Source organism: Leptopilina heterotoma, unplaced genomic scaffold (assembly GCF_015476425.1).
Source record: "Leptopilina heterotoma isolate Lh14 unplaced genomic scaffold, ASM1547642v1 Lhet_214, whole genome shotgun sequence".
NCBI lineage: Eukaryota > Metazoa > Arthropoda > Insecta > Hymenoptera > Figitidae > Leptopilina > Leptopilina heterotoma.
In genome coordinates, this window is record NW_025110932.1 from 807,623 (window position 1) to 929,518 (window position 121,896).

The 121,896-nt window shown below is 31.8% G+C and overlaps 8 protein-coding genes across 20 annotated transcripts; 4 read left to right on the forward strand and 4 right to left on the reverse strand.

Moving 5' to 3' along the window:
- Positions 1-1,598: 1,598 nt before the first annotated feature.
- LOC122501800 lies at positions 1,599-7,291 on the forward strand. Of its 2 annotated transcripts, none has more exons than XM_043611548.1 (5): positions 1,599-1,696; positions 3,085-3,457; positions 5,595-5,745; positions 5,946-6,162; positions 6,673-7,291. In XM_043611548.1, the coding sequence occupies exons 1-5, from the start codon at positions 1,614-1,616 to the stop codon at positions 6,797-6,799; spliced, it is 951 nt and encodes a 316-aa protein (XP_043467483.1). In that variant the 5' UTR covers positions 1,599-1,613; the 3' UTR covers positions 6,800-7,291. The 2 variants fall into 2 exon arrangements, with proteins under 2 accessions (XP_043467483.1, XP_043467485.1); XM_043611550.1 differs by lacking the exon at positions 1,599-1,696 and adding an exon at positions 5,182-5,305 and having other exon boundaries at positions 3,127-3,457.
- Positions 7,292-29,795: 22,504 nt separating this feature from the next.
- Positions 29,796-31,561, forward strand: LOC122501768. 3 transcript variants are annotated; one of them, XM_043611491.1, is made up of 5 exons: positions 29,796-29,925; positions 30,365-30,504; positions 30,846-30,864; positions 31,007-31,164; positions 31,262-31,561. In XM_043611491.1, exons 1-5 carry the CDS (start codon positions 29,871-29,873, stop codon positions 31,271-31,273), a joined length of 384 nt encoding a protein of 127 aa, XP_043467426.1. In that variant the 5' UTR covers positions 29,796-29,870; the 3' UTR covers positions 31,274-31,561. The 3 variants fall into 3 exon arrangements, with proteins under 3 accessions (XP_043467426.1, XP_043467425.1, XP_043467428.1); XM_043611490.1 differs by having other exon boundaries at positions 29,803-29,925; positions 30,362-30,504; XM_043611493.1 differs by having other exon boundaries at positions 29,803-29,925; positions 30,362-30,504; positions 31,010-31,164.
- A 20,091-nt stretch (positions 31,562-51,652) lies between these two features.
- On the forward strand, positions 51,653-53,055 carry LOC122501766 (translational activator of cytochrome c oxidase 1). Its single transcript, XM_043611489.1, has 4 exons — positions 51,653-51,921; positions 52,182-52,428; positions 52,520-52,679; positions 52,760-53,055. Exons 1-4 carry the CDS (start codon positions 51,744-51,746, stop codon positions 52,958-52,960), a joined length of 786 nt encoding a protein of 261 aa, XP_043467424.1. The 5' UTR covers positions 51,653-51,743; the 3' UTR covers positions 52,961-53,055.
- Positions 53,056-53,891: 836 nt separating this feature from the next.
- LOC122501770 (MATH and LRR domain-containing protein PFE0570w-like) lies at positions 53,892-57,064 on the reverse strand. Its single transcript, XM_043611495.1, has 4 exons — positions 56,785-57,064; positions 56,438-56,560; positions 55,983-56,169; positions 53,892-55,898 (listed from the first exon to the last, which is right to left on the reverse strand). Exons 1-4 carry the CDS (start codon positions 56,855-56,857, stop codon positions 54,098-54,100), a joined length of 2,184 nt encoding a protein of 727 aa, XP_043467430.1. The 5' UTR covers positions 56,858-57,064; the 3' UTR covers positions 53,892-54,097.
- A 287-nt stretch (positions 57,065-57,351) lies between these two features.
- LOC122501780 (spermidine synthase) lies at positions 57,352-59,888 on the forward strand. 4 transcript variants are annotated; one of them, XM_043611516.1, is made up of 7 exons: positions 57,608-57,690; positions 58,104-58,339; positions 58,521-58,683; positions 58,780-58,900; positions 59,046-59,292; positions 59,365-59,594; positions 59,671-59,888. In XM_043611516.1, the coding sequence occupies exons 3-7, from the start codon at positions 58,553-58,555 to the stop codon at positions 59,833-59,835; spliced, it is 894 nt and encodes a 297-aa protein (XP_043467451.1). In that variant the 5' UTR covers positions 57,608-57,690; positions 58,104-58,339; positions 58,521-58,552; the 3' UTR covers positions 59,836-59,888. The 4 variants fall into 4 exon arrangements, with proteins under 4 accessions (XP_043467447.1, XP_043467449.1, XP_043467450.1 ...); XM_043611512.1 differs by lacking the exons at positions 57,608-57,690; positions 58,104-58,339 and adding an exon at positions 57,352-57,487; XM_043611514.1 differs by lacking the exon at positions 58,104-58,339 and having other exon boundaries at positions 57,577-57,690.
- A 251-nt stretch (positions 59,889-60,139) lies between these two features.
- LOC122501774 (talin-1) lies at positions 60,140-100,270 on the reverse strand. 7 transcript variants are annotated; one of them, XM_043611500.1, is made up of 15 exons: positions 100,121-100,270; positions 91,205-91,305; positions 78,976-79,162; positions 78,488-78,889; positions 78,107-78,377; positions 77,516-78,019; positions 77,004-77,101; positions 74,796-74,884; positions 73,225-73,683; positions 73,121-73,156; positions 68,959-72,681; positions 67,153-67,899; positions 64,039-64,677; positions 63,108-63,757; positions 60,140-63,025 (listed from the first exon to the last, which is right to left on the reverse strand). In XM_043611500.1, exons 3-15 carry the CDS (start codon positions 79,112-79,114, stop codon positions 61,828-61,830), a joined length of 8,955 nt encoding a protein of 2,984 aa, XP_043467435.1. In that variant the 5' UTR covers positions 79,115-79,162; positions 91,205-91,305; positions 100,121-100,270; the 3' UTR covers positions 60,140-61,827. The 7 variants fall into 7 exon arrangements, with proteins under 7 accessions (XP_043467435.1, XP_043467436.1, XP_043467433.1 ...); XM_043611501.1 differs by lacking the exon at positions 100,121-100,270 and adding an exon at positions 99,541-99,984; XM_043611498.1 differs by lacking the exons at positions 91,205-91,305; positions 100,121-100,270 and adding an exon at positions 85,374-85,814.
- Positions 100,271-107,613: 7,343 nt separating this feature from the next.
- Positions 107,614-112,840, reverse strand: LOC122501779. The gene is made up of 3 exons (XM_043611511.1): positions 112,357-112,840; positions 112,185-112,253; positions 107,614-109,442 (listed from the first exon to the last, which is right to left on the reverse strand). The coding sequence occupies exon 3, from the start codon at positions 109,359-109,361 to the stop codon at positions 107,877-107,879; it is 1,485 nt and encodes a 494-aa protein (XP_043467446.1). The 5' UTR covers positions 109,362-109,442; positions 112,185-112,253; positions 112,357-112,840; the 3' UTR covers positions 107,614-107,876.
- Positions 112,841-113,204: 364 nt separating this feature from the next.
- LOC122501776 lies at positions 113,205-118,075 on the reverse strand. Its single transcript, XM_043611506.1, has 2 exons — positions 117,869-118,075; positions 113,205-117,762 (listed from the first exon to the last, which is right to left on the reverse strand). The coding sequence occupies exons 1-2, from the start codon at positions 117,947-117,949 to the stop codon at positions 113,248-113,250; spliced, it is 4,596 nt and encodes a 1,531-aa protein (XP_043467441.1). The 5' UTR covers positions 117,950-118,075; the 3' UTR covers positions 113,205-113,247.
- Between the last annotated feature and the right edge of the window lie 3,821 nt (positions 118,076-121,896).

Genomic DNA, 121,896 nt, shown 5'->3' on the forward strand with positions numbered 1-121,896 from the left:
AAACACATAGGTCTTCAATTAATAATATACTTATTTTACTTTCATCCAAATAAATGAGAGAATCAATGAGTTAAAAAAATATTAATTATAATTGAATGAAAACAATACTTTATGCAGAAACGATGCGTATATGACTTCCAGTCGAAAGGCGATAGGAGCGATATTAGCAATTACCTCGTTATGTAATTAGCCAGTTCAATAGTACGGCTTGATTCGAGCAATTCGATTTTAAACGTTGTTTGCCTTTAATCTGGATTTCTCAACAAATTCGATTTCCGTCTTTAAAAAAGAAAAGTACCTTATAATGAAACTATTTCCTGCAGTACACCTTTTGTATTTTTAACAATGTGACATTTTCCAAAAATCGCAGCTTTAAAAAGTGATACTTTCATTATTTAAACAAAAGTTTTACGTTACTTATATTTTTTAAAAGTTGAATGAAAAGTATTTATATTTTGTAATATACTAAAAAATTGATGAATTATTTAAAAAGTAGATAATTGAAAATGTGAGGGAAATTTTTTATAGGAGATGATGTCACTAGTTGAAAGCGTTGGATCGATGTCTGAATCACGTGTTCAACGTTAAACCGTGTCTCTGATTCGCGAACTCGCCTAGCAACAGTATAGGTATAGATAAAATTTTGAAAAAATTATGTAATTTACTGAAACTTTTATATCGTATTTTTCTCAATCGAAAATGTGTTTAAGAGTAATTTTCTATAATCATTCGTCGTACGAAAATGTACCTTTTATTGTCAATCTTTTTTTTTACTTCATTTCGATCGGAATGCATTTTATTTGCTTTATTTAATAACTTATCAATAAGCAGTGACAGAATAATTTATTTAAATCAAACATATTTTGCTTAAATCAAAATAAAAAATCTTTAAAAATATTTAAGGTGTATTGAAACATATGTTGGTTGATTTTAAATATATATATATATATATATATAATTAAATTTTAAAAGATGGAATCAAACTTATAAAATGACTTTTATTAAACAAAAATCATCTAAAAATACTTTCCTATTATTTCTTTTGTAGGTATTACATAACATAAAATATGTTTTCTCAGTGTGACAGAAAATAATTCCAAAATAATTGATTTTAGTCACAATTAAATTAATTACTTGAGATAAAATAAAATTATTATGGTGAAATGTAATTTTGTTTTCAACTCATTATTATTATATGATTTACTGAGTTAAAACACATTAATTAAGCTGAAGCTATAATGCGAAAAAATTGTTTTTCCTATTGTCTCACTTATTGAAAACAAATTATTAATAAAAATAAATTAACTGTAATTATCCGACATATTAAGATCATTTGTGTTTTTGCCTCAATGTCAAATTGCATTGGCCATGACACCAAAAGAGGAAACCTATTATCGAGCCCTCGTGTGTAATTTGTTATCTATTGAGTATCGTTTTTCATCCAATCCATCCAATTGAGAGCTTGTTAATTCTACAGCAAGTCGAAAAAAATGTCGAAAAAAATGTAGAAAAAAAAGGCGAAACTCATTGATAGGACGCCAACGCTTTCGATTTTCAAGTACAATACAATTGATTTTAGTAAGTTTCAAAATTCCATATAATATGAATTTCCAATGGAAGAAAGATGGTTGCTTATCGCATTACGCTTTAGTAAGCAATTTAGCAGGGTGAGGAGAAAGAAAGGTTGGCGAGGGAGGTAAAGTACAATTTAACTGTTACGTTTTACGCTTTATCGAGTTGAGCTTTTATTATCGAATGTTTATCGCTTACTGTAAATTTCTATGGGCATTTAATGAAAGACGATCTTTTGGATTAAAAGGGAATTGAATTTCATTGAAACACAAATGGTAAATAAAAGAACGAGTGCCACTTCTAGCTACTATTCGATATTTCGATTCGCTTAGTTGTTTAAATTAACATTTTTTTGAGCGACAGAAAGCAGCCATTGCGCATAAATATATTAAATATGTACGTTACGGCTATTATCAAAATTTCTAAACACATTATATTATTTTATTGCTTTTAAGGAATCAATAATGAGATAAATGAGGACTCGACAATTAAAAAAATTGAGATTAAATGCTTCAAAAATTAAGCTAATTACCGCCATTAGGTTAATTACAGTTTCCATTGTAGAATAAAAATAATAGAACTGAAGATTTACATATTTGAGATACCTTCAACAGTTACTCAAAGATTTATTCCCAAGAGCAAATTTCCTGAGGCGCAACAGTAATTTTGACTTTATAACTTTCTGGAATGTTTTCCCAGTTTCATAAAGTGATCATCTAATTATTAAAATAGTTTCTTACACTTTACTAATTTATCTACTTGAAAATTATGTTAATACTTTAATGTTATTGTTATACACCTCAACTTTTGCCTAAAAACATACAATCATTTCTTAATAGAAATAATGAACAATTCTTCATTATAAATAACGTTCAATTACATTTCACACAAGATTATAAACTTTTATTTTGGTAATTTTCTCGCGTTCTTAATGTTTTAATAAAAAAAACAATAGTTTTTAAAAGAAAATTATTGTAATGATAGAAAATTCTTATTATAATAAGAATTTAAATGTTATTGAATTTAAATATAAATTCTGAATTAAAAGTGTTATTCTAAATTTATATACAATTTCTATTTGAATTCCACTCAAAGATATTCAACATTGAAATTGTAAACGAGGTGCAAGCTAAATTCGCCGAAATGCATTTGTCACGCTCAAAGGCCCGCGTGTGGAGTTAAATCGCAGAAAGCAATCGTTTGTCAAAGGTATTTCCATTCCAAATTTAACGCGGTATCCACCAGTGAGCAACCATCAGTCAACAAAATTTTATTGTCCCTTATTTATCGAGATGAAATTTTTTCTTTCTAAATCAAAGACAAGAATGAAAATATTGATAGTCAAATTGTCTTTGGATGCGGTCAACGTCGATTAATGATATTGTTGATATATTCGCACTAAGTGGATATTAAAATAAAATAATACATTTTTTATTTTTAAGTAGAATGATGAATTTTTTATAAGATTTCAATGAGTGAAAAACTAACAAGTTTTTGATCGGCATGGGTCAGATGTTGGCTGGACGAGTGGTATAAAAGGATCGAAATGATCCATTACGCGATCAGTGTAGCAAGACGACAAATGCGCGCCACACGATCCGATAATCGTGCCATATTAACTCGGGCCCATCCCAAGAGTATAAAAGATGTCTCAATTGGAATCGAACCTCAGTGTTTCATACGAAAAGGACATGTCAACGTCGAAGAACAGTTCTCTGCTGCGTCTCAACCAAGAGAGCCGTGGGACCAACGATTGGCAGGACCACGACACAGACTCCGAAATCAGCGAAAACGAGTTCCTGACGAAAGGTGCTTTCCTGCTAACGCCCAGTCACGACCTCAGCATGGAGAAGGCGGCGACCATTTGCGAGAAAATGAACTTCCGGTGAGAGAATTTTTACGCGCTAAAGCGGATTGTGAACCCACCTCATCGCCAACTTGATCCATTTGTCAAGTCCTCAGTTACCAACTTACTGTCCTTTTTCCCCAAATATCTCTCTTTCTCTCTCTCTTGCACCCTTCACAATCCACAATTCCACCATTCACCGGAATTCTAAGAATCTTATATTCTTTTCCTCTGTCACGTTTAACCCTTTCTTTCTCTTTATTTCTGTCTTCTGCTCTGCCTTCGTGCATAAGTGCTTCTACTTTCTTGGGAGATCGTTTCCCGGGTTCACTACCTCTATACATCAGACATGAGGCTCAGGAATACAAGGGAAAATAAGAGAGTCGAGATTGCAGTTTCTTCGGTGAAATTCTTTCTTTTTATCGAAAAGGCAATTTTTCTCTTTTAAAATCAATGAGAGGTGAAAAATATTAACTAAAATTAATAGAGTTATATAATTTTAATAAATAATTTATATGCAAAATAAGAGAAAGAAACAGAGAGAAAGAGAGAAATTAATATATAACTTTTTTTTTTAATTTATAACTTTAATAATCTAGCAAAATAAATTATTTTTTGGCAATTCGAGTTCATAAAAGTGAATTAACTTCAACAACTTTATATTCTATTCTATAAGTACTATAATATCAATGTTACTAATTGTGACAATTAATTTATTATGGAATTGATAACATCAAAATTTATGATTCAAACAACTTGACAAAGGAAGTAAATAATTTTCATAATTTTATCGATGTCATTATGTATTTGAAAACTTGAGTAATTAAAATTAATACTTTATTGGTTATTATAATTGTTTGTTTTGTTATTAAAAGCAGAATCGCTAAATTCGATGGTAAATAAAATGGTAACAGCTTTCAGTGTCATGTTACTAGAAAAAACGGGTTGGAGTTAATTAAAAACCAAATTACTATTTTGAAAAAGATGATTTTATATGAAATTGCAGGAGAGATTTTCAACATTTCAATTAGTGTAGTTATTAAATTTCCATTGATTTATACATATAGATGCATATAAGTTTGGAAATGCTTCGAATTATTTCAAAATCTGTTCATACTGTCTGGAACAGTTACAATTAATTCCAAAGTTAGTGGTTAAGATTATACATTCAAACACTAAACAGTTCCGAGATGAAATTCATAATTACAAAGGCTCCCTAACGCCAAAGAAATAGAATGTTAATAATAGAGATTGTCTTCTTGACAAATAAAAATAAACAAAGAGTTTAATTCTCACATTTTTCTCAAGTAAAATAATTAATGTACGAAAATTTGAGTTTCTAATATCTCGTTTAAAAGTGCCATTAAGAGGTCAACGCATGAAAATTCCTTTAAGTATTCATTTTAAATTACTCAACGTTTTTAAGGGTGTCGTTAAAATTCTTGGGATATCTATTTCACTTTGGGGATTTTTCAAGGATTATTTCACTCCTAATAATGCAGACATTAAATGGCACCCTTACCTATATTCTATTCGACAAAAAATGTTTATTACTCGAACTTTATAATTGATTTAAAATCAAATTACAAAAAATTTTTAAACAAAAAATTTTACAAAGCTCATAAAAACTGAATCAAAGCGTTGAATTGAAATATATGTATATTTCTCCCAACACTGTGAGTTTGAACCAACAACATGTAAAAAGAAGAAAAAGAAAAGAATTTTACTAACACTTATTTAACGACAAATATTAACTTTTATAGTGGCGCTTTTTCCCTAACGAAAACGGCTACAGGAATTTTATTCAAGTTTAGTAGCATCGATGATTATCAAGCAGTTTACAAAAAAGGTTTTCACAAGGTCACCGGAGCTCGTTTTTACAAAAAAGTAAGTTTTCCACTAAAAAAAATAAATTCAAGAATAAAAGGATAAAAGGAATGGAATGGAAATTTTTAAAACTGAACAGGCATTGTATTTTTACTTGTTCTTTAGCATTCACAACAAATCACTTTTTATCGTTAATTTTTTCTCGTCGGAATAAAAAATAAAGAATAAGGAAAAAAAATTTTTTTGTTGAAAAATATTAATGCCTCTCTTTTCCTCAAATACCTGTCACTATACTTGAAGCGAATCATTTCCGAATGGCAATAAGCTGTAGGAAATAATTTGGTCCTAGGTTGCCATACCGTGCAGACCGGCGAAGACGTTTACGGTTTATGTGCTCGATGTTCCCGAAGAAGTACCGGAAGACGACATACGGCACGCCCTGTACAAGTATCGATCTATCGTCGAAGTAACAAGGCTGCCTCTGCACACCGGAACTGTGCGTGAGTAGACACTTTAAGTTAGATCGAGCACGAAGTAAAATGTGCATCTCCTGTCCATTACGATTATTATCATTTCAAGGAACTCTTCGCAAAATGCACTTGAAATTGTAGAAAACGTTAATTTCAAAACTAATGAAATAAACGTTTTCCACAGTTTTATCTTTAAAGCCACTAATGTAATTAATCGGAATCTATTGCAGTGAAGGCCATCAATGACAAATTGAGAGGCGATGCCCTAAATTTCAACGAGCCGGCCACTATTTATACAGGACCGCCGGTAATAAGAGTCACCCTTGCGAGTGTGGAGGAGACCTCGTTGTTACTGAGCCGGGGTTTGGACTTTTATGGGGCCACATATTTCCCGACCGAAACACCCCATCCTGCGGCTCACACTCTCGCCAAATACAAAAACAACAGGTAGGAAATGATGCATCTTATTAGCATTAGCATTTCATTATCCATTTTTCGGCAACATATCTGGCAACGTTGACGCGTAAATCAGGTCTTGTTCAGTGGAAAGTGCCATTTTGTGAAATATGCTATTTTATAAATCGTTTGGGGAAAGTTCGCTATTGGAAAAAGAATTCTAAAAGGGAATGTTGATAGGCCTTAGAACGCAGAGTAAGTAGAGGGAAGATATCGTCCCTGGCATCGAAACGAGCACCGTAAACTGATTTTACGAGCGTAACTAAACCGAGCATGCGAGTCGTTACCAGTGTAGGTACTTAAGAGAAGATAGCTGGCATAGTCAACTAGTAACTTAAATTGTACCGTAAAGTCTTTGATCGTGATATACTTCCAGCTGAATCCGCGCCAAACAAACAAAATCTGTCCATGATATATTCTTGTCGACCAATGAAATCGCTACTTCTGGCTACTTCCAAGTAGGCGAGAAAGTGTTGCTAACAATTGCAATATGCATTGCAGATGGACGGAACTTGCATCGCTTGGAGCCGGACAACGGGTCAGAGATCTACTTCCGGTTTTCGACAACGCGGGATTCAATAAACTAGGACCACCTGCGAGCCGAATCATAAAACCCCAAAGAAACTGACACTTCCCTTTCAAAGGACCGCAACACATTAACTTCAAAGGTTTTATATTCATTCCAAAAACCGTGTTATAAACTTTGTAACTGAATATGAAACAAGAATTTAATTTGAAAATTATTCAAAAAAAGTAAAGTTTGCCTTACTAATGCTAATTTTTAAAAACTAAAGGAAATTATGGTCTTACATTAATTAATAAATAATTTTCCAATCATCATATTTGATGAATTATATCAACAATTAAAATAATTGATATTTTAAGCATAACTTTAGGACAAATTTGTCAACTCTATAAGAAAACTAGTCAGAATGTAATGTCAGCAGTTACATATATAATTTATTACCAGTATTTTAATTGAATGATTAATAAAAGAGTCAATGTGCCAGGGGTAATCTACTAATGAATTGTGAAATTATATTCAACTACTTCATATCTGCATAATTTTAATTGTACGACTCTCGAAAGCCTGTATTTAATACATACAAAATTGACGCATTTTCGAGTTTAAATTTTATTAATTACCCATTATTTAGTTACTTAATTTACTATATTAATCTCCGTATTCCTTCATTCATTCTGTCCGCAGTTTAAAGTAAGTTTCTGTTCTTCTTTTCTTTAAAATATTGTTTGACAAATTGAAAATATGCAATTATTTTATCATGATTTATGATAAAATAATATTAGAATTTAGAAAATTTAAAAAAATTATGATTAACAAATAAAAAATATACCCATTTTGTTTATTATATGCTTTTTTCTATAACAAATTTTGTTTCACTTTAATTATGTAAAATTTTCTCCCTTTTATTTATAAAAAATAGAAAATTGTTAAAAAATTATGATTAAGAAATAGGAAATAGGAAAACCCATTTTATGCATAATTTTTATTTCTGAATATCAATATTGTTCACAAACTCATTCTTTTATTTTGATGGAAAAAAAACATTACATATTTTCTTAATAATTTTGTACCTAGAAAATTTTCAATTTTCATAAGGAAATAATTTACATAATTTATAATTATTTTAATAAAATTTAGTTTTCTAAAAATAAAAGAAAAAAAAGTTAATAAATTCTATTTGTCAATTACAAATTTTAATTGAAAATCAACTTGAAACTTGAATTAAGACATTCAAAAATTTCAAATTTAAACATTTTTGAAATTGATCTTCAAGTATTTTTGTTATAAAATATAAAGATATCGATTGCTCCGAGTTGAAGACTCGGAGTGATTGATTTCTTCATGTTTTATAATAATTTATAATTAAAAATTTATGAAAATAATAGAATTTTTGGGAAAAAATTTATAAAAAATTGTAAATAATTAAATTCTTGTGGAATTTTTATTATTTATGAAAATAATTAAATGTTTGTGTACAATTTTATTAAATTTTTTTTTAAATAATTGAATTCTTTTCGGATTTTATATTAAAACTAGCTGTCGTACCCGTCTTCGACGGGTTGTAGTTTCTGATAATGCACTTAACAGTGTATCTACCAACCTAGAAAACCGGAAAATAGCCGGGAATTTGATTTGACAGGAAAAAAATAATAATTAGTTACTATTGTCTATTTCATTAGGAAAATAATACCATTTGAAACAGTGACCGACTTTTTATTATCAAATTAGTTACTTTTAACTAATTCAAATGCAGAAAACAATATTTCTCAATTTGTAGTACTTCAATCAATATAATGTATTAAAATCAATCTAAAATTTCCTCCAATTTTTTTGAGTTATAGTACAATCTAATTCGAACTAATTGTATAGCAAGTAGATCCAGTTTTTCTCGGTTACATTAAATTCCCTGATATTTTACGTCTTTTCTGGTTGGTAGACACCCTGTTAAATGTATTATTAAAAAACACCCGTCGAATAAACCAGGAAAAATTTGGACAAAGCCGGAAAATGTTTTAAACCAAAATAAACACCGTGTTTAACTTTTGTCTTTACATTGATCAAGATATCTCTAAAAGTTAAATCAGAGAGCCCACAAATACTATTGAATTAAGCTTCATAGCAATTGGTATCAATTATAATTTTTTCAATTTTTTGATATTCAAAACATTTTTATACTTACATCTTCGTTATAAGAAAGTATTTTTGAAAAATTATGCTAAAATGTGACTAAATAATATGTAATATTCAATTATATAAAGTTTAAAAGCTATCCATTGAAAAATGTAAAATTTAGAAATTTTCGATTTTTTAAAAATATTTTTATATTTCCATTTTAGTTACAAAGTATTATTTTTTGCAAAATTATGCTAAAATGTTAATAAATAACATGTAATACTCAACTATAGAAAGTTTAGAAGCAATCCATAAAAAAATATAAAATTTAGAAATTATTTGTGTTAAATAAATTCATTTATTAGAGTCAAGTATTTATTTAATTAATCCAATTAAGATTTATTTGATTTAACTAAATAAAATTATTTAAACGAAATAAATTTTTATTAGATCGAAATAAAAACTTTTAAATAAGATATTATATTACTATTAGGTATTAACGTAACTTACAATCATAGCCTTATCCGATTAAAAAATATTAACTTAAACGAAAGTTATGACATTTTTCCAAAAAATTCGAAAAATCAAAAAAATGCAAATTTTTTATCTTTTGTAAAATAAATGCAAAACTATCATTAGCTAACTTTTTCAGATAAATAAAACCCATTTCTACAATAAAATTTTTAAAAAAGACGTATTTTGAAATTTTTTTTCGTTTTTTTAGATCAACTTTTTTCTAAGAAAATAGTGATTTTTAATCTTTAAGCAAGCTTTTCAGGAAAAGTTATTAAAGTTTTTTATTTAAAGATCTGTATGTAAAGTAAGAAATTTGCTACATTAAACCAAAATAATTAAGCTAAATGCCATAAAAAAGAAGAAAAAATGTTAAATTTTAAGAAATTCGGTTTTTTGAATTTTTGCTAATTTTCCATAATTTTAGATTTTTTACCGAAGGGTGGAGACTATTGAATAAGTAAAGTATTTTTTAAGAGCACAAAAATAATAAAGCTAAATGCCATAAAAAGAAGGAAAAATGTTGAATTTTAAGAAATTCATTTTTTTGCATTTTTGCTATTTTTCCATAATTTTAGATTTTTTACCAAAGGGTGGAGATAACAAATTAGGTTAAGTATTTTTGAAGAGCCCAAAAATAATGAAGCCAAAAGCCATAAAAGAGAAGAAAAAATGTTGAATTTTAAGAAATTCCGTTTTTTGAATTTTTGCTAATTTTCCATAATTTTAGATTTTTTACCAAAGGGTGGAGACTATTAAATATAAGTAAAGTATTTTTGAAGAGTACAAAAATAATGAAGTTTAATGATATAAAAGAGAAGAAAAAAATGTTAAATTTTAAGAAATTCGGTTTCTCGAATTTTTGATAATTTTTGATTTTTTGCTAAAGGGTGGAGACTATTCAAATAGTATAATTATACTACCGAAATAGCTAATGGTTACTAATTATTAATTTTCCGGTGAAATTAAATTCCCGGGTATTTTTGATTTTCCAGATTGGTAGAAACATTGTTAAATGTATTGGTAGAAACTAAAACCCGTCGAAGACGGGTACGACAGCTAGTGCTATATATTATCAAAATTTTTAAAATTCAAAATTAATCTTTTGAAATAATTATTGTCATCAATTTTACTTAAATTTGATACAGGGTTAATTTTAGTATTTTTTATTACAATTTAGTCATCAGAATGAAATTTGAGTTTTTCATTTTATGATCATTAATTAATATAATATAATAGCAATTTTGAATTCTGTGCAATATACTGACAAAAGTCTCATATTAATTATATGGATATTGTTAATATTCTGACCTAATAAAATTTTTTTAAGAAAGTAAACTTATGATTTCAACAACAAATTTTTATTGTTGACCTAAGAAATACAACCGTATAAAAATTAATTACAAAAAAATTTCAATTTTTAAACTTTTAATTTTTCAATATTTAAATCTAACACTTTTTATTTGTTATTCAAAATTTTATTATTCTGACGATTAAATCTTAATAAGAAACACTAAAATTAACCCTGTACCAAGTTTAAGTACAATTCACTAAAGTATATGAAAAAACTAAAAATTTCGAATTTTCGAATTTTTGAAAAAATGGCATAACTTTCGTTCATATTAATATTTTTTAATCTACTATCGCTAGGATTTTAAGTTAGGCTAATGCCTAAAAGACTGCCAAGTTTCACTTCAAACGATCGAACCGTTTTTCCGTGATACGCGGTCGAAAATTTGCGGACATACATACACACATACACACATACACACATACACACATATACACATACACACATAATTCTCTTAATAGTATTTTCGCATTCCTTAGAGTGTAAAAATAAGGAATATAATAGAAATTTTGAATTCTATGCAATGTACAGACAAAAGTCTGATTTTATTAATAAGGATAGTAGATATTTAAAATAATTGAATAATTAGGACAAGAATTTTATTGTTATTTTTGAAAATAATTCAACTTTGGGGAGAAATTATGTTATTGGGGATTTTGACAAGAATTTTTTTTTTAATTTTAAACATAATTGAATTTTATGAGAAGAATTTTATTACTTTTGAAAATAATTGAATTTCTGCAATTATTTGTAATTTCTCCAAAATTGAATTTTTTTAGTGTTTTCAACAAAAATTTGAGTTAAACATTTTTAAATTCTATTATCTTCAAAATTGCTAATTTTATTTAAAAAATGAAGTAAAAAGTTAGTTTTTATTAAGTTGAATTTTTTAAGGCACATCTAGAATTACTAAAAAATGAAAATGTTGATTATCTAATTTCTGTAATGAGATTATTTGTCTTTAACTATAGAAGCAAAACAAAATTTGCTAATCAAAATTTTTATTGTTTTTGAAAAAAGAAAACGTTTCTTTATAACAAGACTCAAGAGAGTCGTCGTTACAGAGTCGGAAAGAAAAATCCAAGTCTGGTTGGAAGGCTCTGTGAAATTTCATGACACAGTAACGATAAGTATAAGTATGCGAAAGCATCGTTAGTACTATTGCAGGGCCCGTGCAATAATCCACTAGGGGCTGCTAACTACTAATTGCTCCTGCATGATTACAACGAAATTCGAGACATGAATTTCCCACCAAACATTTCAGTTTCCATTTTTTATTATTATTTTAACGATTTCGAATAAAACTTTAAACAACATCCAACAGAATTTTCATTTTATTTCCTATTTCGCAATTCATTTATATACTTATAGACGGCAATTTCAGTGACTTTACCACCAAAATTTCATTATTATCAAATCACACAAATTGATCACTTGCATTGTATTACGCGATTTTATATCCAAATCGTTTGTACCGATTTATTGCTGCCGGTTAACAGTCGTCGTGATGGCTTTAAAATTTACGAACATAAATATTTTATCAAGTTGCCCATTCTTTCTATAGTGAGAAGATAAATATTTATATTTTTATTGCCAAAAGCAAAAATAAAGAATTTGCCAAACGTGGGAAATGAAATTTGACATGAGAAACTCTTTGTCACTTTTTTATTTGAAAACATTAACATAAAGATTTTCATTTTGTTGAGTAATAAACTCGGAATGAAAATGAGTAATTTTTTCCTAATGCTATTCGCGCCCTAAATCTGTAGAATTTATCACACTGCATGCGAAGGATCTTATTCGTCATGATAGCTTTGGCCGCAGGGGTGTATAAGCAATTCTGGAGAATGCGATTACCTTCCACAGTAACGCCAAGGGATGAAGGCCATAACTGGGGACGACGCAGAAGTAAATGCCTTTGCTGTAAGCAGCGAGGAGCAGAGAAAAGCCGAGATAAAAAGATGATTAATTTTTCACTTTTGTCTTTTTCTTTACTCTTTACACCACCCCTCACTCTGCCTCACTCTGCCTCACTCTGCCTCACTCATATTTATCTTTTGATTCAGCTCTTGAGTTGAAACTTACTCTTGTAGAAAATGTCTTTCAACTTGATTTAAGAATCTTTCTTCATATGTATGCAACATTAGGATTTTCAAAAATTTCAATTAGAAGCATTCAAATAGAAATTTTTTCCCAATAATATTGTGAAATTTATTCGAAAATATTGAGAAAAATAGTATAAATTACTTTCAATGAACATGTTCACACGAGCTGTACTGAAAGTTCGACACGCTGATTCACCAACTGCTTGAAATTCCTAAAGTTCTCCAATCTGTTTCAACGAACTTCTACTTGAAAACCTTCTTGAATTTTGATGCAGTTGATACTTATGGAAGTGCACTGTGATTTGTATAAAGTTAAAAAATCACTTCCGCCTCGAAAGAGAATATTGACTAGAAAGTGAAAAAGAAATTGTTCAAATCAAAGAGTACAACGAAATAGAAGTGATTCACTTATTTATCGAAAAATTTAAACTCTTAAAGTCAATTTTGATTTATTAAACTTTTTTCAAAACGAGAATTGACGTCAGAGAGAAGATAAGTTTGTTTGCAGAATTAAACAAGTTTCATAAATGTCCTATTAATGTTTGAATAAGTAGCTTGCAAGTTACACTTGTCAGTTGACATTAATATGATTGCATTAGGAAATTATTCCATTAAACATTACTTTGAAAAATTTCTATCCAATCGAGTTTAATTAAATCCGAGTTTGTGTCATGATTTTTCACCTTCAGCTGTTCAGAAAGCCTGGTACAAAGTTCCAGCTTGCAGTTTTCGAATTCTCGGACATTTCTCACGTTCTCGCGATCAGAATAAGAAACGGGAAGAACATTTCCCTTATCGGGAAAATGGAAAAAAGAAAGAAAGGAGCTTGTCGAAATATATCTGAGATCTCAATGGTTTAACGGACGAGAAGGGGCGGGAAGATAGTAGGAAGCGAGATGGTACCGATTAAAAATGTATATGGAGCGTGTGCTAAGCAGCAGGCACTTCTGAGTTCTTCAGGTCCGCATTCTGTATTGGTGAGAGAGGCAAGAGGGGGGGGGGAGGGGCAGAACTCAAAGCAAGAAGAGTAAAGCTCGATGTGCCGAGGGCTCTGGAATGGGAACTTGAAAAGCAGGCCTGAATATTCTGAGAATGCCTGGTAAGCTCTACTTCACCATCCCTTCGGAGCTTGCGTTCCTAATCGCACTAGTGTCATCTATATTATTAGGTAGCTTGTACACGAGTAAGCATAATGTATGTAAATTCCGTTTCCGCGCGTTACATTATTACTAACCTAGGAGGAACACAATGCATTCTATAAAAGCAAATAACAGTCGACGCATTTATTTCATTTCGACTATTCCGCTTTCTCTTGCTTTCAGATGCTTTCAGATGCTTTCAGAAAGCAATTGTTCATTTGCAGTTTATGCAGAAACTATTTTCAAAAATGAAATTCTCTTTTTCCCTAATCCTAACTGAATATTTATTTCGTAGAATTTCAATTATTGCTTTGCTTTAGCTTTAAATGATTTTTCATTTTACCAAATTGTCATTTTTCTGTAATTAGTTTAAGTTGAAAAGATATAGGTAATAAGAAAAGATTAGGTTTTAAGTTACAAAAATCATGCTCACTTACCTTAGAATTACAGCAGAATGATGACTTCCTTCATGAATGATGACTACACTTGAATGCCCAGGAAAAATGCTTTCCATGCTTAATTCTGTAACAATTCAACAATGAAAAAATTGATTTAAACAGTAAATTGAAATAAACTTTATTTTAAATTCAGGCTGTCCCGCTTTCCCTGACTTTTCCAGATTTTACAGGTTAAAAAACGAAATTTTTCCAGGTTTTTAAAATACATTTATATTTTATCAAATTAAATAATTATCCCTGATTTCCATACAAAACTTTCACTTTTTCCCTGACTCTAAAGAACATTATTTTTAAATAAATATTTAATCATTATTATTTTTTCATAGAAATTAAGATTTTTAAAAAGTTTAAATTCAGTTACATATAAGAATATTATAAAACATAAAGATATCGATCACTCCGCCTTCTTCATGTTTTATAATAATTAAATCTGCTACTTTCTTACCGTAACTTCTTCAGAAATTATTTTCATTATTTCGATTATTCCTTTCTAGTAAAATTACCTATATTTCAAGAATAAACACAATAACTTTAGAAAACAAGAATTTTCCAGGATTTCCATGAAAATTCCCTGACTTTTCTCCAGGTTTTTTCAAGGTTTATAAAATTCCCCAACATTTCCAAGTTTTCCAGGTTTCCAGGTTGCGTGGCAACCCTGTATAAATGCAAGTAAATATTTTCAACTTAACATTTATCACAATGCACTTCAGAAATACTTTAAAGTGAATCTAATTTGCTTCCAGTTACTAAGAAGAAGATGAATTATTCCAATTGAAAATTTGTTTTCCGCGCCTGTTTTTCAAGAACGAAGAAAACGAAAAAGGAAAAGAAAAAGAAAACGACTATACTGTAAAATTGAAGAATGAATATGGAGATTTCATAATGAATTAATAGGATTTAGTGTCCCTTTTAGTGAATGAGACACGGTTTTGTATATAATCGTATACAACTACATTAGATAAATGGATTATGTGAAGTAATCTCATTAGCACGACACGGAGGAAGAAGAAGAGAGAATGCAGGAAAGGTTCCAAACGCGACTTTGCAATTACCTCGATACCAGACTTAGAAATTTCCAGACAATACCTATGTTCTATGTCCCTTTGTTTACAAAATCTGATAAGCCTTGCCCGAAAATCCTGCAGCTTTCAAAGCAAACTCGCGAATCCTGCCTCTATATCTACTTCACTCCCATTATAGTTACATCCTAATTCACGAAAGTGGCTTTAAGTAATTTATTTGTCATATAATAGGTTTCGGGGTCAAAAACCGCTGGTGGAATTGAAAAATTCTTTAATCAACAAACAAAGTGGCGTAAAACTTGGTTTAATTCTTTCTCTTTTATTGCAATTGGAAATGATTCTGAAATTTAATTCGAAGAGAAAAGCGAGTGGCGTGCATTTTTATTCGGTGTAATATATCAGCTTTAGTAATACTTTGTAAAGTAGAATGTTTGCTTTTCAAGTGTCATTTAGTGTAGGTTTGGTAAACAGAGAAGAATAATGAAAACTCGGTCAGAAGTTGGGTCGCTGAGAGAAAAAGCGAGAGGGAGAGAGAGAGAGAGATGAACTCTCGGCTGTATATTTATTTAATTAGTCGAGTAGTGTTGGACACACCGAGTGGAAGGATATTACAGATAGATTGCTTTGTACCCCCCGCGGAGTCGCTAATTAAACTCTGTACGAACTCTAGGAAGTCGAGTAGATGACGTAATTGTCGTTGGACAAACTCTTCGTCATGACATTCATGCTCGAAAACTCTGCCACTCACCGTTTTTCTCTTTTCATCCTTTTCTTTAGCTCTCATTAAGTGCTTCAGAGAAAATGAGAAAATATTGATGAAAATTTTCCTTTTAACGCGTCAAGTTATTAAGTCCAAAGTTTAACAACAATTTTCACTCCTTTAATTCATTTCAAAAAAGCGTCATTTTTTTCAATTTTCAATTTCAGTCTAAGGAAAAAAAGTTCCATGTTCAGCTTCAGTTTCTTTCAGTCGTTTTAGATCTTGAACAAATTGAATTCAAAGATAGAAACAAATTTCTCAACTCTGGAGGACAAAGTTGTTTTCGCCGCTGGTAAAAGGCCATCAACAAGACAAGTTCTCTCTCTCTCTCTCGCTTAAATCTTATACGCTTTCTCGCATTTTTCGTAACAAGAGTTTCTAACAATGAATGAAAAAGTAATTTATGGTTATCACGCGAAAAACGAGACACATCGTGATCGGTTTTCAATGGAATTTTTATCATATAGAAAAAGAATTACAGTTCAAAGGAATCACGTATTTTTAAACGAATTCAATTGCTTTTCATTTAGACGAAATATTTCCCATTTGTATAAAAATTTCAATAAACATTAGTTTACATTTATATTCAGTTACTTTTGTATACGAGTTTTTTTTAAAAATAAATTGTCTGTTGTAAAAATAGAAGTACATATAAAAATTCAAACACCTAAAATAGTATAAAACAAATTTTGACTATATGGAATTTCAAAGAGTTAATTTAAACGATAAAGCGTCAGTGACAAATCAGCTTTTCTCTTTATAGTGCTTGGAAATCCCTCATAAAAGGAATTCGCAACAATCGCGACACTGCAACAAGTTCTAAATCCTTGAAAATCCGTCCATTTCGCGAGTCGTATTTGACTATATAAGCTGAAGCAGACTTGAAAAGTTCTGGATTCTTTTGTAAAGACTAAGATTTGACTCAATATACATTTTTCATCTAATTCTTACATCACATCAAAGAAAGTTTATTTAAATTTACCTATTTTTCATATGTGACGCTTCACGGTGAAAGGGATCCAGAGCAAAAAAATTGTATAGGTTATGTTATGACCTCTTGAATACAGAAAGATGATCATACAAACCACTCATTATAGGTTAAAAGTATTGAGAAGAAAGTCAAAAATCTACATTTAATCCAACTAAAACGTTCTAGACAATTTTTAGTGATCTTGAAAATTTTTCAGTAACCTCCGGTAAGATTTATGTAAACTTTTCTAGATTCCCAACTAGTTTGAAATTCGATTGTTAATTTGAACTGATAGTAATCCTTGATTTTGTCGCTCTTTTTTTCATAGAAAAATAATTTAATCACGACTTTGACACTGAAGCATCGAGTTAGACGAAAGAGAACCGCACAAGAGGTGGCGCCGGAGGTTCACGTCGACGGATGAATATTAAAGTTTGAGATGTCCGGTAAATTAATTGCGTTACCGTCAGGATATTTTCTCGTTGAGGTTGTCTTTTGCGCCTCTACTCCACTGAATATTCATCAATCTCGCTTTACCACCTCAACCGAAAGCATTCATTTCGTTAGGGGTCTTGTGAGCAACTGAAAAACTGACGTATGTAGGTCGAGAAATTTTCAATAAATTTCTACTTATTATTCATTACACAAAGTAATCTGATAGAATAGACAATTATTATTAATAGTTTTATAATAATGATAAATTCATGACGATAATTCTTTTTCGAAAATGAATCAAACAGAAAACTTGGGTGAATGGAAGTTAGTCACTTTATTATTTCCCTTTGGCACCGAGTATGTAAATATATATCGAATAATATCCGAAGAGCGAGAGTAGATCGCGAAATGCATTTCCTAGGAAACTCGCAACAGGCTGAATTAAAGGGCATGGCGTCGCGTCGAGTCGAGTCGAGTCGCGTCGGTTGCGAAGGCAATGAAAAAGGGGAAGCGGATACTTTGGCAGAAGTTTCGTGAAAAATGTGAGAAATTCTTTCGTTCTACGACCCGCAAACATTTCGCTTCCGGTTTTTGAATTTCCGCTTTCTCTCTACCGCATCTTCCCTGTTTCCCCAAAAATGAGCCACTTACTTTAATAATTATTTTTCTGATATCCAAGCTCCTGTTGAAACTTAACTGTTGATTGACATTATTAGGGTCAACTTATTAGACAATGAAACCATCATGTATTTGATCTGCACGCAGACATAACCTAATGATCGAACAAAACAGGTGTGCTACTCCAAGACGACTACCGGATAATTAATTGTCCACGAACACATAAACCTCAATTTACCAGCATCTGCGTCCATAATGTGCAGCTTCCAACTGACATTGATGCATTTACGTAATGCTCGTGACGGTCACAAAATTTCAAAATAATAGCAAACCAATGTCCTTGTTGTTTGAAACTTGAGTTTTACACTTAAATTATAAAATTGGGATAAACTGCTTAATATCTACACTCAATCAACTGTTTTCCAAAAATGCTCTCTCTTGTACTCATGATGATGCTTGAAAATGTTTATAAATCGAAGCAATTTACCGCAGACGTAATAGCAGGTATAATTTGCAGCGGGTAAAAATTGAGTCAGTTTTTCGACTCGTCTTTAAGCTCGTATTACAAATTTAAGATAATATCAGTTTTCCTCTCAGATTTAAACTATTTTTCTCATTATACTGTTGAGATACGTTTAGCGCGCAAATTAATTAAAATCTCGAAACTTCTTAATTCTTATCCATCCCACGAAACTGAAGAATCTACGGGATCAATAAGATGTAAATATTCTCAAAGACCACTGCAACGAAACCTTCACGGGGACTGTTGCGGGAAGAGAAGTTGGACAATAAATGAAACTGATGATGAAATGTCATTTTATTTTACAATAAACACGCAACACAGTGTGAACACTGTGGCTTCATCAAAGAGTTATTGTCGGGGTAAATCATTATTTCATGACCTCTTTTTTGCTTCTCTTTCAACGAGAAACAAGATAGGAGTCGGTAGGTTTTGCCAAGGCAACTCGATACTCACGCCGTCCACCATATTTTTTTAGCCACTGAAACGAAACACTTAAAACACGGTGGAAGTGCGCGTTATTACATCTAAGCGATAGATCACGTTAATTGCCGGGTTCCGCAAGAAGCACGTTGCTCGTAACTTACGGTAGCAGCTTACCGACGTTGCGTTGCTGCCCGCGCTTATTTTTCAACAAAGGTACTTATCTGTACACATTATATGCTTTCAGTTTCCGTCCTTTTTTTATACATTCCATATTTCCAGACCTTTTCATTTATCTCGGTATATTCCACAAACATTTCAGTCTGGTTACGTGTTGCGCTTTGTTAAAAATATCAGGCATTGCAAATTTACTCAATTCTAAATAAAATACATATTTTTTGAAAAATGAGGGAAATTGTTGTGTTTAGAACTGCGACATTGTGAAGGAAAAAAAATTCTACTTAAGTATTTAAGTTTCGAGATTAATTTAACAACTTAATTTTAATTGATCAATTTTTTTGTAAAATTAATAGAACAAGATAATTATAAGAAGAAGGAAATCTGTAACTTTAGTGCGAACATAGTCTGCAAAATTTATTATTCCAAAAGTTGAAACAAAAGTGCAGAAGAATTATAAAGCAGAAAGAAAAAAATTCGATATATATATATTTTATTCGCAAGCGTGCGAACAGAGAAGTAATTTTGTGGTGTTCGCTTCATTAAAAAGCAGTTTCTTGCTTGACCGCGTAACTCACATAATTATCGTGGAAACGATATATCACACGGTATTAGCGCCAAAGTTTGAAGGGGTTATCCCGCATATTAATAAATTGTCTGCGCGCCGTGATGGTGTGCGAGAGTTGCACACTGGGAAATTGAATGGAGGTGGGTTGCTTGCGGCTGAATTAAGCGGAATTCAACCCCTTTACAAACGTTTCGTAAAACAAGATCCCGAAGGGGAAAACCGAAAGTTACCTTCACGCGGTCCAACCGCTCTACAGACTAATGGAAACAGAATGCGCGCCAATTAACATAATTATTGTTAGAACAAACCCAAGGTGCGCCGCGCTTGTATCTATATTATACCAAACACGATTCTTGGTTTAACCCAACCATATATTTTGTTACAATTAACAGTGTTAAACTTACACTCCAAAATTTTCTCCCGCGAATTACGAGATTCCCTTTAGTTTTTTCACATCTACAAATTAAAAACTTTATTTGAGTTAAGAAGCAATTTTTTGTAATTTGAAATGTGAAACTCAGTCGAGGATTATGACGCGCTTCTGGAAAGGTTTTGGGAGGAGAGAGTGGAGTAAACAAGCGAAACAGCTATCACGACTGTTGTCGGCGAGCGATTTCGCCGAGGACGGCTATAGGTAGTCATTCCACTCCGCTTGGCACTCGAGGATCGTAAAATAGGATGAGGTGATCTGCGTATGGAGGTTGACTGTGCCCACTTTGCATTAAAGCGCTTTGTGGTTAATGGGCAACTCCTTGTTAACAAAGTCTCGGGCAAGGAAAATGAAAAATACAAAACAAGTACAACACAATTCAAACTGATTATAAGAAATACCTACTCTTCTATTTTTATGCCCACTTTGTGCCAATTGTGACAATGAACTGAAATAAGTTACGAAATGGAATTATCTGTTGTCTTTTAGTCTTCAATTTCTATACGATTAATCGGAATGATGATAGTGAACAGTGCGCACTTTTAATAATTCAGAATTACGTAATTATTGGGCATTTACATAAGCTGCACCAGTGGCGTTACGAAACGATTTCAATCAATTACACCCTACCGTTAAGTATACGAAGATAATGCTTTCTCGCATTTAAATTGACCAGAAAATAAATACCTATTTATTAACCAAGTTCAATATATTAAATAACTTTAAAAATATTTTTCAAAAAAAAGTTACTCTTCAACTTCTTAATTGCTACTAGGTAGATTCAATTTTATCATTTTTTGCCAAAAATCCATAATATTTTTATATATTAGTTCAAGAAAATAAAATATTAACATTTCACCCTTCATAACAAATTTTATAAATTTAAAATTTTGTAAAAACAATAAAGCAGCAAAACTTTAATATACACTGTTAAAAATTTTTGTTACAAATTTAATACAAAAATGTTTGAAGCAATTATCATATACAATTTTGGAAAACTACAACACACATTTTTAAATTTAATACAAATTTTCTTATTAAATTTTAAAACACATTTCTTTAAAATTTTCAAACTTTTCTTTGTAAAATTAATACAAAGTGTTTGAATGAAATTTCAAATAGTTTTGTTTGAAATTTAAAACAAAACTGTTTGAAATTTCAAACAAATCTGTTTGAAATACCAAAACGATTTAAATATTTAAATAAAAAATCTAAACTGTTTATATTGTGTTTTGATATGTTACAATAAATGTAAATTAATTTAAAAAAAAGTTTCATTAGCATTTTTACGGAAATGCGACACTACGATTTGAACCCTTAGTCGTATATAATGTTGTCTGTGTATAGTGTGTCTTGTATGGAGCCATCAACCTTGGGAGCTGCGCCTAGACGCGCTCGACCAAGGGAGGCTATGAAAATCTCTTGCAAAGTATCAGTAGTGAGAAACATGTGGACCATTCCCTTTTTTTTACTTCTTCTAAATTTCTAAAGATTCAATATCTTTAAAATTCTTCACCAACCGATTCATAGTATTCTTTACTTTTTTCTCTTCACGTTTCTGTTAAATTTATGATATGTATTAAGATGTTTAAGAAATATTTAAACAATACATTATACACAGAAGATTTTTTATGGAAAAATATTTTTCTATTTAATTCAGCAGTTTTTAAATTTTAATCTGTACAAAATAACTAACTATATTAATTATATTATATCATCCAAAATGTTTTTTTCTCTTAACAAGTTTTGTCAAATTTAACTAATTAAACTGATTAAAAAAAATTTTAGTTATTTCAACATTTGAAAATGTATTTACTTATAAATAATGTTTTAAACTAATTTACAGAATTATTAAACACATGTTTGAAGCAATTTTGTATAAAAACTCAAAAAAATTTAAATTAAGTACTTTTCAATGAAAAAGTTGTAAATTTACCTACAATGTTTTAAAACATATGTGCATTGAATTATTTTACACATAAATTTTTTAAACACTTTTTTATCAAAAGGTAGTAAATTTACATATTTTTCAAACTTATGTATTTGAAGTTAATCCATACAAAAATTTTTGAAAATTTCAAACACTTTTGTTTGAAAATATTGTAAATTTACAAATCTTTCAAACATATGTATTTGAAGTTGATCCATACAAAAATTTTTGAAAATTTCAAACACTTTTGTTTGAAAATATTGTAAATTTACAAATCTTTCAAACACGCGTTTTTGAAATTATTTCATATACAATATTTGTAAATTTTCAATCACTTTTTGTATGAAAGTATTGTAAATTTACAATCTTTTTTAACAGTGTATCATAAGAACATTGAGAAAAATTGAAGTAAAATTTCTCCTAGCTCTAAGAGTTATTTTCAAAATATTTGAAACACTTTCTCCAATTGAATTTCATAAATGAATAAAAGAATTAATTGTAATACATCAAAGTAAAAGTAAGAAAAGTGAAATTTTCTTTTTGATATGTATGAGTAATCGAGTTTTAATGACAAAGACAATTAAGCTCCACTCCGTGAAAAACATATTTCAAAATAATATTTTTGCTGAATACAACTTGCGAATATTAGAGGTAATAAACCGTTATGAGCACGTAAAAAATGAAAGAGTTTTGCGTAAAAAAGCTTCTTCTGCTTCTTTTGAAAGTGCTGAAACTGAAACACTAAAGTCGAAGTATTATTGAAACTGTTTACAGTGCCGTTTACAAACATTAGGAATTTAAATTTTATCCAATATTCGCATTTCTAAAACAAAAACAGAAAACTGTAATAGGATAATATTTGTTTAAGATTTTATTTGCTTTTAATAATAGTAAAAAAGTATCTATCAAATTTCTTTAATCGGCACAAAAAATTGTGAGTTATTAAAATAAGATGAAACACTCTTTTATTAACTTTCTTTCTTAATAATATGAAGAGGAAATTTTAATAGTTGTTAAAAGAGAGCAAGGTTACTACCAATATCTCCAATGATTATAGTAAAATATACTTTCTATTTTAAAATTAAAAAATATAATTTTGTAAAAATTTGAAAAAATACATTTTTGATGTGTAAGTGTATTTCAATGATTTTTATAAGAGGGAAATATATAATTGTTTATCAAGGAATTGAGTGGAGAAAAGTTGATAGAAAGATAAAAAGTTGCTTTGTAATGCAAAGATGAATTCAGCACGAGTTGTCTTAGTAAAAAGTAGCGTGAAAGAATATCGTTCTTCTTTGTTTTCTGACCAACATTGATTTTTTCTACTCGACTGTCTGACCGAATGCTGTGCTCACAGTTGAATGCACAAATACGAGTTTTACTAGGATCTGACTACTATCGAGATGATTGATAGAAAATTAAAATGAAAATGAAGAAAAATTTTAAAGGCTACAAAAAATAAATGAAAAAAGGCTTTTCTTAAAAATAAAATGAAAAATCTTTCATATTTGAAAATATGTTGAAAATATTGTTCGAATGTAATATTTTGCAACAGTTTCATCAAGTTTTATTAACTAATTTTTTTGCTTTCTACGAAAGACTGTAGAAATGAACGTTCAAGCTTAAACGGGTTGCTCCTCTTTAATTTGAGACATTGCATACTTGTCTTTTGAAGTAGTCTTGTCTGTGGTGGTGTAAGTAATCCAACGAACCCTCTCGTCCGACCATAGCTCGAGCTGTACTACTTACACTGTAGCACTTGTGAGGACAGGTTTCGCTTTAAAAGTTACTTCCCTCTCTCTCTCTCTCTCTCTTGGCAGAATCACTAGGAGAGAATACTATCTTCTAGGTTAGAAACTGACATCAATTTTGCTAATGAGAAACCGACACCTCTCCCCACTTGATAGACGCGCAGTTCAATTAAAATTGAAATAAACTGCAACTTCTTACTGTCAAGACTGGTTCGATATTTTTGAACTTAAAACATTGATTTCTCAGTAAATTTCTAATTCAACTCAACTGACCTCGAAATATATTTGCGGATTTGCAATTTGAGCGTATACCGTTTGGGTTTCTGGAAACATACGAACGAATGCGCCGACACATGGATCGGACGCGAACACTAACATAGGAACGCAGACGCATTCCAATGCGGAGGCTCGTAAAGGAATGAAGTTCATCCTCCTCGTACGAAGCCAGAAAGCAGCGAGGTGGTTTCGAAGGGGTGGCGCGCTACCAGCTTTCGCTCGGCTATAATTTGAATTCCGAATGAATTGAGTTCCAGTCTTGTTCAAAAGTCGTTCGAATCTGTCGGAATAATGTCTCCCTACAACGGGACGTTACCGCATTTAATGTGAATCGTCTTTTTCCGGCGTTCTAGAAGTTTATGCCCCTTTCTTCAACTACTTAAAGTACGTGAAAGCCAGATCATCTTCAAGCTTGGATTCTCTTACGTAAAATGCTCTGGTTAACGTCGAGCCGAGACGTTAAGATAAGACGAAATTATGACCGTGGAAAATACGACCCTACTTCCAAAATCATGGCTAAGCTTTATATATTTCCCTTATATTTAAAAGACTTCGATCTCGTTACGTACATTTCTAAAACTACACAGTTGTTGTTTGTGAGTGACGTTTTTCATTCCAAACGGACAATTATCATTAACAGGGCTCGAACCAGACAAACCGTATTTCAAAATACCGACTTTAGGATCAAAAATTAAAAATTACTGACCATTTAGGGACAAAAATATAACCAGTCCGAGTCGAGTAAGAGAACATTTTACTTAAAACTATAAATTAAAATTTTCATAATTCTATAAAACATGAAGATATCGATAACTCCGAGTCCTCGACTATCGATTTCTTCATGTTTTACAATAATTAAAGATGACCAAGTGATAAAATTATTATCAATTCAATATTATTATTTTCAAGAATTTTTAACATAAAATTCTTCTTTAAATCGATTTTTGAAAATAATTGGATTTCTGAAATCATTTGTAATTTCTTTAAAATTATTTCTCTAAAACCTAGTTCGGGCCCTGCATTAGTCAATGAAAAGGTCTTTGCTGGCGGGCAGCCACTTGTCTGACACAACCTAGTCTTCTCCACTGTCGAGCACAAGAAATGCACGAGGACTGGGAGAACAGGAAAAATTGAGTCACTTGGAACGTATGTTTCCAAAAGTCGAGGAAAGATGAAATAATTGAGAGAAAAATTTGAAAAATAAAACTTCATGATCCACCTGGACTCCTGAAATTGTTAAAAGCTGGAGTAAAAAATGTTTGAAACAAGGACATTTTAGTTGAGTTAAAATATTGACTTTTTTCAAAACTATCGAGGTTGTGAGAGACTCATATTTTTTTATCTACACGTTCATTCGTGTTTCCCCTTTTTACTTTCCGTTTCCATTCGAGATGTGCAAAAACAGAGGAAAAAGGGTGAATGTAAATGCGCAAACAATTGAAAATAACGTTACTAAATCTTTGGGCGAAAAAATTATTAGCGACACAGAAAGAAAGGCGAATCACTTCAGCCAGAATAAATTCACATATAAATGCGCATGTATACAAGACTGATTTTACTGAGCAGTTAAACGATTTTCATTTTCTTCTTTTTATTGGACCATTAAAAGTTATGTCTGTCACATTTATGTCTGATTAAAATTTAACTCTCTCAAATGGCGCCCATTTTCTGTTACATATACACACGGATCGCTTGAAAATACTTATAGATATTGTTATGACTTTTCCTTTTCTAATGACGAAAATTCTTGATAACATTTATTTATTATATTTTGCAAAAATACTTATATAGCTATATCGAAATTGTGAATTTCCACCCTTAATTAAAAGCGAGTAATTTCACTCAAGTAAAAAAAATGTTTAAAATTATTTTTTTCCGATAATAATACCCTAGTATTTAGTGGTGCTAAAAAATGAAACGCGAATAAATATTCGCCAGCAGGTATTTTATTGACTCCTGTCAAATTAAGAAACTATATTCAGGGGCGTCAGCTATTGATCGATGACGCTTGGTAACGTAAAATGTCACAGAGTGACGATCATTTGGAAAGCCTATCCTAACCTAACCACACCTGTGAAATATTGGCGCCGTTGATTTTCAGAAAATAGAGGGCTGAACGAAACCCGCATGAATTTAATCGGTTTATCGATACATTCATCCGCATTTCCCCCATTTTGTTCGCAAGTGATAACAGTTTGGCTGAAGTAAAGGGGGATGGGTAAAAAAAGCGGAAAGGTAGTGCGAAATGTAAGTTGTATTTCAAAATAAACTTTTAGTTAACTCTTGTAAATTTATTAATATTTGCAAAATTCAATGTAATTATAGTAGAATATTTCTGATAATTCCTTAGATAAATCAATGATTGTTTAGAAATAGTTCTCGAAAGTAAAAAAATTATAATTCATTCGAATTTTTTAATCATCAACTAAATTCAGTAAATTCACATCAAATTAACAGAAGTGAAACAACAGTTGAGAAATTTTCATTTTTTTTTTCTCTTTATTCGACAATTAAAAGTTATGATCGTCACATTTACGTCTGATTAAAATTTAACTCTCGCTAACTGCACCTCTTTCAAATGAACGCGGTATTATTTAATCATCAAGGAAATTATCCTTAGTGATTAAATAATATCTTGCTTGCTTCACAAAACATATTACACATTAAATTCTTTCACCTTCTTTTATTTTTAATCATCTCTGATGTTATTTAATTTACGGTTATGAGCATTAAACAGTTGCTTATTTACATTTTAATATAACGCAACATTTTCACACACCTAAATCAATAACTGACAATTTTGTCCTTAAAATGTGTTTCATTTAATATAGATATTAATTACTATTGTCAATGGTGAAAATGTGAAATAAAATGTTGTAAACAATATGTTTGAATCAACCACAATAGATTTGATTTAGCACATATAATAGTAAGTCTAATTCAACATAAATTATGTTTAATTGAAACAAATTTTTTTGATTGGCATTTATTAGAGTTGTGCAAAAAGCTCGATCGAGTATTTCAAGCTTTTCGTTTTTCTAGCAGAGCTGAGCAGAATCAATCCGAACTTGAACCAAATTCCATCCGACACGTGCAGTATTAAACCTAAAATAATTTTGAGCACTTGAATTTTTCGAGCACTCAAATATTTTTGAGTAACTAAAACTCGAGCCTGGCTCGAGCTCGACCATGCTATTCGAGCTTTTTGCACACCTCTAGCATTTATGTTTGGATTAAATACTGTTTTCCTAATGTAAACTACAAAGGTAGATGGACATAATTTCGATATAATAAATTAATTGCAGAGTTGGCACAGGTCAGGGAAAGTAGAACTCTACACGAACATTTGATTATTCTTATTTTCCAACAAAAAAAATATGAAATTATGTCTGATTAAATCTTGTTTTTTCTACTTATTTTGGAAAATTACAAAAAATAGGAAATGAAATCTGACTAAAATTTATTTTTACTATTTAATTTAGAAAAATATTAATAATAGGACATAACGTCTGACCAAACATGTCTTTACCACTTATTTTGGAAAAATACGGAAAATAGGAAATAAAGTCTGACTGAAATTTATTTTTACTACTTAATTTAGAAAAATACGAAAAATAGGTAAGAATTATAAAAATTAATTGATTTAAAGAAGAATGTTAGGTAAAAATTCTATAGAAAATAATAATTGAAAGGATGAAAATAGTTTTGAAGGACTTGCAGTAATAATATTCTTATAATTTAAAGAATGATTTTATCACTCAGTCGCATCTTTAATTATTATAAAACATGAAGAAATCGATTACTGATCCATTTCTTCATGTTTTACAATAATATTTTTATCAGTTATTGATAATGGAAAAATAATATTGATTAAATATTTCTTTAAAAATGAAGTTATTGGTGATTTTGAATAATTTTAAAATTAAGGAAATCGTAAATAAATGTAATAGACATTTTTTTGAGTATCTAATAATTTTTAGAGTGAATCAGAATATTCTTTTGGGTCAAGGAAAAAATCAAAATTTTGTTTGGAAATCAGGGAAAAGTCAGAGAAAAACAAACTTAAATTTTTGTGGCAACCCTGAATGGTCTAAAACATTTCCCAATCTAAAGAGCAGAGCAGAGCATAGTTATAAATAAATTGAATACAAGACAAAATCCATGAAATAATTCAAGTCAAGTAAATCATGATTGCGAAATTGTGAAACAAGAATGTCAGCAGCAGGACGCGACGAAACCAAGTCTTCGATGACATTTGGCGTTGAATTTCGCGTAACTCGATGCATCTCGGTGACGTGTGGAATTTGCGGAAAGCTTCATGCTTTTAAACCCAAAAGGGGTTTTCCTAGCATGACTTTTTGTTTTACTTTCTTTCTTTTTTCTATCAAACCCCCGCCATCAGAAAACACGTCTACGACCCAGATACAAATTCACGAGCATAAAAGTTTTTGCGGTCGTTCCCTTTGTCTCTGTGCTGCTGTCTTCTCCGTGACTTTCAACAACATAATGACAGAAACTCGATTTACAAGATACAAAGTAAAACACGCGAAAGGAAAAGAAAAAAAATGAAGAAATCCTCACCAAAGCCAAAGTTACAGTTTCAAGTGTAAATCAATGCCAGGACCTCTTTCGAGTCCAGTTTATTTTTAAAACTGAAGTACCTAGATAAATTTCAGAATTTGTTTACTTTGAAAATTTCGCTTTACTACGACAGAGAAAAATATCAAATTCAATTTCACTTCTAGACAACATGGTAAACGTAATAATTCACTCTTATTACTTTCAAACTCCTTATCTTTAGCTATTAACAAGAAAAATTACAAAATCAACAACAATTATGTAATAACAATAGTTATTAAATAATTCATAAAACTAAATTATTTTTACTTTTTAGTGATTTTTGATCATGTCATAATTTCATCAATTTTGCCTATAAGCTGAAAAGATACGAAAAATGGAAATTATCTACATACATATGTTTAATTTAAATATGTCTGTTCAAATGGAATATTAATAATTCCATTTAGATTGACATAACTTTGTTTTTGTTAGTGCTTAATTAAATATTTTCTTTTTCTTTTAATAATCTCTCTTAAATCTTTTCTTAATTCAAGAAATAATATTACGTTAATATTAAGGTAATGTTACATGTGATATCATCATGCAACGGATAGTTTCATATCCCAGTACGAATATCCAATATAATATTCTAATCATCAAGATAATATTCCGTATACTACTTGGGTTATATAATTAGACAGTAATCTTTAATTTTTGTTTTCAATAGTTATATTTAAATTTATGTCACACTTAATTACAATTCTTTGACCCCCTTCTTACAGCTGCGTGACTAAAAATCTGTTACATAATCTACTGATTATATTAGAGATGAATAATTATTTATCAAATATAATATTTTTATCATTTATTACACTTTCATGAGACACATTTTTCTATTCATAGGATAATTTTCTATTAATTATTCTAATAAAATTTTAAATTTTAAATTAAAATAATTAGTTATCCATCGATAATATTCCATTAAGTTTTCTATATAAGCTGCAAGTAATATTAATTTTCAATTACTTCTAGAAAATACTTCCTCTTGTTCAACAATGTTGTCATCAGTAATCTGCGTCTTTTTGTGTATTGTTTCCAGCGTGGTAATGGGTAAATGTTCATTGTTCAATTTCTTATTATATTTATTACTGTATACGATCTATTTTTTATTTTTCTTATTGTGCGCCGAAAAAAAGTTGTCAATTTTAGAGGATTCCTCTTCTTTTGCAGCATTTTTTCCTCTTTCATATGGACACTAAAGTATTCCTATGTAGTTTCTTCTTTCATATATTTACTTTTAATTGTCACTTTTTGAGTAGTTTGAAAGTGCAGAAGACAATTTAAAAAATCTTTTTTCTATTATATTATTTTTTAACTTTTTATAAAAATATTTTCAAATAAAGAAAATAAAACTCTTTTTTGCACTACAGAAACGAGTGTCTTAAAAGTGGGACAAAAGTATCTTAAAAATGCCTTAATTTAAGACACATAATACTAACTTTTTTCTTACAGTAAAATTGTAATTTTATAAACATTTTTGTTGAAGCAGAAAACTGTAATTATCGACAAGCGAATGGAATAACATTACCAGGAACATGCATAAAATCGAGTGACTGCAAAACCTTTTCTGAATCAGCAGTACTATTTCCTTGTAATGATCACAACAAAGAATTATTTTGCTGCCCGAAGGTATTAAATTTGTTCCTATTATTTGTGTTTTATATGAGCATTAAAACTTTAACTTGCCAGTAAAAACTAAATACTTGAATCAATTATTCTTTTATTCAGCCAAAATGAATTTTATTAAATTTTCGACGTTTAGAAAATTTCAACGATTTTCATAAAATATTCATCTTTTAAGAAAAATAAGATTGTTTCAATTGCCTTAAATTTTTCATTTATGTGATCAACTTTAATTATCTTTATTTACTGAAATAATAAAAAGATTAGACTGCTAATTTAAAATAATTATTTTGTGTTCTCGGTATTCGTTGGTTAAATATCCACTTTACATGAATGTGTTTATAAAGACTATTGAAGAAGCTGAAGGTAAATATTAAAACAAAAATTTGTACTTATACCCATGTAGCAATTAATATTACAGTAACATTACCGTATTAATACGTGCTACTTGGGTATAATTTTATAGTAATTACCCGCTTCAGTTATATTTAATTATTTTGTTAAAAAGAAGCAGAAATCAGTTGCCGATATCCATGGAACAGATCTACAATCGATGGAGTTTGTGTGAAACCTGCTTTATGTAATAATTCCTTGCTCAACAATGGTTTTGTATATAGATGTCATGATCGTCAATCAGAGAGTCAAGGATTAATTTGCTGTCCAAAGGTTTAAATTTTTTATATATATTATTTATGAATTTGCTTATAAATTTCATTATTATGAATTGCTTGCAAATTTCTGATAAAATTATTGCAATTTTTAGCGACATTCTTGAGAAGAAAAATAATGTGTTGAATATTATTTCACCACTTCACACCAGCTGAAAGTCATCAAATTTACATACATCACAGCAACTTACTTTAAATTACCATTTTAATTTAAAGCTACATGGAGAGAATAATAATGAATAATATATATTAGTTATTAATTTTATTAATAGAAGTGAATAAAAGATCAAGATCTTTATATAAAATTACTATTTGCTTTAAAATAATAATAACCATATCCAATGGGTTATTACTGAAATATTTTACTTGAATAAAAAAGGTTCTTAATTAACTAATTATTGTTATTATTATTGCGTTGTTCCTTCTCTAAAATTCCACAAATTATAAAAGTGCCTCATTATACATTTCATCGACATTGGCAAAACGCTTAAGCACAATCAGTTTTTATTTTCTTTTATTATTATTTGCTTATTTTTGCTTATTTTTGCTAACGTCGATTAATGCACACACGAACGGAAAACAAATGCCAAGTCCGACAAATCAGCCGGATATGCCGATTAGCCACGTTTCGAATGTTTCGATTGATTTGCATGGTGCGGTTTTGCGAAACCACGCTAACTCTTGTGAATAAATGAAAACCGACGTGATCGTGCTTTTCCGTACAGCTAGGAATACGAATTCGTTGCCAGGCGATTTCGCATGAAAAATAAAAACCTAACTTCGTTAGATTTACAGAATAAATCTACATGAATCTGGGGAATTGAAAAATAAAAGTCCATCGATCTGACACTAGTGCACGTTTTATAGACAAAAGACCAAAATACATTTTAACTTCATTCACAACAAACTTGCTAAAAAAAGCATCGAGAAAAAAGCAGATATCTTGTATTCAATGTTGTTTTCCACCCAATAAAAGGGGACCCACCCTTACTTGTATTCTTTTAGTTTCATTTCAATTTTAAGGAATGTACAAAACATCAAATTATCATCTTTTTGCTTTTTCAAATATTTACCAGACTTCCATACCTTTCTAAGAGCTTTCAGTGTTTCAACTAAAAAACGAAAAAAGAAATTAATACTTTTAACAACGTCGCTTTATGTGAAAGAAGAAGAAGAAGAAGAAGAAGAAGAGAATGAAAAAAGTAGAAGAAATCTTCAGGCTTACAGCCACACAAAACCTGTAGTTTCGACGCGGTCATCCTCTTTTTTCCCGGACTTTTATTTATCCCTGAGAAGAGAAAAGTTTCCTTCACGACAACCTCTTGACACGAGAAGTTAATTTCAAACGAGATCCGATGACTGCCTACTACAAAGAAAAAGAGGACGGACCAACCCCTAATCTAACCTCTGTTTTTTAACGAAAAAGGGCGTGAAACGCAACTCATCTCTTATTTCCTTTCACCATTTTTTGTTTCCTATTATTTTATTCCGTTCTATGCAGTTTGCAGATTGCAGGACTTTCTCTTCACAATAAATTTGGAAATTACTTTTATGAAACTAAAACTATGATGTACCTTTTTCGATAACATTTGAACAATTTTGTGAAATTGAATGCGTGTTGGGTGAACTCGAAGGGTTAGTAATTCAAAGAAAAGTAAAGTTTTCGTTCTATTGAAGGCACAGCTTGGCTTCTCGTAATGCGATGGTGAATGCCGCGCAAGGCTTTAATTCAGTAATTTGGTGTGGCTTTAGTACCTAGACTCTATGGCAGCATAAAGTAGACTTTATAGCCGCAAGACGCCAGAATCGAATAGCTCTTCGTCGATTAACTTAATTAAACAATCATCTAATGAATTTCTTTGCGAGAGTCCATTAAGACCCACCAATCTGTGTAGCAAACGAATGCGCATCATTCCACAGCCAATGATCGCTCTCAGCCTCTCACAAAACATTTCTCCAACATCCAACTTTGATGCTTTCTTGAATCCTAGTCGAAAATAACAGAAAACTGTTGTTGATAAATTTCAAGAAATACCACAAGTATATTTAATACCTTTCACTTTCTAAATATCCTTCTTTTATTCAAATTCTTACGCCTAACTTGGTTAACTTCCTTATCAGGATAACAGGATGGTCACGCTTTTGCTCTTTTCAAATTCCCTGACATTTACAGGTTTTCCAGGTTTCCAGGTTGCGTGGCAACACTGGGTTAAGAAAAATCGGTTATTTTTTATTGGTTTGGTTCCCCTCATAGAGAATTTTCGGAAGATGTCAATTTTTAATTATTATCGGCAGTTAATACACTATTTTCGTTTCATATAAATAATTAATTTTTTTAGAATATTGATTTATGTTTAAAAACATTCACAAATAATGTCATGCTTTAGGGGAAGAATGTACCAAACATGATACAATGTATTTTTATCGTGAAATTTTTAATACTTTTTAACTCAAGTCTTCTTACTGGGCACGCCATAAAGTTCTACAGGCAGATTTCTGGTAGTAACGGTTCAGGTTTATGAGGAAGCTATTGAGAAACTGTAAAGCAATGTTTATCACAACATTTACACTTGAATTGAAGTTCGTTGCCAGATACAGATATAGAATAGTATAGTTAAAAGTTTCGCTCCCGTCCTTAAAAATTAGAATTAAAATGAATATATAGTTATAGTTGTTTTAAATTAATTATTTTATATTATTGAAAACATATTTTAACCTACTGCCGAGCGTAATTTGATTTTTGCTAATTTTATGAAATTTTCATTTTTTAGGGTGCCCTAAATCCGAAAAACATTGTTTGGAAAAAGTGTCTGTCTGCAGACACAATAGCTTTTGAAAAACTTATTGTATCAACTTGTTTTGGTGTTTGAAGAAATTTTGACTCATTTTTCTATGAAAAAAACCTTTAATACAGAGATTTAACGAGTTTCTCTTTCCTGAAGAATATGTCCCAGACATAAGTACACTTTATTCAGAAATACAATTTCTAAGTACCCAGCTGTCCACTGTTAGGCCGGGCTTAACTTGTGCGACTCTAATTTATGTTACTGTAACTGTCTAAAATTTAGTGCATTCTAGTTGGAATCGTACACATTGCTAAAATTAAAATTATTCACCACAACTGAAAGTAATTGTTTTTTTAAATACTCAGTTGAGATAAAGTTCTTTGCTATACTTGTTACAAAAATAATTATTTAATGTCAAGATTTGTTTTAAATAGTTGCCATTTTTTGATTATATTGAAATATATATATATTATTTTTTCTTCTTAAAGTACTGCTTTAGAAGAAAAGAAAAAGTAATGAAAATTCAGTGAGAAGAAAAAGTCTTGTCGATAAAAATACGTGAAGGGGACAAAAGGTCGTTTGTCGGAAAGCAATTACGACAATTCTCTACTGTGGGCACCTGAATTGGAAAGCAAATTAAGGGCAATTCGGGGGTAATTGTCGAATGTTTAGTCAGCGACTGTCTTAGGAAGTGTAAACGAATGCTGGTCGTGCGAGATGAAACTGGAATTCGCCGCGACTCGCTCTATACGCGAATAAGACGCAACACCATCGGAGCATCTGTTGCTTTCGTGTGCTGATACCAACAAGTGGGTATCTACCGAAATTTAAGGGATGGCGGAACAAATGGGTAAAAGAGATTGGTACTTTGGTTTGAGACAGTTAAAGGGGTGATGGTGACTCTAGAGAAAACTCCAAGCCGAAGATAGAACGGTCACGCCTCTGCACTTTGATTACATTCCGGAAAAGGGAAGGTCGATTTTGTCATATAGTGCTTGCTGTGGACGATATATGGTCACGATAGAATAATCGTTTATCGGGATTCAAGGGCACAAAAAAGTTGGGTAAGATCTAGTGGCAAACGTTTCGTGGAACGGATATCAATCGGTGCAGACATAGTCACTGTTGACAAACTCTTATTTGCAGTTGCAATTTATTAAATCTTAACAAATCAAGTCGAATTGCATTCCCTGTAGGTTACATTTACTAATTAGAAAAAGACTGTTGAAGTAAATGTCTGACGTAAGTCGCCTAAGTTGCGTTATCTTTTATTGATTAATTGGAGAAGGGTAGCAGTTATTTACACGCAGAATAAGGAATGTTGAACCTGAAAGAATTCGCTTGAATAATTCAAAAACCCATTTAAAAGTTTTTTTTGATTCAAACTTAAAAGTTGATTATATCCAATTTATAATTTAATATGTATAATTGTTTTTAAAGATTTTCATTATATTCTTTTGTAATGAAAACCTGGTAGCATTCACAAATATAAAAAATTTCAACTGCATCCTGGTTGAAGTTTCATTTTAGATTGTGGCGGTTGTTAGGATGTATGCATGTGCACGAGGATGGAGAATAACTCCGCAACAGATCTGGGTTGGCTGTGGGATCATAGAAAAAGGAATAGGGTCACTGCAAAGAGGGTGACGGAGGAAGCGCAGGCGCCATTTCACAACTTGCGTCGGCCATCTTGTGGAGTTTACCGCTGTGCTTCGACGTCAAGATGTGAGGAGAATATAACCCTTCCTGTTATCGAACATTGCAAACTCAAGTCGGGACGGCTCTCGTCATTAGGATTCCAAATTTCTGAATCGCTCAACCTTAGTCTAAACAGAAATCTTTTCCTTCAAGTATGAATAATCTGTCAATCATTGATAAACATTACGACATCTTTGACATTGATGATAATTGTTGTTTCTTGCTTTAAAAGACTCTAAAAATCTATTAACTTTTGATGTAGGTTTCATATATTTAGGAAGCGACGATTAACAACGTTTGAAGACAGCAAAATCGAAAGTAATAATAACGCCAAAAGGCGAGATGCGAATAAAGATAAATCAGAACCAAGTAAAAAAGAATAAATATAATGATGACGATGATGATGATGATGATGTACCAAAAAAAGAAAGCAAAGCAAAGAAGGGAACATTTAATCAAGAAAATAAGCCAGACGATAAAGGAAAAGAAAATTATTATTCAAGTATCTTTTATCTGATAGAACTTGTTCCCCTCTAATGTTGTGGATAACTAATAAGAAATCAAATAATGATGTTGATGCTAAGAGGAAGAATATCAATGGTAATCTTGAATTGCGAAATGAGAAATGTGAAAAACTTGGTAAAGAAAAACAAATTGAAGCAACTGTGAAAAGTAATAATCCACAACTGGAAAAAAAGGTTTACAAAGAAAAAACTTGATAAGAAAGCATTAGAAAAAGCAAAACTATAAACGAATAAGAACTAATAACATTCTTTTAAGAAAAGGGCTTATTTTCAAGCATAAATCGGTAAAAATTGTGGATCATCAAAAAATCCATTTCGTTCATGATTCTAGTGCAACAACATCCATAATTTAACTACTGAACTTTAATTTTTATATTGACTTTTTCTCAATCCCGTTTCTAGTTATGGTCCTAAACAGCAAAACAGTGGCTATCAATTAATAGAAATGATGGTACTTTAAATTAACTCCTTGCTTCAAGCGTCTTGACGTAAAAGATGTATGACATTTGGCTTCTGCGTGAGTAGAGCACAACATTATTTTAGAATCTAAATAAACGATTCAATCGAATTATGAAAGAAGGAGTAAAGTAGAAGAAGCTTCAAGAGCTGCTGAATCAGACAGAATGGGGTGCTTCTCGTGAAGTGGGTCAGTAACACTCGCTCTAGGTTGTCCTATCACACGTTTCGCTCTCCCTATCGCTCTTTTTTATCACGTACGTGTTTTAATGTCGAAATAGAACTCGAATTTTGTACTTGACAATATCTGAAAGTGCAACAGTCCAGAAGAAACAGGACAACTGTAACTGTATTATTATTATTATTATCTGAACAAATTTTTAAAACACACAACTTGAGTACCTAAAATATTTCAAACAAAGTATTGAAATATTATTTAAAAGTTGAGAAGGAACGAGGAAAAAAGGTGTACAAAAGAATGAAAATGACTTGTGCGGACACAACTTGTGATAAGTGAGAAAAACGTCACTACTACTCTGCAGCTAATAAACTCTAATTTACATCTGCGGCGTATTTGTGCGAATTCCCTCCAAGTGCATGGATGTTTGCTAGTCTGTGTTTCCAAGTATCACAAGTGGGAACATTACACCCAATCATTAAGAGCGCACATGTATCGCATTCCCTTGCTATATGCATGATAGCACAATGTGCATCACCAAGTGCTAGGAGTAAACTGTACGGTTTTCCCCTGATATGTATGTGTCAGAATGAGTTGCGTACATGAGCAAAGCACTCTTCCACGCAGCTTGCACCACACAATGTTCTAGTTACGTGAACCTGTATATTACAACTTGAACAATCTGTGTACAACTTGGAGAGTGTAAAGGGCTTTCCCGCGTGAGCACTCAAGGGACACTGGCAAAGAATCCACAAACGTTATAGTTCCGGATATTGCAGAACTAACAAGAAACAAAAAATAGAAGGGACATTTTTCACGTATGGGACTTTAAACTTTGTTTTTATGACGAGCCACAAGTAGACAACATTATTTTTATATGCGTGCTAGAGCTGTACGGTCATGCGTGTGGACGGACACCAGAGAGTGAGACTCTGCAATCAATACCACAACCTGTTCCTCCTTTACTGAGGTCTCTCTTGGTATTTTCCGCCTGTGCACGTATCAATAGGAGAAATTCCTTTTTAGGTTTCAATTCACTACAATTCAAATTTGGGGCCCATTTATTAATCTCGTATCATTGACGATTTTTCCTCATTTTCACCTTCCAATTGTTGTTCAATGTCATTAGAAAATTTTAAATACACCAAACACGTTATTATTATTGACAGAATTAAAAATTTTTATTTTTTAAGAGATAATGATTTACTATTAATATGTGGAATAGTTTGTGAAACCTATAAACAACAGTATTTGAGCTTGCACAGTTTTTCTAAGGATATCAAATTGTAACTATACACTATAAATTTTCTAAAATGATGAAACAGCTAATATGTTATTAAATATTTGTTTAATTTATTTGTTCCCCTTTGCTTATATTGAATGTCGTTATGTCATTTTGAACAACAAAAGTGGACATAATTTTGGAAAATCACGAGACTTAATTTCAGTGTTACACCTCGCGTCCGCTGGCTTTTCGAGGGCCATGCAGTGTCGAGAGAATGGACTGGCTCGGATCTTGATATATGTCGCCATGGGGAAACATGATGTGTTGTACGGTAGACGTAAAGGGAATCCACGTTCAACATATCCTGAATACATCGCACTGTCGATAACGATAAGCACAGATTGCGTCGAATGTGAACCGATTCAACTGTGTTTCCCTTAACGGAAATTCCCCCTAATATTGCTAACTTTTCAACAGCTTGTAAATATAAATTCACCTCGGCCAATTTGTCCAATCATAAATGATTGAGATATTTTTAAAAGTTCAATTTCACATTTATATAAAGATTTATCAAATGTTAACGGCAATTCATTTTATAAATATGTGTACTGAAAAATGAGAAGAATCAAGGAATTTTCTAAATTGGTATTTTCCTCTAATCAGATTAAAAAAAATAATTCTATATCAAAAAAGCAGATTCTCATCTATAATCTATATAATGCACGAAAGTTTGTCATTTTCCTTTACGTTGTTAACAACGGTGAAAATTAATTAACTAGAAAGAAGGGAGATTAAATTTAATTCCTTTTGACAGCTTTTTCCTATCGCTAATATACCCCTCTTTCCCAAAGAAGAGTAGAATCGAAATGTCTTTGCCGTTGAAGGAAATAAGGGAAAATTCCAAGCAGATTTGTGAAAAGACACCCTTTGTGAAAGACACGACTCAAATGGAAAGCACATTCCCAAGGGATGATTTTGCTGTCTATCACTCAGAAAATAGGAGTCATTATAGTATATAAAATAGTTGAACCTCTTAATTTAAATCAGTGGCAAATGATTACAATAATCAGTAGGAACAAAAAATATTTTAATCTTCAATACTTTGTCAAATGTCTCGTAATATTCTTTAATAAAAATTTAAGGTGTCAAAGTAAGAATAATGAAGAAAATTATTTAAAATTTTCTTCCTTTTCTCTTTGCTTTTTAAAAGCAACGTAGAGTAGAAATATTTCCGAGATGAAAAAAGACGAAAATGAAGAGACTATCAATTTCTCTCTGAACGATAATTTAAATGAATGATTATACCTGATAAAGGATCTAAAATGATTTGCCGTTCCTTCAGCGGACGTGACAACCTATCGGTAACCGATGCAGACTCTGGATTTTCTCGGATAATTTACCGACACACCCTGAAGAGTCTCTCTCTCCTTTTCCACCCTCATCTGGGTCCCGAATGAATTAACCTTATTTTTCAATTTATATCCCATCCCACCGTGGACCGTGGTTGGTCCGCGATCGGCCTTAACAAGAAATCAATAAATTCGCATTGTTATAGTTGATATTATTTCTATTTATGGAGCCGACAATGTTGTATGTCCTAACGTCCTAACGTCAACGAACGATGTAGCACTATGCACCCCGCGGTTTTTCACCACTTTCGAAATGGTAGCCCGCCGTGAGCTGAGTGCCCCTAAATGCAATCTATTTACTCGACAATGCCTACAGGGTTTCTCAAAGGAACCACGCGGAAAGTCGGAGCTTTCAGCGGGGAGCATTATCGTTCGCCGAGAGGAACGTGTAACGCCACGTGATAAATTTCCTCTTCGCGTCGCTTCAACCCCTGTGACTCAACAATTTCCCCTCACAACTTTTTCACAAATAAAATCATATCACCCCTCCCTCTCCAACCACGAAAAGCAAGTAAAATTCTTTCAAAAGTCATCAGCGGAATAAAACTCTACTTTTCCTCCATTACTTCATCAGAAAAACAATTCATTTTCATCTTGATTTTGACTTTCACGAGGTAGTCCAAAAAACGAAAACATTAGCAACATTCATATTTCAATAATTTAAATCTGTTACCTAATAAGGCACAGCATACTAATAAACATGTTATTCAGGGTTGCCACGCAACCTGGAAACAAACCTGGAAAACCTGGAAATGTCAGGGAATTTTATAAACCTTGAAAAAACCTGGAAAAGTCGGTCAATTTTGATCGAAATCCTGGAAAATTCTAGTTTTCTAAAGTTATTGTACTTATTCTTGAAATCTAATTTTACTTACATATTTCAAAATTAATTCAATTTTAAAAAGTTGCGTTTATAATTTTTCTTTCGCAATAATTCAATTTTCCAAAAAAATTCCATTATTAAAAAAAATTTGAATAAAATTTTACGTAAACATTCATTCTTAGAAATTCAATTATGTTCAAAAATTTACAAAAATTCTTGTCATAATTTCAATTATTTGTATAAATAATAAAATTTTTTCCAAAATTCAATTATTTTGAAAAATTTTAATAAAATTCTTAGCAGAATTTTAATTATTTTTAATATAATTTTCATTAAATTTCTCAAAAAATGAAATTATTCTTAAAAATTTTATTAAAAGTCAAGAGAATTCAATTATTTAAAACTTTGTTGATTAAATTTTTGTATTTTAAATAATTGAATTCTCGTAGATTTTTCTAATAAATATGGATTTAAAAATGAATTTTACTTAAAATTTTAGATTATAATTGAATATTGAAAGATTTTTAGAAATAATTGAATTTTCAAAAGGTTTGAAATTAAGAATTCTGTAGAATTAATTGTTTTCAAAAAGTTTAATGGAATTTTTTTAATTATTCAAAGTTTTTAATTTCTAATATATTTAATTGAAGAATGTCAGAATATTCGAAATTTCATAAAATTAAATTGTAAACAAAAGAATTTAAAAATTCGCAAAGAAGTTTTTGAAAAATTATTTTAAAAAATTGACCTAAAGACGAATTTTAGTTGAAAATTCTAGAAATGAAGAATAATCGAAATAATGATTAAAATAATATTATAATAATTAAAGATGACCGAGTGATAAAATCATTGTTTTAAATTATAAGAATATTGTTACTGATATTCCTTCAAAATTATTTCCATCATTTCAATTCAATTATTATTTTCTAGAATTTTTAACTAACATTCTTCTTTAAATCAATTACGTTTTAGAAATTTTTAAAAAGTCATATCCTATTTTTCGTATTTTTCCAAATTAAGAAGTATAAAAACAAGATTTAGTCAGACGTGCCATATCCTATTTTCTGTATTTTTCCAAAATAAGTAGTAAAGACATGTTTTGGTCAGACGTTATATAATATTTTTTGTATTTTTCTAAATTAAGTAGTAGAAATAAGTTTTAGTAGGAAATAAATTGTTAGTCATGCAAAAGCGCGACAACCCTGTTATTATTACCTATTTTTTTGATGAATCATTATAATTTAATGCAATATGTAACTTGATTTAAGTTGTTCGTACATTTTGAATTTTTGTAAATTTTTAAAAATATTAGGTTAATTAATGTTACTTGCTTTTCCTTATAAAGTTTCAAAATGAATTAATGTACTTAGTTAAATATTTGATTTCAATTAATAATGAAATTATACTGTATTCAGAATTAACAATGGCACCAAGTGAATTATAAGCTAAGTAATAATTTCGTGGCATGAATTCAAATCGAGTTGTACGCTGTATCGAGTATAGCAGAGAGGCAGATCATAAATTTACACTATCGGAAATATCGAATGCAATCTTCCTAATACAGATTTCAAATAAACTTTAAATTTTGCAGAATTTTTAAAAAAATAAATAAAAAGGATAGAAAAGTTTGTTTTTCAATCCACAGTGAAAGAAAGTTTCTTTATTCTAACTGCCATAATTCTGGCTATGCAACTACCACATTGTATTGCTTGGTATGTAACTGACATTCTGTTGGATTGTTAGCAGATGTTAATGTAGTCATGCGCATGGCAGATTCAACTAAACATTAGGCCAGCATAACCTATATTTCAGCAACACTGGAAACAGAATTATTAGCCACAAGTTCATAGCTGTTATTTGGAAAGCATTTCAGCATTTCAGCATTTCATTCACTCTAAATCTGAATCAGTGTCATTCGAAATAATTTAATAATTGGAATCGGATTCTTTGTAAGAGTTCTGTTTTCAAGAGCACTTTCTAAAAATTGGTACGATCTGTGAAATATGAATGTTTTCAGTTTGGTTTTTGAAAATGGAAGTACTCCTGACCTGTACGCTGCAACCTCTGCAACCTCTGCAACAGAGGGTGAAGGTGAACCCGCCCGATAAATTTTGCCTAGCGACGTCTACCGAGTGGATCGCCTTCTCCGTAATCCACCTTTAAGTCAATTAACTTCTCTTCGCTTCCAACCAAGCGAGGGATGATTAAGGCGACGTGTAACTTCGCTCTATAAATTCTTGCAATGTATTTGCTCGCTCGTGTTTGCGGTGCTTCAAAGAGAGGGGCGAAAGAAGGGGCGGCTCGTCCGAAGTATATGGCTTAATCAAGATGCTATCGTCGTCACTTTCAATGGTATATCGCAGTCTCAAACTTTAACGCATTGCACGCGACAAGCTTCGCATTATCTCAGGGGAGTGCAATTTTTTACAGTCACATTTATCAAACTTTAGCAAGTGCGAAGAGTTGCGATCAGCAAGGAGGGAAAAAACGCTGTGCAACTTGAATGGGATAAAGATGCTTTGTAAAGTTAGAAAATATCTTTAAACCTAGAGTATATCCGCAAGTACTTGAATAAATCAAGAGAGAAAAATGTATACATAATTTTAAAAATTTTACCAATGAAATAGTAAACAAAATATAAATGATGTATCCTATGCGTCTCAGATTCCTCAAGATATTTCATTTTTAAGAAATAAAATAAAGTATAAAATAACAAGGTACATACAACTGAGTAGAATGTAGCGTAATTTGCAATCAAAGCAAATAACAAGTTTCGCGATGTCGAAATGAAAAAGTTGTTCGGATTTTCAGTCTTCATAAAACGAGAGACGCCGCGCAGTGCCGCGCCAGCAGGAAAAAAAGAAACACACTCTCTGTATAAAGAAAGAAGAAAACATGAGGTTGAGTGAGAAATAGTGTAAAAGACGAGGTGGGTTGAGAGGAGAAAGAGGAGAAAGAGGAGTGTAAAGGGAGCAAATGGAGGAAGGGTGAACTCAGAAAATTACAGATGAGAGTGCATACTATCGCTCGAGCAAATTCAGGACTCCCCTGTATAATCCGCAAATTACTAACCTAACCTCGAGCGACTTAAAGACCAACCCCTTGTTTGAGCGGATTCAAAGAAGAAGGTAATACCGTCCAGGCTTTTGGCGAGAATCCGGGGGTGCGATGGAGGTTAGGACTGAAGCAGTCAAATAAGAGGAAAAGCAGGAAATTTCAAAAAGCCAACAGTTTAAATAATTCCGTCCCCACTACTCACTCTTTTATGCAACAACGAAACATTTTTACACTGTAAAAAATTTAGGGAGTTAACGGACTCGGGAGTTGGGAGTTAAATTTTTCGAGTTAAAAATCAACTCCAAAAGAGAGTTAATTTCTAACTCCCTTCATTCAACACCCGCGCGAGTTATTTCTTCCATGGGGAGTTAGCATTTGGGTGTGAAGTTTTAACTCTCTTTTTTTAACTCCCCTGGCATTAACTCTCCAATGGGTGCGACTTTTATAGAATCCCCTGGGGAGTTAAAATTTAACTTTAGAATAAACAATAAAAGCATTAATTAAAGTCTTATCCTTTAACAAAACTTTATTTTTTTTATATAAAAATTTCCTAATGCTTATTAGAAGTAAACGGTTTCCCTTTATGTGGAAAATCTAGATGCAAGCCTGCACGTGCAAAGCACATCGAAGGAGGTTTCCATCTAGAAATAATATCTCCCTCATTTTCCATATACTATATATGTATATATATATATATATACGAAAAGAGCTTCACAGAGGTTCCGAAAGTGGGTCGACTACTATATATGTGAGAGCGTAACCATACCAGCTTATGCAATGAGTTTCATGTATTTCAACTTTTTCAACCCTCCAATTTTAATAATTTTAACTTGAAATTTTTCGGTGAACATTATAAGGTTCCGAACAAATAACATATACTCTCCATGTAACTTCTATAAAAAGAAGAAACTATACAGTAATAATTAAAATATTTAAAAATTAAAATTCATTCTTGATTCATGTAAATGTTAAGTGCGTTATATTTAATAAATTTCCAGTTTGTACGGCAGTTGACTCATTTTTTCATAGTATGAAATCGCATCTATGAACGCAACCAAGCGCATCCAATAAAGGTAAAGTTAACGACAGATCGTTAACATAATAAACGATGAGAACACACCGTTAAAAGGGGGCGTACACACGTGCCACGCGATAAAACGTCTACAAAGAAGTCGTTTCGTTTTTCTCTTCAATAAATAAAAAGCCGTTGCAACGAAAGACTTTTTTTAAAAAAGTTACTCTCTTAATTCGAATCAGTAAAAAGTGTAAACCACTGATTCCAATTAGTATATAAATTTTACCATACTCTAATTGAAATCAGTTGTGTATGCTTGTAGCTGAGAATCAAGACGAGATAAATAGTTGAAGATAAGGAAAAATTTCTCATTAAAATAAAGAAAAGGAAAAAATAAAGCCTCTTTCTGGGATTTACTTTATTCTTCACAGTTTTATGTCTTTTAACTTTGGAGAAATAATGATGAGAAAAATGTTTCCGACAAATCGATCGATAAAGCGATATGCTGTCAAAGCTTTGGCAGGTTTGCTTCAACAATGCGATATGGCGTGATAATGATTTCGTGTTAGCCACGACCTAAGGACGACCTCGTTAGACATCGATCTATTGTTAGTATACGGGATGGTTGACTTGGTAATATCAGAGTATTTCTAATAATCTTTCTTGTGCGATGATGCTTTTCGAAAATGTATTTGTTTACTCGATTTCAATTAAATTTTTATTTTTTTTATACAATAATCATCTACATCTTTATTTGTTTAGGGTGTTTTAAAACGTGAGGATAAACAGTTTAAAAAGATGAAATATTAAACAGAGAAATGAGATTAATTGTCCTAATGAATAAGGAATATTGGCGATAATTTTGTAAGCGTCAGAACATTTAAAATCGCAAACAATTTTTTAAAAATTAGTTTTAAGAGGAAAATGTTAATTTTTATCATTTTTATATAAAATTGGAAAAATTAATGGGAAAATTTTTTTTGGTAAAAACAAATGTTTCATAGAAAAATTGGAATTCCTAAAAGAGACGTTAAGCTACCCTTTTATTTTACCCGTTAAGTTAGTTTGGTTTAGTGCAAAGTTATGCGCCCGTCAAGCTTTCATCGAATTAACTTCGCTTCTCCTTCAAGTATGCCAATGCGAGGAAGCACCGACTTTTCTTGGCTCTTGTATAAAAGCAGAAGAGGAAGAATCGCTCGGAAATAACATCGGACTACTTGATAAAAGACATTTAATGAACTCTCTACTTTGATTTATTTTTCAACTATTTGTATATCATTGTTATCAAGTACATATTTCAATAAAGGAAATTCTATTTTTGCTCTTAATTCGCCTCGTACGAGACTTTTTCTCAAGCAGGTCAACGCGGTCCACTTACTTTTCAAGTTATAGATCTTAAATCAGTCTACCAAAAAAGTATTGACAATTGAAAACTAATAAAAGACATCTCATCCTGACATGATTACAGCGATAAAATTAAAACTCACAATTAATATTTGAGTTTTTATTAGTGATAACATAAAGTCAAGACCGGAAGTGCAAGGAGTCGTAAATCCTTGGAGAAGGTATAAAGAAGGTTGAATTCCTCTGTAACCAATGGGACTCTTTATGGTCAGACGAGCACAGCCCTATTAATTAAATTTTTACTACTTACTAAATATCGTGACAACAAAAAGCAACTCTCACTCCATAAGTTCAAATATATTAATTTTATCTCCCATAAAATGAGTGCAAACAAATGACTTTTCAACGATATGAAGAAAACTTAATTAAAAATCAACATCTTCAATAAACCGCTCTAAGTCAATAAAAGGATATTTTTTTTCCTTTTGTAATTAAAGCAATAAAGCAATGCTTATATAATATAATATTTAATAAGAAATGTAATTTTTTTGTCGAAAGTAAAAAGCTAAAAAGGAATCTCCCTCTCAGGTGGAATTCTTATCAACTAGATTCTTCCAATAACCCGAGACGCCAATGTTGTCAGAGTAATCACCAATAATTAATTTCTGAGTTGGAGTCAATTTTCCGACCCTAAGAGAAGAAGGCGAATTAAGTAGGAGTAAATAAGACTTGGAAGGTTAATTGAAACGGAATACAGTAGAAATTGATTTGCTATGGACTAGGGGAATATAAGAGCTAGCCTATATACCCAATGGGAAATGCCAGTGTAGTGCCGATGTTCACCACTGGCTTAGTACTCAGACGATTGTTCGGCGTAGTCTAGTCGAGCCTCGACAATTAGTGCTGGCGCAGTACAGAATTTTTGTTTCGCCAAAGCTTGGACAAGCCACGGCGGCAAGTGCTGGCTGAGTATAGAAAAATTGTTCACAACGCTCTTTGCCAACATTGCTTTTTTGACATAAACTTGAAAAAAATTATAAAAACAGTTTATGAATGTTTATAAATATAAATTTATTGAAAAAATTAATATTTTACTTTTCAGTATTTAATTTTTAAATGTTATAAACAATTTTTTTCTACTTCATTTACTATATCCATATTGTTAGTCTCCATCTTTAATACAATTTCTTCAAGAAGAGAAATATTTTATGAATAATAACTATTTATTAATATTATTTACCATTTTGTTGTTAAATTATTTATAATTATGAATTTACGACTAATTAATAACAATACGGCATTTATTGCGGCAATATTCTCAGCCAGCACTGGTCCAGTGCCATGCCAGTGCTGGCGCAGTACTACGCCAGTTGTAACTTTCCCATTGGGTACATTCGTGTCTTAAAAAATTGAAGAAACTTTTATGTACCTTTGGAGAATTTCTTTTCAAGAATCGTATCTCTTGGACGCAAGTTATTTTGATTTGGCGTGTTTAGACAGAGACGCAAAGTATACGACGCTGTTCAATGATAGGCGTCCAGACGGCGTCGTCGTCGGCGCCGGACATGCACCCCTAGCACACAACCCCCGTCTATTTCCAGCGCACGTTTACCATCGTAAAATTGAGCACCAATACAATACAATCCGTCTTTTATATAATTATAATCATTCTCATAACAAAAGTTGGTTAAAAAGTACCTTTGGTGCCCAGATGACCAGCAAATTTTTTAAATAATTAAACTACCAACTGACACCACAAACTTGATAGGAATCTACACTTCATTTCTTCGAACTTGGAATTTTTGAGCTATCGAATCAATTATTAGAATTGAAAAAAAATTGTTCATATATCACAAAATAAATAGCTTCTACATATAAACTTTAATTTTTATACATTAAATAAATTTTATTAATTTTTCTAAAATGATTTTTTATAAATTATGTAATAAGTATATAACAATTCAAAAAACAGATAATTGAATTATAGAGAAAAATAAAATTTCTTTAAAATAAAGAATGAAGAAGGAATTTTTTTAGAGAGGTCGATAACTGCACTTTGGAGTTGCGAAATGAAATAGGGAAGTGCAAAGAGAAAAGAAAGTCTTATCAAATAAAACTGAGAACCCTTCTCTTTTCAGAACGAATTGTGCTTATTCAACTGAAACAAAAAGGAGTAACCGATAACACCCCACTTTCAACTATATGCTGGTTCGGTAAAGTCGATTCTGAACACTTAAAGCGGTTAGTTCTCCCGCTCTCTTCTACTTCTAGGACCTTTTGAAAGAAAAGCTTTTCTTTTAACGCTAATATTCTTTTATTTCGTTCCTTCATTTAAGAGATGCTACTCAGTTTCCTTCTAATATTGAAATTTAAACTTACTAGAAGCAAAAAACACCATTTGTGTTAATTAGAGAAATGAATAACATCATTCAATTTCAATTTAGTTTCAGCGTTGCCACGCGCTTTTGCTCTTTTCAAATTCCCTGACTTTTCCAGATTTTCAAAAAATTTAAATGCAATAACATATTATTTTGAGAATATTATTATTAAGCGATCACTCGCTTTCTTCATGTTTTAAAATAATTAAATCTTGCTACTTTTTTACTGTAAGATCTTCAAAAATTATTTTCATTATTTCGATTATTTATTTCTCAAATTTTCAACTAAAATTCTTCTTCAAGTCAATTTTTCTTAATAATTTTTGAAAAAGTTCTTTGAGAATTTTCAAATCATTTTCTTTACAATTTAATTTTACGAAATTTTGATTATTCTGACATTCTTCAATTAAATTTATTAGAAATTACAAATTTCAAACAATTAAAAAAAATTCCAGCAAAATTCTTAATTAAAAGTATGAAAAGTTCAAATTCTCAAAGATTTTGGAAATTCAATTATTTCTAAAAATCTACGCTATATAATGCTTTCAATATTCAATTATAATTTAAAATGTTAACTGAAATTCATTTTAAAATAAATATTTATTAGAAAATTATACGAGAATTTAATTATTTAAATACAAAAATAAAAATTTACAAATTTACAAATTTTTAATTAATTCAAATCCCCTGACAGATTTTAATAAAATTTTTAAGAATAATTTCATTTTTCGAGAAATTTAAAGAAAATTGCATTAAAAATAATTGAAATTCTGCCAAAGATTATATTAAAAGTTTTGGAAATAATTGAATTGGAGAAAAATTTTATTATTTATAAAGATATTTGAAATTTTGACAAGAATTTTTGCAAATTTTTTAACATAATTGAATTTCTGCGAAGAATTATATTACTTTTGAAAATAATTTAATTCCTGGGAAGAATTTTACTTTTTTTGAAAATAATTAATTTTCTGCAATAATTTGTAACAAACTCCTCTAAAATTCAATTTCTTTTATTGTTTTTAATTAAAATTCTTCCATAAATACATTATTTTTATTAGTTAATTAAATATATATTAAAAAAATTAACTAATTTCAGAAGAATTTTAGTTATTAAAGTTTTTTAAAAATCTAGGTTTTTTAAAATTTCTTATTAAATTCATTTAAAATTGAAATTTTACAAAATTTCAAATCAAAATCTTTTAAAGTTTATCTACTTATGAAAATTGTAAACGCAACTCTTTTAAAATTGAATTAATTTTGAAATATTTATGTAAAATTATATTATAAAATAAAAATTATCGAGGGGGTAATTACTGGTTAAAATGGTGTACACTCTAATACACTGAATTTTCCTGCTATTACGCGTATTATCTAGTATTATAGGGTATTACACAACTATTACAGACTATTACTGATTATTACAGAATATTACCTCTATATTATGTGGTATTACACTGACGTAATAATGCTCTACTACACTCTATTACGTGACTATTACGGGAGGAGCGTTCCAGCTAATACACAAGTAGATACCCCCTCGAAAATTATATTTCTAAAAATACTACTACCTACATTTCCCTTTTATTAAGAGATAAACGTATTTTTGAAAAGACTGCGAAAAAAGCTGGAATTGCTTAAAAACATTAAAGTGTTTTGTCACTTTAAATTAGAAATACGTCTTGTGCACACTCGGAAGAGTCTTTACTTGGCTGCGAATGCAATTGCATTGGCCAGGACAGTAAATAAATCAGACAAAATAGTTGAATTTGGATTACAAATTCTATTTTGAAACTGAGTAGATAGGTTGGATTAGGATGGGAATATAAAGAGGGGGTTGGGTTGAAAAGGGGTGGAACGAGAGAGGGAGCGAAAGACAGAGAGAGAAGATAATTTATGTTCCGACAGGAGCCCCCCCCCCCAAACTCTGCCATTACTATGCAACTGTTGCTGCTTTCCGGTTCAAGAGAGGGTTGTCGACGGCAAAATTGATTTATACCGATGAGCCGTAAAAATTCCCGGGGATTTAGTTACTGCTCGAGGCACAATTAATATCTCGTTCTTCTCAAGCTGAATACTTCGCACGAATGTAAAGTACGAAACATCTGACAAAAAAAAGTACGAACCGATAACACCATAGTTTTCGAATATAAGAAAGAATGTTGTTGCAAATAACGCGCATTTTTCTCAAAAATCATCCAGCAGTAGAAAACGTCTTCTTAAAAAAATGGACATTTAAGGAAAAATTAAAAGCAGGACAGCGGCAGTTTCATAGCTTCATAAATATTAAGTTCTAAATTCCTCTTCGAATAAAATAAGAATAAAATTATTCTAAAAAGACAAATAACAAAATTTGCATGATATGTACACAAGCAAGAATTCCCTCAATATTTATTAAACTGTTTCACGAATTCACGAAAGAGAACTTTACACGAACAAAGGAAATTTCTAATATAAAGCAGATTCTAGTCTTGCTTCGTAAAGCTATTTTAAATAAGTTTCAAAAGAGTGACAGCATTCTTCTGTCAGATTAAGATTTAATCTTCTCAACTATCGGGAGATTTTTAGTAAATTTCCGGGACGCACGTAATATTACTGTAATATTACGTCTTAATGTTACAATAACACTAAATTTAATGATGAAAAAAGGAAAACTTCTCTTCTTGAATCATTATGTATAATTATTGCAATTTTTATTTACTTTATATATTACAGTAATGTTATATACCGGTGCATTTTAATATGACAGTAATGTTACGTTGAAATTGGGGAGAGTTTTTAATTCAAAGTTTTGCAATATCAAAAGAATCTGATTTTTAGTTGTGCTCAGGTAAACAAAATATATTAAAATTTGTGGTGTGCATATGGTATAGAAACCAACATGCAGTGCATTCACTTGGTTGCCAGTTTGTATTGTACATCGCACATCGGTGACGGAGGCCAAAAGCCGTAAAGTAAACTGTGGATGTACCACAAGCCACAAAACAAAAATCTTGCCGTTTTCAGGTGTTCCTATCTAAACAATTTCTATTTTATGCGTCAATTTTTTTCATAACTATTTTATCATACGCCTTAGTACTGAACCATAAATATAAATTAATTAAATAAATAAAGATTATCACAGCGACTTACCTGGGAATAAAAACGACCTCCACTTCTATTTGCTTCATCCTATTGGTATAAAATATTCAGCAAATTGATATCGAATAAATCCTCTGCCAAGTGCGAATGCGGAGTGCGGTATCCATCTGAACCTGGAAAAAATGTTTTTAATTATAATCGCAATATTAATGAAACTTCTAATCGAAAATATAACCATGTTACATTTTAAAATGTTTTATTTAAATTTAAATTCATTAATGTTAAGTAAAAATATATTTTTATTATCTACTCTTAGTTCATAAATAAGAATAATTTCAACATTTCACTAATATCTCCATCTAAACTAATTTTGATGAACTTTATATTAAAATCGATTAATGAGGAAACATTCTTATCAATAGTCAAAAACTTACACACAGCATGCGATTGCGAGCATGGTTTTTAGCGCTAAACGCTAAAGACCAAAGTATTTCTATAGGTTCTGCTCACAGGGTAACAAAATTAAAAGTTAAACATAACCTTAAATTCATCTCTATTTGTACTGGATTCTTAAAAGTTTTTTAACGCAATTTTGATTAATTTAAAATGAATAAAATACTAAAACCTATATTCAGGTCGACGAATATTTCTCCTTTTAAAGAATTTATAAGATTAAAGGGTCACAGTAAATGGCAAAATATTAAACATACAAAATCTAAAATGGACAGTGAGAAATCCGCAATGATAATGAGATACTTGAGGCAAATGAGAGCAGCAATAGCAGGTTTTTAAAACATTTTTAAAACTTAATTACATTGTTTATTTCATTTGTGAACTCTACATTCAAACTCAAAGAGTTTAACAAAAATTTTATAAAAATAATTTCATTATGTTTCGCCGAAAATGACAAATAATTGAATTTTTATTTTGTTCAACTTCCAAATCTCAGAATGTTCAAAACTAAAATCAATTAGACATGATATAATAATAATAATAATAATAATTTGTAAGGTTATTAAAAAATGCAGCTTTGTACTTTTACAGCCGATGGTGAAGCGAATCCGAAGAAAAATTTAAAACTAGCTTATTGGATAGACGAAGCAAAAAGAAAACAAGTACCGAATGGAACTATTACAACATTTCTCGAAAGATATCAACGTGAAAAAATTAAAGAACACAATGTTTGGGTTAACGTTCTAGGTCCAGATTCATCTTTCCTTATATTTCATTTAGTAACAGAAAGATTGCACGAAACTAAATCACTTGTTAATAATCACATCAGGAAATGCATGTATGTTAATTCATGAAATACTACAATTACAATTTAAAAAGCATTCACTTATTTGAAAGAGATTAGATATTTATAAAAAGTTTGTTCACAGGTGTAAATTAGCAGATGGCGGAGTAAAATCAGTATTTAATATTGAGGGTCACATTCTAGTAAAAAAAAGTGTTGATATCGATGAAGCAACTGACATCGCAATAGAAATTGGAGCAGAGGAAGTTTTGGAGGTTGAGCAAGACGGTGAAGTCTATATTAAGGTAATGAGAAGAGAAGAGAAGAAAAAATCATTTTTGTCTTATAATGTAATTATAATTATTTTCTTTTTCAATGATTTCAGTTTATTTGCAATCCAGCGCACGTAATGGTGGTAAAAAATAATTTACTAAAAAAGAACTTGGACGTTATTTCAGCAGTCGAAGAATATATTCCACATTCATTAGTTGAAGTTAATGACGAAGGAGTTGAAAATGTTAGCAAACTTATTGACCGGGTAAAAGCAATGCCAGAATTTGTTCAAGTTTACGATAATATCGCGTGAAATGTTTTTAAACTAGAGTCTTTTCTAAATATCCACAGATGATACTTGTAATATAATACTTTGTGTTGTAAATAAACTAATTTCTTCTAAAGAAACAGCTTCTTGTTAAAAAAAAACGACAAATATTCAAAGTCTGAAAATCTTTAAAACAGGGTTGACTCAGGACAGGGAATTCAGGAATTTTTATAAATATTACTGAAAAAAATTAAATGTTTGGAATTTATAAGAAAATTTTGAATTTTTGTGTTTTTTTTTTGTTTGCTTATTAACTATGAAATTACCACGAATTCTAAAAAAAAACCTTAAATTTTTTCTATTTCTGACAGAAATTTATTTTAAATAACTTAATTCTATTGAAGAATTGCCATAAAGTTATTACTTATAAATCATTTAATCAAGTATTTTTTGAAAAAACTTTAATTTCAATTTTAATAATTTTAACGCAATTCTTTGAAAGAATTCAACTAATCTTAATAAATATTATTATAATTAATTCCAGAAATTCATTTTTTTTTTTAAATTCCCGTCAACATTTTAATTATCTTTATATATAACAAATTATTCCCAAAAATCCAATTATTTTGAGGCATTTTAATCAAATTATTTGTAAAATTCAATTTCTTTCATAAATAACAATATTCATCACAAGAATTTAATTTATAAAAATAGAATTTGCATAAATTTTTTCGAAAAAAATCAATTGTTTGAAACTTTTTTTATGAAATTTTTTGCAATAATTCAATTATTTTCATAAATAATAAAACCCATTGCAAAATTTCAATTATTTATAATACAATTTTAATCGATTACCATCAGAAATGTAATTTTTGTTAAAAATGTTATTAAAATTCGTCGAAAGAATTCAATTATTTAAAAATTTGTTTAGAGTATATTTTTCATTTCCATTAAATTAATTTTCACTACAAAAATGTGTAATTTTACAGTATATATTAAATAATCTGTGCAATACACATCAAAACGTATGTACATATGTACCATCGTACATAAAAAATGTTTAAACACGCAACAAAACTACATTACGAAATTCACTTATCAAACTTGAAGTACTTTCGTATCTCCATTTAAAGAAATCAAAACAGTCACTAATTAATTTATCCTAAAATGGAATTTTATCAATCAATCAATTCCGTATCCTTTAATGTCATTAATATTGGAACCTTTGAAATTGACGGTAGTTTTCAGGAATGATTTAAAAACACTTTTCGATTTCTTTGAGACTATTTGCGATGGACTCTCTTCATCAGTCAATCGCGGCTTTTTTAAAGGTGTCAAATTTTCTGGAATTTTCTCTTCTTTGGACGTTGGGTCCTCTATTTGATCTCTTGTTCTTTTCTTTTTGGCTTCTTTTTCTTGAATCACTTCTTCTACTCCAACGGTATCGTCAACCAAATCTAAGAAAAATTCACAAGTTTCGCTCGATTTCCGTTTTCGTTTTTTCCTCTTTTCATTCTCCTGGGAATCAGTTTCATTGTTTTCTTCTTTTAGAACAAGTTTATCAGTAGGCAAATTCTCATTCTCTTTATCGTCTTCTTGATGTTTCTTCTTTTTCTTCTTCTTCTTCTTCTTCTTCTTTGTTTCATCTTCTGCTTCTGTTGTGTTTTCAATTGTTATTATATCGGGATTATTTTGCCTTTTTTTCTTTTTCTTGCTTTTCTTTGATATTTCATCATTTGCCGAGATACTTTCTATCGAGTCATTAAGAGTTATTATTTCCAGATCGCAAATTACATCTTTCTCTTTTTTTATTTCCTTTCTTTCGCAAATTGCATCTTCGTTCTCATTTTCCTCTGGCGCTTCTTCGATGGTTTCTAAATTTGACATTCTTCTGTTTTTCTTTCTTTTCTGCTTTCGAGATTTTCTCTCGTTTAATTCGTTATCTTGAACTTCTTGGCTAATTGTCTCGACATTGAGAGCTTCATTTATAAAAACCATTCCACCTTCTTCAGACGATGACGATCTTTTCTTCTTGCGTTTTATTTTATCAGTTTGTACTTCGAATTTATCAAGTTTCGTTTTTCCCTTTTTCTTTTTTATCACATCGGTATTATATTCGACGCAATCGTTAAAAGTGACACGCTTTTTGGTGCAATTCTCATCCGATAAATCTAACGCATCATTATCGAGACCCATTTGACATCGTGTAACTTCAAATTCTGTTCCCTTGTACTCATTCGTATCCGGCAACTCTAAATTTAAGGCACAATTATCAAAAGCCGTGTCAATTATTTCCATGTTCTTTTGCTTCTTCCTTTTCTTTTTCTTTTTTCGACAAACCTCCAACGATTCTTGATTCTCGTGTCTTATTACTTCGAAATCGGCACCATTACAAGTCGTGCTCTCGGGAACTTCTAAATTTAAGGCAGGATTCACGAAACAATCGGGTGTTTCGGAAATTTTGCAATCGAATAAAGATTTTTTTGGTATTTCATTTTTTTCAGGATATTTGAAGTCTAAGCCCTCATTATCAAATCCGCAACTTTTGCGCTTTTTTGAGAGCTTGACTGGAGGCGATAAATTTAAATCTAGACAAGGATTCTCAAAAGCGTAATTCATTGGAGTTTGTACGCTTTGAGAATGATTGCCACATTGATCAGTTTTTATATTATTAAAACCAAAACCCACATACCGTTCTCTTTCACTGTCGCTGTCGTCTCGTTTTTCCGTGTTATTGTCAAAATTATCTCTTATTAATGACATTTTATTTTTAAAGTATTCAGAACTGTTTCCACCTTTTATGGTGAGCACACCGGCAGTATTATCTTCAGTACCGACAGGCTCAGCGTGAAAATCTTCTTCCACCTCCTCCTCCTCCTCCTCACATTTTACCTCTTCATCGAGAGTTCGTTTTCCAAATATATTAGCCAAATCTTTTGAACTATATTTATTTACATCTTTTCCCCTAGTAAATTTCTGGTAACTGGAAAAGAAAAAATACAACAATAAGATAATTGTTACTAAATCTAATACTAAAATTTAATTCTGATATTTTTTATATTCTTACTGCACTCGAGCCTTGCTTTGCTTCGATTTTTCCTCCAAAGACGTTCCACTTAATGATATTTCCTTATTTTCCATCACTTCTGTTTGTTCCATATTTTGATTCTTTTGAAGACTCATTAACAAGTCATTAAAACTGTCTTGATGTTGTGTCCACTGTTTGTCTTGGTCGTTTCTATTAAAGCCAATACCTTCAAAAATGAAGAATAAAGATTAGGAGAAATAAAAAAATCTTCAAGTTATCTTTATGAATTTAAATTTAAGGAGAAAATGTTATAATAAACAAAAATTGGAAAATTTTCTCTATTTTCTATTAGTGAAATATGAAAAGTATAAATCTTACAAATCTATAAAATAATTCTGTAAATTTTAATTGGGAATTTTATCGATGCAAGATGATTAAGGACTGTTTTTTTAATAAAAGAATTCTTTAGATTAGAAAATGGCAATTCTTCTTACCTCCTTGATCATCTTTAAATTTCACTCGGACATGTTCAGTCATTCCTTGTTCCTGAGCCCCAAGGCCTTTTCCGCTTGACCAGCCCATTTTTTCCAACATTTTCTGTCCGAATTTGTTGGAATCTTCAAGTATATCAAGTACATAAAAAGAATATTATGAGATTAAAATAATTTCATGATCCATTAACATAACCTATTTAGAATACATAAACTAGTAGAAACTGTGTTCATACTATAAAGTTTAAATTTACCTTTATGATAATACATAGATAATAAATGCATGACAATAATAAAAATTAAATTTGTAACAATAACAATACAGTGAAAAAATTACGAAAATACTTTACCTTCGCTCCATTGTTTCCCTCGTGGATTCAACGTCCATCTTTGTTTTCGTCGTGGTTCGGCAAGCATTGCCATTTTCGACAAATTTTGATGAAAATAACAGCGCAGTGAGAACAACACTGATAAAATTAATTGATAGATACTTTAAACAATCATTTTTACTCGCTATTTGAGAAAATAATAGTTTCTCTTAAATAAACTGACGAACAATGATTAGAGAATGGTCTCAATGCAAGACGGAAAAAGGTTCACCTGCCTGTCTGTGCCTGTCAGTCGACTGCACTGCGCATGCGGCAGTGTCGCGCGCATTTATCTTGAATTTTCAAATTAAACCGCGAAACGGTTTAAAAAAATTTTTATTTTTTGTTTTTTAACAAATAGTTTTGATTTTGTATTCTATTATCTATTTGAAGAATAAAATAGAATACATAATATTTTAAAATGTTAATTGAAATATAAGTAGTGCCTCGACTTATGAATCGATTTATGAATTTAAAGCTGGGTCAACAAAAGGATATAATTATTTTGGTAGCTTGCCGGCGGGAATGAAATCATTATACTAGATTAAATTATGAATGAATCTAAAAACGTAAATCATGAAACATAATTTAATTGTATTCTGGTACATTTATTAATTATTCGCAATTGTTGCTACCCGTGAAGCAGGCAATATTAAGATGTTGGCCTCAAGTACAAGACGAATTGGTAAAAATATTACTGTAATTAATATATATATAATATTTATCATCTCAAACGTCATCACTATCTACAAAGTTCTCCCACCCAAAGTGAAAAATAAAAATTTCATCTATTCATCAGTTCTGTTTAAACTACCATTTCGAACGTTTTTACTTACATTTGTTTCCTGATATTGTGTCGTTCGAAAACCAGTTTCATCGGTATGTGACGTATGTATATTTTATCAAACGCATTTCATTATTGAGAATTCAATCAGAGTATTATCAGAGTTTTCTTAAATATAATTCTACAAAAATTATCACAGATTCATTTGAATTAATAAAAATAATTATATTATTAATTGATTCTTAACCATTATAAATATTTATATAACTTTTTTTTAGTTTTTATTCATTTCAATAAAGAATATAATTAATTCTTTTTGGTTTTTACATTAATGAGATTAAAATAATAAATAATATATAGCATCTATTTATAAGGACGTCCTTTTATAAAGATAATTAAAAAAACATCAATGATTTAAAAAAACGATTGTTTATATTTCTTGAACTCAAAATTCAAATTTTTAAAGACTTTTAATAATAATAAATATAGAATGAACAAATAAATTTATGTAAGATAGGAAAAACTTAATTATTACAATGTATGGATAAAATGATTCTGTGGAAACTGTTTTCGTTTTAATGAATAATGGATGAAAGTCTGTTTTTTCGGAGTCAACATCCCGGAAAAGATAAAACCGCACAAATTTTTAATATTTCACGTGTTTGCCTTAAATTTATATACATAAGAGAATAGTAAACATCTTTATAAATTGTTGCTTAGTAAACTAAACACTCTCGATTATTAAATTCAAAGGTAAGCAAAAATAAAAAATGTCTTCACTTCTAAGAAAAATTATGATTACCACTTAAAATGATAAGAATAGCATCTGTAAAAATTTAATGGAAAATTTTTTTAATGATTAGCATTGAATTATTAATAAATAATATAAAAAATTTCAATCTAATTTAATTTCTATGTTATTTTCTAATTTTAGTCGTTGATCGCACTATAATAGAGCAAGTGATAATGAACTTAATGAAACAAGGATGGTTCAGTGAAATGAATCAACTTTGGCCGGGAATTTCTCTCTCACTGGAAGTCAAACAAATTCTTCATCAACAAAGATCTAATTATCAAGACGTTTTAGTTATCGACACGTAAGTATACCTATCTAATTTGATTTTTTGTTGCATTGCACAAATGTGAAAGTCTTCCAACTGAGAAAAATTTCGTAATTTTTGTAATGTCTTCAGAAAAGAGCATGGCAGAGCACTAATTTTAGATGGAATTATTCAATGCGTCGAGAAAGATGAATTCTCGTATCAAGAAATGATAGCATTTTTGCCTCTTTGCAGTCATCCAAATCCAAAGAATGTAAGAGATTCGATAACAATCATCGTAAAAAGACATTAAACACTTTTAAAACTAACTTCTTTACATCTTCATAAATACTAATGAACTTTGAAGACGATGCATTTATTTAAAGATCAAATAGTTTATTCTCTATTATTTTGACAAGGTTTTAATAATTGGCGGTGGCGATGGCGGCGTGGCTCGCGAAGTTGCAAAGCATCCGGAAGTTACAAATATCACCCAAGTGGAAATTGACGATGTGGTGATAGCAGTATCGAAGGAATATTTGCCATTTATGGGAAAAGGTCTCGAGCACCCGAAACTCACTCTACACGTCGGAGATGGTTTTGAGTTTATGAAGCAGCACAAAAATGAATTCGACGTCATTATCACCGACAGTTCCGATCCTGTTGGTGAGTACATCTCATTAATTGAGTTACGGAATTTACACTAAATTTTATCACCAACATTCTCTATATAATCAGGTCCAGCCGAAAGTCTCTTTCAAGGTTCTTACTTCAATCTCATGAAATCGGCTTTGAAACCAAATGGAATAATTTGCAGTCAAGCAGGAACGGCATGGGCCAATTTAGAGTTTGTTCAACGCACTTTTAGACTTTGCCAATCCACATTTCCTGTCTGCTCATACGGAATCGCTTCAGTTCCAACATACCCCACTGGGCAAATTGGATTTATTTTGGGGAGCTTAAACCCAGTGAGATTAAATGAAATGTGCAAATTTTTTAAAATATTTAATATTAATTTATCAAATAAAAAACCTTCTTTTTCAGCAAACAGTTTTCAAAAAACCAGAAAAAATATTCACAGATGAGGAATTAGAGACTTTGGGGATGCGATATTATACCAAAGCAGTGCATCGAGCAGCTTTCGAATTGCCAAGATTCATTGAAAAATCTTTGAGGCACAGAACTTCGCCTAACGAAGCAAGTCAATGAACTCACAATTTTATATCAACAGTTTTCAAATAAAATTTTTAAGTAACTTACTATTTAAACAAGTGTTACTTTTTCCAGCGCTGATAAATCTATTTTAAGAAAAAAAGGATTCTTTATAATTTCACTAAATTTGTAATCTTTTAAAAATTTTTCTCAAAGTTCTTAAATTATTAATATTTAAACATTGAATGGTATATACGTTTGTCGATTTAACAAAATGTAATGTCCTTTATAATTAATAAATTTTTAATAAATTTTTAATATTAACATATTGTACAGCTAATATAAGTGGGAAACGTCATCATAAATTGTTAGAAATACTTTATTAATTTTAAAATGTACAATTTTTTTCCTCCTTGTATAAAGAAGAACGCCATTATTACAAAGATGGTAATAAAATTAATAATAATAATAATAGTAATAAAGACGGCAGCACAATAGATTTCGTAACTACTCTCCTCTTTTTCCGGTTACGAAAATGAAAAACGATCAAAAAATCGTCAGATTGTCAAAAAGACTTGTTACAAATTACAATATTATTATAAACACAATCACATTCACTTGTTACGCGTTAACAGTATAATTTTCTTTCAAAAATACAATATAATAATAAAATAATAATATAATAATAATAATATAAATTGTAGAATATGAATTTTATATATATATATCAGTTATTTTAAAATAAATTTTCAACGACCATGGCACGCTTATTTCCATTATTTATAGTATTTTTTGGAATTTTCCTTTTTTACATAATCAAAATATACTTTTCAAAAGCGTTTTTTTTTAGTCATTTCATTAGTAAAGCATTAAATTTTTGGTGTTTCTTTTTAAAACGATTCATAAAACTTTTCTCGATTAAAAAAAGGAAGAAAAAAGTTTCCTAAAACTAGAATAGAATTCATGAATTAGTTTTTACACTCTAGTCACATCAATTCGTTAAAATTGTAAAATGCCTATATGATTGCACTTTATTTTTAATTCTTCACAAAAGATAAATAAGTCTCATTGACAAAGAAAGAAGAAATAATTATAATAAATAGATGTAGCAAAAGAAAAAAGGCCTAGAGAATGTAAAAGAAACTACAAAGTAAAAAAAAAGTTAGTTGAGAAAGCGAAAGTATTAGTGGGAAATCCGTGGTTTTCATTATTCCTCACGGATTGGGAAAATTAATAAAATTAAATGATATGTTGCTTCTCTTGTTAATACGTGGCCTTAAATTAACCATTTATTTAAAATAAAATAAAAGAATAAAATTCAAGTTTAAAACCATAAAAACTGGAAACTTTTTTAAAATTCGTGTCTAAATAAAATAAAAATCTAAAATTGCAATTCTCTTGAATTTAAAAGGTAATAATATATATTGACATTGTTATAATTGAGTTTAATTTCGAGTTATCTTTGAAAATTTCTTAATAATCATAGTTATAAGGCTATAATCGTTTTGTTTCGTTTCGTTTCGTTTCGTTTCTAAGGGCACTTAACTAGACTGTAATAGTAATTATAATTAGAATAATAATTATCTAAGGCCGCGCGGCTAAGGCTCCATTCACTAGTGTACACTATATATATTTATAAAATCCTAACGTTAATTACATTGTTAAAAAAATAATAATAAACGATATGACTAAAAAGCAAACACGAAATCCAAAGTTTTACTCGTAGATGTTATCATTAATTAACAATTAAAAATAAAATACTTGGACGTAAGTAATGACACGAGTTTAAAATTTGTTAATTGTATCTATAATTGAATCGTGAATTTCGAAAAAAGCTCATACATATAAGAAAAATGATGGACAAATCTTTACAAATCTCTCGTCCAAAAAAATACTCATAAAAAACGAAAAGATATATTAGAATTTTTAATAGACAGTTGATCGATTTGAATTTCATTATCTAGAAAAGATCCTCTCATAAAGACATATTCATAGAAAATTGGTTTCTATTGTGCGCAAGTTAAATAAATTTTTGAGGAAGACTTAAACCTACTTGTCGTCAAATCGGAAGTTCTTGGAGCTGGATTCCTGACGAGTAGAGGTAGTCGTCGTGATTGTCTTTTTCTCGGTGATTTTCTCAATCATTGATTGCTTCAGCATCTTCTGCTCCAACGTCTCGTTGTCCATGTTCTTGAAAGTGGAGAGCTCGTTCCCTGAGTTGAGAAACTCATTCTTCTCCTCGAGACTCTCGAAATTCGAACTGCCACTCTGCCTCGGTGTGGACGAATACACTTTGGTGGTGATTGTCTCGATCCTGCCGCCCGGTATGATTTTGCTCTCAACATTCTTGAAGCTTTGATTTTGCGGGGTTGAAGTAACGAAACAATTGTCTGATGAAATTTTGTCGGATTTAAAAGTACTCATTGGACTTGGCGCTGCGAATCTATCGGAAGTTGGAAAATAATTCTGAGATCCCTGGTCTATGAAACTTGTTTGCTGGTAAGACTTGTGCTCGTTGGAGAATTTTTCCTCTTCGATGAACTTTTCGTACTGGTCGTCCTTCATGTACTTGTGAATGTTATTCGGATCGGGAGTGTACTTGATGAACTCCTGGCCGTGAGTGTAAGCAGTGTAGTGAGTCGGGGATTTTGGATATGAAGTGGAATCGGATTGACTCAGGAAATGAGGACTCGGAGGAAGCGGACTGTGACTGGTGGGCAGGGAGCTCTGACTGAAAGAATGATTGGCGAACATGGAACTTTGATTGGTTTGGTAAGAACTCTGATTTGGCAGAGGACTCTTCGTTAAGGGACTCTTGGGCAACGGACTCTGATTATAGGGACTGTGAGTGGGAGTGTATCGATCGGTTGCTGAAGTGTCTTGATTGATTTTCCTCTCGATGGAACTGTATTGGCAAGGAGAATTCTCGGGGAAATATTTCCTCTCAGTTGTACTGTAGGCACTATCAGTTATGTATCTCTTATCACCAAATCCGTATTGATTGTCCGAATATTTTTGATCCACGGATCCATAAGGGTTCTCGGAATTTCGGAAGCTACACTCCTTCATCTTCTTTTCTAAAGTGCTTTGAGTTGAATGGACCTTTTCGGGAGAAACAAGATTCTCTCGATCGTTGACTATGTGATTTATCAGCTGACTATTCGATTGAACTTGATCCAGAGTGTTGTTCATGGACTGCAGGGTGGAATAATTACTTGGAGAATCATAGTACTTTGTTTCATATTTGCTGTAGGAAAATTGAGTAATTATTAAGGATTTCATGCTGATGCAAAAAGAAAGAAAGAAAAGAAAGAAATTGAGAAAAGTACCTATTATAACTGTCGTATCCACTCTGATCGGCGTCGGTGTCCGTGTCGGTGTCCGTCCGATTCTTGTACTTGGCCTGTCGGATGGCTGTGAGTTTGCCTCGTGCTTCCTCAAGTTCTCGCTCGATCCTGAGCACCTCCGACCGGGCATTGATCTCCTGCGCGATTCCGCCGACCATTCTGCGATTGAGGACCAGAGATCGTTCCTCCTCCTGCTGAATGGCCTGTTGAGCGGCACGTACGAGATTGTCGGTCGCTCGTTTCACGGCGTTGCCGGCGGCCTGCAGCCGCTTGGTGCTGTCGCTGTCGGGATCGGCTTTCACTTTGCAGGCGACGAGAAGATGAGCAGTGCTGCTGGCAACCTGCTTCGCGCTAGATATCAACTTCTCCTCGCTACTGATTCCCTGAACGAGAGCATTCGCCGATTCAACGAGGCTGTGCGTTGCAGCTGCGACCAGTCTCGCCGCTGATATCAAGCCCTCGGACCACTGACCATCGTCGGACGATGTTAACGGCGTTCTCGAGACTTTTCCCGTGGCTATTAGTTCCCTCTGCGCAGCACTCGCGGCTTTGATCAATGCCGATGTCGCCGCCGCTATTGATTTTGCCGCTTCCAGAATCATCTCATCGAAATTCATGTCCTCATTTGTCTCCTGTGTGAAACAGCGATATTCAGAAGTTGAGTCGGGGAGAATAGAAACGATAAATATAAAGGAGAAATGAAACTTGTGCAGATTTCTTTCTTACCTGCTCTTATTTCGATGACGGTCTAACCACCGTAATAATATGTTTGATTCCTGGTCGATTATTTAAAAAACAACCAAGAATATCAAACATATCTCACAGTAGTTAGATTCTATCTTGCAGTTATTTCGCACACTCGATGGTTACATGTAATAAGCATTAGGTTACTCAATGAAAGAAATCAACCCACCTGAATACTCCTTCTGGGTCGAAGACTCGCCAATTTCTTTGCAGCCGCATCGATGCTCGCGGCTGCTCCCAAAAGTTCGTTCTCGGCAATGACAGTTGGATCGTCAGGATCAACCCAATCGCTTCCTTTGAGGAGTTCAGCGACCGCAACCAATTCCGTGACACTCTGGGCGATTTTCCTGGAAATCGGCGGCAAAGTGTGTTTTGCGTCTCCGGGTCTTGAGGAGATTTGGAGAATCGCCTGAAGCAGTTCTCGGTAATTCATGGCGACATCGTGGCCGGCGTGCAACGTACGATCACGAAGTTCTGCGGTCTCTGCACAATTGTAAGCTGCACTTTTGCATATCGTCAGCATGTCGCTGATCGCCTTGCGGCCCATATTTGCAGCCGCAATAATGTCATCTTGTTTGCAACTGTTTCCAGCTGCCACTGCTTTTGCTGTTGAGGTTGTAATGCTCTTTGTGCAACGAACAAGATCCTCGGGTGTCACGTTTGTTCTCTGACTTTCCGGTGTGCTCAGCGCCCGGATTTCCTGAGCGATTGCCTCGATTGTCGATTCCAAAGCACGAGTGCCCCTTGTGTGTTCATCTTCGACCGCCTTCACGGTTTTCAGGAGAGACGTGACATTTGTCACCATTACCTGTTAAATCAAAATATTATAGTAAAATTATTAGGCAATTAAAGACGTCATTTTTATGATTCGCATTTTGTTAATTTGTCAAGAGTTTGCTAAAATTCATCAGATTCCTCTGAAATTAGTGTTTAAATGGGTACGATTAATTGAGAAAAAATTATTTTCTATAATTAAAAATTTCTTTAGTTCAAGAAAATTAACTTTAGTTCAAGCAAAGCGTGTGTCAATGATTGAAATTGAAGAAAATAGAAGAAAAATACTTTTTTGGATGAAAAAAATAAAAAACCATTAACCAACTACAAAAAGGTTTCCTGGAACGTAGAAATTGCAAATTCAGGCATTTTTATTAGTTGAGAAAGATTTAGAGGTCCGTTTTGTTAGTAAAAAATAAAAACGATACGTACCTAACACTGAGATTTAATTCTTATATAGAATAGGTATAGTCACTAAATTAGTACTAATTGATTAATTTTCTTACCATAAAAAATTAGTAAATGATAAACGAACGCGAATGAAAACTAATGGACAGAATCATTTTAATATTTTTAACCGAATAATTTTTTAATATCGCTAATTAAAGAAAGACAGTTCGAGTATACAATTAAAATTTATTACTAAAATAATTAGTCCTCGTTAAAACCAGAATTCAGTATTATTTTTTGTTAACTGGCATACAAAAATCGCGTCTCTATCCTCTAGGTTCGGCAATTACTTTTGAAATGTAAAAATATTTTTTTGGTAAAATTCAGTTATTCGTAAAGAAAGGCACACTCGCACAACCTTCGTTTCATGGAAGACAAAATATGACAATTTTTTTCACAGTCAATTTTAAATATGTCTATAATGAATTAGTAGAAAATTTTGGAAAATCATTTTTCTCTGTTTCATGAGTAAAAATGTTAAATTCTGTATAAAAGATGGAATAAAGGCGAAAAGATCGCAGTGGATGAAGGATATTTTTTCTTTTTGCTACAAGAGCAGTAGAAGATCGGAAGATCGTTGAGTGGGTTGATTGTACTCGGAGATGGAGAGAAGTCTAACGAGTTCCTCCTCTTGATCAGAGACGAACCATTCAGATTCAGAGCCGGCGATGTTGCTCGGAGTTATCAGCTGTTGCTGCAGCTGCTGCTCGAAAACCTATTTAAGAGCGACGAGACCAGAATCGTCAATCAGACTAATATATCAAAGCCCACCGTTGGAGAACAAAATTTAATAAAATCTTAAAAAATTTGCGACAATTTGTTGGACGCTTATTGGCCAGCAACATGCGAGCAAAAATCAGAAACCAAACCGAGATTTCAGAGTCCTTCAACGATCATAATCATCGACACTGAGAGTGTCAACATTTTAAATGTTCATTTGTCAAATCAATTGAATAGAAATCACATTGAAATGATCGTTTTTGACACTGATTTAAGCAACAACCACTGTCTCTACTTTGCATTTTTTTTAAACATACATTACTACGACACTGTGATCTGAAATTTATTGTATCCACTGCTTTTCAATCAGGAATTAAATAAAGACTTGTGTCATTTTTAGTAAATAATAAGTTTTGACATTAATAAATAATATAATATATTAAGTAAAATTTAAAAAATATTCTTTAATCTTTCAATTTCTTTAAATGAAACAAATTTTGATGATAACACGAACGATTTAAAAGAAAGGAATCGAAATATTTTTGCAATTTCAGATCACTGTGCAATTGTCACACACATTACAACTATCTATGAAAAAATATGATAGAGTCACTTTTACAAAAAAATGACAGTTTTCCAGGTGGACTTTAATAATAATATTGCTAAATTTACGATTTTGGTACATTTCCGAACAACTTTTGCTAACCTGTCATATCTTTTTTTTATTTCTAACCAATTCAAAACTAATACGATATATATGTAATTTTCTTTTGTGGGGTTTTATTATATATATTTATTATTTTTTTCTTTTTTATAAATTAAAATTTGATCATAAATAATAAATAAAATTTCTTTATTCTTTTTAGTAGGCAAATTAGAAAATCGGTTAGCAGTGTAGACAAGAGTAAGTATTATCAAATTAGTCAATCGATCGGATTGAAATTAAATTGTCAATTAAAGTCCACCCAAAAAAATTCGAGTTAGAAGAGGATCATTCTGTTAAGATAAACTTTCATTAAAGTTGAACCGAAGGATCAATCACTGTTAGTTACACGCTAGTCATGTAAAATGATTTGATGTTTTCCTTTTTCCTTAAAGGTATTAATCGCTTTTTAGGGAACGGTTTTAGTCACTCTTGGGTATCTTCCATCTCTTTTATTATAATTATTAGAACAGTTTAATTAAATTTAGATTAGAAAATCTATATCACTACAATAATTAATATAGTAATCGAATAAAGAAGCTTTGGAATCCAGTCAAATATTAGTGAAGCTCTATAAAGCGAGATTTGTTATGGAGGAAATTTTGAATGGCAAAAAAATGAAAGGGAAATTCGTACCTTTGCAGAATCCTTGAGATGCGCCATGCTGGGGTCATTAATTGGCTTTCCACTGGCGGCCTTCGTCGCGTGGATCAAGTCGCCGAGGGCGGATGCAACGTCCTTCACGGCATTGATCAGCATCACCTGAGCCTCGGGGTTGTGACTGCCGAGACTCGCCGCGCCGTACTTGACGACCTCGGCCAGCTGTACGATCGTCGAGACGGCATTCTGGGCCGCGACAGCGAGTTGCTCCTGCGACGATGCGGCCCCCGCGACCAAAGTCTTCGTGTCCTCGACTAGGGCCTTGGCAGTCTTCAGGATATTCTCCCGGTGGTCGGCGAAAGTGTCGCCCTCGTTCTCGGCGTGCAGCGTGCCCGCGGTGGCGAACATGATCGTGGTGTCGAGGTCGCCGATGATGCCGGACACGGTGCTCGCCGCGTTGATGCAGGCCTGCGTCCCGCGCGACCCCGCCTGCAGTGCCGCGAGCACCTGCGACACCTTCTCCGTCACGACTTTGCTGTCTTCGGACACCTCCCGCTGGAAGAACGAGTCGCCCGGCGACATCTGGCAGTTGCCGGCGGCGCGAACGATGTCGGCGCAGGCACGTCCCAGCTCCTGCACGCCAGTCCGCAACCTGGCTGACACGTCGGCGTTCGACGCTGCCGCCGATGCTCCCGAAGTGTCGCGCGCCAACTGCGTGTACTTGTGTGAAATGTCGACAGCCAGTGGTCCTAATCTCGCCACGTCCGTGCTTGACTTGGTCGACTATAAATAAAATCAGGGAATTTCATAAGTTAATGAGTTAAGCTATGAAGAAATTGGCATTGGACTAGTGGGAGTTTTCAAACATCTCATAGATTCAAAATACATTTCTTTTGGAAAATTTACAATTTATCAAATTCATTTTATATTTTCAGTCACACATTTCATTTTTCTTCCATGATTATCTTATTTTATTTATTATTTTCTCCTTATTCATTTTCAAATTCTTCTCTATGCTTCTATTTTTAATCCCTGTAACTCAATCAATTAGTTTTAATTAATTTGTTGAATTCTTTCGTCAAGTTTTAATAAAATTTTTCGAGGACTATTAAATTTTGGCGTGAAAATAATTGAATTTCTAAATGAAATTTTATTATTCATGAAAATAATTGAATGTTTTCGTAGAATTTTATCAAAAAATTTTTTCAATAATTACATTTTTTGATAAATTTTATGAAAATTGTGAATATTGAAAATTATTGAAATGCGAAAAACTTTTCAAAATATAATTGAAATTTTGCAAAGAATTTTATTAAAATTCCTAAAAATAATTGAATCTTTGTGAAGAGTCTTGTTATTTATCAAGATAATTGCATTAAAACTTTTGAAATAATTAAATAATAGACGTACATTAAAACATTCATTCTGGTCAGAAATAGAAAAATTTTTTGAATGTTTTGTATTAAAATTCGTGGTAGTTTGATACTTTATGAGGCAGACAAAAAAGACACTAAGAATTCAGAATTTTGTTATGAATTTTAAAAATTTAATTTTTTCCAATACTTTTAATAAAAATCCAAATATCAAGAATGAAATCACACCCACAATATGCCTTGAAATTTATTTTGAGAGGGATCAGCCTATTCGGATATGTATTGGCAAACTAGCTGTTTAGTTAAAAGAGAAAAATAAAAAATTTGTTACGCCACATCAAGTTTAAATAAGTTTCATCTATTTAATGACGTTTGTTTCTGTTGAAAATGAAATTAAAGAATCAAATGAGATTTTTAATGTATGGTAACAAAGAATAATGTGTCAGCAACAGATTCAGTAACAACTCACCATTTCCTGGGCCAATCGTGCAATTTCCTTCGCAGCCTCGACCATTCTCGTCTGGTAATCGACGTACGAATCAACTGTGTCGATCATGGACATTCTGTGGTCTTCCAAACGAACCATGGCTCTCGTGATTGTGTCAATTAATCCAGTGACAATTCCATTTGACGTTGAGATGTTTTCCAAAGTATTCTGCAGCTCCTGCAAAGCGTCTTTGCTCGACTCGACAGTCTCGTCGACCTCCGCGTGGAGATTTACAGCCTTTGGATTGCCGCCGGACTCCTTGGTGACGTAAACCAACTGCAATATAGACTCAGCGACGGTCTTGGTCTGATTCAGCAACACCATTTGCTGCTTCGTGTGCACCATGTTCGAGGCGCCGCCAATAGCCCCGGAAATGAGCGGTTCGCAATAGAGGGCAACCTGGTTCACTGAATGCCCAACATTTTCCGCCTCGTACTTGGCGGCGTTTCGCAATGGCTCCAATTTCTCGCGCAACTCACTCGCACTGCTCTCCATCTGATCGGTGAAGCCCTGCATCGTGTTCTCGCGGTGTGGGATCAAGGACTGCGAGACTGCTCGCAACGATGCGTCGTCGAGTTCGTGGATGCGAATGGACAGTTTCTCAATGGCAGCGTCGCACTCTTTCTGCCCGGGAGCCTTGTCGCGAATCGAGGCGACCAGGGACTTGATCGAGTCACTCACGTTCTTGCTGTGGTTGGACAGCAACTGCCAGGTGGGTGGTGCCTCTGGACTTATGGCGAGACTCTTCGCCAGCTGGAGCATGGCGCACAGACCGTCGATGATCGACTTGCCGGCGCTGGTGATCGGCTCCTGGGCGGCTCGTGCGGCGACCGATATCCTCGCCGGTTGACTGGCGAACTCTGGCGAGCTGGCGAATGTGCAGAGACTGTCCACAGCCTCCAGAAGGGGCTTCGTTGCTTCAGCGCAGCGTTGACGATTCGCCTCGGAGCAGTCGACGTCCAACGCCTTGATTTCCTTGACGAGACTCGCTGTCGAGTTGGCAACGTCTTTGGCCGACTGGACGAAATGTCTCTTGGCGACGGGGTTGCTCGTCTTGCTGGACGCGAGGCGACAAGCGTTGCAGAGAGCGCTGGTGTGCTTCGCGATCATCGTCGCAGCGGAGATGATTTGCTGCTGAGAACTGGTGGGGTTGCTGAGATTCTGACAGCCCGTGTGAATAGCCTGAGCGGCTCGAAGGAACTGCGCCTGGTCGACGAGACCTGGTTTCCCGGCGACAGACGTTGGGTCACTGACTCCAGCCAGGTAGGCAGCTTGGGCAGCGGCTTCGATTAATCCGCAGATGGACGACGACACTCCACGCACGGCAACGCAGAACTGATCGTATTCGGACTTCTTGGCGTGATTCGCGACCCCGGTCATTCCGTCGCCTAGGCTCATGCTCTTCTCCATGACCGTGTCCAGACACTCGAAGTAAGAAGCATCAGAGATCGGTTCGCTGGGATTGTCCAGCAGACTCCTCATCGCCTGGATGTTCCTGATGGCGTTGTCGCACTCATTTTGTCCCGGAGCTGCCGAGGTGCACACATCGACGAGATAGTTTATGGAGTCAGTGACTGCCCGTGCGGCCGCTTGCAACTGGTTCTTGGCATTTGGAGCGTTCGGGTCGGCAGCAACGCACTTGGCAGTGCTGAGCAGCTTGCTGGAGGTCATGCTGACATTCTTCATTGAGATGATCACCTGGGTTCGTGTTTCCGTTGTTGTTGTAGTCGCCATCTCCATGCCGACGTTGAGTAGGTCTTCAAAGGCGTTGGTGAAATGTTGCGACGAAGTGGCCAGTTGAATGGGCGATCGTACCGAGGAGACCAGATTCGATGAGGCGTCGTTAAGATTGGCAGCAGCGGTGTTGAGATCGTTTTGTAATTGTCCGTAGCTTTTGGTGGTTTGCCGGAATTCCTGGGTGGTGAGTACTTGGCTTATCTCTTCGATATGTCTGATAGCGACCTCGACATCTCGCTGACCTGGCAGACAGGAGACACACTTGTTCAGTGAATAGGAGACTTCCTTCGCAACATGGGCCAGATGTGCCTCATTGTGTGGACTCTCCGGACTCTTGAGCACCCGCCTGGCTTCGGTGACGAGTTTCAGTGACTTCTCAACGACGTCGTCTGCCGTCATGAGAACCATTTTCTGCGTTTCGGGCTGATTGCTGGTGGCAGCGACTCCCCGCACCGCCGATGTGAGCTCCTTGAGAGAGGACGCAGTCTCCCTGGCAGCGCTGCCGGTGTAGTTCTCGTTGCCTTGCTTGGCGGCGGAGAGCAGTTGGGCCATGGACACTCCGACGTGTTTCGAGGTGGAGCCGAGTCGCAGCGCGGTGGACTCGGTCGTCTCGCCGGGAAGCGGTCTCAACGAGGTGGTCTCCACGGCTTTGTAGAATTCGACAAGTTCTTCCTTTAGGGTGATAATGAGCTCCTCGGCAGCGTCAAGTTCGAGACCTCCGCAAGCTTCCCTCGCTCGTGTCACCGCGGATCTGAGGTCGCCGAGAGATGTTCCTAATTGCTGAGAACTGTTGTTCAACTGCATTGCGGAGGATTGATCAGTGACTGTTGGAAGTACGGCTCTGGCTGCTTTTACGACTGCAGTTCCGGGTTGGAGGAATTGTTCCGAAGAGTTGATGAGGTTCAGCTGCGCAGTCGGATTGTCCGGCTGGGCCAGAGTTCCCTTGACGCCTTGCACGAGGTTCGGGATGTGTTGGGCCATCAGTCGGCACTCGGCATTGAGTTCCTCCTGACTGGCAATGTTGGTGTTGTGTTGAGAGGCTCCAGAAGAGGCGGCCATGCATTGCGTTGCAGTGGAAGCGGCTTGCTTCGCGCAGCTCTCCAGGCGAGTTATCAACTTGCGACGGAGGGCTGGCGTTGCTGCAGCGGTTGTTGCCGCCCGGAGTTCTTCCGCGGCTTGACGAAGTTGATCTTGTTTCCTTGCGTCATGGGGACTGCTGGCGCACTGCCGGGCTGCCTCGACCATTCTTGCGGTGGCGTCAGCAAGGATTTTTGCAGCAGCCAACAACCTTTGTTGCTGCTCCGTGTCTGTTTGCTTCTCGGCTTCGCCCTTGATGCTCTGAATCAACTGTGCGGTGGCGAGACCTACAACCCGAGCTTGACGAACCATTTCTCCTGCGTCTCCGCTGCTGGCGAAGAGTTTGTCGGTGGCGACGAGGATTTGCTCAACGGCGCCTTCTTGAATCGTCTCCTTGGCCCTCTCACCTCGAGTTGCTGTCTTGATGTGGTTAAGAAGGTCATTCAGGGTTCGGGTGACCTCGGCAGCGGCAGTGCTGAGTTCCTTTAGCAATTGCTCGTCCCCGCTGGTTTCGTTGCAAACTTGGACCAGATTTTCCACGGCCTTCGTCACTTCACGAACAGCGTTCATCAGCTGCGTTTGACAGGCCGGCGAATGTAATGTTGGTGCAACAACCTTCGCACAGGCAACCAATTGCGATGTGGCGAGTGCGCAACGCGTCGCTGCAGAAATGACACGATTTTGTGAGGCGTCGTCATTTTCGTCAAATGTTTTCGCGATTTTCTTCGCTTTAAGTACTAATGCGGCTGTGGTATTGGCCACGGCTTTCGCCAAAGCAAGGAGCATATCCTGGAGTTCTCGATTTGAATCATCTTCTTCTCCGATTGTCGTGAGAACTTGATGTGACGCTTCTCCAACCCGCGAGGCGGCATTCAGCAAATTCTGCCTTGGCTGAAAAAAGAAAGAATCTCTTCAATTCCTTCACATATATACACAACAAATGTTTCTATTTAAACAGAAATGCTAAAAAATGGTTTCCATCTTTCAACAAAGAAAATAATTCATTTGATTTTTGGAAAAAGCAACATTTTTTTCTAGGGGTGTTTTGAATTCTAGTTTAAAATTTTCTAAAAGTATCCCTTTTAGATTCCGTAAATAAATAATAATGTAAATTCCAAAGCATTTAGTGAAATCAGCAGCATCTAACTGAACAGTGCGAGCTTATTGGTCGAGTGTGCTATTTGAACAAAAAATAATCAGCGAACGGATTTTAATTCACAAACTGAATGAAATTCTTGTATGTACATAAAATCCGCTGACTGTTGAAAAGGATCTAACGGACTATTGATTCTAAAGTACAACACCGAGCTTGGATAAACAACTTGCTTACGTATTGTCCATAAAGAGTAGAAGTTACATAGAAGGGCTGCAGGAAAGAGAATTCACGATAAAATTACATTCACCTGAAAAAATTGAAACGTCATTCCAACTCACCTCTTTAGTTTCCGGTTCAGTTGCTTTTAGAAGGTCGGAAAAGGCCGAGCAAAGTTTTCTGGCAGCATCTAAAAGTCTATCACCCGATGGCTCATCCTCCATTAAGGCAGCAATCATTCTCACGCCTTTCGTCATTTCCGGTAAGTTTGTTGTGATTGTCGAGATTGCAGCACCAACGGCCGTGTGGTCGACGTGATCGGCAGGGCCGGAAGTCAACGTGACAACCTGCGCGGTAGCGGCGTTCATCGCTGCAATTTGTGAGCCCACATTTTGTTTATGGGTGTCAATTGTGCGTTCAATCCACTTGAGAGAAGCAACGTCCGTTCCCAATTCAGGAAGTTCGGCTCTCGTGATTAATTCAGTTTCAGCAATTTCGATGATTTCATGACCCGCAGTTATGGTCGAGAGTAAGGCACGTTGCGGTTCCGAAAGAACAGTTGTCACCTTTGTTTGCTGCATCTGTTTTTGTTTCCAAATCAAATATTTATTAGAGATTTTTATTTATTTACAAACGTAAAATTATATAACTTGGCAATAATTGAGTGACAAACAAAATGGAAGCCGTGCACTACGAAATACTGCAAAACTGACCAAAATTTATATATGTTTTGATAATGACAATTGTAAATTTAAAATATTGGTACACAACAAATATTATGCTAACTCTCTGAAAATATTCAAAAAAAAAAATAGGGAATTTCTTTGATATTCGACTTTTATTACGAAAGATTTTCCACCATCAAAAAAGAACAAAACTGATATTTTTTAAATTGGAAAATTCATTATAAATTACTTGGAAAAAATTAATTTTCAGGCATTTTTTTTGAATGAATAATTTTAGAATTTTTAATAGGCAAATAAATAATTATACATTTAATGACTAATAATAAGATATTTAAAATACTAAAATAAATAAAAGTATAGTTTATTTTTTTATTTTAGTTTATTATTAATTATTCAGGAGTGTTTTTAAAGACTACTTTAGTTTTTTTTATTAAGAAAAAATGAAATAATAAATTGTACAAAACAAAATAAAGATATATTTTTATTGTGTACCTACTCGATGTCCGCAATAGAAGGCGTCTAGCATGAAAATAAATAGCAAATTTTGTTAGTCAGCTGCCACTTTACTTTCATTATTGTCAAAAACTTTTTTAAACATTGCTATTCAATTGAGCGCTTTTTTAAAACTACATATACTTGAATAAGTGTCTCGTGCCGACTAAGAATTTCTTCATTAAAAAAAATCAATTATAAACCGCTTAACATTTTCATTTACAATGAAATTCATTAACTTCCATCTATTACAAAATAAAAATTCCTTTCAGTAATTAAATTAAAAAAATTAAAATTTTTTCATTAGTATTTACTAAAATAAAAGTAATCATATTAATATACCTAGTTGAATTTTTGTACTCTAGTTTTATTTTTATAAATATCAAATTCTGATTTTCTTGAGTCAAATATCAGAGAAATGACGAAACGAATTATTTGAAATTATTTTGGAAATGAAAAAATTCATTCATTAGCACAAGAGACTTGAAATATTCTTTTTGTTCTCGATTTCTTACCGTTGGGGGAGCATGAGCGACATTCACTTGTCCACTTATGGTTGTATATTGCGCACTTCCCATATGTCCAGTTCCATAAAGTCGTGCCCCTAAAATGTATCATGCAGTCTATCCTATGGATTTTCCGATATTTACAAAAAGGTGATCGTCGCGTTCGATTCCTCGTCGACATTCTTTTTTCTTTTACATTTTTAACTCACAAATCGATAGTAAATGATACCTACTTTTAGTTTGAGTTCAAAATAGAGACTTTTAGGTTAAGTTGACGCATTACTAAAACACATTGTCGACAATAGAAACGATAGAAACTACTGTTTCCAATGTACAAGTATAGTGGCGTCGACTTAACCTAAAAATGTTTAAAGGGACTCAATATTTTTTTCAAGTAAACGAGCATTTGCTCAGCTTTTTTTAATTTTAAAGCTAACGTAACGTGTGTATGTACAAAATAAGAAACAATAAAAACCGTTATACTTATTCATGGGCGATTCTCCAAAACTATCAGATTATTAAAAAGAAACAATTTATTCATTAACACATGTCAAAAAAATAGTATTATAGAGAGAGAAAAATTTGTATGAGAAAATAATTGACTTGAACCTTTTTTATTTGACATGTATTTCATATTTAAATATTGTTTATTTAATATTCCAAACTTAATCTTTAGATTTCGAAGAATTTCCCTTCTATGTACAAAATAATAGGGCACAAAGACAACGAGGATTCAATCGTGCATGGATCTTCCAAAAAATAGAAAAACTCTGTGATATATATTGAGCGAAATTAAAAGTTGATCTTAGTTTTTATCATTGTTTGAATAGACGATAAAAAGTGTTTTTAAAAGTGCTTTATCCTGTAGAAGAAGATTGTGGTGGAACATCTGTTAAAAAAGTGCATAAACTTAATTAAGAAACTTCAGCAGACATGAGACTGAAAATCCAAGAAGGACGTGGAGATAGTGACATTTCTGCGTAAGGAAATCGAAGGAGTATTAAAAGCAATCAAGGCTGTTCTGTCTGAAGACCAACAGGTAAGCTTATATTCTTACTAAATTCTCAAGACCATTTTCTGCAGTCAAAATACTTTTGTGATTCTAAAAGGAGTCAATTTGGCAGAAGAACATTTCTAGGTTAGGAAAAGACAGACAGACAAAGATTCTGTTGAGTTTAAAATAACTAATAAAAACCCTGCGAAGAATCTTCTAAAACTCGACAAGTATTCACATTCATATTTACTAAAAAAATAAATTACCTTCATTATCCAAGTTTACAATATTTATTGAAATATTTTATAAGAAAACATAATAATTATTGATAATATACAAAAACTTATCTTTATATTTTATTCGCATCTTTCAGTGTTTAAGTTGAATTTAATTTTTTCAATAAATAATTAAAATATTAACCTTTATTATTGTTATTAGCTATTAATAAAATTTTAATTATTATTAATTTTATTAATTATTAATTTTTTCTATATATATATATGAATAATACTGTAATGGAATGATTCAAGTAATTTAATTTACAAAGATATTTGTTAAAATAATTAATTATTGATTAGAAAAAAATTAATAATCGTTAATTAATATTTCAATAAGTATAAAAACATGAAATATGAAATGTAGATTAATTTTCAAATGTAAATTACTTTTCTCCAAGTGAATTATTCAAATCAAATTGCATCATCAATTTAAAATTTGCATAATTAAAAAATGATTTTATGAATTAATTAGTGTCAAGAATGATAAAGAATAGAAGAATAGAATAGAACCAAACTTTCAAGCCTATTCCACGATTTCCACAATTTCCAGGATTTCCAAGACACTAGACACTTTGAATATCTCATAAAAGAATTGTCCTAAAAAGAAAGACATGATAAAAATTAAACTACCATAGGTGAATCATTGAAAATCTCACGTCAAATAAATTATGTTTCTTTGTTCAGCATAAAAAACAAACTTTTATAATATTCTTATTAATTCTTAAAAGAGAAAATGGGAACTCAAATCTGTTCAGAAAAAAATATGTGATGAACTTAAAAATCCAATAATGCTTTGAGATTTTAAAGGAAGAAGGAAATTAATATAATTAAGTTTGTGGTCTACTTGAAGATTTTTATATTTTTAATTGAGAAGCTTTTGAGTAAGAGCAACTTTCAATTTCGCTTTTCTATTGAAATAGAAAAATGATTGGAAGACTATCTTACCATCTCCTCCAGCTCTCATCACGGCAGGAATTGCCACAGATACGGCTTCAACACTTCCTCTTCCAATATTATTCGTTTCATGCTGAAGAATTGTCGCTCTGTAAAATTAAATTTCAATTAAAAAAATTTTCGAATCGTCAATTTCTTTAAATTTTAACTTTTAAAACGAAAAAAAATGGTTAACAACCACAATTAATTAAAAAAATATATAGTTTCTTATTATAAATATTTGTTTGAAATGCCAAAGAGTCTAACAAATATTTACGATCCTGTTCTTTAAGAAACTTCTCCATGACATTCTTGACGAGGAAAAAGCTCGACAAATGTCACGCGACACGCGTGTACTGATTGACAGAAGTGTGACGTTAATTGCGCCAAAGTCAACTAATTAGAACCATTAAATTTCTCAGAGATTGATCAGTATACAACATATCATCGCCTCACTCTATCGATAAAAGAAATATGAAAATATTTTTTTTGACTTTAATACTTTTCGATTAATATAAACTTACTTTAAAGGTGAAACACTGTCCTCTACCATCGTTGATCCCTCGTCGCCCTCAATTCCCAGATGATCCTTATTTTGCTGTTTACGCAAAATAATGTCAATATATCCTGCAATGAGCTGTTGAATTTGTTCACCTTCGGTTGTTTGGACACTGTAATACTGATCGGAATAGTCCCCAAAATCGAGTGTGAATGTATTCGGTGATGCGCCCCATCGTCGAACAGTCGTCAATGGCCATGTTTTCAAAATTTCTTTCGTTTTCTCGTCGAGTCGTAGAACAGAATCTTTCGTCACACCAAGCAATCTGGGTGCGAGTTTATTTTTCCCCTTCATTTTTTCCTTTACGAGAAAAAACGTAACGCCGTACGTGCTCAAAGATCGTGCATTTTTCGTGTATAAAACTTTTGCGTCCAATTCCGAGAGACCTACGTGCTTTTTGTGCTCCGCATAAATCTTTTTCTCAATTCCTTTGTCTTTTATGTAGGATTGCGGTAGCACTTCCTTCAAACTGAAAAGCAAAATTGACACAAGTTTAGAATTAGGCATTACTATCGATGTATCGATTAGTTTGAAGAAAATGTGATGAAAAACTCACTCTAAAAATCCAGACTTATGCTTTTCAGGTCTGTAATCCCCGAATTGAACCTGACACTGAATTCCAGCAAAGGCACAAGCTTTTTCTTGAGTGATGGGGTGAGTTCCGTCAAGAATTGCATCCCTGGCTTGCACATAGAGAAGCGAAAGCTGTACAGGATCTCGACTATCAATATTCTGATCGGAGAAGAAAAACTTTCTTCTTAATAAGACCGTCTCCGTCTCATCGACACCCTGTTCCCTTAAAGTTTTGCTTGGATCAATCCAATTTACTGGAATTAGAAAAGAAAAAGAAAAATAAATTCCAATTAAAATTTAGAAAGCAACAAATATGTTGTATGTATATACAACAACATATTTTTCTCACAATAAATCAAGTTACCTTCATCATCGGTCTTGAGTTTCTTTCGCAGCTGATCCATTTTCGCGTCCCGTTCACTCTTGTCCTCTTTCTTGCGCTTCAGTGTGAGTGTACCAAAGTTACTCGGTTTTTGATTTTCTGCCTCCTCGTCAGGAAGTTCGCGAACGAGCGAATATTCGTCGTGATTGGTGATGCCGATCCTTGTGCAAATTACTACCATCAAATTTGCCACGGGCTGACTGTCATCAACTGGAATTGTTTTCAGTATTCCATCCAGCATTCTGACTCGAAGCATTCGCATTTTACGACGGTACTCGAGAAGATCGCCGTTTCTTAGCAGGTAGTACTCGAGACTTCGTCCCGGCTCAAGCCATACTCCTTTTTTTGCGTCTTCATCGCCCAAAAACAATCCGTATTCTTTGGCTGAAAACAAGATTTTTTAAATTAATTTCTATTTGGTTTTCAAATAATAATAATAATAATAATAATAATAATAATAATAAACCTACGTTCGCCCATATTACTCGCTTCCACTAATTTTTCTCGAATAATTCGGCAAGCATCATAAATCGACGTGCTCGGATCAAACTGCATCATTTTCGTGAGATTTTTCTCCACAATGGAGATTCGTAATGATAAAGTGGCCATTTCAATGGCTAATGCTGATCTCTTACGTAGAAAACCTCCCTCGCTAGTCTGAAACAAATGAAACAAATGAAGGTAAATCGATTTATAAATCTTGACTAATAAATTCCGATGAATAAATCTCGCATGCACGAGTAAAAATTTTCCAAGATGTGTGTGCTGAGAGATTAAGAATTTCGCACGTGATTATGTAGTGTGAGGAAACCTTACAGCGTTGACTACTGTCTATATATCGATCTTTGAAGGTATGGAACATTTACCATGCAGAAGTTGCCACAGGATGCCCACTGTACCGATCCACAGGCGTCGAGAGAGTATTGCAGTTTAATAAAAATAAATCGTCTCTCTCACGCCCAATTGACTTTATCAGAGCAGATCTCATAAAACAAACCATCTTCCGTAGCACACCTCCAACTCTTTTTCTTTTTTAATTTTCCCGACGATAAGAGTTTTTATTGTAAGCAAAAAAATAAAAAAAACACTTTTATTTTATAGAATTTTGTATTACTAAAATGTCTTTCAGTTCACATGTGAAAAGTTGGTTAAAATCCTGGTTTACAGTGAGAGAATCGGATGATGAATTCGAAGTGGACTCATTATATATTGTATAGAGTATTTACCTTTGAATTTTGCGGCCGCAAAGAAACGGCTAATTAGGCTAATTCTTTGCGATCATTGACCTTGTCGGAGGGAGAGATACAAGCATCACAGCAGCTAGGGTAGGGTTTTTGAATTCAGTGAAAATATCTACGCCATTGGGGACTTTTACCCTTAGAGAGTTGCCTGGCAACACTGTCTGACTGTGTCAAACTTGAACACGAATGAAAATCTCTCACTCTCCAGCCTCTGCAGCATCCACCTAATCACCCTTCTTGCCAATTCTTAGGTCAATTTTCACACAATCTCAAAACACATGGCCTGGCAGTAGCAGTTTCTACTTATGCGATTAGTCTTTTATATCGTCTTAGAGGATCTCAGTTCAAAAAATTATGTTGACCTCGCTTTCAGTGCGGAGATAAAGAATCAATTCAAGAGGATAGACCACGAGAAAAGAAACTTTGCCCCGAGGGTTGAAAAGTTTCCTTCCACCGAGATAAGCAAACCCTTTCTTAATACTTTCAGAAAGTAAATTCTAATTAATTTTCAGCAAAAGATTATTAAACATGAAACTCTTCAAAAATTACTTTGAAAAAATATTCAACATTTGAAAAAGATTCTGAACTTTAAAACAAGTCATTGTAAAATATTGTAGTGAAAGTCCAAAAAGAGAAATGATGAAGGGATGAAACAAAGGCTTGACACACTTATATAGATGTTAAAAGAAGAGAAATTGAATCGCTGTCCGTAAATTTACTTCTTTTCTCATTTAATGGGGTAACCCCATTTCTCATTAATTCAATCCCAGAAGATGTAACAAACACTGAGAGAAAAGAGATCTTAATAAAGACTAAGTCATCTCCTAAACTAATTTCCGAGGAGGCGAAAGACAATTAGAAACATCTCTACTAAAGTTATCTTGTACTAATTACTTAGCAGATTTTCATTTTATATAAATCCCAGTGAAACAAGTCCTATGGTCAAAGTTCCAAACTCTAGGGTGTCAAGTTTTTCACTTCCTTGGGAAAAATAAGAAATATAATATGATTTTGACAAAACGTGATGAAAGGTTTTAAAATGATTATTTTGCAAAAGATATTTCTTTCCTCCCCCATGCAAAATAATGCAATATAATGCAATATTCATTTGAAGCAATTGACAATGAAGCTGAACCTTTTGATTGGTCCAGCAGATTGGTAGAGTATAAAGATCCTAAATGTGGGTGTGGATCGATGGATATAGGCGTCTAAATATAGACATCACTTTGGGAGCCTCTTTCTACATACGATGCCAACGGTGACGTCAAGTAATTGAGCACACTGATTAGACAGGTACCCGAAGACGCACAATTATGCACGCTCCAGAAGATTGTCCTATATCAACGCAAGGAGGGATCCCATGTTATCGAAGAAAAACAAACCCCTATGGAGTGAAAGTCGAATGCTGTTCTAACCCAGGCCAAAAATTAAATACACCCTTGTCTCATTTGCAATTTTACCATCAAGATTAGGAAAATTGGATTCACTTTGTTCTCAAGGTAATTGATTATATTGCCGCGTCATTTCTTTCATCCATCTTATATAATTTGTTAATCCGTTCAATATAGATAAATTAAATGTTAAATGTTCAATTTAGAATTTCCTCATCATTTGGTAATAAATTACAAGACTAATGTTTTTAAAGTTCCATTTGTAATACCGACTTTAAAGCACTAATCCCTAAATTATATGTAAAAATGTTGTCCACCCGTCCACCCCTCATATATAATACTAAAGGAACAATATTAATTCAAAATTATTCGCATCGTATCGATTATTTTCTTTAAAATTAAAGTATTTTTCTCAAGAAGAAATTTCGTTTTAAAAAAATAACGCACAGAAGAGACTTTCTCTCAGAATCAGAATAAGAAAATAGTTTATAGAAAAGCTTAAAAATGTTTTAATTCAGAATTGATACAAGTATTAAAGATATTTTTATATATGGTTTAAAAGGTATACTTTTGTTAAGGTGCTTGATTTTGTAGAGTGCAATGACAAAGGGACATTGTCAGCTTTTTTAAGCTCTTGTATGAGCCTAAGACTTACGTATTATATTATAGGGTAAAAAGAGCAATTCTCCAACTCGAGATTTTAATGGCACTTTCATCCCCTTTTCTCAATTTAACAGGATAATAATACAGAAGTTGTAATATATGTATGTATAAAAAAAGAAGGTATTCATAATAAGCAACTCTGTTGCTGGCTATTTCCTCCAATAAAGAATGGTTGCGGTTTAAATTGGTTACAAAGGACCGAGTAACTTACTCCCTGAGGGCGGTGAAGATTCAATATTCCCTCTCAGAAATCCAGAGGAATAGAACTGTATCAGTCTCTGTGTGAAACAAAAGACACACCTCACTTTCTTTTCCCTGTTTCTTTAAAGTAAATGCCAATTTTACTCCTCTGAGGAATGCTATAAACTCTAATCAGTTTTATACTTGATTGGGTCAAAATGTTTTGTAAATAATGCTATACAAGCACAGAAAAAACATTCTAAAATTGCCATTAAATTCTTACTTGACATTTATTTCAGAGAATATTACAATACAATTTTCTATTTCTAAATTTATTTTATTTTACTGTATTAGGAACGCATTCTAAATTAAAAACTATAAGAAATGTATATGGATAATAATTATCAGTAATATAGACATGTTCTTGCTATTTTTGAATATAATGTTACATTAAAATGAGTAGATAAATACTAAATTAAATTACTTTTAATTATTTTAAGACAGAGTTTATTTTTAATATTCTCTATTTTTTAAAGTAACTTTACAATTATCTATAGACTAAACTGAAACTTTAATGCAAAACTATATTATTATAAAACAAATAACAAAGCTAACAGTTAGTTTTAAAGCTTTTAATAATTGGGCTAGAAACTTTTTATAAAATACCTAGCGATTAGCAATTTACATTATTATTACATATGAATGATATATAATTATGATGATTTGTTACCTTGAATAGAGTTTAATGCTATTTGGCAAAAATTTCAGCAGCCACCGTACACATATCTTGACAATATCACAAGTTGAAAAATAATTTAAATTAATTACTATCCTATCATTAAATTTATTTATTATTTATACTGCTATATTTTTTCAATTAGAAAGAAGTGAAAAATATTGATGTTTTACATTTCCGAGAAATCACTGTTTTAACGATTCACAATTAAGATTAAAAAGAAAAGTAAATAAATGTTGACTAAACGAATAAAGAAATTTAAAATAAACAATAGCTAATTATTAATCTCGATTCGGTAGGTTAAGTATTGTCGACGGTGGTAAATCCAAGTCGCCCGTGCAACAAACTGGCAGTCTGCCAGTAAATGTCACGTATGTAAGTAATTTATCGTCAATTTTCAAGTGTATCGGCAGCTTCAATTGAACCATTTTAGCACCTTTTTATTATTATACTTGACAAACGAAACACTGGTAATTGTCACAGTTTACAAAAACAAATTGCATTCTTCTTTCTTCATGTTAAATGCAAAGTAGAAAGGAAGAGAAATTTTGAAATATTAAAGATTGAAGCGATAAATTGAGAATAAAGTCGTGTCGTCCCCAGTGACTGACCAGACACTGAAGCGAGGGTTACAGCACAAAATGTAACTGAGAGAAATACAGGATAGCCACCCCTTATTTCATCAAAGAGGGGTGCAAGGGAAATGGTAAAATCGCGTCGGAGTTCGAAGCTTCTGCGCATTAGTGCCCTAGTAACACACCCCCAATGGACCAGGGAAATATTCGAGTCATCTCCTGATTCAAACAAAAACTTCAATTTTTCCTTTTCATACAAATTTTAGCCCCCTCAATTTTACTCTGCAATAATGTGAGAAAAAAGTTTTCTCCTCTTCAAACCATCATCAATTTATTGTTCATGTCCTCCACCTTTACATAGCCATTTTCACCAAAAGGATTTAAACTTTGTATGAATTGAGGATTTTTTGTTTTCACTTTTAGTAAAAACTCTATTAAAATCAATATTTAAGTGTTTCTTCCTTGAGAAGCTGAAAAATGGCGTCTTGTGATCACCTGATTCTATAATCACACTTGACGACTTCAGCTCTTAATTATTTAAAGTCTAAATGATATAGATAATTTTAGAAACTTATTTATTATTTTTTTCAATTAAATAATTATAGCATTCTGTCTATTTTTGAAAATATGCTATAAAACAAAAATTTTGCTTAAACTTAGAAGAAGCTGAAAGTGCTACAGATATCAGAACCCGCATGTAATTTTGGAAATTAAATTTTTTAAATATGAAACTGAAACTTGAAAACGGAGCATTCACTTAATTTTTCAAAACATTAAACTTTAATATTTAATATAAAAAATTAAGTGGGTGCCAGTTTCAGCTTCATTAAACTTATTAGAAGAGTTGGGGAATGAAAAACAAAGAGAAAACTAAATTTCTTTGGGACTCATGAATCAAAAGTAATTTTAAATCTGTCACTCCGTATCATTTCATGCGAAGTGAGGTTTCATCCACCCCTCACAGTTACAAACTTGTTTTTCGTGGTTTACGGTTTAGACAGCAGAAGAAACTCGATATACTGTTTGAAGGGGTAGATTGATAGCACGATTTGATAATACTGTTTAGAGCAATTTCTCATAGGTTTTCTCATATTGTCGACAAAGAGAAAAAGCAAAAAAAAGAAGAAGAAGATCACTAAATATACCTGTGTGTGTTTTTTGGAATGATATATACTTAAAAAGAATGAAACGTCTACATGTCACCCTAACGATGCGAAGAGTTTTCACACCGAAACTTCTACCCTCTATTATACTATCTGATTTCGACACGTAAAGAGCCGTTGTTACGTTCGACCCTCGATAATTGGGATATCTACTGTGGCATTACGACAAACGCTTTTCAACAGAATTAACGAGATTGTGTGTACGTAGATTCATAAATTGAGCACAAATTAATGCTTGTGAACCACTGACTCGGCCTAATTGTCTTTGAATAAGGTGCATATTGATCAAAATAAATTCTATAGGGTGTAAATGAATAAGGGGAGATGAACCTTTAAATTGAGTGTTTCGAAAACAATGTTTCGTAATTTTAAACATCCCCATTACGTAAAGTTATTACATCAAACATTAAAATACTCCCGCAAACGCTGTAGACACAATTTAAAATAAACAAATTTTCAAAGAAATTTAAGTAATTACAAATATTGTTAAGTTCACAAAATCACAACTATAAATATCATTTTTCAACTTTCTTTTTTTAACTCTTAAAAGGTATTTTAAATTTTTAATTTCCAAAACTAATATTCTTTTCTTTTTAACTAAAAAATCTAATATAATTATAAAAGTAGATTTCGTCTTTATATAGTAGATTTACTTTCATAATTATATTCATAATTATTTTTTAGCTAAAAAAAATATTAATTTTTTAAATTAAAAAATTAAATTAAACATTAAAAAATCTAATATTTGATAAGCTTCTTAATCATCACAAATTTATTTATTTAAATAAATTTTTGTCGCGTTACAACAATTAACTTTTAAAAAATCAAAAAAGAATAAAAGAATAAAAACTCAAAAAAACCGAAAAGATAAATGAAAAAAATAGTTACCTATTATATATAAAATATTTTTTGAACTTACCAAATAGTCGTGAAGCCAAAATTTTCTCATGTTGAATTGAATTTCCTCTAACGTTCGATTCAGTTTTGTTCCGACGAATCGCGACTTTTCCCGCCTCTTTTTTCAAACGTTCTGTACTACATCACGGGACCGAGTTTTATGGTGCAATCAAGTTCAGAATGAAACAGCGTCGACGCCTTTTTCTTGCGATCACAGGTAAGGCGGAATGCCATTGAGATCGGATTGTTTGTTTAGAATTCGGATAGAAGGATTCGAGACGGAAAATATTCAGCCATTCATGGAATAAAGGCACGGAAGTGGATGGATTTTGGAATAAATTCCCAGGAAATACTTCCCTCGATAGATAAGAGAACTTTTGGAAAATTCTCAATGATTTTGTACCCATTTTTTTTCTTTTTTCAAGTTAAGTATATTCTACTTCTAATATTGTAAATATCAAAAATTCTAAACTACAATCAACTCAAAGTTTACAATTTTTATTGTCAAAGATTTTCCACTTGGACGGTAAGATAAGGCACGTAGGACTCTCTAACGACAGCTTTTACATCGACAAAATGAAAATTACCCAAAACTAATGAAAAAGCTTAAAAAGGAATTTACAAAATTAATTTCATTGAAAAAATATGAATAGAATCAACAACGGAATTTGATAAAACAACTCTTTTGAATTTTCAAATTTGCAAGACCAACTTTTCTCAAAATGGAATAAAAATTGCAATGAAATTTGGACGAAAAGGATATTTAAAAGCAATTTCAAAAAATCATATTGAAACTGAATTGATGGAAAAAGCAAATGAGAGAAATGATGGTTACTTTTGGGACAAGGGTGTTTGTGTTAGAACTTGAAAGGAAAGTTGAGTGATAACAAGGGAAGAGAGGACAAGGATGTTTCGCCGACGGCTGTCGCCAAAGAAGTAACGCGAATGTGTCCTTACGTGCGGCACCCAGGATAATGCCGCGAGATGCGTGCGCACCGTTGCTAAATCGAGGGTAAGAGATCGGGATCTCGATTGGTCGCTGGACCGGCCATAACAATAATAAAGCATCCCTTACCCTTGGAGGGTTAGGAGCAGCCCCCATCTTCCGCGAAGAGAGAGAAACATCCCCTGTGTTTCGAAACACAACGCGACACCGAGCGACCGAGCCTCAAGTGACCTCCGACTCATCCTAACCCCCTCCAGGAGTCTCGTTCCCCGAAGAACAACTTTCGAAAAGGAGAGAAGTTGCAAAAAGCGGAACCCCTTCCCTTGTGCGGGAGGAGCGCAAAACTTTCGAATAAATAGTCGCCGAGTCCCATAGTTCGCAACATGGATTTTAGAAGAAATGGCTTATTAGATATAGTTGGGACTAATCGTTAATGTTGAAAAATTCTTATTGCCAGACATCGAGACACAAATAATTATATTATCTTCCTATACGTTTTTCTAACTGATGATTTTAAATTTTAATTCAGTGAAATTTATTAAATTTATTAATTAAAAAATGTTTAAATCATTCATCTTACCCAGGGCTCGAGCCAGTGAAAGTGTTTAAAAATACGGACTTTAGGGACCAAAAATTATAAAGACCATTTACGGACCATTTAATTGCAAAATTCAATTATTTCTAAAAATTCACGCAATAATGCTTTTAATATTGAATTATAACTGAAATTCATTTTTAAATCAAATTTTATTAGAAAATTCTACTACAATTCAATTATTTAAATGTGACGCGATCTGAAGAAATAAGGGACCTTTAAAAGCAAAAAAAATTATAAGTTATGTTTGAGATTTTTGAAATGAAAATACAAAAAAAGGATCAACTATGTTAATATATCATTGATGTTTAAGTCTTCATTACAAGTAAAATATTTAATAAATACTGATTTTAATTGTCAATAAGTAAAAAAAAACTTTCAATCAACAGAAAATTAACACCACACTGAGAAAACTGCGCCGGATAGTCAAACTTTGAGGGTTAGGTTCTGAGTGTTAAGCCTGATTATCTGGATAGTTAACTTTTCCCTCCGAGTGAGTCAAATTAATCATCGGAGTGTCTATTTATCCCTCCGAGACTGTTACGAAAAACTTAACCTCAAATAAGTATAGTCTGTTTGTCCCTCCAGATAGTTAGTTGAATACTCCAGTTTTCTCAGTGCGACATAACCTTAAAGTGATTTTCTTCTAAGGTCCCTTTCTTCAGATCGCGTCACAAATACAAAAATAAATAATTCATTGAATATAGTTGAATGTTTCTTAATATTCAATTCCCATAAAGAATTTTATCAACAAATTTTTAAAAAATTGAATTCTTTCCACGAATTTTAATGCAATTTTAAAGAATAATTTCATTTTTCGAGAAATTTAATGAAAATTGTATTAAAAATAATTGAAATTCTGATGAGTTTCATTTTTTATGAAAATAATTGAATCCCTGTAAAAAATGTTATTATTTATGAAAATAATGATATGTTTGCGTAGAATTTTTAAAAAATATTTTTTAACATAATTGAATTTCCACGAAGAATTTTATTACTTTTGAAAATAATTGTATTTCTGCAATCATTTGTAATTTCTCTAAAATTCTTCAAATTACGGACTTTACGGACCTTTTTTAAAAAAACTGAGTTTTACGGACCTTTACGGGATTTACAAACCTAGTTGGAGCCCTGATCTTATCTCGTCAACAAATGAAAACAATTAATAGATTTCATTTCGTTAGCGGGATTCTTGAATTTAAAAATAAACTTTCCCCTTATCGAGATTTATAGAACGTGTTCATTCGATAATGAAACTGTAGAAAATTCGGCTCAACTGCGACCCATTTGCAACGTACATACTTAGTAACGCTATCCAATCACTGTTCCAGCTAATACAATCAATCAGCACTGAAATCGATCCATCACCATCAGATGCAATGTTTGAAGATGTCCCTCATATGTAGTCAACATTAAAGGATTAAATTTTAGTCTTAAGGCAAAGTTGTAAATGGTAAATTATTTATCATCTTTATTTATCTTTACATTGAGGTCAGTTAGCAAATTTAATTTATTTCCCCACAAACCTTGCAATTACTATTGAAACACGAACGCTTTCATTGTTTGCGGCGAAAAGTAGGAAAAATCGTAAATGTACGCGTCATCTCATAATTTCCCCGTAAATGAAAGTATTCAAATCAAAGTGTCGCTCATAAAACAATTCGAGACCAAGCCCTTGGAGGAGAATATATACAGATTTTTTTGAAGGGGAACGAATAAACGAGCGATCGTCGCATAAACGCATTGAGGTGTATGTTAGGTCGAGTCGACGCGACGCGCACTATATCCGCTTCAAGGGGGGGATGATGATGCGAGTTCGCCCGATGATATTGGGGTGATGTTTAAGGCCAAATGCGAGAGAGTATAACTTTTACGAAAAGTCATATACAGGAAGGGGGAGAAAGAGGACTGGAAAATAGGAAAGGACTTTTTCCAAAGGAGGGAGGGGGTGTGTCAATCTGGACGTGTAAGAGAATGGACACGGCTGGGGGTCAATTGAGATGTATAGGCAATTTATGCAGCACCACTTTTTTCCTTCTTGCCGGAAGTTTGACACAGACTCAAACTATGAATTGATGCAAAACACAGCCGGGGGTTGACGAAATGATAGGAAAATGGGGTGGTTTTTCTTTTTCGTCGGAATTAAGAACTCGGCCAACCGCTGTTTCGATCAGACCCTCTAACCCTATTTCCACAATTTTAGCCACGTTACGTTGTAAATGTAGTAAATCTACCCCTTGATTTTCCCGATCAATCGATTTCCTTTCTCTTTCCTCCATTTCTCAACCTGTTTCGTTTACCTCCACTTTCTCTCTCTCTCTCTCTCTCTCATTTGCAGCGAGCCATCAACTCTTATCGCGGGAGTGTCAATCACTCGCTAGATTCAAACTTATCGCTCGATTAATCGGACTGACAATGACTGTCAATTCGAGTCCATACTACGGGAATGAGGCGAGACGAATCTGATGGAGATTCGTCAAACGGTGAGCGTAGAGTCCAAATTTGAATGGATGGCAGGGCGGAGAGGTACGAATAAATTTTCATTTTTCATGCAAGACTGGAAGTTATCAAGCTCAGATGAACAATCCAATTGTCGTCATTTAAACAGCGAAGAGGAATTGGTAACAACAAAAATTCGTTAAAACAAATATACGCTTTATCAATCTTACATTCAGCACTGTCTGCTTATGTGTTAAGTCCTTTAAAACTCATTGCATCTTATTATTTAAGACTTGCTTTTTACTTGTCTGTTACTCTTATGTTTCTCGCTGTTGAATTGGCGCCAAACCGTCTGGACTATTTTGATTGGTTGGACGCACAACCCTCTTCCTACTTATTTCTCATTCTGACCTCTCGTAATATTTTTAATTCTTGAAAGTGTAAAAAAAATCACTTGCGTCACACTCGGGTCTTTTTTTTGAGCAACAAAAAAGCAATTTTTATTTGAAAACTGCTTCTGTTACTTAGAAAACCAAAATACATTTGAATAAATACAAATTCCGTTTAATTCAAACATATTTTTTTGGTTGGTTATTTGTTATTACAGTTTTAAATCTGCATTATAGTAGAAAGTTACTAATGAAATGGTTTTTATTTTATATTTCCATTTATTTTCACTTTCAACAATTTTCTTACGGTTGGGAATTATTAAACTAATATCCAAGTAGCTTCTACGATGTGAATAACATTCCGATTAGATTCTCATTCAAACAATCCATTTCTCTAGGTAAATGAAAGGAAGGGGTTTAGATATTCCAAATTCAATTGGAGATTAAACAAAGTTTTAATCCCAAACCCTCAAACCTTTTAATGAACTACCAATTTAGATTACAAAAAATAGGATAATAGGTCAAAAATTAATAGGGTGTAAAAACAAATTGGAGGAAATCAGCATTTGACAGTTTGAACAAACTGTCAAAAAGAACAAGTCACATACCAATACGTCCCAAGATAATTATCCTGTCGTCGATTATTGTTATACAACTGAAGCGAATGTGGTTTCGCAGCGTTAAACCCGGTAAACCAGCGAGCGACAGATGCGTCAATGGTTCATCTGACCACTGGAAGGAGGAGATGGTCGAGATAAGACGAGGGTTCAGAGCAACATTCAGAGAAACGTTTAGTCAATGAAGCAATTTTCGATTTTTGACATTGTAGTCAACTACATGGGGATCTTATCTGCTTTATCTCGAGAAATCCAATTTACAAGAATCGCTCATTTAGATGAGGATATGAATTCTCAACTAATCCCAACTTCTGAATCGAGATTTTTCAGACATTATGTCCTTGTTTTTTTCTTTTTCTTAATTACTGCTGTTGAAAACATTATACGTCACAACTAAAAAATGCTCTTTTTAGAATTCCAATATAATATGTATATTGATAATTTCGTCGAAATGGGTATATTATAAAGATTAGAAAGTGGGACGAGTTTGAAATGTTGAAAAAGTCATACCCTTGTGTGGGCAAAATTGGGTGTGGATCCTCTGAGCCACGTTCATCACTAAAATGCCTATTCAAATTTTACAGCTCATATTTGTCGCAATTAAGTATTATATTTTAGGGGTTATGGCCACAAAATATTCCATATTGAGGGAGAGTTTCTGCATGCTCGGGGACGAAATAAAGAGAAATTTCGGGGGAGTCAGGCTTTTATGAGAGGACACGTATATATACATATATACGAATGGTAGTTTGATGATGTGTCTGAGTCACTCGGTTCTGATATGGACCTATATATCTATGTATATAAGCGAATAAGCGATTCGAGAACCGGAAATGCGTTATACTCGGACAAGATTCATGTACTCACTTTATAGATACTCAGCTCGTCGTCAGCTTGATATAAGAATCCACCCCTCGTCCTTAAGAAACCTCCTCTTCGCTCGTGAATGATCCTTCACTTAATCGTGTCTGAAAAAAGGAGAAAAAAACCAATCAGTCTCAAGTTTAGTATTGACGAAACGTGCTTTTAACGGACATCCAGAGACGTGACGAACAATTCTGAACTCAATTCACATTTTCAATCGTAAAACATTAATCCAACATATTGAGTCATTTGGCGAGAAGCTTCAAAATACCTAAACTTACTCCATAAATTCATGTTATTAGTGAGTAATTGCCCCATCAAAATTCTTTTCTTTATCGATGTCACTTTATTTAAATAATTTTATTATTTTTTTATTTATTAATATACATAAGATTACAATTCAACAATCATAAATAATAAAATACTTGACTCTTAAAGTAACAAGTTTTCTCCTCGTCGAGGAATAATTCGATTAAGGTAGTGAACTGTGCGTGAAAATAATTTACCTTCATATACTTTTTTCCATGACGCAAGTTTTCCAAGTTGATGTTAAATTCATAGATTTCTCACACAGCACTTCTTGGTATGATGTATTTATTTCCCCCAGAATTATACATATTTTAAACCCACAAGATGCAAATAAAGTTGACGCTGTACTTTAAAATATACACAAACGATAAGAAGCTATCTTGGGAAGTGTGATGAGCAGTTCCTTGTTGAATCAGACAAGCAACGCAAAAAGAAGAAAAAACATGTAAACTCATCATTTGAGTGACGAGCTGCTTAACTATAGACAACTAGTAGTCGACTGTGTCCTATATTACTTGAGTGTTAAACTTAATTAATTATAAGTTGTTAGGCATTTTGTTTTTTAACTTAACTTAACATTTAAATTTCATTTTCAAAATTAAGTTCAGATTCATTCGATCTTTTCCTGTTGATGGTAGAAGCATCTATTACCAGACAATTAGAAATTGTGAAAAGCACAGAAAAGGTGAAGAAAAGGTGAAATTTTTGGACAATTTTTTTTGTGAAGAAAGATTAAAGTCAAGTTTTGTTGGATGTTGGGTAGGGTCAAGGATCTCGAGTTGTATCGGTGTATTCGCGAATTTGATGTGAGTAGAGATTACAGGGAAGTAGGCGACTTTGCAGAAATTCGGAATAGGTTAGCGAGTTTGAGGAGGTGAACGGGAGGGTTGCAGTTTTGAAGAGAGGGTTTGGAGTTGGCGGCGTTATGGCGGACGCCGGGGGTGGCGCCGCGACGCTTTGGCGCCTCCGAAGCCGAGACGCTCTACTGATGCTGGCTCCATACACATACCTATATCTACACCTGAACTTACACATTGACTTATCTCCAACTCTCTTTGCTCTATTGCTTTCTCATTTTATATCTCACTCGCCCTTATTTATTTTCAAGTCTTTCTTGTCCTTTTTCCCATGAAGCACTCACACACACACACACACAGCCAGCTTCTGGAATCCTGGATTTTTCATTGCTGGGGATAGGTGAGGTCACTGGAAGCTTCCTCAGACTCTTAACTTGGAAAGGTGCAGAGCTGCGGAACGCAAAGATAGCGCATCGATTTCAGCTAAGACGACCTATTACTGCCGGCCGGCACCGCCTGCTCCAAATGGAGTCTAACACTCTGCTTGCGAATTTCCAAATCTCCGAGTCTACCATATCCTAACGAAAAAGCATTCTTGAGGCGTAGAGGGGACAGAACTTGGTGCTGAATCTCAACTTGAAAGTGAAACGCAATGACATAAGCAAACAATATGATGACCGGGATTAAAGCTATTCATTTTTTGCCCATGGTCTGCTATCTGGAATCGACAGTTTTGTTCCTTTGAAATAAAAAATATCGCAACAACGCGGATGCCTCATTTTTCTTTAAAGTAAAGAAAATTTGATGATTTTCTTTTTTTGTTAAGTAATAATATTATTTACGTATATTTTGAGAAATAAATAGATGCAGAGTTGCCACGCAACCTGGAAACCTGGAAATGTCAGGGAATTTTTATCGGAATCCTGAAAAATTATTTTTTTCTAAAGTTAATGAACTTATTCTTAAAATCTAATTTTACTTAAATATTTCAAAATTAATTCAATTTTGAAAGAGTTGCGTTTACAATTTTCATAAGTAGACGTTTGTTAAATTTGTTGATTAAATTCATTATGAAAATTCAATTTTAAGAAACATTCAATTATTTAATAAAGTATTTATTTTTGTATTTAAATAATTGAATTCTCGTAAAATTTTCCAATAAATGTTGATTTAAAAATGATTTTTTGAAATTTTTAATTTCTAATATATTTAATCGAAATAATGAAAATAATTTTTAAAAAAGTTACAGCAAGAAAGTAGCAAGATTTAATTATTATAAAACATGAAGAAAGCGATCCGTGAGTCTTTGCCTCGGAGTGATCGATATTTTCATGTTTTATAATAATATTAGAGCTCTGCAAAATAATTCGAACCGAACTGTTAGAATTTTTTCGGCTAGTTCGAATGTCGAATTTTCGACATTTGAACATTTCGGCGCCCCAAAACCGAACAATACTCGGTTCGGTTCGAATTTTGCACAGCTCTAAATAAAATTCTTATATATGTTAGTCAATTTAAAATTTTTGAAAATCTTAATTTCTATGAAAAAATAATAATGATTAAAAATGTTTATTTAAAAATAAAGTTCTTTAGAGTCAGAGAAAAAGTGAAAGTCTTGTCTGCAAATGAGGGAATTATTTAATTTGGTAAAATATAAACATATTTTAGAAATCTGGAAAAATTTTGTTTCTTAACCTGGAAAACTCAGGGAATTTGAAAAGAGCAAAAGCGTGACAACCCTGGAATGGAAGAATCTATAAAGAAACTCTTTGTATATATTAGTAAAATTGCTAAAATATAGAGCAATGCATTCTCAAAAGTTTCATCGACAAAACTTATAATAGTTTCCCCGAGAATTAAATCACTTCCTAAAATGATGATTAAAAATAGCAAAAGTTTATTTTCTACGAGAATGATAAAGTAGAACTCGTGTCAAGTTTTTATTTCTGCTTCAATAATAAACAACTCCATTAAGCAAATTGAGTCGCTTGGGAATTATCAAATTTAATTTGTTACTCTTTTCAAAATGATAACTATAGGTAAATATCGTAAACATAATGCAGGCACTTCTGAGGTCAAATCATTTAAGAAGATTACATTTTCATGCAAATGACTTATTCAGGAGACAATTGATTCAGTTGCTGTCCACTATTATTAATTAACTTTCATATTTTGTAATTAAAAAAAATTAATAATTTATCACATACGTTTTTAGAATAATTATTAAACCAATATTGTCGTCGCGTAAAACATTAATAAATGTACTCGTCAAAATGGTTAACAAAACATTAATGAAAATGCCATATACTTAAAATTAATGTACTGATAAAGCATACTCGATAAATCCCGAAATAGTGTACAAGACTTGACTAATCGGGACACGTATTGATATCGACATTCTATATACATACGTATATGTGTATGAATGAAACGGTTTAATAAAAGAGGCGCGACGAAACATAAAAAAGAGGAAGGCAAAAAATATATAATCGTGTTGTAGGTTCGTTATAGGGCTGAGAATCGCACCACTAATAAAATCGTTTCAATATCATATTCTCTTGTTATGATGACATCATACTTCCCAATTGGTCTTTTAACATTGTGATGCAATAAAATTTTGTCTTTAACGAATAATTCTGATCATCGTATAAATTATTTTTTCGAAAATTAACTTTTCGTCTGCACGAAAAGTAAAAAAATATGTTAGAATTAGCCATAATTATGGCAGTAACAAAAATACATTTTATTTAATTACTTACGTGACAGGGTCATAAAAATAGAATTCTCCAAAAAAGCCTGAAATATTGAAAATAAACGCAGGGGAGCTAAGAGAGAGACAGAGAGAGAGAGAGGGGGGGGGGATTGATCAGTTTCACTATACCTATATGCGTGACATAAGACTCGATAAAAGCCCTTTTTCGAAAACAAACAAAATTGAAAATATAAAATGCCTTCTCGACGAATCGCACGCAATCTTACAGTCCTCACCCTCTAGTCCGAGAAATCTGCTAATAAGTTAGGTAAATATAAAAATCATTGTTGTTTTTACCACGGGGTGTGCATGTGTGGAGGTACATTGTTGCCATTTAGGGTAGAATGGAGGTGCCATGAAGGATAATCCATTAGACGAGTTGTAACCCAAAACTGCGCAAACAAGGGTGGTCTCTTAGATTAAATATGATGGGCGAATATAAACCGAGAAGGGAGTTTCAATCTTTTGAAAGAAGGACAAAAATGTCCAAGAGACATAAGACATTTGGAGACAGGTGCATAACACACCGGGAGATGTAACCAAATATTTTAATTGAAACATCTCAAAAGTATCATTTTCTCCAAATAATATGAATTGCCATTTTTAAATATCAGAATTCTGCTGTTTTCTCTCTTCCTGCATTTGAATTCGTGGAAACTCGTTTACTAAATAAATGTTATCGATTTATTAAAATAATTGCAAAAAAAGTACTTCGACACTATAGAGCGACGAATTGGAAAAAGAAGAAGAAGAAGAAGAAGAAGATAAATGCAATAGAGAACTTTTAATCAAATTTTCGGGTTGAAATTTAATTTTCTGAGTAAGCGAAAGTAGGTAGTAAACTTTCACCCCAAAAGTGTCTTGGCAAAGATACGATCCAGGTACCGCAGACGTGTCTCTAAGTGGTCTGATTGAATTGGTTGGTGTATAAGCAAATGAAAATGGTCTTATGGAGGAAACATTCGGAAATTTCTCGAAAAAGAAATTGTTTTCTCATTGTGAAAAGAATCACAAAACCTATACTGACTTGGTGTAGTTGTATCATCCTCTTTAATAATCTTGCACAAATAAGGAAAACAATTTCTAAAATAACGTACAAAAAATGAAATGTTTTTCTAAATTTTTAAAAAGAGTTTTGTCAATATTTGTGATCGTGTCTAAAATGTGCATTAATGCGATTAATGCACAAACTCCTATCTGATATTTATCTTCATAGAGAGAAAGGGTTATAACTCAGGGATGTTAATTGTGCGATGAAGCTTCATCCCAAGCACTCAAGCTAACGATTCTGTAACGAAGGCGTTTGTTTCCTTTCGAGAGAAAAAGAAGAACATGGAAAAAGATTTAATAAGAAGAAGATCGGGAGGGTTAGACAGAATAGGGACACTGTTAAGACCTAAGCAGGAGGTAAATTGGACAATTGGTCGAAATTACTTTGATTTTCCTTTGCCGTTGAAGCAAATGCGAGCGGGAGGGTGCCAAAGAGTCTGTCTGATAACCAAAATTATATCCAGAAAATGGTGACTGGGTCTCGGACGAGAATAAATTTCTAACGCAACACATTGAAATTAAAGCGAGACTCAAGAGCCACTTTTAGAACGAATGTGTTTTGAAATAGGAAACAGGACAAAGTAAAACGAACATAATGCTAAAACTTAGAGTTCACTTATAGCCACCATGTTTATGCATTTTAGATTCTTCTAAATGCTAAAGATTTAGAAGATATAAAGCCCAATCATCAATATATTTAACTCATTGACTAAATCCCTAATTAAATTTATAATTCAAATATCTGTATAAGATAAAGAAAATGTAATGCAATTGTAAAACTTTGTACTGACCTAAAATATTCTACAATTTATTATTATTACAAAAAGCAACTTATATAATAATGCTTAAAAAATTTAATTAAAAAGCGTTTCAGAACAAGTTTATCATTTTTCTATGATCTCTCTTTCTCTCAGCTCTCGAATAAAGTCAACGAATAGTGAATGGTAATAAGATGAACGCAAAGCACTCGACAAATTAAATAAAGTTGACATCAACAGCACGCGCGACGCTTCTCTGTCACGGAAAATGCGATTCCTCATATTTTCGTTTACATTCCTTCGAGTAAAAGTTTTAATAATATTGCGTCTTTTTCAATATAATTCTTTTATATTTTCATCACATTTTTATTTCAATATAACATTTACATCGTGACAATAAGATGAAACAAGCAAATGATTTGTCAATTTTAAAAAGTTAAATCAACACAAACTTATATATATACAATATGCCGCAAAATTAGTTAATTAATTTTAATCTTGACGAAAACCAGTAAAAATAAAAGTAATTAAAAATCAAATTAATAGTTTATATTTGTATGAGCAGAAATATGCACTTCTCTCTAAAATCTTAATTTTATCGTATGTGAACTTTACAAAACAAATCAAAAACATTTTCGCAACTTATTCAGAAACAATGTTGAATTTATTATTATTCAAATGGCAATATCATTCTCTGTTCAAGAATTTTTAAAAATTATATTATTATTACATCGGAAAATACTCTTATATAAGCTCTCTAAATCTGAATATGTGAAAATTCACATATTTCTAAGTTATAAGTCGCTCCCTAAAATTAAATAAATAAGATTTAAAAAAAATTTTAAAACAACAACAAATTTTTTGAAAATTTGATTTTTTTAAAAGAACTTAAACGCAAGAAACTGAAACTTAAAGAAGTTTAAATAATTTTTGAAACTAAAAAAACATATTTTCTTTTGCAGTAAAGGTTTAAAGAATTGAAAATTTTTGTAATAAGATTTCTTAACAATCTTGTTATGGAAATGTGTTATGCAGAAAGGAATTTATTCTGCTTTATAGGTATATAATGTGTATCTTGAAAATACAATTACACTTTTAGTTTAGCATTTAATTGTAGACTATTACCTACTCTTCTAAGAGTATTTATTTTCCGGTGTAATAATAATATAATTTTTTAAAATTCTTGAACAGTGAATGAAATTGCCATTGAATAATAATAAATTCAACATTTAGCATAATACTCTCATTCAAGAAATCTACGGCGATTCAGTTCAGGGACGCATTACAATATTATTTCGTCATTATTCACTGATTTTTCAGTGTTATTAATATTTTTCATTTATACTGATTTTAAGAAGAATAAGAATATGGAGAATAATCGAGTACTTGTCTATTACAAAAAAAAAAAAAAAAAATGTTTGGAATAATACTATTTACCTTGTCGACAAAAGAAACATTATAACATCAAATTAGAAATTAGTCTTCCATGAGGATGTAGATTATATTTGCTTAATGGGGAAGCAAAGTGCTGATAAAATCAAAAGCAAAGTTGGTACAACTTTACAAATAGTTTTAGAACTTTATAGAGTGTAAAACACGAAAACAAAGCTGTTTGTTGTTACACTTGTCGATTTAGTATATTCTCTTATAATAACTGGCATTGTAGATTTTGAATCTACAATCTACAATTCCATCGTTAAATTTACTTCGATTTTTAAAAAATATAGTTTCCAAATTATATTGTTTGCACAAAATGCTAAAAATTTGAATATAATTGAAAAGATTCCTTAGGATATGGTTAGTACTAATTTCAAATAGAAACAGTAGAAGAAGGTGTTAATTTTGGCTGGCAACTCTTTGTAATTTTTTTTTTTTGCACATTAGAGCGTCAGATTTTACGCACACTCTACTATTTAGGAGAACAGCACAACAGAAAAATACACAGTACATGCGTCATCTATTTATAAACTTCAACCGGAACTCCACTTTCCGTTTCAGCAAAAACATTGTTTTTTTAAATTTTTTGCAATCACACCTGACTTATAATATCTAATACATTTTTAAAATTAATTTCTTATGCACTACACCGAATATCAACCGAGTATACTAGAAATGGCATAATACTGCATGTGGGCGTATGTAGGTTTTACGAAAATAAACAAGATTCGTTTTCACATCACAAAATCATCTCGAAATCAACCTTTTCAAAAGAGCTTTATTATAATATTCACATATTACAATTTAATGATGAAATGAAAAATTAAACATTTTACATTCAGAAAAAGGACAAGAAAATTGGGTACTAATTAATTGGATTATGCTTCACAATCCTAAATGATGGATATATCTCTCATTACTTTCTCAACGCATCATGGAATCGTGAATTTCGAAAGTAAAAACAACTCCGAAAACCGTAAGGGTCATTTTCACATAACTTTCGTTAGTGAAAATGACCCTAACGGTTTTCAGAGTTGAGTCTTTTTTTAAATTCACGTTTATAAATTATTAAATGCATACACTAAAGTGTTCATCGACAAAAATATGTTATTGAATCATCATTCTCAACAATTGCACTACAAGGATGTAAATTAACACAAGTTTTCCGTAAAGAATCTTTAATACCTATTTGGTTATTTAATATTTTATTTAAAACAAGAAAAAAAACCATTTTACCTTTCTTCTGAAGAGTAGACATATTCTCTCAACTCTTTTTTTTAACCTCTCACACCCCGCCTATTGATTTTTCCGGGACACTATTGTTTTGGTATCTCGCGTGTTTCATCAAACGGAGAAAAAAGTGATAAAATGAAATTTTACAGCGAAACAAAAGAAAGATGATTTGCTCAATAATTATGTTTTTAAAAATAATATCACAGGGGAAAACTAGATAAATTGCTGTTGAATTCGCCGTGGCTGTCAATTGTACTTGTTATGAATCATCTCTATTTCTGGAGACACCCGTTGTATATGACCCCCCTTCAATCACTTTGAGGTTAGCTTTTCTCAAGTTCCCGGTTCTTGCCCTTTACCATCTGATTTTCGAGAAAAATCCACTAATTTTCCCCAGAGAAATATATTTATTATTTTGCAAATTAAAAACAGGAGTTTAAAATTGAAAAAGAAGGAATGCTGACGTCTAAGCGAGGGCAGTACGCCCATCTGGCGGAAAATTAAAAAAAATCAATAAAATAGCGCGAAATGTTAGAATTTTCAATTTTCAAATAATTCACAATTGAGTGGACAATATTTTTACCTTTAAAAATATCCATAGGTGCGACGGGAAGTCTCTCTTGCTTGTTTTAAAACAATTTGTCACTTCGTTAACAACTACACATCCAACAACACTTCTGCGATAGGACTCCGTCCAAAGTCGGTTCAATTTCCTCGATCCGCTATTCCATTCCTGTTTGTCCGAAACCAGTAAAGTCAACTTATTTTCAAAAAAACTGGGGGGAGTTCCTTGAAGCATTTTTTTTTAACTATTGCTCTAATAGATAATGTTGCGAATTATTTTTATAATGATATTTTCGATTATTTATTTGTTGTTTGATTAATTGTAAAATTATTGAAATTATTAATGTGTTTATGATAGAGAATGTTGCAAAAAGGAGATGCTTTAAAAGTGAAATTACCAATTTAAAGGAAAAAGGATTTATTGACTTGACAATTATTTTACTTTCATAATCAAATTGAACCGAGTAAACAGTAATCTTTCAATTTAATTTGATTTCATTAAACAATATATAGCTTTATTATAAAAACTTTATGTCCATATATCTTTATGAATATGTATTATTATCAATTATTATGAATAATCTTCATGTAAATGCTTTTTTGAAATTCGTTTCTTTAAGTGTTATTAGATTCGTTTCACAATTAGGCACAACATTGACTGAATTGACTGAATAAAATAGAAAGTTTAAATTTAAAAGTGTAAAAAATTTTGAATTTTCTTCGTGAACATGGCTCATGAGTAGCAATGTACTTTCCTGACTCACTACAAATAGCTAATCCAAACAAACAGTCTTTTCTATCTAAAAATAATATTTCCAAGTTTATTTTTTATGGCTCTCATAAGAATTACATCATTTCTAAGCCTACAAAAAATTAATTCAACTTTTTCTGCTTTCTTTCCTTCTAAAGTACGAAATAGTAGATTTTAAATAATAATTATTTAAATACACCTCCACTAATATATGTATAATTTCTACACTTTGTTTATATTTGAAAAAATCTTATTTTCAATTAAAATGTTATTTTATCTTAAAAATTATATAGTTTATGAGAAAAATTGATTTCATTTCCTTTGGAGTAATATTTCCTTCTTTGATCTCTGAAAATAAATAAAAGACTTCCATTTTAAGGAATGCAGTACGTGTCCACTCCAAATTTGGTAATCCAGTCTCCAATCGACGATATATGTTTTTTCTCTGGTAACAGGCAGTTGGAAATAATATAAGAGAAATGTTTATGCACTGTCGCGGATTACTTTTTTACTTGGAATCTGACAATTTTTTATGAAATTTTTTTTTCTATTATTCTGTTAACAATTATTTCTTCTGCTTTCATTGGGGGCCTGTTATTTTTATAGATATTCCTCCTCATTTTTACAAATAACAATAATAAAATCATTTCTATAGGTTTCTTTATTTATAGAAATAATTTTAGGCTAATTATATATACTTAGTCTAAATCCGAAAAAGCAATAACGAAATTTCACTGATTAATTGTGATTATAGTGAATTAATTAATTTCTTTATCTGTTTTTGAAAAAAGAAACAAGTGGAAGTCAAAATGTCATAGGGGAAAAAGAAAGGGTAGTTTCCTTAAATCGTGGGCGACACTCGTCACATACATGCGTATATGTATATATTATGGTTAATTTAATTATTACGAAAGGTACTTGAACGACAGAACAACATATATTATATTAAATCGTTAAAGATTCAATGAGAAATTGAGTAAAAGCGATTAAACGAGTGGGCATCGATTTGCGCCTTACTAAAATGGGACATTTCAAACCCACACACACATATGTATTGAAATCGACTCTCTTATACAGGGTGTGTCATAAATTCAACTGTATATATAGCACTGTAATAGAATCATTAACAAATGATTCTCAAATCAAATGTTCTCCACACAAATTCAAGCGAAATGTCCAAATGAACAACATTCGGAAATTGCATTTCATCGCATTTCCCCCCGTTTCACTTAGACCTGAAGAAACATATTTGACACGGGATGCATTCAATTCAAACTGGAAACTATCTTCGCGGGCACAACTGTTTTATCGACCAGAATTACTTTCACCAACTGTCTCAAGATGGACTCAGTGTCATAAAATTTTACAATTGCGTTCATTGCCATCAAACAGTAAGAAATAGACTTTTTTCATAATTTATTAGGTAACCAGGAAAGCTTTAAGCTGCAGCCAAATTTTGAAAAACAAAAATTTATGAAATGCATTCAGTATGAGGAAACCATTTATTTCAATCAAATATACTTTGTTTAAATCAAAAATTAAAGTCTTCGCTATAAGAACGTATATATTTTAAAGGACTTTCTGGTCAAGGATTTAAAAAAATCAATTTTTCTTTTTTTGCTTGAAAATGGTTCCTTAGTATCATAAAATTAATGTCCCAAAAACTTTTAAAGAAATATGGAAAAGAAAAAAGTTATAGCAATTTTTATGACCGTCTCTTAACTCACTACAAAAAATTTAAACGCGTTTTTCTCGAAAACACATTTTTAAAAACGGGTAGACACTTTTTTCATAAATTTTAAAAAACCAAAAACCATTCGATTCTTTATCTAAAAAAGTATGGACAACAAACCTCTAAAATTTCACATTACCTCTGGTATATTTTCTATACAGGAGTAAATTGGCCCCAAAAACACAATTTTTTCGCTTTTTTGAAAAAATGTAATTGTAAAATAATTGTAAAACCTTTTTTTTTAAAAAATAGTTTTTAAGGCTTGTTGTGAAGGGAATGAAAAGAATCCAGTTTAAATTTTTAATTCAGAAATAGATTGCCCGTAAACCCAGTAAACGAAAACTAATTGAAATGAATTAAAAAGAATTCACAAAGAGCTTTCGTGAATCCCGCTTTGTGACAAATACGAATTGGAGCCATGATGCAATTTTCCTGAATTCGTGAAACTGTATTGAACTTCCGAACCTTCTATCCGTACCAATTCACTGGACAAGTTTTGAGCCTTTAATTTTTTTCAATTCGTTAGCACGAATTCAATGCATTCCTTGGCCATTTCTTTCGAATGCGAATTCGTTTGGACAAATTGGTACATATTGAATTAAATTCAATTGAATATACAAAGAGCTTGAGTGAATCCCGCTTTGTGACAAATACGAATTGGAGCCTACCAAAAATGTTAATTCGTTTCAATTCATTTGAATTAGTTTTTTTTTACTGGGAACTGTCTCCATAAATAAAAGGTATATATACCTTTTGGTATAAAAACAAAATCAACAAAACCATCTAAATAACTTATTTTTGTATTTCAATTAACCATATTATAATACTTTTTCAGTGAACTAGAATTCATACGTAATTAGATGTGTTTGAAATATTAGCGAGATAAAAATCAGTTCAACTCAATATAGATAGCATATCAATGAATTATTGTTCCATGTTTATTCTTCCCTCTCAATAGCAATAAAATATATATGTATAGACACAAAAGTAACTCCCTATTTCTCGACATTTCTCTTTTATTCTCCAAACGAATTGTCTCTTTTGTCCTTCACTCGCCACGTTTCTTCCCCAAAAAGTTTGCGGAAACTTTTTCCATTAATTCCACGGGAAATGTTATCGCTTGGCATATTGGATTGATATCTGAAGAAAAGCATCTATTCCATTTGCCTTGGAACAATATATTCAGTTTAGTATAATTATAATAAGAGTCATCTCTTTAATTAGAAAAGATAGCAATAAATAAAAACATTTTACTGTCAAAATAAAATCTTGTTATTTTTTTCAGACAATTTATTTATTTAGCTCCCTAAATATTACAGAGAAACATTCCATTTGAGTAGTTATAGAAAAACTTTTGCCAATTTTCAAGAAGAAAGCATAGAAATAATCAAGTTTACGTAATATCAATTATTAATTTTGATTTAAAATTTTTTATCAGGTTGTGGCAACAAAAATTCAAATGTTGCAAGAGATAGTGTTGTAATAACCATAAGTGTTGTTGCCTTAAATATTTTTTTTGTTTTCTCAAGAAAATGATGTTGTTGTGGGAACAACATGGTTCTAGTTGAAGTGATATAGTTGCCAAAACCACAACTATGGTCATTCCAGCGTTTGTATGTTGTGGCAACAACATAGCCTTACTTTGCAGTAATGTCAGTGACGGATCCAAGGTCTTTTCTGAATCGTGGGGGTCAGAACCCCCTGGAGTCTGGAATATACATTAAATATGTATATAAATTATATTATTATACAATGAATTAATTTTAACTAATTCAGATTTAATATTTTCTATCGTTAAATTCAGAAAAATAGAATGAAAAGATGAATTTTGATTTTAACACTGGGGCTAATAATATTTCTTACAGCCCTATTGGGTTTTCCTCAAAACTGTAACAGACACTTCGGATGTACCTGAGCTCTAAGGCTGCGGTTACACCTCTGCAGGCAGCCTGCCTGTCTGCAGGTTGTCATGGTAACGTACAAGAGTAAGAGAGTCAGTGACTTCAAACTTCTCCCTTACTCTCGTTGCTCCTGCCTGCGCAGGCAGGCTGCCTGCAGAGGTGTAACCGCAGCCTAAAGTGAGAAATTAGTCCTGTTGAAGGCGTCAAATCGTTTGAATGCTGAGTGTTGAATGTATTTATTTTATTTCCGTTTAAGTTAAAAGTATCTTTAAACCGTTAAAGTTACAAAAATAAAGAACAATGACTTCGTTAATAAATAGTAAGTAAAAAAATATATTTTATACAAATGAAACATGATTGAAATCAATTTAAACAGAAATAACAGGAAATAATATGGCTTCATGGATTTTCAGAAAATGGTTGCTCCATATCTCCTGTCATCCTTTATCATGTTGGCAGTGGTTCCTTACATGAGATTGTTTAATATAAAATTTAAATACCTATTTATATAATATTGTTGATAAGTGCGATTTTAATTTAGATTTAGTATTAATTGTATTATATTTTATTATGAAACATTTTATTTAATATTAATTAATAAATTATTTTAAAAATTAATTGTTTGAAAAAATGTTTATTAACTATTAAACCCCAAGTACCTATATACAACACTATCATTGCAGCTTTGTCAACTATATTATGCAATATTAGCGACAACTACTTTATCTGATTGTCTAGAAAATTCTAAAGATTTTTTTTCAGTGTAGCAATACTATAATATATAGTTAGCTTTAAAATATAGACCGATTCTGACAACAACATTATAAGTTGCTTCAACCATATAAAATGATTCTGACAACAACACTACTCAGTTGCTACAACAACAAAATGCGATTTTGAGAACAAAACTGTTTAGTTGCCTCAACCACTCAGAACGAAACTGGCAACTATACTCTGTGGTTGGGTCAACCACACGAAACGATTTTGACAGCAGGACCGTGTGGTTGTCCCAACAACACGACTTGATTCCGACAACCACATTGGTGCATAAAGTTCAATATGTTGTTGTGACAACTACAAATGTAGTTGTCCCGTATTTTACAATTTATTGTGGTTGTAGCAAACATATTTATGGATACCACAAACATAGAGTTTTTTCCGTATACGGTTTCTTATTAACAAATAGTATAATAGAATTAATTGATATTTATTAGAATTTAAATTATGTATCATTCACTGGAGAATCAACCAAACAAATCAGTCAATTTCTCCCAGAAACTCTTTTTTCGATTCATTTTCTTAATTAATTCTTGAATTTCTTTATTTAAATCTGCAACTTGTGTTCTGTGTACTTCTTGCTCTTTTCTCATCATCTCTTCATGCTTTTGTTGTGATATATCGCCTAGTTTTACATTTGTTAAGGAAATTGCTTCTTTCACTCTTGCAACGGATGACAATAAAACGCTTTGAAGACTGAAAGCCAATTGCTTACTCTCTTCCATGTCCAATAATTTGTCAACAAATTCCATAAGTTTAATTTTTTCCAACAAATTATTCTCGTCAATTTTTTTCTTAATACCAACATCAATTGTTTCAAGAATTTCCATTTTCTTGTAGAAATCGTCTTTATGAAAAAGGGCATCAAACAATTTAGATTGAATTACACTTAAATCTCTATTATAGGTTCTTATTATAGTCTCTGTTTCTCTATTATTGGACAAAGATTGTAAATCGTGTATTTTTTTTTGACAAACAACACCAACAACTTTTTCTAAATCAATAAACGCTGACATTGGGAGTAATTTTTCCCTGGCATTATATAGACTAAGCTTCGAAGAATCTGAAATACTAGGACGTAATTCCTGAAGAGTGTTTTTTGGAATGCTCGCGGAATTTTTAATAACGGGAAAAATATTTACATCAATGTTGGATGTTACAGTTCCAAGTGAAGCTCTTTTAAAGAAGGCTATGTGATTGTTGTTGAGTGTTAAATAACGAACAAAGTCTATCGAAACTTGTGATAATTGCATATTACTGCTTGATAAAAATTGATAGGATAATTTTTCATTTATAAATTGCAAATCCACTGGAATATCTTCTAGAGTGTTTGGTACTTTCGTGAAAATTACTGAAATAATTGAGAAATAAGCCTTCATCCTGTTTCCCAATAAACTTTCGACAGCTTTTAAGACCGATAAAAATGGTTTAATGTTATCATGTAGAATGTCATTAATGTCCACAGCTAAAACAATTTTTAAAGATTTAACATTTTGCACCAACTGGTAGAGATAAAATGCATTAGTGATATCTTGTACTGCCCCTCTATTGTCATCAAAACCTGGAGCGTCCCAAATGACTAAATCTGGTAAACTTTTTGAAATCCATTTTGTAGGAATTGTAGTTTTAGACGTTGATCCACTACCAATTTCCGGTCCAAAAGATTGATTGTTTGCTTTGATTATTGTTACTGGTTGAACTCGAGAGACTCGTACAGCTTTCAATTCGTTGCCTATTAAATAATTAATTAGTGTACTTTTTCCAGCTCTTGTAGCACCAATGCAAATTGCCACATGTTCATCTTTAACTTTCTTAGTCATATATTGTGCTGATTCATGGAGCTCTTTCTCTAATATCTTTAAATCATGTTCAGTGAACATATCTCTGTAGCTGTAAACTAGTAAAATTTGTAAATAGATGATTGCTATTCTCTTCATCATCATTAAACAATGAGAATATTCTTTAAAAATAGTAAAATAGTGTTTCCTAATGTGGTTCAAGTTTTGTTTGTTGATATTTGTTCTACAAAAAGAAAAGTAGAATAAAAGTTAGTTAGAGTGGCCGTCTTTAACTATTTCAGAGAATGGGTTAGTGTTTTAGAAAAACAACGAGTTACAAAAAATTATCAAATATCATTACACATAGCACCTATATATTATGTTGCAACAGTATTGCCGCAAGTTTAGAATAAAACTGAGAATTAAAGCTGCATGCATGTTAAATCTATAATACATATTTTTTAAAAATTTAATAAAATTTTAAAATATTTTTTTTTATTATTACTTATATTGATAATAAAATACATCGTTAAGATATGAAGATAATTATAATAATGAAAAATACATACATAATTGTTGATTTAATGCACTATTTATTTCCATCTTACAATAAGAAAATTTAATCACTTTATGTTGTTATTGTTTAAGCAGAAATAATGTACATTCGCGGTATATTATTGACAGAAGACTGAAAGTACTTCATGGATACAATAAATCATACAATGAGAGATTAGAGTTTAATCTCAAAATGTTGAAATTCATAATTTTTTATAGAATTATCAGAATTAAATATAAATGAGTATTATTTTTAAAAATATTAATATAACACAGTACATTCAACCAAAGATACGACTCCAAAAGTTCTTTCTTCTGTTTCTATTTCTTTCACTTTCCCTTCTTTGTTCTTCAAGACGCCTATGCAATTCTTCTAATTCTTTCTGCTGCTTCTGAGCTTGTTCCATTTGTTGTATTTGTATTCTTTGCTGTGATATTGAGTTTATTTTTGTTTGTGCAGAATTTATATTTTCTTGGACTTTCAACATCAAGGATTTAAGAACAGTCTGTATTCCAATGTCCAATTGAATACTTTCTTTCAAGTTTAATAATTTATCCACAAATTCCATTAATCTAAATTTTTCGAATAGATTATGCTCTTCAACTTTCCTGACAATAATGTTATCAATCGCCGAAAGAACTTTTACTTTCTCAGGAAAACTTTTGGCTAAAAAAATAGCATCATGAAGCACAGTATTTATTGCGGTGTAATCATTCTTAATTTGATTTATAAGATTTTCAGATCCTATTGCGTCACTAATTGCACTTAGATCGTTAACTTTTTTATCGATAATGGATATTAGAATGTTTTGAAAATCTTGAAATGATTGCGTAGAATATAATGTGTCGCGGATTTTAAATAAACATATTCTGGAATATTCAGAAATACTAGGGTTTATTTCCTTCAAAGAATTTGCGTCAATTTGTTTGCAATTTTTAATGACAGGAAAAATATTTACATCTATGGCAGAAGTAACAGGTCCGATCTTAGGTCTTTTAAAGAAAGCAATATGATTATTGTTCTGTATCAAAAATTGTACAAAATCCTTCAAAACTTGAGACAATTGCATGTCACTGCTTGACAAAATTTGATAAGATAATTTTTCATTTATAAATGACATATCCACAGAAACATTCTCTAATGTATCTGGTACCTTTGTAAAAATTATGGATATGCTTGTAAAAAAGTCTCTCATTTTATTTCCGAATAAATCTTCAAGAGCTTTTACGACAGATAGAAAGGGTTTTATATTATCATGTAGAATGTCATTAATGTCAACAACTACAACAATTCTAAGGGATTTTACTTTTTGTAATAATTGATAGGTATAAAAAGCGTTTGTAATGTCTTGTAATGCTCCTCTATTATCATCAAACCCAGGAGCATCCCAAATGGCAACATTGGGTAATTTTCCTGATGTCCATCTAGTGGGAATTGTTGTTTTTGATGCAGAGCCGATTCCAATTTCCGGTCCTAAAGATTGATTGTCGACTTTTGATATTGTAGTTGATTGAAAGTAGGAAACTTTCTCCGCTTTTAATTTGTTATCAATTAAATAGTTTATTAACGTGCTTTTCCCAGCTCTAGTAGCACCGATGCAAATTATTACATCTTCTTCTTTAACTTCCTTAGACATATATTTTGAAGATTCGACAAGAGCTGTTTCTAAATGTTTTAAATCTTCCTCAACGAATTCATGATTATTACAGTTCACGATTAAAATTATCGCAAAGAATATAGCAATGATAAGTGTTATCCTCGTCATGTCCAATTGATAATGAAAATATTTGGTAAGGAGTATGATATTAAAGTAATTCTAACGTTTTTCTAGATGCTGTTTCGTAACCTGCAAAAAAGAAAAAAGAAAAATCGCATAATGTAGTGTAATCATTTTAAATATCATTGGCATTAGATATGTAAGATTTCATGTTAAAATTTTTATAATTGAAAAGGAAAATAAGAGGATAATGTTAATATGAAAATAACAAAAAAATAAATTAATTTTTCAACTAATATGACATGAAGTATAGAAAACTACAAATTTTATTTTTATTATTTTAGCAAAATAATTTATAATCTTTTATCCTTTGTATAATTTATTCCGGGTGTACTTCCGAATCGCTCGAACCGCCAATCGTCTTGAAACTTAGTTTCCTTGCGTAATTTTGTGCCTTGATTACGAAAATCATAAAGAAAATTGGCGACTATTAGGTCATCTTCATGGTAAAAACCATAAAAAAACACCATAAAATTGTGGTTTTTTGTGTTTAACTCGTTGGATTGGATTAATCATAATTTTTTGTGTTTACAAATATTTGTAAATTTTTTTTCTGCTTTTATTTGAAGGAGGAAGGAGTCATCCACCTTGGGTTTTTCAAAATTAAATAGAAAACAAAAAATATCACAATTATCTCTCCAATCAATTAAATTTTGATAAAAAAAAATTTCCAACCCAAGGTGAATGCGACTCCTTCCTCCTCCATATAAAAGCAGAGGAAAATTTACAAATATTTTTAAACACAAAAAATTATTATTAATTCAATCCACACGGAGAAAACTGTAGTGTTAAAATTAGAATGTTAAAAATTTATTTAGTCATTCTAATCTTCTTCATAATTTTACTTACACTTTACTATATTTTTCCTTCGTAAAAGTTACACATATTTTATTATTAGTTTTACACTCCAGGAAATTTAAACTAACCAATTTTTTTATTGAAAACTAACCGCAAATGCAGCTAAAAAATGAACATCGATAAATAAATTTTGACGTTTAAAAATATGAGTTATTGTTTATTTATTATTTATTTCTGTGGATGTTATAAAATAATAATCTCTATTGAAACAAAATTTAAATTAATTAAAATGTTCAATATTTTAATTATTTTTCTTTTCAAAAAAAATTTTTTTTTAAAGAATTATGACTATAAAGACTAAATGAATTCTGAAACTCTTTCAATAACTGAAAAGTTAAAAACTACTTTAAAAAATCAAAAATGTTTTGCCATTTAAAATTTTTATTATCCAAGTTAAATATTTTTAATTGTTTAAATAAATATTTTACAAATAAAAGTTTGTTTTAAAAAATCTAATTAAACATACAAAATAAAGTACTGCACATTCCTGGAGAGTAAAACTAATTACGTTTATTTTACACATTATAAATAGTAATCTACAAATAACAGAGTGTTGTCCTATAGTTGACACTGAAAATTTGTTAAATTTTACAATCCTCAGGGTAAATTTAAGTATCCTTTTTTCTCCGTGCAACAAGTTAAATGCAAAAAGCCACAATTTTATGGTGTGTTTTATGGTTTTTACCATAATTTTCGTAATCAGGGCACAAAATTACGTAAGGAAACTAAGTTTCAAGACGATTGGCGGTTCGAGCGATTCGGAAGTATATCCATTATTCTTAAGGGGACATTCGAGTTCAAAACAGGCAAAAAGAAGGCATTTTTAGTATATATTATTAAAATAACTATGACATTTATTTACAAAATTTCTTTTACATGTAATAAATAATTTATTTAAGAATTTGTAAAAAAAAATTTTTTTCATTTTTATTTCAAAATGGCGGCGATATACGCCATTTTTTGAAAATGCCCATTTTCGGTGGTAAGATCGATTCCAAACTTTCTAAAACAGATAAAACCAAAAACGAAGTGACATTCTCTTCGTTAGATATTTCTTTAGGTGTGGAACCTCTAAAAAGTGGAATTTTCTTCCCCCCTTTTTTTAAAGTACTTTTTCCCCAAAATATGCAAAAAAAAAGGTGTTTTTATTCAGAATTTCTCTTATAAAAAAAGAGGAGTTGGAAATTTTCCAGTTTTTGAGGTTCCACTTATAGGCATGATGACGCTAAATCAATAGCCGTTTGATTTTTTAAAATCGCTTCAGAAAAACTCGAGATATCACTTTTACCAGATCAAAAAAAAAAACATTCAAAATGGCGGATCCAATATGGCGGAATTTTTTTTTTCAAAATCATTGGATTTGCTTGAAAATCGTTACGGGGGGGTTTTTGGGGTCGCTGATTACGAATATGACATCATTTTTTCAAAATTAAAAATGGCAGATGCAATATGGTAGACGAAAAAAAAAATTAAACCAAAAGAAAAATTAAAATAAAAAAATTTTCTTTTCCGCCATATTAGATCCGCCATTTTGAATTTTGAAAATTTGATATCTAATTTGTGATCAGCAACACCAAATACATCTTTTTTTAATGTCTTTTTTAAAAAATGCAAATGAGAAAACATTTAAATCATTCGATTGCTTATCCGCATACAAAAACATCTTTGACATGGCGAAGAATAAGGATGTATAACTTTTGTTTTATTTCGAATTTTGCATTAATATTTTAGGAGAGTATTCTTAACACTATAAGAAATCCGAAAATAAAAACAAAAAAAAATCGATTTTTTTGACATTTTGAACTGGAATGTCCCCTTAAATTATGATTATGTTATATTATAATTTATTATAAAAATATGTATTGTCATATAATAATTTTTTTCTCAAAGTGTGTATAGTTTTTGAGGACAGCTGTGTTGTTAAAACATAAAAGAATTTTTTTTTCACTTTACCTTGCCTTGAAGTGATTAAATAATATTGCAATATTTTGCAGTTCGTTTGACTTTTCGTACACTCTAAATCTAAATTAGTGAAAAGTTGTCCATTAATTCAAAGTAGTAAGCGTTTTCACTAATTTTTAGTGAATAAATAAATTATTTGTCCGTATTATATTTTCTTTCTCACCTTCTAAAAAATTCCAAACTGAACTAAATCTATTTTTTGTATATGTTATTAAAAATAATTGACAATTTGAACACAAAACAGGGAGATGGTAGACCTTTATAAGCTTTATAAAAAAGTTTTTAAAAAATTACAAAAGATTTGCAATACTTATAATTATTCACTTTGATTTCGTTTTAATATCATCTAACTAGAGGGGAGGCACAATCTCGAATGAATGTTTCGTTATACATCACTCATATAAGAGAGTACTGACGGCAACAATACACAGGAGCAAAAGTTTTCTAAAAATTGAAATTAACATTTAAAAAATTACTTCAATTTCCATGAATTTTGAAATTAATGATTCCAAAGTAGGTTACAGTCAAGTTAATTTCAACTTTTAAAAAACTACCCCCACAGCACCGAAACTTTTCTAAAAATTTATTAAATATTTACTTGCAATATTTGGATTAATTGCAATGTTTATTGAAAGTTAGGTAAAGATTTAAATGTCCCGATTAAATAAATGTTTAGCGCGAAACTTTCCTGAACATTTCACACTAAACATTTATTTAATCGGGACATTTAAATCTTTACACAATTTTCACTAAACTTTTCAGTTAAATATTCCGAATATTGCAAGTAAATATTTAATAAATTTTTAGGAAAATTTCGGTGCTGTGGGGGTAGTTCTGTGTGGGTATACAATATAGATATAAGTTTGTGATCATGTTGATAAATCTCAATAAAAAATATATATGTATTGATCGTAAAATAACAAGAATGATTTGTTAGTATTAGAATCTCTTCAGTTTAACAAGATGGATTCCAGATTAAGAAATTGATTAAAAACGAAAACACTACAGTTATTAAAGCTAATAATAATTTACTATTCATTTACAAAAACATTGTTCATTTGACAAAATCCACTATTGGAATATATTCTTGATAATATTCCGTTAATATTGTGTCCCTGTTACACACATCAGTATTCGTTACTTTAACATATGTGCCAACTCCTTCCAAAACTAAATCTACATTATTTTTGAAATTTTCAAAGTAATTATAGTCAATATTGCCAGTAGCTTTTCTAATTTTTACTCGCCACGTAGCAAAAGGACTCACTAGATCATCTCCATTTGCTAATTTTTGCACAGAATCAGATTCTCCTTGATAACTTTCATTGAATGTTTTTGTCAAAGTAATGGGTGAATGAGATATAAGGTACATTTTATCTCCACATGTATAATACGAATTACCGGCATGCGTCATTTTCATCTCTAATGGATTTAAAAGTTCCGTTAAATGTTTCTGATCCGTTTTATTTTTTGCCACAAATCCAATTCTAATTTTCTTAAATTTAACAGCAAAATGAGGGAAATTCCTTGCATTGGGAAACAAGATGACTTCTTTTCCGCCCAGAAGATCCGATATCATTTCATGATGCGTCTCATTTTGCCATAAATAAATTTCGCCCTGATGTTTGTTGCCATATTCTAATTTCTCGTTAAATTTACTGTTTTTGAAAATAGTCGCCTGAATTGCGTTAATTTTGTTTTTAATTTTGTCAACACTTTCTGAAACCTTTGCAAACCAGCGCATCATCGTATCTGAATTAATATTGGTTGATATCTCAAAATCTGACGGTTTGTAGAGGTCTTTCATGTATTTATTGGCAAATGGGAATACAAATTGCTTGAAGGCATTGTAAATTTTTGCATACTGAATTAAAGCGAGATTGACACGAATGATGGAACGTGTTTCGAGCACAGAATTCTCAAGTAGTTGATTTTTTGATTTGAAGGTTATAAATTTCACGTTATTTAATTGTTTTATGTAGGCAGCAAGTTTTTTTTCTTGTTGAAAATTTTGAATTTCGTCATAAATGCTAATCAAGGTGTTGATTGTGTCTTCCAAATGTTCAATTATCATGTCCAGTTCATTCTCGACATTGAATCCTTTTGTAAATTGTTTAACTATTAGTTTTACATTTTTTAAAGATGATTGGACTTTCCATTTAGAGATGTCAAGAGCTGCGACGGATTCGATTTTTAACATTTCATCGGAAGGTAGATCTTGGCACATTTTTTCAAAAACTGGAATCAGTTCGTTGTAAATACGATTTTCGTATTTCTGCAATTTTTCAATATCATTCTCCGTTGAGGAAATGTGGTCTTTCAGAGATTTCTTTTTCTCTGTATCATTGTCAACTTCCTCAACGGCATCTGTATTCTTCTGCTTAAAATTATAATAAGCTTTTAATTTACCTACGACATCAAACACTTTTGTATAATCGGTTTCATCTGCATTGTTGTCCTTCTTCAGCCTTAATGTTTCAATCTGCTTATCTAAATCCTTTATTTCATTCGCTATAATTGTCCCATTGACATCCATTTTTGTCAATTCATTTAAACTGTCAAGCTTATGTTTTTGATTTTTCAGGAATTCAACATCGTTTTCTAATAATTTCTGTTGTTTAAGTTTAGAATTCTTTAGAAATTCTAAAGCACCCGCGAATCGATTTCCCACTGCACTTGGCATTCTAGTTTGAAATCTTTCTTGTGAATATTCTGGAGCAAAATATTCACCTACTTGAAGAGCTGTAAATGCTACGATAGCAGCTGCCTGTCCTCCAGGAATTAAGGCAGAAATTCCCACCAGTGCGGACTTTAAGAGTGTAAGGATTGTTTGCTGCATCATTGCTTTCTTTAAAGCATTCTTCTTTTCTTGTGATTCGTTTCTCAATCCAATTGTTTCATTAATCAAGTTGTAGATTTTCTTTTTCATTAAATTTTTTGCTTTATCTATTGCACTGAATAACTGTTCTTCAATAATTATACGCGCTTCTTCGATTCTTCTTTCAACGTTTTGCTTGTAATCTTCACCCAATTGATTAGCTGAGTATTCTACAATATTGTCTTTGAGTTTTCTGATATTTTCCGATACAGATTCAACATAATTTTGCAAATGATGTACAAAGTAACCACTCTCAGTTAGACGACTGGCTTTTGTTAAGGCTGCCGTATAAGCATAATCTAATGCCACCAAGTAATCCTCACTCATTCCAAAATCAAGATGTCTTTGTACATATTTTTCAATCCTTTTCTGTAAATTGGCATACAATGATGGTAAGTCTACATTTTCTAAATTCAAATACTGTATTTCTAATCCTTTTAGTTCATCAAGCAATCCAAACGTGCTGTATTGTTTATTGATAGCTTCATTCTCTATTAGATTTGCATGGAAATCCAAAAGTTCTTTGTTCTTCGAATCTGACAAAGCTGGTCTTACATATGTTTTATAATCATTTACAACAAAATCAATGTCTCTGAATCCGACGAAATTAAGTGGATATTTTATTCTCTTGGTATTGCTTCCATCTAGACCAGCAGTTCCATTATGAATAACTAATTGTATTCTCTCAGTGATGGTACAATTTTCACAATTAAAGGAGGCCTTGATTTGTCTATCATAGCATTTTTCTTCTATACTTTCGATTTTAAAGTTTGCAGAACCTCCCGCACCTCCTAGCCCATCATAACCTACTTCTCCATGTTTTGATAAATGCTCTTGAAATGGTTTATTCATTTGAACAATGAAAATTTTTCCAGCATTACCTCCAAAGCCACCTTTACCTCCATTACCTCCATCTCCACCAGACGAAATCGTCAATATGTCAAAATCATAAACAAGACAAATGTCATCAAATTCTTGGAAGAAAGGAAAATAATGTCTTACTTTTGTTTCTAATAGTATAGCTTCATCATAATCATAAACAGTAGGTAGTCTAGTGTCGGGTCCTTTGCCCCCCCTTCCTCCATGTTGTCCACTTCCACCCTGACCTCCATCTGCCCAAATTTTTAGATTCTCTTTATTAATGATTTCATCAGCTATTCCAACGAATATTCCGCCGGATCCTCCTGGCAGTCCAGGCAAACCATCTTCTCCTCTCACTCCCAATTCACCATCTTCAGCAGACACCACCTCATGATCCTCACCTTCAGCACCTCTAAGATCAATCATCCTTGATTCAGAAACAATCCATTTTGGTGATATAGCTACTACTTGCGTCATGTCTCCTATTCTAATTAAATCATTGTCAAATAAGAGTACATTACGTGCAAATAATTCAATGTATCTTGTTTTTCCTTTACATAGCTCTACATCTGGAATATCTTTAAAGTTCAAGAAGTCTCCACGGATCTGCAATTTATATATTTCATTTCCCATCTGCTCATCCATTAGAATGCATTCCTTTTTTAAATCTCTATTGAATGAATACGATTCTAAATCTTTTAACTGCTTTTCCTTCACCTTTGAATTTAATGCCTTGAGACTGAAATGTTCTGACAGTTGATTCACTTTTCTTTTCATGTTACTGTGAAAATTGATACTTAAACTCCGCGCAGCCGCAATGTATGCAATCTTCAGTTTTCCGTACCACAAAATGGAAGCACCAATTTCATTCTCGATAATTCGTTTTACTGAATCTAGTATAAAACTTGGCCTCTCTAATGTACCCGTCGCTAGGTAGAGAAAATTTATCTGATTTATTTTCATTGCAATCGGAAGAAAATAATTCTCAGGTATGTTGATTTCTAATTCATTCAAAGCAGATATAAATGGCTCGAAATTTTCTTTATCTACTACATCTCTGGTACCAAGGACTTGAAATGTTTTCTCAATTGCTGAATTCAAAATTACATGTGCTTTGGTTAGCTCTTTGACAAAATTATCCTCATTCGTTAAATTCGCCTCTAAATTAAAGTAATGAGTAAAAATGTAATCGGCAAGTTTATGAAAACTATTTGTCAGATAGTCATTTATCGTAATCATTGAACAGTTCATTTTTTTGGAGAATTTCAATTCACTGCTGAAGTTTAAATTTAAAAATGTTTTTTCATGTTTTAATAGACCTTTTAAGTAAAACTTTGTCCATAAATCAATTTCCGATTTATTAACATATTCAAGAGTTAAATTTTTAAAATATTCTTCATAAATATTGTTCATCGTTGAAAAAAATTGATTGATTTTACGCGAATTCTTTAGCACATTCACCTTCGAAGCTTTATTCATCTGTCTATTAATAAAGTATTTTAGGACAATTTCGCTATTAGTTTTATTTAATGGCTTGTAGAGTAAATATCCAATTTTACTATTTGTTTCATTCGATGAATAAAGTAAAATATTTTCCTCTATCACTGACAAATAATTGTTGTTCTCGCTTTTTGACGCAAAATGCGTAGATTGATTATCTACGAAGTTCTCAATAAATTTTTTAATTTTAATAAAATCATTATTTGTGAACATCCAGAGAATATGATAATTATCAATCTCGATTTCTTCAACTGCTTCTAATTGTTGTATAATTTCTTCAAATTGAATTTTATCACATTTATCATCTTTTGAGTCTAAAGTTTTTAAATTCTACAAAAAAGAAATAAAAATAAATAAAAAGATAATTATTTTCATCAATTTATTCTATGTACATATAATATATTTATATTAATTTTATTTTAATATTTTTACTCACTTTTATATAATTCTCAGCTTCATAGGAATATAAAATTTTTATTAACTTAAGAAAGAAGATGACGACAAGAGTAATCTTCATGATTTTGTCTTTTGTTTATATATTATGAATAGTGAAATAGAGATTTCGATTAAGTACCTTTTAAATATTAAATCAATCAAATAAAAAACGAATTGAATGAATTGCACCTGACTCATTAATCGATTTACTTAATTTGTTTCTTTTTCCACATAAACGGCAATATTTATATACATCGCACATGTAAAAATGACAAAAGACATAATTTTCATTGTATTGTATTAATAAACACATTTCAAATAATTCATAGCGAAGAAAAGATACACTTGTTAAAATTGAGATTTGATAATATAATGAGATTAATATAATGTCATTGAAAGTATTTGATTAAAATAAACTTATATACAATATTCAATTCTGACATTGTCAATGAATTTGTTTGTTAAGTATAATGTATGTATTAAAATTTATTCAGATAATGAATATTGAATGTTTTACTAAATAAGATAAAAGATTTTATTCTTTTTGAGAACATTTTTATTACTCTCCGCCTAAGAAAATAATCAAAAGTGATGATAATGATGTGAAAATCATTTTTCAATACTTTTATTATTTTTTAGTTGAAAAGAATGACGAAAACTTGACTTTTGGCACGTAGAACTGTAAATTTTTTTAATTTATTTCTGATAACAGTTAAAATAAATGATAAAAATATTTTTAAAGTAACTGAGACGGGATATTGTGAAATTAGTAGATTTTTCTGCATTTTTGGAAAATAGGAAAAGGAAAATGCATGAGAGAAATTCAAGCTCAGTTAGTGGTGAGATGATGTTGGGAAGTTTTGGCTCCAGACCCCCTGGCGCCGTCGCGACGCTCCCAGCTTTTGGCAAAACATTCCCCTACACGAAAGTCCCGGCGAACGGGCGTCTAGCTTCTTTTTTTAGAGCTACCACCATTTGAAACTAGTTTCACCTCCCCAGAACCCATAAAACCTCCTTCTTTCGTTTCCAGCATATATCCTCTGTGAGTTTGTACTCATCCCACTTCTCCTTTCTTCTTCGTATATCCTCAACTCATTCTTTGCGTCTTTGCGCAAACTCAACTACTAGATTGTGACATTACTCTTTTCTTGAATTTGTGTTTTGCATTGTGCCTCCGCCCTCATAAATCAAATTTCATCGTTGGCATGCGAATAAAACGCATAATAGGGCACGATTTCTTTTATTATTACTCCTGACACGTAATTTATGACGAAAATTTTAAGCAAGGACTTGGACTTTATTATTAAAGAATAATAATTACGTGGTCAAGTGAAAATGGGTAAATACTTGACAATTTTTTACAAATTTTCACCTTTGATTTGTTTTATTCAGTCTTTTCCAGGAATTGAACTAGGTCCGTAACTTTGTTTCAAGTCCGTAAAAGTCAGTTTTTTTAAAAAAAAAAAAAGGTCTGCAAAGTCCGTAATTTCATTGAAAATGAATGAAAAATTCGTAAATTGTACGATATAATTTAGAGAATTTTAGAGATAAATTACAAATGAATGCAGAAATTCAATTATATTCAAAACATTTTTTAAATTCTCGTGGAAATTTCAACTGTCTTTAGAAATAATAAAATTGTTCTCCGAAATTCAGTTATTTTCAAAAATTTTGGTAAATAAAATTGTTGGCAAAATTTCAATTATTCTCAAAAATTTTCCTCTTTTCAATGATTTTCATAATATTATTTTTCATAAATAATTCAAATTTTTACAGGGATTCAATTATTTTCGTAAATAATAAAATTCTTTTTAGGAATTCAATTATTTTTATCACAATTTTAATCGAATTTCTAGAAAAATTATTCTAAATTATTCTTAAAAATTTTATAAAATTTCGTCAAGAAAATCCAATTCTTAAAAATTTTATTAAAATTTGTCAAGAGAATTGAATTATTTAAATTGTTTATGAAAATTTAATTTTAAGAATCATTCAATTATTTAATAAAATATTTATTTTTGTATTTAAATAATTGAAATCTCTTAGAAATTTCTAATAAATATTGATTTAAAAATGGATTTCAGTTAAAATTTTAGATAATAATTGAATATTAAAAGCATTATTGCGTTAATTTTTAGAAATAGTTGAATTTTGATATTAATTATTTTGAAAAAGTTTAATTGCGAATTTTTTTCTATTATTTGAAGTTTTTATTTTGTAATATATATTAAATTGAAGAATTTACGAATAGTTGAAATATTGTAAACAAATGATGGATTTGAAAATTTTCAAAGAACTTTTCGAAAATTATTAAAAGTATTATTAAAAGATTTAAAGAAGAATTTTAGTTAAAAATTCTTGAAAATAATAATTGAATTGATAATGATTTTATCACTCGGTTATCTTTAAATATTATAAAACATGAAAAAATCGATCACTCCGAGTCATAATTCATAATTGAAAAATTGAATTTCTAGTTTTAAGTATTAAATTTATTGTTCTCTTATTTGACTCGGACTGGTTATATTTTTGCCATTGGTCCGTAAAGTCCGTATTTTCAAATACTTTCACTGGTTTATTATATTATTATATTATGATTGACTTGAAATATAGAAATTGTTAATGCATTATGAATGATAAAACATTTTCTATATAGCGTGAGAACCAAAACAAAACGTATTATTATCGAAAGAAAAGACTAAAGAAATATTCAATTCAATGGAGATGTTCCTGCAAGACGAATTGAGTACACCATTATTTTATATCGTGATGATTTATGAGTCATCTGACGTCATCCCTTTTTGATATAAACCCTGGAATAAATTCATCTTCCTGAGAGGTTTCGCTCGTTTCGGATTACACTGTAGATATTTTCAATTTTCTAAAGACTCTATTGTCGTGATAGGGAAAAACTCACAAACATTTATTTATTAAGACATTGTAAGTCCAATTTATTCTTTCAACCATTTGACCGAAGTTGAAAATGACAATTCTTTGTTTTTATGTGCCAAATTCTTCTCACATTATATCAACACTTTTTTTTCTTAATTTAATAAAAAAATATTTTTCAACCTTCGAAGAGTATAATTTTACCCAACTTTATAAGTTTCAGGAAATAAAAGATTTTTTATGTGCGGTGATTTCAATGCCGATAGTCGTGTATATTTGATGCGAAACAACTTTTAGTAGTGCACGTCCCTTACAATTGAAATTTTGTGAAATCATCCTCGACTGCATTTGCTTTTTTCATCCCATTGTATCACGTTTAGGGACATCCAAGTTCCCCTTCTTCCGCAGGGCACCGCAGGGGGAGTACAATCGTAAACTATATGAGGTAGAAACAAAATATACTGCAACGAATCCAGTGACATAATTATTATAATTGAATAAAATATTGGATATATTGAATATATTGAATATTGAAAATTATTTAAATTAAAAATTGAAAAATTTAAGTCTCATGTATTTTTGGGAGCTTTTTACTGTAACTATATACAGGGTGAAAGAAATCCATTCTTCGAGAATTGAGGTCTCGCGAAAAACACCCTTCGGTATCGCGAGTCACTCGGCTTCCGGAATCCGGTTCCGGTTGTGATTTTTATGCGAGAACTCTGCACATGGGGCAAGCCACGAGGAAGCGATTCAGAACACGGATGATTCTTCAGAATCTGAAAAGTCAGTGGAGCGAAAACGCGGGGGCTGAAAAGGCAGAAAAGTATCTTCCAGAGGGAGCGTCAAGTCGCAGGGTGTCGTCACATCCGCCGAAACCGAAAATCACAACGAATCATTTGTCAGGGGAAAAAATTCGCTTTATCTCTTTTCAGCTTCCTTATTTTCTCTCGAATAATGCTGAAGTGGCTCGATATGTTATATGTAGTATGACGGAAGTTTGTTATTTGTAAGCCACGTGTCGTAGAAAGAAGAAAGAAGAATTAATTTTTCTTGTTTCATTTAATAGCATATAAGATGACATTCAATTTTAATTTGTGAGCTCATCTTTTTTCGATGATTTTTTCATTTTAAAGACAG

What these genes read in the sequence shown, in the direction of transcription:
- LOC122501780 (XM_043611512.1), top strand. Translation starts at nt 57,460, where the DNA reads ATGTTGGCCTCAAGTACAAGACGAATTG. An exon ending in GACGTTTTAGTTATCGACAC is followed by an intron (nt 58,684 to 58,779) that starts GTAAGTATACCT and finishes TAATGTCTTCAG; the next exon opens with AAAAGAGCATGGCAGAGCAC. An exon ending in TTTTGGGGAGCTTAAACCCA is followed by an intron (nt 59,595 to 59,670) that starts GTGAGATTAAAT and finishes CTTCTTTTTCAG; the next exon opens with CAAACAGTTTTCAAAAAACC.
- LOC122501766 (XM_043611489.1), top strand. Translation starts at nt 51,744, where the DNA reads ATGAATAAAATACTAAAACCTATATTCAGGTCGACGAATATTTCTCCT. An exon ending in AATGAGAGCAGCAATAGCAG is followed by an intron (nt 51,922 to 52,181) that starts GTTTTTAAAACA and finishes GTACTTTTACAG; the next exon opens with CCGATGGTGAAGCGAATCCG. An exon ending in ACGGTGAAGTCTATATTAAG is followed by an intron (nt 52,680 to 52,759) that starts GTAATGAGAAGA and finishes CAATGATTTCAG; the next exon opens with TTTATTTGCAATCCAGCGCA.
- LOC122501800 (XM_043611548.1), top strand. Translation starts at nt 1,614, where the DNA reads ATGGAAGAAAGATGGTTGCTTATCGCATTACGCTTTAGTAAGCAATTT. An exon ending in AAGAAAGGTTGGCGAGGGAG is followed by an intron (nt 1,697 to 3,084) that starts GTAAAGTACAAT and finishes GGCATGGGTCAG; the next exon opens with ATGTTGGCTGGACGAGTGGT. An exon ending in TCTGCACACCGGAACTGTGC is followed by an intron (nt 5,746 to 5,945) that starts GTGAGTAGACAC and finishes AATCTATTGCAG; the next exon opens with TGAAGGCCATCAATGACAAA.
- LOC122501768 (XM_043611490.1), top strand. Translation starts at nt 29,871, where the DNA reads ATGTTGTCATCAGTAATCTGCGTCTTTTTGTGTATTGTTTCCAGCGTG. An exon ending in TGTTTCCAGCGTGGTAATGG is followed by an intron (nt 29,926 to 30,361) that starts GTAAATGTTCAT and finishes TTTTTGTTGAAG; the next exon opens with CAGAAAACTGTAATTATCGA.
- LOC122501776 (XM_043611506.1), bottom strand. Translation starts at nt 117,949, where the DNA reads ATGAAGATTACTCTTGTCGTCATCTTCTTTCTTAAGTTAATAAAAATT. An exon ending in AAGCTGAGAATTATATAAAA is followed by an intron (nt 117,763 to 117,868) that starts GTGAGTAAAAAT and finishes TCTTTTTTGTAG; the next exon opens with AATTTAAAAACTTTAGACTC.
- LOC122501779 (XM_043611511.1), bottom strand. Translation starts at nt 109,361, where the DNA reads ATGACGAGGATAACACTTATCATTGCTATATTCTTTGCGATAATTTTA.
- LOC122501774 (XM_043611498.1), bottom strand. Translation starts at nt 85,403, where the DNA reads ATGAGAAAATTTTGGCTTCACGACTATTTG. An exon ending in GATGAGAGCTGGAGGAGATG is followed by an intron (nt 74,885 to 77,003) that starts GTAAGATAGTCT and finishes GATACATTTTAG; the next exon opens with GGGCACGACTTTATGGAACT. An exon ending in TCGCTCATGCTCCCCCAACG is followed by an intron (nt 73,684 to 74,795) that starts GTAAGAAATCGA and finishes AAACAAAAACAG; the next exon opens with ATGCAGCAAACAAAGGTGAC.
- LOC122501770 (XM_043611495.1), bottom strand. Translation starts at nt 56,857, where the DNA reads ATGGCAATGCTTGCCGAACCACGACGAAAACAAAGATGGACGTTGAAT. An exon ending in ATTTAAAGATGATCAAGGAG is followed by an intron (nt 56,170 to 56,437) that starts GTAAGAAGAATT and finishes TCATTTTTGAAG; the next exon opens with GTATTGGCTTTAATAGAAAC. An exon ending in CAAAGCAAGGCTCGAGTGCA is followed by an intron (nt 55,899 to 55,982) that starts GTAAGAATATAA and finishes TTTCTTTTCCAG; the next exon opens with TTACCAGAAATTTACTAGGG.